Source organism: Cricetulus griseus, assembly GCF_003668045.3.
Source record: "Cricetulus griseus strain 17A/GY chromosome 1 unlocalized genomic scaffold, alternate assembly CriGri-PICRH-1.0 chr1_0, whole genome shotgun sequence".
Taxonomy (NCBI): domain Eukaryota; kingdom Metazoa; phylum Chordata; class Mammalia; order Rodentia; family Cricetidae; genus Cricetulus; species Cricetulus griseus.
In genome coordinates this window covers 217462968-217607146 of record NW_023276806.1, presented here as the reverse complement: position 1 = coordinate 217607146, position 144179 = coordinate 217462968, and the positions used below count along the sequence as shown (strand labels likewise).

The 144179-nt window shown below is 41.1% G+C and overlaps 2 protein-coding genes and 1 pseudogene across 4 annotated transcripts; 2 read left to right on the top strand and 1 right to left on the bottom strand.

The window, feature by feature from the left end:
- Positions 1–31148: 31148 nt before the first annotated feature.
- Tac1 (tachykinin precursor 1) lies at positions 31149–37909 on the top strand. 2 transcript variants are annotated; one of them, XM_035450329.1, is made up of 6 exons: positions 31149–31271; positions 32238–32334; positions 32816–32860; positions 33356–33379; positions 34732–34785; positions 37860–37909. In XM_035450329.1, the coding sequence occupies exons 1-6, from the start codon at positions 31149–31151 to the stop codon at positions 37907–37909; spliced, it is 393 nt and encodes a 130-aa protein (XP_035306220.1). The 2 variants fall into 2 exon arrangements, with proteins under 2 accessions (XP_035306220.1, XP_035306221.1); XM_035450330.1 differs by lacking the exon at positions 32816–32860.
- Positions 37910–42568: 4659 nt separating this feature from the next.
- Positions 42569–87391, top strand: LOC113832615 (annotated as a pseudogene).
- Positions 87392–118375: 30984 nt separating this feature from the next.
- On the bottom strand, positions 118376–137499 carry Asns (asparagine synthetase (glutamine-hydrolyzing)). 2 transcript variants are annotated; one of them, XM_027389897.2, is made up of 12 exons: positions 137377–137499; positions 133399–133670; positions 129667–129904; positions 126423–126608; positions 126112–126213; positions 125626–125753; positions 123504–123630; positions 120962–121068; positions 120626–120726; positions 119709–119790; positions 119467–119622; positions 118376–119024 (listed from the first exon to the last, which is right to left on the bottom strand). In XM_027389897.2, exons 2-12 carry the CDS (start codon positions 133645–133647, stop codon positions 118815–118817), a joined length of 1686 nt encoding a protein of 561 aa, XP_027245698.1. In that variant the 5' UTR covers positions 133648–133670; positions 137377–137499; the 3' UTR covers positions 118376–118814. The 2 variants fall into 2 exon arrangements, with proteins under 2 accessions (XP_027245698.1, XP_027245697.1); XM_027389896.2 differs by having other exon boundaries at positions 137296–137436.
- Between the last annotated feature and the right edge of the window lie 6680 nt (positions 137500–144179).

The following is a 144179-nucleotide window of genomic DNA, read 5'->3' as shown; positions in this document are numbered from 1 at the left end:
TTATGTGGTGTTTCTATGGAATGGTGATAAGGCAGTGGTTCGAATCCTCCCAGGAGACTATATAAAAAGGCAAGAAGTATGATCACTATCTCTTGCCCAAGAACAGGAGCTCCATATGCGGTATCACCACACCCAGTCACACAGCTCATGGGCAAAACCTCCACCTCTGCTCACTCTTCTACCTCCTGCCCCTTCCTCCAAAGCTCAATGTCACATGACCCCCTTAGCCTCCTCTTCTCTCCCTGTCCTTTCAACATCTTCCTTTCCCAGCTCTCTCTCCCAGCTCTATTCTGTGACTGGAACAACTCCCCCAGAGGATTACTGTCTGCAGTTCTATGAACTTAAGCATCTGATTATTTGTAACATTGTTTCTCAAGGGTGATAATGTTCCTGTTAGTTACATCTCTGGGAAATTGCAACCCAAAGGGGAATGTCTGCAGCTCCGTGTGGTCTCCTTTGATTATTCTGGGTTATGTCTTTTTAACTATTATATTTGATGTAGCAATTCAATATAGAATTTTTCATCTTACATTATAAAACTTAGACTCATGATATAATATACAAAAGGCCAGTCTCAGCTGGTTTTATACACTGGAGACATCCATCCATGATTTCATTGAATTGTGCAACTCCTACATATACAGACTGGTGAAAATAAGTTTGAGAAGAAGCAGATTTTTTTTTTCTTTTTTAAGAGAGAACTCAACCACAGCACTTTGGATGCTCCTATTTGCTCTTTTCTCAAACTTTACTCTAGGCAGGGGGTTAGATTGACAGTTGGACTCCCTTAGCACTTCTTCCCTCCACACACAAGCTGGGTTGATAGCTGCAGATGCAAAGCTTTTGTGTTCCACCCAGAAGATGTGACATTAAGTGTCGGAAGCCAATGAGAAGAAGAAGCTGTGTAGGAGTAAAGTGTGAGGCCTTGAAGGGTTCCATGAGGGGTAAAAAAAAAAAAAAAAAAAAAAAAAAAAAAAAAAAAAACTGTCTAGGAAAAGAATCGAAATGGCAGAGTATATTCTACAGCTTTTTACTGTCAGAACACTATTGAAATGGCAGAATTTAATGTGGAAAAATAGATGCTATAAAATTATGATATTGCTCCTTACCCTATTACATTGTTTATCAAGATCATGTCCAAGAGGATACCGAGTCCTGGGAAGTGATGTGACAGTAAGTCAGTCACTTAACTCAGGAAAGAGAATGCAGTAGAGTCTGATGGCATGACCTTAATTGCAGAACGGACTGATAGAGCGGCATAGTATGCTTATTAAATGTGAGAACACTGCACCATTAAGCTGCTTTCTTTTCATTGAGATAGATGTTTTGAAGGACAATACATTAAAACCATCCAAGAGAACAGCAAGATAAGACTGTGTGTTGGTAATTATCTGGATTTTATTTTATTTTTTTAAAAAAAGAGGAAGTTGAGGAAGAGAAAAAGAAATAAAAGGAAACCAAAAAAGGGAAAGAGAAACCCTAGGATACTAAAAATGATTTTTCTCCCTTTTAAAAAAAGTTTTACTCATTTTATGTATATGGTTGTTTCTCTTGCATGAATGTAAGTATACCATATGCACAGAGGTCAGAAAAGAGTGAAGGATCCCCTGACCCCTTGAAACTGGAGTTAAGGATGATGGTGAGTCCCCATGTGGATGCTGAGAACTGAACAAAGGTCTTCTGTAAGAGTAGCAAGTGCTTATAATCGCTAGGCCATCTCTCCACCCTCCTTAAAATATTTGCAATAGCAAGAATTCTGTTTTAAACAAGACACATTTGACAATAATTTTCAGCAACTTCTTTCTAGTAAGAACTATAGACTTTTATGTAAATTCTACATCTGTGGTGGAGGCAAACCTCCTACTTTGAAACTTCTGAAGTGCTTGCCAGCTTTCCCACATGGCTCCCAGCTGCAGTCGTCAGAAAGAAGGACATGGGAAAGATGCTGTTCTCCACATTGAAGGCAAGCAGTGCAGAAACTTTGAAAATAGGAGACATAACTGGAGAAATGGTGTAAGCAAAGCTCTGAAGAGAAAGGGCAACACATACAGCTTGATATGCTAGTAAGTTGTTTGGTCAGAGAAAACTGGAGGAGAGCCTGTCAGTGGGGCGCGTTCACCCATGCTGTTCACACATCCCTAATCTATGTGTCCATCTACTCACTGGTCCAAGAAGCGTGTGTTGAAAGCTCTCAACCTACCGGGTCTTGGATGTACAATGCTGAATGGAGAAAATGTGACTCCAGAGCAACTATTTTTCACTAAACAGTAGACTTTTGCTTTTGTTCCAAGAGACATCACAGATAAGTCATACATTTGGTTTTATAGCTAAATGACAGAGGGTGGCAGACAGTTGACAAACCCTCGGGGACACTAATTGGACTTGTGTCACCGGGACTAACAAATTGACACTGTAGCAGCATATACTGTCATTAATCCTAACTGGCCTCCCTCATCCATGTTTCTGGGGCCATTCTTTAACTGAAAAGACAAAATGAAAAGCCGAAGCAATTTTAGGAAACAATAAGTCTTACAAAAGAAAATATGTAAAGAGGGCACATTTCCTATTCAGTCTCGGGCAGACCATTCATATAAATCTTGTTGATGAAGAACTGACAGCCTTTGTTTGCCAGCTCTTGGGAATTTATATTTTAAATGTTGATTTTCAAGATAAATGTAAACCTGAGGAGCGTTTTAAAATCATAAATAACCAAATAGATGAATATTTTCACAAACATTCAGGTTGCCATGACACCCGAGTCACATTGTTTTTTCAGCCACACTGCCTCTGAGAGGGATTTAAATTCATCTCTCCTTTTCATTTATTTTCATAAATTTCAATGGCAATATCCACTAAGTAAAGCTTAAAACCTAAGGCCAGAAAGTGTTCATCGGAGTTGAAATCCCGGCAGTGAAAACAAGTGTGGTATCTCTAAAAACACCCTCAGCATCTACTTTTACTAATTCCTGGTTATTTATCTAGCCATACTTCGCACATACCTTGTGTTCCTTCACAGAGATGTCCCTATTGCCTTTTCTTCTTTCCTGTGATTTGTCCTCCTAACCTCTTCACATCCAATTTCACAATCCATTATTCCTTTCAGGTCTAATTTGAATACCATCAATCCTATAGCCAAGGTCTAGTCCTCATAAGGTTACTGGAAATTCTCTTGGCGTCTCTGCATACCTGCTGCATTTTTGTACCTATTTTGACAGCATCTACATGGTTTAGATGCTTGGCCAAACATCACTGCTTCTGGTCTTTGAAGACTCTTCTGGTGAGTGAGTGAAGTCAAGCACAGAAACACTGGTGCTAACATTTTCACCTCCATTTAGGGAATGAAAATGCCCTTTTGTGCTTACACCTGTCCTATCTCCACCTTCCTTTTCTAAACTTGCCTTTAGAATCCAAAATGACCCAGGTGGTGGTGGTGCACGTCTCTGATCCTAGCACTCAGGAGGCAGAGGCAGGAGGATCTCTGGGAATTTGAGGTTAGCCTGGCCTAAGGAGCTAGTTCCAGGAGAGCTAGGGCTGTTGCACAGAGAAACCCTGTCTCAAAAACAAATCCAAAAGGAAGAACTAAAGCAAAGGGTCATTCTCCCTAGGCTCAAGTAATTCACTTTTGCTTGAAGTAGGAACATACTTAAGAATTAGATTGTTTAAACAACTTATGATAGAGGAAATGATGACCTAAGAAAGGCAGAACACAAATACACCTCAATTTTGTTTTCACCGGGACTCTAAGTCACTTTTTCTTCCCAGTGACCCCATGGTAGAGCAGACATGCTCCCGCTGGCTGTATTGAATGAACTGCCGGATAGTGCTGATGACGTCGAGCCAAGGAGCAGGGCTGATCCTCTTCTCTTTGTTGAGCCCCAATTTAATTAGTAGCTGTCTTCTGGAAATGTGAATAAATGTTCAGATCTCTATCAGAGTGACATTATGCAGAGGAGTTTTCTAGAAAAATCACTATTTTCTGTTGAAGATGCCATTCAGAAGGAATAAAAGCTAAGATTGCGCAGAGACTAGCTTGTCTCCCCTATTTTGTCCTCTTGACCTTTTAACATGGATCCTACTTTTAATTGCTACTCCCCATCCCCTTAGCTCAAATCTGTTCACATCACAGCTACAGAATGACTTTTTTAAATGTTTTATTTATTTTACATACCAACCACAGTTCTTCCCCTGCTCCTCCAGCTCCACCCACGTCATTTCTCAGAGAGGGTAGGCCTCCCATGGGGAGTCAACTAAGCCTGGTATATTGAGTAGAGGCAAGCCCAAGTCCCTCCCTGCTACGTCCAGGTTGAGCAAGGTATCTCACCACAGGGAATGGTTCCAAAGAGCCAGTTCATGCACCAGCAATAAATTCTGGTCCCACTGCCAGGGGTCTCAAAAACAGACCAAGACACACAACTATCACCCATATTCAGAGGGCCTATGCAGGCTCCAAGGCTGCCAGTCCAGAGTCCATGAGTTCCCATTAGTTTGGTTCAGCTGGCTCTGTGGGTTTTCCTGACAATCTTCACCTCTCTTACCCATCTAATCCCTCCTGCCTCTCTTCAACTGGACTCCAAGTTCCCAGGGCTTGGCTGTGGATCTCAGCATGTGCTTCCATCACTTACTGGATGAAGGTTCATGTTTGTCTTTCTGGGTCTGGGCTGCCTCACTCAGGATGGTTTTTTCTAGTTCCATTCATTTGCCTGCAAATTTCATGATGTCATTTTTTTTTCTGCTGAGTAGTACTCCGTTGTGTAAATGCACCACATTTTCTTTATCTATCCTTCAATTTGAGGGGCATCTAGGTTGCTTCCAAGATCTGGCTATTATGAAGAATGCTGCTACGAACACACGTGAGCAAGCGTGCTTGTGGTATGATTGAGCATCTTTTGGGTATACGCCCAAGAGTGGTATTGCTGGGTCTTGAAGTAGATTGACTCCCAATTTTTGAGAAACTGCCATACTGATTTCCAAAATGGCTGTACAAGTTTGCATTCCTACCAGTAATGGAGGACTGTTCCCTTTACTACAAATTCTCTCCAGCAAAAGCTATCATTGGTGTTTTTGATCTTAGCCATTCTGACAGGAGTAAGATGGTATCTCAGATGTGTTTTGATTTTCATTTCCCTGACCACCAAGGATTGAGCATTTCCTTAAATGTCTTTTGGCCATTTGAAATCCTTCTATTGAGAACTATCTGTTAAGATCTATATCCCATTTTAAAATTGGATTATCTGGTATTTTGATATCTAGTTTCTTGAGTCCTTTGTATATTTTGGAAATCAGTCCTCTGTCAGTTGGGAAGTTGGTGAAGATATTTTCCCATTCTGTAGGCTGCCATTTTGTTGACTGTGTCCTTTGCCTTTCAGAAACTTCTCAGCTTCAGGAGGTTCCACTTATTAATTGTTGGTTTCAGTGTCTGTGCTACTGGTGTTATATTTAGAAAGTAGTCTCCTCTTCTGAAGACTGAGGACTCTTTGAATGCAAAAGTGTGTGACTTTTAACTTGAGATTTTTTTTAAAATTGTTTTTGTTTTATGCTGTTTTGTTCATTATTTGGCAAGGACTTCCCTCTTGGTTCTATTTTTCTCTTCCTGGATGTCGGATGTTAGAATCCAGTTACTGGTTATTTGTTTTATATTTTTTCCTTTTATTTTCCATTAGTAGCAATTTTATGCACCTTCTACAAGATATTTTCCACACTTTTATTTTTAACAAATGTTATTATATATTAATCTTTCCTAGTAAGCTTTTTAACCAATTGTAAATTTTCCTACATGATCTTGTTGGTTTGAATTCAGTTTCTGTATGGCTGTTTTCAACAATTATTTTGTTTTGCTTTGTTTATGTTTGTTTGTTTTGATTTCTAGCCTCCAGCATGTCTTCAGTTTCTGATGGTCCTTGTTTCTTTCAGTTTCTAAAAGCTAGTGTCCAACTTGGCTCAGTCATTGGACTTAGTCATGTGTCCAACTTCTTACTAAGGTACTGTTCAGTAAAACCCATCCTCAATATAGTCTAGTTTGCAACATTTGCACCCATCAGCCTGACTTCACAATTCATGAGCATGAACCAGCAACGAAAGGAAGGAAAACACATGTAAAGCACTTTAAGTCATCACACCCCTGAAAAGAAACCAGAGTCCTCCCATTGTTTTGGAGAGCAAACTAAGAAACTTTGCAATAGTCAAGGAAAGTCAATGCCTGCATAGCTGAAAATGTACCTAATATTGTGTGTGTGGAGCTATACTGTCAATAGAGATGGAAGACACAGGAATGTAGGCAGTCTGGGTATTCAGAAGGAAGGCCAGAGAATGCTCACAGACAAGAAGACATTATTCAGCTTTAATACCGAAATGTCTGTCTCCCCACGACCAGTGGGTCTCTTTTCTTTTGTTTTCATTGGAATCAAAGAAGAACAAGTAGAACTTGGATGAACATTCATCTGGGTGGGTATCTGGGAGAGAACAAACAATGAAGGAAAGCCTACGGTAGGGTTAGGAAAGTATTACTTCCTTCCCCAAGTGACAACAGCAGCACCACTAGCCATGGGAGTTTGGTGCAACTTTTTCCAAACCCATAGTCCTTAGGAGCCAGCGATACCAAAATTACATAATATTTGAAAAAACTATGTTACAAAAGTTCATGGAAAGCTCTATAAAAGATGGTGGCTTTTGAATAGCCATCAAATCCTAGAAAATCCGAATTTAATATTACCATTACATTATTTTCTTTTTCTGCTCACCCAACCAGGAAGAAGTCAAGTGGTCTGTACAGGGTGGCGCACAAAACCTGTTAGACCAAGGATCGTGTTCCATGTTGAAAACAAGAGCAAGTGACTTTGGTTTGTGGCTGAGAAGTGTGACTTGAGTTAAAACCACAAATATCAAGTTGAAGATGAAGTCATGGACTTGATGAGTGAAAAGGAAGTATTAAACTCCCCATGCACACGGTCACAAGGGCTTTTCCACACACAGAGTCAGCCTGGTATAAAGAAGGTTATACTGCTGTGCATCTTCTTAAGTTACTGACAGTCTTTTACAGTTGTTCTTCCCAGTTTCTCAGCTGATTACTGGGTGAGTAAGAGTCAAAGGAGACTCAGCTTTGGGCACTGTGAAGACCCCACTGGCTTGCACTTTCTCTGCAGCTGTGTGCCTGCACCTCTCATGGCTGAGATTGAAAAAGTCAGTAAATGGAAACCAAAGAAGATAAAAATGCAAATTAGGAATGTGCTGCCTTCATAAGTGGCTGGACTGGAAAAGTGAACAGAGAGTTGCAATGAAGTCCGCACGCCGATACAGATATTGTACACCGCACAAACACTGTGTTCTTGTTTTAACTCTTAGCCATTTCATACTGTTAGAGGCAAAGGGCAGACTGGACTGAAATGAGCTGCACCTTTTGCTTAAAAGAACTGAGGACAGTTGACAGTGATAGCCTCCGTAGTAGCTTGATCTATCTGGACTATCTGTCTGTCCCATCCAATTATCTGGCTGATGGATGAGGAAAAGAATTCATACTCACACTTTGATGAATGAAGAAGCAACAGCGAGGTAGAGTAAAACTACATTGTTCTAAGACAGTGGTTCTCAAACTGCCTAATGCTACAACCCTTGAATGCATACATGTTCCTCATGTTGTGGTGACCCCCAAAGAGTAAATTATTTTCATTGCTACTTTATAACTGTAATTTGGTTACTGTTATGAATTGTGATGTAAATATCTGTGTTTTTGTCTGATGTTCTAAGATATCTGGAATGCTATGAAATAGTATAACAAGGTGTCATTTGTTGTTGCTAAGCAATTTTAATGGTTAAAACACATAGTGTTCTAATATAAAAATGAAAATCTTGAATATGGGGAAAGGTCAAATATCCTGGCTCACCTAAGTAGACTTACTGGACGCTTGAGCACCCCTCAGAGACAAGAAGGGCACTGATGAAAATGCACACATCCAATGATGTAGGCTCTACTGTAGAGCCAGGCCCTAGGAAGATGGTCCATTTAAAAGCAGAAATTGTTCTGAAATGGGTGATAATTTTACTATCTTTAGGAACTTGGGTTACAGGGATTTTTCAAATCTTTAGGTGCCATGTCAGTAAGTGAGAAATAACAATTGTTTTTTCATCACAGGGTCACCAAGATGATCAACAAAAGAAGGAAGCTAAGCAGAGGGCACAAGCCTGGGAAGAATGCAAATCAAAATGCCACAATTCTTACTGTTCTTAAAATTGATGTGGCCTCTTTGGGTCATTGCTCCCAATACCTTGCACTTGTCTTGGGGAAGAATTAAAACTTCAAGTGCAAAATGAAGTTCATGGAGCAGGTCACATCTATGTTAAAGTCTTCAAGGCATACAATTTCATGATGTGGGGAATTAGAACATTCAGATCCAGAGTCAAATTATCTTGGGCTATCTAGCCTTCTTCATGACCACACATGGCTTACCACTGTGGCTGCCCTAGCATCCTTTCGATAATCATGAGAAATGTCTTGGGGGGGTCTATTAATAGGTATCTCACTTCTACCACCCTCAAGGCTAAGACCTTCATCAGTTATCATCTGAAACTTAAGCAGCAATTTCCCTGCTTTGCTCCATCCTGCTCATCTGATGCTCCCACCTGGACCCGAAAACTGCCTTGATTTATAACTATTCTCTGTTCTGTACAAAACAAAAACCTTCCTGAATCAGTTTCCACTGGAGTATGTGTTAGGGAAACCCAAATCTGTTCTCAGGTATAGTCACTTTAATTAGCCCCAGAATGAGATGGGTTTTATTCCTTTTGAAGTGGGAATTAGGTTTTGCCTTTACAGGCACAAAGCAAACCCCCTACATCCTGCCTAACATGCCACTAAATAATAGGTGCAATTAGTGAAGTAAACATTTTACTAACAATATTCTAAAGCATTGAAGGAAATGATTTCTCCCTCACATTATTGGGGGAAAAAAAACTCTTCATCTTTTCCAAAGATATGCATCTCTTGCCTACAACTGGTACACCCTGCTCCTCCTCATAACAGCACAGCATCTTACAAATTACCTGAAGTCCAGGTAAACTTGCTCCTCAGTATACCTGTGGGTGGAGGAGTGGATGCATCCTGTCTGTACTGGCTAGTTTTATGTCAACTTGACACAAGCTAGAGTCAATTCAGAAGAGGGAATCTCAGTTGGGAAAAGTTCCCTCTAGATTGGTCTGAGGGCAAGACTAGTACATTTTCTTGATTGATGACTGATGTGACAGGGTCTACCTCACTATCGGTGTTTCCATCCCTGCACTCGTGGTCCTGGGTTCTATAAGAAAGCAGGCTGAGCAAGCCATGAGGATCAGGCCAGTAAGCAGCACTCCCCCGTGGCCTTGGTATCAGTTCCCACCCTGGCTTCCATGGATGATGAACTACAAGCTGTAAACTGAAATAAAGCCTTCCCTCCCCAAGTTGCTTCTGATTATGATGGGTTTTGTTTGTTTGTTTGATACTTTTTTATTCATGTATTTTTATTTCTACTTTTTATTTTAATTAATTTATTTTTACATTCCAACCACAGTTCTCCCTTCCACCTCTCCTCCTTCTTCCCCACTCCCCATCCCATCCACTCCTCCCGGTGGGTAAGAGCTCCCATGAGGGGTCAAGAATGCCTGAGACATTAAGTTTGGGCAGGATAAAGCCCTTCCCCCATGCATTAAGGCTGATCATGGCATCCCACCATAGGGAATGGGCTCCAACTAGCTAGTTCATGCTCCGGGGATAGATCCTGGTCCTCCTGTCGGGGACCCCATAGAGAGCCCAATCTTCACAACTGTCTCCTACATACAGAGGACCTAGTTTGGTCCCATGGAGACTCCACAGCTGTCAGTCTTGAGTTCTTGAGTTTCCACAAGCTTGGTTCAGTTTAGCAAATTCAGAGGGCCTATTTGGTCCTATGCAGGTTTCCCCACTCTCAGTCCAGAGTCTGTGAGCTCCCACTAGCTAGATCAGCTATTTCTGTGGGTTTCCTAAAACTGGTCTTGACACTTTTGCTCCTCCCTCTCTTCAAATGGACTCTGGGAGGTCTGCCCAGTGCTTAGCTGTGGATCTCTGCACCGGCTTCCATCAGTTACTGGATGAAGATTCTATGATGATACAGGTAGTCATCAGTCTGATTACAGGGGAAGGACAGTTCAGGCACCCTCTCCACTGATGTTTAGGGTCTTAGTTGGGGGTCATCCTTGTGGATTCCTGGGAATTTCCCTAGTGATAGGTTTCTCACTAGCCCCATAATGACTCCTTCAATCAAGATATCTCTTTCCTTGCTCTCCCTCTCTGTCTGTCCCCCATCTCGACCATCATATTCTGTGTTCTCCTCCCCTTTCTCCTTCTCCCCTCCCCTTGCTTCTGCCCTATTTTCTTCCCCCACCACACTCACAATTTTCTCAGGCGATCTTGTCTATTTCCCCTTACCAGGGGATCCATTTATATCTCAGGGCTTGCCTTGTCTTTCTGATTCTGGGTTACCTCACTCAGCATGGTTTTTTTTCTAGTTCCATCCATTTGCCTGCAAATTTCAAGATGTCATTATTTTTTTTTTAACTTCGGAGTAGTACTCCGTCGTATAAATGTACCACATTTTCCTTATCCATTCTTTGGTTGAGGTGCATCTGTGTTGTTTCCAGCTATTACAAATAGTGCTGATGTGAACATATTTGAGCAAATGTCCTTGTGGTATGAATGTGTATCCTTTGGGTATATGCCCAAGAGTGCTATTGCTGGGTCTTGAGGTAGATTGATTTCCAATTTTCTGAGAAATGATCATACTGATTTCCAAAGTGGCTGTGTGAGTTTGCACTCCCACCAGCAGTGGAGGAGTGCTCCCCTTATTCTGCATCATCTTTAGCATTCATTGTCATCAGTGTTTTTGATCTTATCCATTCTGACTGGTATAAGATGGTATTTCAGACGTGTTTTGATTTGCATTTCCCTGATAGCAAAGGATGTTGGATGTTGAGCAATCACTTAAGTGTCTTTCAGACATTTGAGATTCTTCTGTTTAGAATTCTTTGTTTAGATCCGCACCCCATTTTTTAATTGGATCATTTGGTATTTTAATGTCTAGTTTCTTGAGTTTTTTTAATATAGTTTGGACATCAGTCCCTTGTTAGATGTGGGGATGGTGAAGATCTTTTCCCATTCTGGAGGCTGTCATTTTATCTTATTTACTACATCCTTTGCCTTATGGAAGCTTCTCAGTTTCAGAAGGTCCCATTTATTCATTGTTCATCTCAGTGTCTGTGCTGGTGGTATTATGCTCAGGAAGCTGTCTCCTGTGCCAATGATTGAAGGGTACTTCCCACTTTCTCTTCAAAGAGGTTCAGTGTGGCTGGATTTATTTTGAGGTCTTTGATCCATTTGAACTTAAATTTTGTGCATGGGATAGGTATGGATCTATTTACATTCTTCTACATGTTGACATCCAGTTATGCCAGCACCATTTCTTGAAGATGCTTTCTTTTTTCCATTGTATAATTTTAACTTTTTTATCAAAAATCAGGTGTTCATAGGTGTGTGGGTTATCAGGGTCTTTGATTAGATTCCATTGCTCCACCTGTCTGTTTTTATTCCACTACCAAGCTGTTTTCATTACTATAGCTCTATAGTAGAGCTTGAAGTCAGGGATGGTGATGCCCCCAGATGATCCTTTATTGTACAGGATTGTTTTGGCTATCCTGGGTTTTTGTTTTGTTTTGTTTTTTATTTTTTCCACATAAAGTTGAGTAGTGTTCTTTCAAGGTCTGTAAAGAATTGTGCTGGGATTTTGAATAGGATTGCACTGAATCTGTAGATTGCTTTTGGTAAGATTGCCATTTTTATTATGTTGATCCTACCTAACTAAGAACATGGGAGATGTTTCCATTTTCTGATGTCATCTTCAATTTCTTTCTTCAAAGCCTTAAAGCTCTTGTCATGCAGGTCTTTCATTTCTTTAGTTAGCATTACCCCAAGATATTTTATGTTATCTGTGGCTATTGTAAAGGGTGATGTATCTCTGATTTCTTTCTCAACCCATTTGTCATCCATATATAGGAGGGCTACTGATTTTTTTTGAGTTATTCTTATATTCTGACACATTGCTGCAGGTGTTTGTCATCTGTAGGAGTTTCCTAGTACAATTTTGGGGGTCACTTATATATACTATTATCTGAAAATAGCAAAAGTTTGACTTCTTCCTTTTCAATTTGTATCCTTTGATCTCCTTTTGTGAGACATGGTTCCTCTGTGTAGCTTTTGGAGCCTGTTTTGGACCTAGCTCTGTAGACCAGGCTGGCCTCAAACTCACAGAAATCTGCCTGTCTCTGCCTCCCAAGTTCTGTCATTAAAAGTGTGCATCACCACCTGCCTGGCTGATTATGATGTTTTATTTAAGCAATAGAAACCCAAAGACATTGCCCTACCCTATTTCCACACCGTCAATGTTTCTGCCCTCCCCCCATGTCAGTGATAAGAATCAATTTTTGAAACTAACATCATTAAAAACTTGTGGTTTCAAATGCTAGAACCATTTGAACTACAAATGACTACGTAGAACCCAGAACAAGAGGAAGAGCTGGAAAAAAATAAGAATTCTAGTTCTTCTGACAGCTGGCTGCACACCCTTAGAAATATCCCTTGGCTATCAGTTTAACCACCTGGACAAACAATGGCAAAATTTCTCCTAAGATACTTTCCAATTCTAATATTTTATCACAGGCTGTTCTGCAAGAACAAGAAGCTAATATTAAAGCAAATCTTTCTTTCATCTCATTTTCAAGATGCCTTTCAAATCCATTTGCTTAAAGTAAACTGTACTGTAATTATGTGGTCCAAGCTCCAAAAGCCTGAATTCACAAAGTACAGGACAGTGCTGTGGGCCAGTAATAAGGAAAAGCAAAGATACGTTGTGTATGGTTTTACTTACAGAAACTTACAGACCTGATTCCTCTCTAGAAATAGTCTCCATACCAAAGTGTCCCCCAGTGAGATGAAAATGTTTTCCTAACACAAAAATATTACTATTCAAATGAATAATGATGATGTGAATCCTGACTGATTTACTAAAAGCTTGTCATTCTCCATGTGCTATGCTTTGTTTGGTAATAAGACTTCATATTACCTTCATAGAAATTCCCACAGTGTAGGCATCCTACATCCAAAAGCACACACTGAAAATCATATGCCCGAGGTCAATGGCTAATAAATGATAGAAGCCAGACTGGAAAGCAAGTCCTTCTTCCCGTAACATCTATTTCCCATTCCATTATCTATGGATTGCTGATTTTAGATGTGTGTGCACCTGTAGCTTATTAGCCTCAAAGTTCCAGAGGATGTACATGGCGTGGCTTAAAGTGATGAAATTCAGCTAGGATAGCTAGAGAAACTGGAATAACAATTTTCATATGCCTGGAACATACTTACATATTGTCGTAACAAACACTGAGATGATTCTGCCACTGGAACACATTTTAAATATTACATGTGACTAAACTTCTCCTCCCTCTGTGTACTCTTCTTTCTTAAGTTGCCTGAGAAATATGATGACAGAAACGAAATTGAAGTCAACAGAAAAGAGATAGTAATGATTGCCTAAAATACCCTCTCTGCATTTCTCATAATGCTATTTGCTAATTTGGGAAGAATCAATCCTAAGTCTCTTGATTCTAGTTTGCTAGTAGAGAGGAAAAGTCATTGGACCTCTATTCGAATTACTTCCTCATAATTAAAAATCTATTTACTTCTAATGCTATTGATTCTTCCTGTGGCTAACATAAATGCAGAATAATAAAGTACTATTTTATAGAAAATTGTTTATTGTGGTAATTGTCTCCAGGATAACACTATTAGTGGGACAGTCTTATGAGTGATTTTTATATACCCCTCACAGTGATTCATGGTCTATACAGGACAAATGAGTGGAAGGAAGCAGCAGGCCTTTTCCCTGCTGTGTATACAGTGATACGCCAGCAAAGCATCAGATTGCTCTGCAGTTCAGCATAGTGGGTATGAGGTAAAACAAAAGCTTAGGACTTCTAAATTGCATGTTACCAGACCACCATTTTTCATTGTCAAATGTTAGCAAAGTCCCAGGAACCAGACTTTCCTTCTTTGCCAATAAGTTAAACTCTCGTGTCCAAGACGCCATCCCACCAATGAACTTAATTGGCTTTCTCCATGTTTCCTGAATCTCCTTTGCCTGAGCTTTCATTGGTTACATCAACAGAACATTTTCAAACAGTGCCCTTTCCTTATCCCTTGTTCATCACTCCTTTCAGACAAGCGTATTAAAAATATCAGAGTGCAGCTCTAAATGACATTTCACAACCTGCCCAATTGTGTAACTTACTACCTGACTCTTCACACATCAGAATTCTCAGTTTTGTAGTTCAGAGCACACATCTGAAGAACAATAAACCTCTTCAGCTTCTACCTATAGGATGGATTGCTCTGATGGAAACTGTAATTACTGAAACAAAGTTTATGTTTATTTGATGTTATTACTATCATCCTAGATGATGCTCCTTAATACTGATGAATTATTAAGGATAGGCATTATTAAAATAGATATAGATATATTTAAGACAGGCATATTTGTACACACGTACAAGCACACACATGCACGAGTGTGTGTGTGTGTGTGTGTGTGTGTGTGTGTGTGTGTGTGTGTGTGTGTGTGTGTGTGTGTGGTGTGTGTGTGGTGTGTGTGTGTGTGTGCATGGCTTGACCCTCTGGTGTGCTTTGTCAGGGAGGATCTTCATGCTTTTTTCATCTGGCAGAGCCACTCTAGATTTGTTCTAATGGAACTCTTCAATAAGGGAGCCATTTGTAGAAGCCATTTTCTTTCTTGGGGAAATGCAGAACCGCACAGCCCAAGATGCAGTAAAGATTTAAAGACCTCATCCCAGCTGTGAACTGAGTGAAATAGAATGAGAGCCTCACAATGGTGCAATGCAGGAAAAAAAAAGCTTTCTCCAGAGTAGAGTAAATTGGTAATGGGTCACTTAAAAGATCTCAAAATATTTTTGAAATCAAATAGAAATTAGGCTTTTCTAAAGTGGAATTAGAAAAGTAGGCCATTTTCATTCACTCGTTCAGGTACATTCATTCTCTGCTCTAACATACTATGAGCAGGTATTGTTTTAATAACTGTGTATAAAGTTGTGAACAAAATGCACCTCCTCTGCCTTAACAGAGAGTCAAGCAAACTTCCACATCACAGCCATTATCCAGCATGGACAGAGAATGGTGGGGGATGTCATAGCTGTTCAAGGTGCTGAAAGAAATGATAGTCAAATACTCAGAGGTAACTCAAAATAGGATATTTATGCCATCCACTCTGAAGCACAGGGAACATTCCAGAAGAGAAAGCACAGATGGAAAATGAGAAAAGGGGGTGAAAAATGTTCTCTTTGGAGCACAACACAACCATTGCAAACAGCATCTCATAGCCGCTCCAGTTGCTTGCACAAGACTGGGCCTGTCAACAGCCAACCATGGATTGAGAGAGGATCATGAGCCCTACCATGACTGGATGAATTATTGCCTACTGATTGATGCTGGAGGAGAAACAACCATTTGTTCCAGTTGTGTGCCCAGTGCTAAGCCTGCTGTATTCCAAACTTTGGACACTTCCAAACTAATGATACACAGATAGGCCTGTTTAAAATCAGTGAATCGCAAAAGAATACAAACAGACACCAGTGTGAGAAATGGAATTACAGGGTGGAGGGGGAATTGACAGAAGGTGGAAAGAGAAAAGAGGGGGGTGGAGTGAGAGCAACCAGAATGCACTATATACATTTATGAAATTGCAAAAAAACAAACTGACTAAGTAAAAATAGGTATATATAGTCCAGTAAAAAATATAGTCACAGGTAAACAAATGGCATTTAGATAAATCTGCTGGCAAATTTAAAGGAGTCATAAACTAGATAACATGGCAGAAACTTCAGTTAGTGGTATGCTCAGATAAGGTGGTCTATCTGCCTTTGTGAAGTAAACCTACTTGAGAATTGTAGAATGAGAAAAGACAGGAAAGGGAAAGCAGGATAGATCAGCAAGCATTCTTAAAACAACAAAGGGTGGTTTCATGTTCCGTAGGCCATTTGTTCTCTGTTACCACAAATCAAGTCTGGCATTGGAGTATAAAAGCAGGCATTGACAATACCTAAATTCATGGGCATGGCTGCTTTCCAGTAAATTTTTATTGAAAATGACAGGCAGTGGGCCAGATTTGGTTTATGAGCTATTGCTTGGCAACACCTCCCTTTACCCTAACATATAACCTGGGCAAAAGATCAAAATCAAGACAGTAGTTGTTCAGCCTAAGAAACCAGTTGTTCAGCCTAAGAAACCAGCAAGGCTTGGGTCCTAAAGTGGACCAAACGGGGAAAGGGATGTCAAATGTGTTTGAAGAGCTCAGAAGGCATTGGATCATCTGTGGTCTTGTTGACCACGGAAGAACAGTAGAATTCATTAGATTTCTTAGAAGCCACTTAAGTTTTAAGGATAGCAGCACAGTGCTTCATGTTTTAAAAGGCTGTTTTTATTCCAATGTGGAGAATGGATTGGAAGACCACTGACATAATTCTGGATACATAATCATAGCCAGGATTCACAATGAAAATGGGGAGTGATAAATATATTATGGAAACATTTAAAGTGAGGGTCCTAAATTATGGACTGAATGAAAAGGGGGTGAATAAAATTGATTAAAACATTGATGGTTAAATTCTAGATGAAGCAATTTGATTGATCATGAGCAGGCAGGTTGGACTAAATTGTAACTTCAAAGGAGACTAAAGAGAGAAAAACCTGAGATGAGCAATAGGTATATTTTTACAATCCCACTTGGAAGCCTGAGTTTAAGACAGGTTTCCATGTTAGGGAATTTCAGAAGCCACAAGTCAAATAAATCTCATTTATTTTAGTATAAAATGAAAAGAAAAATTTGGGGAAATTTTGAAGAGATATAACCACAATTATACTAGAAGCTCCATCAGACTGGGTAGTTCGAGATGGAAATGGGACGAGGCATGGAATTTAAGGAAACACTAACATCACATAGAGATAGTGAAGACTTGCAGCGTGGAATTAGTACTAGGAATTTTATGAAACATAAGTTTATTAGAACTTTTAGCTGAGGCTATTTACCATAAATAAGGAATATAAAATATTCTTTAAATGTAGACACAACATGGAAAAAAGTTTTAAATGTAGGTAACTCAACTGGAAGTTAGTACAACTGAAGCCCTGCAAATGTCTCTGTGTTGGTTCTCTGAAAGACATGAAACATTAAATCAAATAATAGCATGTTAAAAGGGTAGTAGAGGTAGAAATGTTGGCTTAAATAGCACTCATATAATTGTTGAAGGCATAACACTTTCCAATGCAGGGATAATGAATTCTAAAAGAAGTGAATCTCAGTCTTCTGTAAAACGAACATTAATGACATGGCAAACTATGCCATAACATATAGATAGATAGATAGATAGATAGATAGATAGATAGATAGATAGATATAGATAGATAGATCATACACATATAAGCACATTGTTAGATCAATGACTCCCCTGCCTTATATTCCAAACACTCAATTAAAGGTGAAAATATTTTACACAGACCACCAAAAGCATTTTTATATGTAGCAAGAGCAATAAAGTTCACACGATGAGTTTTACAATGACTCTTTTGATCCCCCAGTGGGTTCAGAAAATAAAATTGGTTAATTGTTTTGCTACATGCGTGCCCACTCCAAGATCCCAGCAATAAGTAACATCAGCGCTACAGAGGATCAGACAACAGGGTGGTAAAAGCCATCCACCCTTAAACCAGATAAGCAGGGCTCAGGATCCTGATGTTGATGGAAGCACAGTGGTTTGAGTCCTCAATGAGAGCAGCTGCTGAAGGTCTGGAGTAATCAGAAAGGATTAACCATTTGCCAATTGTATTAAATATTTTAATTGTGTTGAGGGAGGGGAGGGGGGAATCCTCAGAGGCCAAAGATATCACATCTCCCTGGAGCTGGAACTACAGACAGCTGTGAGCTTCTTGACAAGGGTTCTGAAAATTAAACCCATATCCCCTGCAGGAGCTCTGACCTACTGAGCCATCTCTTCAACTTTCTATATCAGCTATTAAACTAGTACAACAAATACGGCTTAGTCATCACCATCCCTACAGTGGATGTGCTGGCTTGTTTTATGTTAAACTGACATAAGCCAGAGTTGTCTGAAAGGTGGGTACCAAGATTAATAAAAGGCCCCCAAAAATCTATTTAGCTGTAAGACACCTTCTTAAATAGTGACCAATGGGGGAAAGCACAGCCCATTGTGGATGGTGCCATTCCTGAGCTGATGGTCCTGGGTTCTATAAGAAAGCAGGCTGAACAAGCCAGGGTGTGCACCCCTCCATGGTCTCTGCATCAGCTCCTGCCTGCAGGTTCCTGCCCTGTTTGAGTTCCTTTCTTGACTTCCTTTGATGATGAACAGCAATATGGAAGTGTAGGACAAATAAACCTTTTCTTCCCCAGTTGCTTTGGTCCTGGTGTTTCATCATAACAAAGATAATCCTAAGAGAGTGGAGCTTTTCACTTGCATTGGAAAAAGGTTCTTCCTTGTTTTAGGGTAGTCAGTGAATCTAAATGTGATGATTCTATCATTAATACAACTCAAAATGGTGAACTTCCTAATTTTTAACTTCTCTCTAGGACACATTATAAATTTGCCATTTTGCAAAGACAATTGTGTCTGTTGTATGTAATTTTAATTGGATTTTTGACCTTCAAGGATCTAGTATAGCCAAACCAATATCTGATTATGAGTATTTTCAGTAGACTTATTAGTCTGATGTGTTATTTTAAGACTGCAGAGTCATGTTGAATAAAGAGATTATCTTTAGTCTCCTGGGAAGCGTATACAATGTGTCCATCTTAATTGTACACAGAAGCAATGGAAAGAGATCATATTTGCTAAATATTTTAAACAATTCTCTTCTCCACTATATAGGCATAGTTCAAAGAAACCCCCTCAAACTCTTACTCTTTGATTTAACAGCCAGTGACTGCAAGTTAATAAAGTGCTTCACTGAGGGAAAATAATGAAAAGAAACTTTGAGCTTTGCCTTTTCCTGAGAACAAACTGTTTTATCTTGGTAATATGATTTATTGATGATTACTCTAAACAAAGAATTGTTATCAGGTAAGTGTCTCTACCTTGTTTCATCCCTCTGAGTCCCTGCTACCTTGATTCTTGCTCCTCCAGTGGATGTCCAGTGGATATCTTGACCTCTTACCACCATGGAATGACCCCTTCACCCCACTCCTTGCAACTAGGGGAAATTTATTTTCTGTTGCTATGATACAGTGCCCACCCTGTCAACACCCTCTGTTGCATCTCCAGTGTCCCTGACTTTCATGAGCCCTGTTAGAGAAAATACACAATTTGTTCATCTCTGTATCCTTTTCACCCTCTATGCCCGGCAAATAGCAAGCACCAAACAAGTGGTTATTGAATAAATTCTTCTGAAGTAATGGACAGAAAGCAGGAGGGTCAGAATATTGTGTCCTTTTTGCATTTGCATAGTTATTTCTGAATTGATCATACCAAGAACTGTAAACAACATCCCATGAGGGGCTGGCTCTGTGGACGAAGCAACACAAAATATAAACTCTTGAAGAAGCAGTGTCATTAAATAATGCTACATTAGTAATACAGCCGTGCTCAGAGGCTCAACATTCTCTTTAAAATGATCACCTTATTACATAATTTTCAGTAAATTTGCTTAACACCTCGTCTACCACTAATAGCCTAAAGCCCTGCTAACTGGTTTTGCCTTTTGGATGATGTCTAATATACTATGGGCAATACAAAAATAGATAAGAACCCAGTGGCAATATGGACAGGAAGGATTTTAAAGAATCATTTGTGGATATGAACAGGAAAGATCTTGACAATATCCCAATGCAGATGGCAACCAGAAGAGAGCATAGATGAGATAGACTATATAAAATGATTAACAGCAAACGAAGATACCATTTATCAATAAAAGGTTAGTATAGGAAGATATAACAATTATAAATATAGATATCCACTATTTGGTGGGTGTTTCAAGACAGAGTTTCTCTGTGTAGCCTGGCTGTCCTAGAATTCTGTAAACTAGGCTGGCCTTGAACTCAGAGATCTGCCTGCCTCTGCCTCCCAAATGCTGGGATTAAAGCTCTGTGCCCTCACCTTCCAGCTCAGAACGTTTTTTTCTTTTCTTTTAAGTAACAGAAATTAAGGGATACCGGTATTATTTTAACATAATAGAAACTTCAATATCTAACATATAATAATGTAATATGTGGGGCAAAGGACATAAGAAAGGGAATAGGGGCCAGAATAGCACAATGTCATATAATGCATCACTTACAATCACAGTGGAATGAAGCTAGAAATCAAAGCATAAGGAAACTGAAAAACATAGATGAAATAACACACCATAAAACAGTCAATGGATCAAAGAAAAGAATCACAAAGGAAATAAGGAAGTACATAGAGAAATTGAAAAAAACAAACCACATTATACCAGGATTTATGGAACAGAAGATGCAATGCTTGGCATTAAAAAGAAATAAAGAGTTAAAATCAACAACAAAACTCATTGATGGAATTAAGAAAAGAGCAACAGGTTAAATACAAAGCAATAGAAAAGAATAATAAAAAATGAGCACAGACAAATTAAGTAGAATATAAAAAAATAACTGATAAGAGCAATGAAACTAATTTGTAGTTCTTCAAAATATTTATCAAAATTGAAAAATCTTAACTAGACTGTCTAGAAAAAGCCAAGTGAGGACTCAAATTACTAAAATCAGAAATAATAATAGAGGCATTACTTCAAAATTTGTAGTAATGGAAATGATTACAGGAAAATACTATGAATAATTGTAGGACAAATATTAGACACATTGAATGAGATGGACAAACTCCAAGGAACACAGGACACACTAAATCTAAGTCACAAAGGGATAGAAAAATCTGAACAGATCTATAACTAATAGTGAATTAAATCAATAATAATAAATTTCCCCACCAAAAGAAAAACTGACTCTATCAATTACTTTAAAGAGAATCCTTGGCAGTTGTTTACACAAAATAGATAAGTAGACTAGGGAACTCCTCCTCATTCATCCTGTGAGGCCATCATTGCCCTGAAACCAAAGCAAGTCAAAGACATTTCCAAAAAGGAAAACTAAAAATCTAACTTATTTATAAACATCAAAGCAAAGATTCTTTTAAAATGCCAATGATCTGTATTTAGAAACCCATTGAAAGGGTTTTAAACCTTGACCTAGAGGGGATTATTCTTGAAATGCAAGGATGGTTCCACATACAAAAGCTGACTAATGCAATACAGCACCTTAGCACAGTGAACAGAAACAGTAGGTGGCAAACACTTTCGGATTCCCAAACTTCCTAAAAAGCCATAATCAAAGGCCTTGCTGAAACACTCAGCACATTAGTGGCTACAGCAACTCTATCAACTGTAAAGCAACACCAAGTAAGATCTAGCAGTAAGAACTCTGGCAGCAGACAGCTTTAGTATCTTGCTGGAGATACTGATAGAATCCATAAAATAATACTCACGGATGTAGACCAATGAAACAAAATAGGAAACCCAAATACATGTTGGTTTAGTGATTTTGGTTAATGTAACATGTCAGAAGTAGTAATTTATAAACAATAGAAATTTGTTTCTCACAGTCCTGGAGGATGGCAAGTACAACTCAGGGTATCAGGATGTTTGCTACATGATAAGAGTTGTCTCCTCTCAGTTTGTAGATGGCCATCTTTCCTCTTTGATCTCACAACATGGAAGACAAAAGGTTTCTTTCTAAGATTTCTTTCCTAAAGATGCTAATTCCCATCAACCTTGGCTCTGTTCTCAGGATATATTCACACCCCAAAGGCCTCACTTTATCATCCCATCATTTTGGGAATTAGGATTTCAACATATGAACTTGGAAGAGATAAACATTCATTCCCTTTTGTGTGTGATCAAGTACCAACATCAAGATCATTTAATTGAGAAAGGTAGGGTATAAATGGAGTTCTTAATTGGTCCAAATAATAAAAACCCATAGTCAAATATAGAGGAAAATGCTGAGAGAGCAGAGAAAAGAAGGAGCAAGCCAGAGACACCTCTACATCCTTAGCATCTCTTAGACAAGAGAGCAAGTTCCTGTTTCTTCCAGCTAATCTTCTCTCTCTGTCCAGCCATCTCACTTCCTGTATGTGCCCAGCCATCTTACTTCCTGTCTGCCTGTACAGACCTCCAAACCTCTATGGTTGGCTAGTGGCAAGCTCCGTCCTCTGATCTTCAGACAGGCTTTATTTGTACAAGCAAGATATCACCACAGTAGGGTTTGCAACAAATGGCACTGGGAAAGCTGTTCATTTACATTAAAAAAAAAATGGAGCCTGCTGTCTCTGTCTGTCTCTGTCTGTCTGTCTGTCTGTCTGTCTGTCTGTCTGTCTGTCTCTCTCTCTCTCTTTCTCTCTCTCTCTCTCTCTTTCCTGATCTCTCTGAAGGTCAAATAAATTACATATCATCATGGGAAAAAATGGAGCCTGAAATTTTATCTAATGCCTCACATAATTAGTAGCTCAATGTACATCAAAATCCTACATGTAAGTCCTAAAGCTATACAATCCCAGAAAGCAAAGTACAAAAGCATAATGCCCGAGCATTTTTCAATGACTTCTCAGATGTGACACCAAAGCACAGTAAACAAAAGAAAAATATGCAAATGTAATGAACTTAGTACAAAAATATTTAAATTGTGCTTCCAATGGCATTATCAACAGAGTAGAAGACCAACAACAGAGTGGAAGCAATTGTTTGCAAATTGCATGGGAGTGCAGAATGAATAGCAAAGATATATCGAGACTACTATTCAAATTCAACAACAAAAAACAAAACAAATGGCCAGCCCCGAAAACATGTACACAAGTAATGTTATACTGACTGAACAGGTTATAATTATGAATTTAGGAATATACATTTAATACATCCATGCATTAACAACAATTATTGAAAAGAAGAGGCCATATATTTAAAAGAGAGCAATGATAGGCATATGGGAGACTTTGGAGGGAGGAAGTGGAGTGGGAAATACTGTAATTATAATCTCAAAAAATAGATGACAACAAACAAACAGCTAAGTGACACATGGAAAGATGTTCATCATCTCTAATCATTAAGGAAAAGCAAATTAATACTACTAGGATACCCATGACAATGACTATCATTAAAAAAAGCAAGTGTTGGCACTAAAGAGATGACACAGTGGTTAAGAGAATTGACTGCTCTTCCAGAAGACCTGGGTTCAATCTCCAGCACCAGTAAGTGGACTCATAACCACCTATAACTCCAGTTCCTGGGGATCCAATGCTCTCATCTAGACTCTGTGTGCAAGAAGGAAAAGGATGGTGACAATAGTCAGACAATGACAAGAAGACATTTAATACCACTGAACTGTTCCTTAACACAGCAAATTTTATGTTAGATGTATGTTATCTTACAGATGAAAAGCAAAAAACATGGCTAAGCTTATAAAGCAAGTTACAATCCATGAGGATCAAGAAAAAAAGAGAGATCTTAGAAGCAACGTTTCCTAGGAAAATAATAAGTAAAAGGTAAGTAAACATAACCAGGAAGAGGGAAGACTACTCCTTGCATCTAACATAATCTTTCTGTGTAGTATTCATTGTGTCATTATGCTTCAGGAAGTTTTCCTAGTCTGAAGTCTAAGAAAACAAGACAGCCAGTAACAGAGGCATCAACTTGGTGCAGATAAGTAACTAGTTTACAAGCACTTACTAGTTAGATAATATGGACATGATATTATCCTAGACCCCCTGATCCTTAGAAAATAAAGTAAGAGTTGTTAATTCCATGGTGTGAAGTGAAATCTAAAACTACAAGTCAAGCAAAAGTCATAACCAGTTAACATAAAAATCTTGAGAACTAATAGAGTCCGGTAGCAGTGCTGCCTGCCTTTAATCCCACCACTCAGGAGGCACAGGCAGATGCATATCTATGAGTCTGAGGCCAGCCTATTCTACAGAGAGAGTTCCAAGACAGTCAGGGCTTCATACAGAGAAGCACTGTCTTGAAAAACAAACAAACAAACAAAACAGGTATACAATGAGTGAAACCAAACATACTGGAATAAAAGAGGGGTGCCCATCTCTGGCTGCCTCTCCAGAGCTCTTCCTTCCTAAGTTGAAAAGCTGTGAGAATCGTGAGTGACAGTACATGTGGAGACTAGAAAATGCAAAGAGTACATTCACTTTCTTTCTAGGTGCAATGGATACTTGTGGCTGAGAGACAGATGACACCAAAAGAATACTGGAACTTTTTTTTTTTTTTTATGGCTGACTCCTTAAGAACAGAGGCAGCCTCCCAGGCAGCACAGACATCCAATCTGTTTCTGCAGGAAGGTACAGACTCTGCAGCCAGAGGATTAAAGTGGAATAGGAGACTGCCCAGAATCTCAGAGGACAGAACAGAGTCTGTTTGCTCAGACTGCGCTTTGCTTCATTCTACTTCTTCCTTCCCACGGTCATCCCCTCAGGGTAAAAAAGTGCATGGAACATAAGATATCTACCCTGAGAAGGGTAAAAGCCTCAGCTACTGTAGGAACTGAATTAAATAGTCACTCCCACTCTGTCTGCCCAGTGCGATCCTAAGAACACAGAGGTGGAACAAACAGAGCAGAGAGCACTTGGTTATATCACAATGCTGTGTTATTCCAGTATTAAAGGAGCTCACATTTCTTAAAAAGAAACAATTCATATAGCTGATAGAAACACAGGAAAATGCTCAGCATCACTGATCATGAAGAAAATGCAAATCAAAGGTGCAATGAGTTATCACCTCCCTCCAATAAGAATGGTTGTCATCAAACAGACAAAAAGTAGCAAGTGCTGGCAAGAATCTGGAGGGGAAAGAACCATTATATACTGGGTGCACTGTGGAAGATGCATGGAGGTTCTTCAAAACAATTACAGCAATCCCACCACTCAGTATGTAGGCAACGGAAATGAAATCAATATATCAGAGAGACATCTTCACTCCCATGCTTATTGCAGAGATATTTACGATAAACACAACAGAGCCAACCTAAGTGTTCTGTGACAGATGACAGGATAAGCTAAGTGTGCTATATGTACACAATAGAAGACAGTTCTACACAGTTAATTTCTATAGTTTGTAACAGTATTGATAGACCTGGAGAACATAATGATAAGTAAAATAGTCTAAATGCAGAAATGCAAGCACTGCGTGGTCTCACTCATATACTGAATCTAAAAATGTTGATATCATAGAACAGAAAACAGAATAATGACTGTCAGAGTCCAGAGGCAGGAAGATCCAGGAGACAGGTGGGTGTCAGTCAATAGGTACAAAGTTGCTGGCTTTAAAAAGGAATTGGAATGGGGAGAGGGATCAGTGGATAAGATAACATGAGTTTGAATCTCCGCTACCCACTTATGAGCCAGACATGACCACATGTGCCTGTAAACCCAGTGTTCAGGAGCAGAGATAGGAAGGTTCAGGAACCCTGGCTGAAATGTTGAGTTCAGTGAGAGATCCTCTCTCAAAAGAAATAAGGTGGAGAACAATATGAAAAGATAACCAATGACCTCTTTTGGCCTCCATAATGTCAATGCATCCATGGGCACAGACACCTGTACACACAGGTGTGCATACACCACAGACAGACAGACAGACAGACAGACAGACAGACAGACAGACAGACACACACACACACACACACACACACACACACACACACACACACTCACAGAAGAAATAAATACTGGTGTTCCATTACACAGAAGTATAACTACAGTACATCTCTACACACCGATTATTTCAAAACAGCTGAGAAGATTGCCAGTGTTGCACAACAAAGGACCAATGCCTTAAACAATGGTTTTGACAGCTATCCTGGTTTGAGCACCACACAGGCAGGCATATATCAGAACTTCACACTGTACATGTGTGTAATTATTGTGCTAATTAAAAGTAAAATAAATACTAAAATAGAAAAAGAAAGGAAAATGGATGCAGCAGTTGTAGGAGGCAACAAACATAAATCCTGAAAGGCAGTCTGGGAACTCCAGCAAGAATTTAATACTTGAGGTGTCTTGAGTCTGGTGGCTGCCTGGAGGCTGAATTCTTTAACTCCCATCCCAGGGGTGGGGGATTTGGTCTTTTTCTCTTAGAATCTTCAACTAACCAGACAAACCCACTCATAGCATGAAGAATAATGACTATTAAAGTCAACAGATTCCAATATTGACATCTAAGCAAATGCCTTCAAAGAAACGTGCAGACTGCTGTTGAAACAAGCAGTGGGCAAGCCAGCCTAGACAAGTTGATGCTTAAAATCAGCCATTGTGCCTTGCAAGCACACACATCAATGTAGGCTTCTTTATGCTTATACAACGTGTCTGGTACCCATGGCAGATCTTTCTGGGTAAATTGTATTTGTGTTTCTTCTGAACAAACTGAAAACTTGATGTAGAAAAGGCACCCATCGAAGATCAAATGCCAGCAAGTCCCTAAGACGGTAATAACATGGGGTTTGCCTAGAACTCGTGTCTGCTTATTTTGCCACTGAACCTAGATGAAAACATAAATCAGAAGACACAAGGAAATTCATCCTCCAGTCACTTGGGGTTAAAAGTATCTTAATATGAACATCAATTAAGTAGAACAAGGACATTTCAATAAAATAATAGAACACCTAAATGAGGTGAAAAGGGAAATTGCTGTCTATGAGGAGTTGGGGTGACGAAACATGGTTTTGGAAATAAGTAAATTAGAAGCATCTAATCCAGAGTAAAAAAAGTGAATTACTGACACACACAGGAAAAAAGGCTGAGCTAAATGAAGGGAATAAAGATGCAAAGGCTTAAATCTATCCTTCGGAAAAGATAGTCTACACATTGGTGTCCCCTGTAGTAAACGAGTATTTTTATTTTGATCAAAAGAGCTGCAATATTCTTAAAGTAGACATTCTGCTTTTAGACAGATTCAAGGTCATTGCATGATAAAATTTCTCTAAAATGAGAAAAGAAAAAAACAGACAAATAGTCAACCCACACTCAAGAAAAACAATAGCTGGAATACTTGAGGAAAATGGGAGCTATGCTGTAGTGAACAAGGGACAGATCCCATTCACACTACTGAATGCCAGAGACAAAGGGCCCTTCAGCCATTCACTCAGAAAAGCAAGCCATGCAAGGTATAGGGGGAAGCACCCTGTCAGCCCAGACAACTAATGAAAATTTGCTATGAAAGCTGACGGTGAGTACTAAAAGCCGTAATGATGCCAAATAACAGAAAAAGATATCACACACAAAATTGAATGGGGGGGGGCCTGGGAAGGAGCTTAGGAACGCTAACATCCTCATTTTAAAAATGTAATTAATTCATTTATTTTTCATCCTGACCGAAGTTTCCCGGCCCTTCTCTTCTCCCAGGCCCTCCACCCACCTCTCCAGCCGCTTGAGTTTCCACTTTTGTAGAGTGCTTTAAGAAAATGACCCGATGGATTTTTCCCTTAAATTGTTTAGTATAAAAAGCTTAAAAGTGCTGTATGTTCAGTCACATGGAAATGGACAGCAGCATCTTTTTGGTTTTCTTTTTAAAGATGTATTTAGTTTTATTTTAGGTGTTTTGTATGTGTGGATCAAGTGTGTGCAGTGCCCAAAGAGGACAGAAGAGGGCAGCAGATCCCTTGAAACTAGAAGCACAGATGATTGTAGGCTCCCCTGCTGGTGCTGGGAATGAAACCCTTACTGTTTTCAAAAGTAACAAGTTCATTTAACCACAATCTCTTCAGAATAATCTTGAAGTAAGGAACTTGACAACAATGTATGCCCAAATGCCCAGGTTATGCTCTCTAATTATCATTTATAAGTCAACAGAAATAAAGGCTCATTAGAGGGAGACTAGGAGTCTGAGATAGAAAACACAAAACTTCAATCTGAAGTATTTTCAGACCAAAACCAAGAAAATTATCACATCCTATTAAACGCATATCAAGAGCCTTGGCAGAGTCATCTGCTAGCCAAGAATGACATGATTTGAGTATCAGTTAAAAGAGTATCTGCCTTGCATTGAAATGTTCCAAGTATGTTTAAATCTGTGAGATCTTAGTCTTAAAAATAGGTTATACTTGAAAGGTGGTAAATTAGCAATTTTAGCAAGTTAGTAGAGAGAAGAAATCAAGCATTTATCTCATATTTCCTATAGTATGCCTTAGAGTAACCACACAGTTCATGAGAAGATACTTTCTGTGTATGTGGGAGCAACAGTCCAGCAAATAAATAAATGTCTGGATCTGAAGAGCTCCACCTGAAAACTCCTAAGGAATCAAGGGTATAAAAAACAATTGTCTACTCCAAAAGAAGGAATCAGATACCATGTTTTCCTAAAAGAGCTACAGCATGCATATGGAAGCCCTGTCAGAAATATGCATAAAAACTGAGTTAAGCTTCTAGATGTTACAAGAGTAATTAACAAGAAACAACTAGGACAAAGGAAAAAGTGAAGAAGAGCCAGGAAAACACAGAAGGTAGTATGCTCTACTGACCTGCTTCATCATTCAACTACCAAAAACAATGCAAGGGAGAGTTTTAAGACACCTATAGTGAGTTCCTGACACCCCAACCCTTCACAGCTGAAATGTAAGGTAAGGTCATTTAAAAATAGGCAATTAGGTGATGAGGGAGGAACCCTCATAAATATGAGTAGAGCCTTTTCAAAATGGATCCAATGAACCTTGACCTCTCCTTGCCATTCAGGACTCACCAAGGACACAGGATGGTATTTCACAGCCCCAAGGAGGACCCTCATGAGAATCAGGCCACCCTGACACCTGACTTCAGATTGCCAGTCTTCACAGCTGAGAGGGAAGCCAAAAGAGCAACAAGAACAAATGTGTTGTCTGCAAGTCACCCATTTCATGGTGTTTATCTGTATCTGCCCAGACTGGATCAGAAAGGATATGTGTATGAGATTCACCATAATTCTGATTTTAACCAATAAATATATGAGGTAGTGAGGACATTCAGAGAACACTTAAATACTCAATGATGCCAGAATTATTCTACATTATTTTAGACAGAATAGTATCGATGATGTTCTCAATCAATGATGTTTTGGAAATCCTTACCTTGGGCTGAAATACTTAGTTTCTTTCACTTGTGAGAATTTGCTTACAATTATTCTGGTTGAAGGGGAACTGGGTACTGTACATGAAATTTACAAATTGTCTCAGGTGAATGACTCTACATTTGTTATTGCAATGTCTCCTTTTAAGAGTTATGAAAATAAAAACTGAAAGAATGCTCACCTTATGAAAATCCACCTGAAGATCTATATTCAGGGTTAAAAACGAAACAATAAACACTGGAGGTAAAACATCGGTTTAGCTGGCAAACATTAATTTCCTTTGCTATACTAAAAACATAATAGAAAAATATCATTTCTGAGAGAAAACAGCTCTACCCAAAGTCAACATCAATCCAGGTGTGGCGGCACACACCTATATAATTCCAGCACTGGGTAGGCTGAGGCAGGAGACTAACCAGTTTGAAGTCACATAATGAGACCTAGTCTAAAAATCAAAAACAACTGCATCACTTAGTTCATTGAAAGACGAGGACAGAATTTATCTGTATAATCATGTTTGTTAATGACGTCTGAGTCTGCCCGACCTGCAGGGCCCTGTGGTAACAAATGATGAGCATCCAGCATCCTAGTCCTTCAGTGAGAATAAGAAGGGGAGAGGCGTGATTATCCTCTTCAGATCCTGTCTGGATGTGAAGAGAGAGAAGCTTTGGGGGAAGAAAAGCTGTCCTGGAATGGCTAATGAGTACATTCTACATGCGACACCAGCTTTAAATTTCTCTTTTCTCCAAACATAAAGCAAATGTGCTTTTATCCTCTGAAATGCCAGAGAAATGGGGGAGTATTTGGCTGATTAGGGAGAGAGGACTGTTCCAGCCTTTTATGTACCCCCTCACCAACCTTTAAGACACATGAAAGTAGAAATAGAAGGGGAAAAAACGCTTCCTGCAGCCCACTAAAGTCCTTGCTCCTGTCTCAGCGTGATCTCTGACAAGGTTTTAATGCTGAAGTGATTTGGCCGTTCTCAAAAGCGCAACTTTTCCTGAGGTCTCTTGAGAGAAAAGTTCCCCAAGTCCGAGGCATGAATCACTCTGCTCAATTTTGATGAGTAATCTCAGGTGTCACTGAACCTTGTTCGGAAGAAGAGGGGAGGGGGCGTCAGATTTGCAGACGGAAGAAAACAGGCCTCTCTGGATTGGGTGGCGAGACCTCGACTTCCCTAAAATTGCGTCATTTCGAACCCAATTGGGTCCAGATGTTACGGACACCGACGGGTTACCGACTCGGAAACTCTCCATCACGCAAGCAAAAGGCGAGGGGGCGGCTAATCAAATATTGAGCAGAAAGTCGCGTGGGGAGAGTGTCACGTGGCACTCCAGGCTCGTCACGCCTGTGATAAATACCGCGAAGCAGGAGCAGGGACTAGAGCGCACAACGTCGGACCTGCTCCACTCCTGCACCGCGACCGAGGAGAGCGAGGAGCGCCCAGCGAGTGCGCACCTGCCGAGCATCCCCAGCCAGTGCGGGGCTGACCGCAGTGAGTACCACTCCCGCCTTCCAGCTGTGGCTGCCTGTTGCGGGTCCTGCCTGGCTCGGAGGTGGCGTCCAGCCTGGCTTTGCTCCCGCTGCAGCCACAGACCCGGGGGATTGTGCAAATGCCATGTCTCTCATTGTCTCCCACCTGCAGCGTTTCCAGGCTTGAGGGCGTGGGTCGGTGGGCTGAGGGTCTGGGACGCTGAGACTCAGGAAGAGGAGGATTGAGGCTCCAAGGAGCGTTATTCTCCCTCCTAAGGGGTATGGAGGAATGGTAACTCTGATTTTTCTTATCTTGGTTTAGCGGAACCTGTTTTCCCTTTCTTGTGGCACTGAAATTCTGCTGCTCTAACTCTTGGGTGGTCACCGCCTACGTGTGTGTAATGTCTCCTCTCCGCTCTCCTACTCTCCCCAGAAATCCAACATGAAAATCCTCGTGGCCGTTGCGGTCATTTTTCTCGTTTCCACTCAACTGTTTGCAGAGGAAATCGGTGCCAACGATGATCTAAACTATTGGTCCGACTGGTCCGACAGTGACCAGATCAAGGTGAGACCCAACCGGGCGTGGGAGCTGTTCCCTTCCCCTTGTGGTTAGCACCCTGATTAGCCCAGCCGGAGAGACGCAGTAGGATGTAATGGGCGACACACACACACACACACACACACACACACACACACACACACACACACACACACACACACACACACACACTCACACACACACACACCCTCACCCCGATCCCCGCACAAGGCTGTGCGCCCAGAACTTAGTTTCCTCCCTGCGGGAGGGCTGCGTTCTGGGTTCAGTGTCTCCCCAGCGGAATGGATGCTCTCTAAAGAGCTGGGTCCTCAACTGGCTGGAAGGGTCGCAAGGTTTTAGTCCCAAGTTATGGGATCTTAGAGGCTTTGGTCCAGCGGTGCTGCCAGAGAATTTGGAGATGCTGAGCAGAGAAGTGAACCAGTCGATGGGGCAAAAGCCGGATCTTAAGGAGCTGCGGGGGTCTGGGGGGCGGAAGCGAACTCCACACTCCTGTATTTGATGTTCCAAGTCTCCCTCTACATGGTTCTCAGCTATTCGTGCAAAGGAGCGCGCCTTGGGAAACAGAGAAAGTTGTGCGGTGGTGCAGGGTCGCTTGTAAAGTATTGACACACTTCTGCATCCACCCCTACTGTGTGCACTTAGGACTCGGGGGAGGGAGGTCTCTGAAGCCGCGCTGACAACAGACAAAGGTGGTAGTGAGACCTTGAGTGAGTCTTCTGATGGGATAAAGAGCAGAAAATGCACAGGACCAGAAGGGGTTGTGAGGCTGGGCAGGGACACCCAGGGTACACTTTGGGGAGAAGGAAGTCCCAGGCGGGGTCAAGTCGGGGAGAGTGCTGCATAGATTCTTGTGTGGCCTGGACTCGTGTGATCACAGGATCACAGGGGATCTGTAGCTCCCGGAGAAGCTGGGGCGCATGATGGAACTGGCCTGGGTTCACTCACGTTGTCTGCACGCGGGTTTGTCCCCAGGAGGCGCTGCCAGAGCCCTTTGAGCATCTTCTGCAGAGAATCGCCCGGAGACCCAAGCCTCAGCAGTTCTTTGGATTAATGGGCAAACGGGATGCTGGTGAGATGAGCAATAGTCACTAGGTCTATCAGGCTACCTGATCTGCATGCTTGCTCCTTCCTGGAGCACCCAAGAGTCTCTTGCTCTAAGAGTAAAAATTTACACACCCAAAGACTTGTGATTTCCCGGAAGACTCTGATCGGCACTTCATTAGCATATGCACTAGTCCACGGGCTGATGGGGGGGGGGGTGGGAAGGAGGGGGCAAGATCCATTTCTCATCCTTCTCAGCACCAAAGTGACCCAAACTGGGAACTAACATTAGCGAAACACTTCCCTGACTAAGGGTCCAAATTTCAAGGGCCTCCAGGTAGGCTTGGTCCAGTCTTGGGGTGAAAGAAGCTATATATAGTGTTTCTGGGATTTGGGGTAGATTTGGCTACCCCTTGCTTCAGTGAGAGAAACACTCATTCCATTGCCTTGAGTTGATGACGCAGTGAGTGGAGCTTGTGAAGAGTTAATGCCAATTCATCTCTTGTCAGATTCCTCAATTGAAAAACAAGTGGCCCTGTTAAAGGCTCTTTATGGTAAACATCCCTATAAATCTCTATTTTACTATTATGAGTGGTCATGTAAGAAAGGATTTTAAGGGTACAAACAGAAGGTCTTGCAATTATTCCTAATTAAGAGGGTGTGTGTGTGTGTGTGTGTGTGTGTGTGTGTGTGTGTGTGTGTGTGTCCAGGTGTGTGTTGAGCTCCTGCTCCTGTGGAGCCAGTGGGTGACCAATCTTGAGGTCGGTACATTATATACCCTTGCTATTATTAACAGAGCTCAAGTCCCCGGTTCTGCCTTTTAACCCATGGCCCACTGAGGTTATTCAATACACATTCCTTTGGTTGTTAAAGTATTTGGCTTTCATTAATAAATTGGTTAATGTTCATCTACTTGATTCCTCAAGATGGTACATAAATAGGAAGTCTTACATATTTTGAAAATAAGTCTTTAAGTTCTCTGTAAAAGATTTGAAGTAGCTTTTCAAAAGAAATCTGCGTGTCTACCAACTGCTTTTCTTTTCTTCTAGGGCATGGCCAGATCTCTCACAAAAGTAAGTTCACTATTATTTTGACATTTATCAAATGCTACTGGTAGTGGCATTGAATTCTGCTTCGTGCCACCCTTTGAGGCATAACATGGGGCCCAATAATTTTAATTAAGATGATTGTAGGACAACAAAAGTCATATCTGGAATGCAATTTGATGAATAAACACTGTGACTAAACTATTGTGTAGGCATACTGCAGTGCAAAGCATATAATACTTTTAGAAAGGGAAAAGAATTAAGACCTGTAGATTTTTACTTATAGGATTTCAACTGTAGGGCTAAACATCCATCACGAGCTTCCGTCTCGACCTCCCACCCATGAGCACTACAGAAAAGAGCACTTACATACATCTTCCAACTCATGTTCATGAACTGCATCTTGGAATGGTAAGGAGGCTGGTTATTCAGCTGCTAATTAAATGGAGTGGGAGACCATCTGAGCAGAAAATCCACTTCAAATGTGAAAACGGATATGGATGTGGTGCTGTTTTCCCCCTTGGTCCCATAATTGAATGGGAAGCCTGACATAGGACAGCAAAGATGCAGAACTGTGGTACTAGAATGTATTTATAGATGCTCCCTAGTTAATTGGATCTGGGATGACAGGAAGTTCCACGGGCCCCTAGCAGTATGGCCTGCTTCTGTGAGTGCCATGGATTGACATACCCAGTGTCAGGCTAGACCCCAAACCCATAACACCCTGGTCTCAAATAATACAGTGTAAACACAAAAAATTCCCCCAGTAGTAGTAAGATAATTTCTCTTCATTTTTTTTTGGGGGGGGAAACAATGTTATTTGTATTTACCCTCTAAGGGTTTAAATGTTAAGGAATTTTATAAAGCTAAAAATATGTAATTAAAAATAAATGTATCCTAGTAGTGTCAAAACCAACATGTTTTCATAAAAGGAGTATTTTTAAGTCTAAACCCACTAAATGTGAACTCTTAGAATACTACAGCCACCAAGGATAGAGATCCGGCTTAAGGCTCCCTTATAGAGAAATGCAATGTATTTGCTAATGAAAAAATAAGCTTGGTATTTCTCTTACACGCAAATGTGTAATTGACTCTCAAAACTTCAAAGCTAGCTGCAATGGCAACCAGATTTAAGACCTCACATTAAATGAAATATAATGCTAATGTCTGGGTATCGAACTGAGAAAGGTCCTTGCAACGCAGTGTTTTAGTGTGATTTGTAAGAGTTATATAAAATCTTCTGAGGGCTCACCAGTAGGTGAAGGAGGAGCATATTTATTACACAGGCATATATTCAGAAGCTTGCTATACTTTGTACTAGTTATGAGTTTATTTCTTCAAAGACATACATACTAAAATACCCCAAATGTATTTTCCAGGGCATAAAACAGATTCCTTTGTTGGACTAATGGGAAAAAGAGCTTTAAATTCTGGTATGTATAAAATCATGTTTAAAAAATATACAAATCTACTTCTATTATTTTATAAAGCACAGTTTTCAAAGTACTAATAAAGGTGTAATACTAATATGAAATTTCTAAAATTTTCATAATAGTGTTTGTAGCCAAGAGTGGATTGATAGATGCTTATACCACCACAGTATTAGCATGTTTCTCTCAAAACACCAGCATCTGTATCATTTAGTCATTACACACTTTGGAGTTTTTGGGCTGGTCTAACACTCTTTTCCATAGATATTCTCAATAAAATGCACTGGACCCTTAGGGAGAGATGGGAACTTTTCACTTAAGACCGAAGTAATATGAAATTTTCATAAGTTGTTACATCCAGCAATCTCCCAATATAAAAATAAATAGATATAACAAAATGTTTCTAAAATCACCCTTTTTCTGAAGTTATGGAAGTTCAAAATCTCAGTCTCTTAATAGCTATTGAAGAGGATGAAGGTAGTGGGGTCGTTCTAACTCCTTCAGACAGGAGCACAGCCATTCCTCAGCTCTAGCTGCATAACTAAGAAAAAAAACTCCAGGACTCCAAAATATATTTTAACTCTAAAGGAGGATTTTTCTTGACATAAGGCTGCATATCTTCTCATTTCTCTAGCTTGCACCTTGTATGTAAATGCCATAGACATATTTCTAAAATCCTTCATTGTTTACCTCACTTAATCCAACTATATTCAATGTTATACAACCAATTCACAGAAATTGGCTTTGTGTTAAGCACATTCAAGCTCTTATTTAGGCACCCTGAAAAAAAAAAGGCTGAAATTCTATATATTTTACTACTAGTGAGAATAGATTAAAGTGATAGTCATCTGATTAGAAATTAATCTGCAGCTGCCTTATCTACCTATAAAATATAGAGTTTCCAGCAAATTTACAAGATATTTTGGCTTAATTATCTGAAGTCACACAAAATAGTATTTTTTTTATTCTAGGATTTTTATTATTAATTCACTTTGCAAATTTAGACCCAGCTTTTGTGTTTCCTCACCAATAATCTTGGGGCTACCAAAGTTTAATTCTTCAAGAAGTTGTAAACCTGTTGGAAACTTGTAAATGTTTCATTTATATGTGTATTTATATTGTCTCCTAGCTTTGAGAAATGGAATGTGGATGTGAGCCCCTGAAGTGCTTGCCTCCAAATGTATCAGTCCTCAGAGAGCTGGGGTTTCCTTCAGATTGGAATTAATCACCAGCTCTCCATTTCTACAATTTCCACACCTTTCAGAACATGCTTAACTTAAGAACAATATAGCTGCTGTGCAAATCAGAGTAGATTAAATATACTTAAAGTAATAATTATAGTTAATAAAATTAGAGCTGCTGCAATGAATTAGAATTGTTAGCTAACTTTTTATTCTTATATTTTAGTCAAGAAAATACAAAGGGAAAAAATAGGGGGAATAAGCGGAGGCCGTTTTACAAATTCACTGGGTCATGGTTCTGATAGCTGTATTCCCCAGACTCACCTGGTCCTTACTATCTCTTGGTCACACACACCTTTGACAATCTGGTAAACTGAGAAACTCTTACCAGCCCTGATGTACCCAAGCTGGTAGACATTTTCAGAGAGTTCAAGGACGAGGAGTCTGCTTCTCTGCAGGAGACCACTGTGTCCCACCTATGCTCCCAAGTTGACTTTGGTTGTTTTAATTACCTTTCACCTCACTTCTGTGAGCCACAGGGTCTTGGTATCCAAAAAGCCTGTCTGGGACAAATTCAGGCTACTCATCCCCTTCCTGATAAAAGAAAATGAAAAATTTTTGACTCCATGAGAAGTGTTCAGCTTGGGGTGCAGTCTGCTCTAGCTCAGGTTATACATAGAACAGAAGCTAAACATTAGTGTGCTGCTCATGTCCCTAGAGGGAGGCAACCCCTGGAAAGCAGAGCTGAGAGCCCTGGCGCTTCCGGTTTCTCCTAACCCTTTCTCACCTAGGAGACTGTTTGCAGTACCACCATGACTTCTGCATATCTGTGGTTTCCTCTCAATTCAGAATTTCATGTAGGGCACTTTCCGCAAACATATTCATTTCATTACAATGCAAATCTAAGTAATAATACTGGCTGAGATGATGAAATACTTAAACACCCATACATAGATAGTTATTCCAATCCTTAGCATTTGTGGTTGCAGATCCTTTGAAATTATATCTAGTATGGTATAGTAAAATAATACATCTTAGCATTTTTTTTTAGTCCAAATGATTCATGGTACTTAAATAACTTAGTGGCCACATGCTAAGTACTTTTGGAAGTAGCAATTGACATCTCACAGCCCCCCAGATTTTAAGAGGTAAGTCAAATTGTGCTGTGTATTTGTGAGTTCAGTGGAATTGCCTTTAGAGCGTAAGTTTAGCCTCAAGGCCAACCAAACAGTCATCAGAAGGTATTCATGAGAAAGAAGACCCTCATATTATTAGGGGAACCTAGAACAGAGGTTAGAACATCTTTGAAAAGGACAAGGTCCTAAATATTTTAGGCTCCCTAAAGCTATGTTGGTCTGTAGTGACTCCTCAAATTTGCCATTTTAAAACCAAAGCAGGTGTAGATAATACATATATGAATTGAGTATGCATGTGTATAAATAAAACTGTATTTATAAGAATAAACAGAGGGGCACCTTTGACCTATGACCTGTAGCTTATTGAACCTTGTCCTAGAATGAAAGTTCAGCATTTTATTCATTATCTTTCTAATGCATGGCTAAGGTAGGCACAGTCCTTTCTCTGATCACCATGGGTGACTCTAGTGCTTTAGCCAGTTACTGAAAATGAACGTCATACTCAATCGTAGAAATAAACTGCTGTACTTTTAGGATTCCAGATATACAGCAGATGACCAAATATACCATGAATGCTGTGGCTAGAACACTGCTAAGCAGGTTCTGGTGACAGACACTCTTGGGAGACTTCTAGGGGGAAATTCTTCTTCTAGGGTGAAAAGTCACTATGACTTGCAGTGATTTAGTGTATGCATTGAACTTTACTCATGCCCTCTGTGAGTCTCCTTAAAACACACTTTTCCTTCCTCTTTGTCTGCAGTGGCCTATGAAAGAAGCGCAATGCAGAACTATGAAAGAAGACGTAAATAAACTCCATAACACATTATTATTTAGCTTCATTTGTGTCAATGAGCGGTGAAAGGTAAAATAAAACATGCACTATGAGGAATGATTATTTATTTAATAACAAATGTTATGAGTGGAGAAACTAAAAAAAGTGTTTATTTTTTCATATTGTGCCAATAAGTGTTGTAATTCTAATGTGGTGACCTCCTCAGAAGTAGAAATTAGTAGTAACTTCAGCAAAGCACAGTGTGGATGGAATTACACAAATCTGTCAAGGATGCAGTCGCCAATGAAAGAAACGGCTGCTTTGAGCCGGTTCAGACAACTGCTGCCAGAAAGCGAAGGAACTCCTGTGTGGTCTTGTGCTTTTAGGCTGACAATGTAGAAACTTTGGTATCTGACTCCATTGGTATCCTAGCAGCATGTTTCATGTTTTGTGACTATATAGAGATGTTTTTAAAAGTTTCAATGTGATTCTCTGGTCTTCATTCATGGTATCATGTGTTGTGATAGCTACCATTTTAAATAAAACAATATATCTTCAGGAAATGGTCACATTCTTTCATTAATATTTATGTCCAAACAACAACCATTCCTCTACTAGATGAAGTATGTTCAAAGCTGTTTTGGTTAAAGTACATTCTCTTTCTTCCCCTCCCGCCTCCCAAATACACAAATGCACACACCCTCACATGCATGCCCCCTCCCAAACACACACTTCTGTTTTTGCTAAGTCATTTGCTAGGAAACAAAACAATCCCCTTTTGTTATACAAAGAGTAAAGGCCCAATATGCATATGACTACTTATTACAGATAATAGTCTGTCCTGTTTTCAGGATTAATTTCAATGTCTGTTTCAGTTCCTTGTTGAGTAAAATATCACATCAGCACACTATAGTTTTGTGCCTGTGTAAAGCCCACATATAAATACACTAGCACATGGTACAGGAATTAACATGGCAAGCGAGACACTCAGAAGACTATGTAGACAGCTGAGAGATGCCCAGTCGTAATAAGGACAAGCAGGCCTCTCTAGCATTGCTGTGGGATGCTTTTGCACACACCATCTTCCCAGAAGCCTGGGAAAACAAATCGAGAACAAATGCAGAGTGCTGAAAGGAATGGCCACGAGCACTTACTCAAGGGAAAAGATGGATGGGTTCTTAGCTAGGGTTTCCTCGTGCACAAGAGTGTGAAATACTAAGACGGGGTAAAAACTACAAGACTGGCAGCACCCAGCACTGTAAAACCATGTGAACTTAGGCGTCCTGGTGATTGCTGATCAATGAACCCATCTCCAGGAGAGGAAAGTCAAAATGTATACTAACTTTAATGTCAGTAATTAAACTGAATAGTTGGTTTACAAGTTATATTTCATTATAATCTTACTGTCATCATTTATAATATTTAAATATTTAAAGTTCTCTAAATCCCTAATATATATATATGTGTGTGTGTGTGTGTGTGTGTGTGTGTGTGTGTGTGTAATATATTAGGGATATATATAAATATAAATATATATAATATATATATAAATATAAATATATATACTATTATACATATATAATCACACAATGAGGGGGTTTATTACTGTTAGTAGAATCCAGTCATTTTACAGATGGGAATATAAAGCTTGAGGAACTCTCAAGATGGGGGCTTGTAATATGAGAGAAGGATGGATTGCAAAAGAGCTACTGAGGAAATGGTGAGACAAAGAAAGATAGCAATGAAGTTGACCAAACATGCTTATGTGTCAGAATACGATGCAGCAATTTTTTAATTTAAATTCTTTAATTACTACTCATATTTACATATCCATCCCCCCCATTCCCTTGCCCTCCCATGTTCCCCACCAACCCCCCCAACCCATCCCCCACCTCTTCCCCAGGGATAGTGAGGCCCTCTACCAGGGACCTTCAGGCTGTCATATCATTTGGAGGAGGGCCTAGGCCCTCCTTGCTGTATCTGGGCTGTAATAGTATCCCTCCATAGGGAATGGGCTCCTAAAGTCCATTTGTGCTCTAGGGATAAAGACTGGGTCCACTGTTAGAGGTCCCATAGACTGCCTTGGCCTCCTAGCTGGCACCCACATTCAGAGGGCTTGGTTCAGTCCAATGCTGTTTTCACAGCTTTATAGCTAGGGTCTCCATGCTCTCACTAGGTCAGGTCAACTGTTTCTGTGGGCTTCTGCAGCACCGTCTTGGCTCCTTTGCTCATCCCTCCTCCCTCTCCACAACTGGATTCCAGGAGTATGGTTCAGTGCTTAGCTGTGGGTACCTGTTTCTGCTTCGAACAGCTACTGGATGAAGGCTCTAGGAATGGTAACCAAGGTAGACACCAATCTCCTTATAGGGGAAGGGCATCAATGGCATTTTCTCCACCACTGCTTGGCTTCTTAGTTGGGGTCATCCCTGTGAATCCCCTAACACTTCCCCTGTGCCAGACCGCTCTCCATACCTGTACCGAGAGCTTGTGTTTCAAAGTGCTTAGGCTGAGTTCTAGGCTCGTCACTTCATGCTCTTGTAAGGCCGAGAGTGTCCCTTAACCTTTCTTTGACTTATTTTCCTCACGAGTGAAAACAGCGTAACGGCAGTAACAACTGCCCCATGTCAGTAGAACTGAGGTGAGAACTGAGTGAAATGATGGCATTAAAGCCTTGAAACATGTGAAACTCTGAGCATGATCCCTCACAGACAGTGTGTGTTTAATGGATGCTACCTGCTGCCATTCATAACTACTCTCCCAAACGCCTGTGGGAAGATTATCATTATATTTTAGCCATGGCAGATTTTCATGGGCACACTGAACCAGCAGCAATGTGGGGGTGGATGGCTTTTACATATTTTCCTCACAAATTAAATCTGGGGCTAGACCACAAATTATATAGGGCTCTGTTTTGTTTGTGGCTGCACTAGCTAGTCCCCATGGCCCCTGCTGACTGCAAGATCCTATAAATCTATGTGGGGCAGTCCCAGTGCTGGAGAGAGACAGGCAGTCAGCACGACCACACTCATGCCTGCCTTCTTCCAGGCCCAGAGCCTCAGCTGCAATGCGACTAGCACAACTGTGGGAGACTTCAGCCACACATTTGTACTCAAAACCTTCACTTGTATTGCTCCTCGATGGTACATTTCCTTTAGCTAAACTAAGTTTTCTTCACTACCATTTTTTGCTTATTTTATTCTGTGTTTTAAAACGCCAAAAGGATCAAGTCATATAATTAAGTTACCTGTATATTTTATTACTTCATTTATATTGTTTGTTTTCATTTTGGCCACTCATGTTGAGGGTAAAATTATGCAATGCTAAAGTTGGGTAGTCTGAGTAGGATTTGTGATTATTGAGAGTAAGCAGGCCATATGGTTCTCGGCCAGAGACTGTTAATCCCACTGCCACAATTTCAAGTCAAATTTGAAGCAAGCTTTAATTAAATACTGGCCAGGATGATGAACTCTCTGGCAAGGTCCACTCTGGTTTTTCAGAAAAGTGGCCCCCAGTCACAGTTTGCAGCAGCTTTTCCCATCAGGTCCAATCAGGGACAAGTGTACATCCTGACTCTTTCCTGCCTGTGAACGTCCCACCAACGTGTGATCAAGCACATGTAGATGGGTCAAACAGTCTTGTTTAGGGGAGTGAAAACACGTTGACTTATTATATCCCATAAACAACAGCCTCCAGCAGTTCAGGAACTGTCTGTTCTCAGCTGGAGACTTGCAGATCAGAGGCATTTTTGTTTCAAGGATCTCTTAGGCACAGTATTTAAAACCTAAAATGTAATGTTGGCTTTCACAAGATCAGATTGGTGGTGTTGGTGTTGGGGGTGGGGAGCTGTTTCAGGTCCCAAAGAGGAAGTGTGGAGTTGGCACCGAGAAGGAGACAGACACAATTACACAATTTGAGAGGGATTTAAGATGGCTGCCTATGCTGTTTATTGAAAAAGGAATACACCTTTTGTACTCAATAGCTTAGCCACAAGCAGGATTGAAACCAGACTCAATGATTCAGGGATGGAAAGCAGCCATTAACTTCACTATAGCAGTTTCCCTGAGACAGTACGTATCTAAATGCCAATTGTTCTCCAGGGTTCTGTAACTCTATCAGGAGAACCCTTGCATCAATGGAAGGGCCCCAAGTCCCCCCCTGAGGGAATGGAGACCCTTATCCAAATGCCTGCGGATGGAAAACGGACTTGTGGGAAACAGACTTTACTCCAGTACAATTTAAGAGCAGTTTTCAGGGCATATCACCAAGCTGTTCCCTAATTGTGTCCCTTTGTGTCTTAGTCTTACTGTATGGGCCTGTTCCCCTCATATACTCCCAAAAGGGAAGATCCTGAAGGCTTACTCTTTTTCCATTATACCCAACCACTCTGATTTCTCTGTACTTGTAACTGAACTCTTGCCCTTAAAGGCCTCAGGCTCTGGATCAGAATTGTAGGCATTCATCCTTGGGATCAGGTGTGTCTAGTAAATCTCTAACTTTCCTGTCCTTGGTGTAATAAGGAGAGAACAATGGGATTCATGGTTCCACAGCAGCTTGGGGATTTTTTTTTTCCCTGAGGAAATTTTTTTGTTTAAAGAGGCCGCCATTTTATTCCTTTTCATCCTTTGAGGCCCACACAAAATCTCCCACAGGAAAAGGCATAAGGGAACTCTCATAACAGATAGTGAGAATCATTAAAAATGAAAGTAAAAAGGTGCCGGAGAAGTGTGGTCCGTAATGTTGAAATGCTGGGATTTCGTCAAGCAGCAATGGTCGCCATGCTCTACACACCGGGCCAGTTCTCCACACTAGCCACTGCTACTCTAGACCGGAAGGCTCACCAGGGAGCACAGGGTACCCAGCAGCTACAGTCTGCTGAGGCAAGTGGAAATCCAACGGTGTGATCAGATATAGGAGGGTGGAGCACGTTAGGACCATATCACCCTGCCCTCTTCCCGCTGAGCCAATGCAACCCAAGAACAGAGTTCCACAGGTAAGCAGCAATACCGAGTATGCCGGCAAAAGTGAGCAGATGGGAAAGAGCGCCAGGAGGGGAGAATGGCAGACACCCACCGGTACTCTGTTATGTTCAATCAAAGCAGACAGACAAGCAGAAACGCACATAAGAGACGAAAGCTAAGGGGGCTGGAGAGACAGCTCAGCGGTTAAAAGCACTGGCTGCTCTTTCAGAGGACCCCGGTTCAATTCCCAGCACCCACATGGCAGCTCACAACTGTCTGTAACTCCAAGATTTGACATCCTCACACAGACATACATGCAGGCAAAATACCGATGCAAATTTAAAAAAAAAAAAGAAAGAAACAAGAGTTAAAGTGGAAGTCTTTGTCTAGCTGCCCAAAGCTACACCCTAAGAAAATATGTTCACACGATCCCAGGCAAACAACAACAATCAGATATTTCCATCATTTTTACATTTTAAATTCTCTTTTTAAAACCAAAAAAATACACAATTTTCAAAGTATGTTCTTAAAGGAAATTAGTAAGCACAAAGGGATTTGTTCAAAACAGTAGAAATAACTCTGGTAGAAGAGAATGAAACCAGTCCCTAACAATGAAAACACACGGACAGCATCATCACAGAGGGGTCTAAGTAGGAAACCCAGAACCAGGAGAGGCTCTGGCCACAGACAGGGATCTTTGAAGAAAACTGACTTGCGTGGGAATTCCCACGTATCATGTGATAAGGAGAAAGTGCTCCAAACCACTAAGTAAAGCAATATGCCCCCAACAATTATTTAAAACTGGAACAAGTTTGTGGAAGAAAAAAATAGATATGACTAGCTTAAATCTTTATTAAAGCAGTTGTAATATGGCAAAGTCCTGCCTAAGGACTTTATACACTTCGATCATGAAGGTCAGTCCACATTCCACTCTCTTCTGAGAATTGCTCCTTGTTCTGGTTCACAGAAGGTATGGGAATAGCAGCTGCTGGTGGTCACTGTGACTAGCTCTGTAAGTGCTGCAAGACAAGAACTGAGGTTTAGCAACTGTCAGTCAACTTGGGGCAGAAATAAACACTAGATACTACTTGGGTCTGTGGAATGAATTCACCCATCTAATTTCTCCTTAAGAAATTAGGGATATTTTTCAAACAGAAAGCTTACACCCACCTATTTTGAAGGAATTACTATAGGATGGATTCAACAAGAAGGAAACTAATCTAGGAAGAAGTAACTATTAACAAAGAGTTTGGTGGGCAAAGTCATCACATAAGTATTTCTAAGTTGAAGTTAGTTGTGTGTTAAAGAAATAAATATCGGGTGTGATATCTAATGGAGTTGGGGGAGAAGTATGAACCCATGCAAAGTGAATAAATGGACAGCATATTTCTTTCCCCCTTGGCAATGTATTCTAGGCTTTAAATCAGGTTCCTGGTACATACCTCTAATTCTAGGACTCAGGAGGCTGAGGCAGGAGGATCACCGTGAGTTTGAGGTCAGCCTGGGCCATATAGAGAGATTCTGGATCAATACCTGTCCCCCTAAAGACACAAAGAGATAAGAAAGCATAATTTTCTGGTATGAGTATACAAAGGCTAAAATTGAACAAATACATGAATATATATCTGACAAAGTAGATAGAGGAAATGGTAAACACAATTACAGACAGCCACAGAATGCAAGAAAGAATAAGAAGATTGCAAATAAAAGACAAGGAAAAAAATCAGGTGAAGCCAGTCCACATGTATAGGTTTTATTGGACCTTTTAAAGACAGAGATGACAAAGATGATCCTTTAAAGACACACGGCAGCATCCGTGTGTTTCTTCCTTCCCTGGAGGCATGGGACACACTCTTCTCAAGGCAGTATAAATGCAGCAATATGATTTGATTATTTCTGTCCAAAGTGGACTATCAGAGATTCTGTCACCCAGATTTTTATTGGAGGTTTTGTCCATAGTCACTCTCCTGGTAGCATCTCCCCAAATCCCAGACTTCTAGAAGTAAAGCAGTCATTTCACATAAAGCACCCTTTTTGTACAGACTATGTTGACTGAGCCATGATCCTCTTGTAAACAGAATTCCGTATCAATGAAGGTCCAAATTAGCCAGTCAGCCACCCTATTCTCAGTGCTGGGCAAGCCAGCCTTTATTGGTTTCATAGGTTCAGGCCTGCCATGTTCATTCAGTCTCTCTCTCTCTCTCTCTCTCTCTCTCTCTCTCTCTCTCTCTCTCTCTCTCTCTCTCTCCCACCAGACCTGTTTTAAAGGCCTGGATACAGACCAGCACAGTGCTCAGAGAGAATTTACAACAAAAGGATATTTCTCTTCTTTTTTTCTTCTTTTGAGACAGCATCTTACTAGAACTTATGAATTTCTTTCCCTGGGACTCAGGCATGAACGATCATGCCCAGCCATGAAGTTCTTTACAAATCAAAATAATTGATATTTAACTAATCTGCTTCCAACAGACAGCACTAGGAAGAACAAAAGAAGTTCAATGAAAGCATATAATTCAAGAATTGAGAGAAAAGCCAGATATTGATAAAAAAATGTAAGAGTAAACACAAAATTTTAGACATCATTCTTTTTTTACATGTTTTATATATATTTGAATTACAAACAAGATTGAATTACATGACAATCCCAGTTCCCTTCTCCCTCCCTTCCTCCTCTACCACCCCCCCAACTAAAATCCTACCTGTCATATGTCCTTTCTTCTAATCTACACCTGACTCAAAATTTCTGCTTCCTCATGACCTCTGCATCCTTCCTTTTCTTCCCTTCTCACTCTCGTAGCTTCCTCCCCCCTCTTCCCATGTTCTCAATTTGCTCAGGGGATGGTGACCCTTTCCCCTTTTACAGGGGACAAAGTTTGTCTCTTTTAGGGTCTTCTTTATTTACTAGTATCTCTGGCAGTGTGGATTGTGGGTTGGTAATCCCTTAATCTATGTCTAAAATCCACATATGAGTGAGTACATCTCATGTTTGTCTTTTTGTGATTGGGTTACCTCGCTCAGAATGGTTTCTTCGAGTTCCATCTATTTTCCTGCAAATTTCAAGATTCCATTGTTTTTTTCTGCTGAGCAGTACTCCATTGTGTAAATGTACCACATTTTCTCTATCCATTCTTCCATTGAGGGGCATCTAGGCTGCTTCCAGTTTCTGGCTATTACAAATAGTGCTGCTATGAACATGGTTGAACAGATGTTCTTGCTGTATGAATGTGCTTCTTTTGGGTATATGCCTAGGAGTGGAATTGCTGGATCTTGTGGTAGACTCATTCCCATTTTCTTGAGGAGTCGCCATACTGATTTCCACAGTGGCTGTACAAGTTGGCACTCCCACCAGCAGTGGAGGAGTGTTCCTCTTTCTCCACATCCTCTCCAGCATAAACTGTCATTGGTGTTTTTGATTTTAGCCATTCTGACAGGAGTAAGATGGTATCTCAGAGTTGTTTTGATTTGCATTTCCCTGATGGTTAAGGATGCTGAACACTTTCTTATGTGTCTTTCAGCCATTTTAGATTCCTCTATTGAGAATTGTCTATTTAGTTCTGTACCCCATTTTTTATTATTGACCCTCTTTTTCTTTTCTTTTTTAAAAAGATTTTATTTATTTATTTATTTATTTATTTATTTATTTATTATGTATACAGTCTTCTGCCTGCATGCAGGCAGATGGCACCAGATCTCATTCAAGGCGGTTGTGAGCCACCATATAGTTGCTGGGAATTGAACTCAGGACCTCTGGAAGAACAGTCAGTGCTCTTAACCACTGAGCCATCTCTCCAGCCCTCTGTACCCCATTTTTAATTGGATTGTTTGGTACCCCACATCTGACAGAGGGCTGATCTCCAAAATATACAAAGAACTCAAGAAGCTATTCTCCAAAACACTAGACATCATTCTTTGGAAGAAATAATTTTCAAAAGATGCACTTTGAAAAGCTTTTTATAATTTAAAAAGAGGAAAATTTTGGCATTTACTGGAAACATGGTATAGACACATAAGAATTTGAAAAAACTTAAGATAATATTACCAGATGAATATTTTGATATACAGTGAAAGCACAATTTTTGACTGATGGATTCTAAGTACATTTAAAATAAGATGGTTGAAATAGACTGATAGCTAAGACAGAATTTATATGTCATTTAGCTACACTCCTCTGCATACTGACATACAAAGGTAGTAGCCCCAACCTCTGAATGGGGAATTATAACTTCAACTTCAGGAATGAACATTCCCATTTTATAGTAAATGTTTGATACATAGGAGAACAGATCCAGTTAGTTACCCATCACAATGTACAGAGCTAGTATTACGTTGAAAAAAAAAAAGCCTGAATCATTCAGAAGATCAACCTAATAAAATACTAAAACAAAAAGAATACAAGAAAATTGTAGGTTAGAAAAACTATGACCATATAAGTAAATGATAAAGATAACAAACCCAAATATAACCAACTATAACATTTTATATTATATAAGATGTATAAGGCATATGGTTATATAATAGGTGTATATGTATGTATTTTCTATGTGTAACTGTATATGTGTATAATAAGCTTGCATGTATATGATATATTTATCTGCCACATATAATGTAAATATATTTACATGCAGGAAATTACATAAGGTACATGAAATGACTAATTCACCATTAGAAAGCTCGGCAATGAAGTTGGCCATGCTAGCATTTCAAAAGGAAAAGATGCTCTCATGGCTTTCATCCACACCTGCTCTCTCCCAGCTGTGTTTCTGAAGATACAGATAAGCTGATACTAACGTTTCTTTGAAAATTTGCATGGACCAAAGAGTCAAATAATGCTGACAAAATGCAAGTGTTAGAAGTTTCATACACTCCAATATCAACAGTTACTACAAAGCTACAGTAATCAAAGCTACTGCACTGACCAAGGCCAGATGTGCAGACACACAGAGTAGAACCAAGAATCAAGAAACAAAACCTCTGCTTGCAGCTAGTGTGTTTAAGAATTCAAAGTCGGAAATGGTCTTTTCACCTGGACAATGCCAGGATAAGCACACACACACACAGAGGGAGAGAGAGAGAGAGAGAGAAAGAGAGAGAGAGAGAGAGAGAGAGAGAGAGAGAGAGAGAGAGAGAGAGAAAGATTCCTAATAGACTACACTACAAATATAAATCTAAAAGATAAGATGATACCAAAATATCTTAGAAGGAAAAAAAAGAGAAGTAAATTTTGTGATTTTCAGTAAGGTAAAATGTTAACAAAGAAAAAAATGATAAATTTTTGATAAGCTTATCAAATTTAAGCACTCTAATTTGCATCAAAGAAAAGGATCAGGAAAGTAAAAATACAACCCACATAGTGAGAGGAAGTGTTTGAAAGCTTATCTCTGATAATAGATGCAGCGCCAGGGTATAGATTTAAGGTTGTTATTATTAATAAAGTGAGAATTTCAAAATGAGCAAAGATCTGAATATTATAGATAAATACAGAGTATGTTTATATTATATAAATATGTATATATAAAATATTATATATATACATATATATATATATATATATATATATATATATTTCTCCCAAGAATACACATGAGTGGCCAAGAATCTCATGAAAAGTTACTCAATGTCATTAGTTATGGGAGCCATCTGTTCAGCTGAAGTATATTATATATACAGGACTGTATGCAATTGATGTTAGTTCCATCTCAGGCATATTGTTTAATTTCATTTTTTTCTTTTGGTTTTCCCAGACAGAATTTTTCTGTGTAGCCTTGACTGTCCTGGAACTCACTCTGTAGATCAGGCTGGCTTCCAGTTCACAGAGACCAGCCTGCCTCTGCTTCCTGAATGCTGGGATTAAAGGTATGTGCCACCAGCACCTGGCTTATTATTTCATTTCTTACTGTATTGACTCTGATCACTCATGAAACATGATGTTATGAAGTTGTTGGTTTGGTGTGTGTGTGTGTTTGTGTGTGTGTGATAGACTATCGCTGCCTGGGGGGGGCAGCCTCCAGACAGCATAGGGCTCAAAAGGAATCAATCCATGGCATCAGAGTATACTAGACTTTTCCATCTGAGGGGGTTAGGGAAAAAAACACACACTCTCTTGATGGTTTCCTTCTTTATTCTATTATTATTATTATTATTATTATTATTATTATTATTATTATGTGTTCTTTCTTTGTACACTTTTCTTCTACAGCTTATATAGGAATTACAATGTCGTTATATTCTATTTTTCAAATGAGTGATTACAATGAATACGGAAAAAATAGTAAAAAACAGCATGTTTTCCATATCCCTTGTATGATTAAACATTTTATGTGTCCCAATAACCCATGTACATTCATACCCAAGCAACTTGTTATAGATTAACCATTCGGGCAAGCAAGGTAGTCTTCTCAGTCAGGTCTTTTACTGGCAGACTGAGTTTTGGAATTTCAAAGAAATGGCCAATTACTTTATTACTTATCTTGAAACATAGTCTTATAAGGAATCTTAAAGGAAACACAATCCTAAACTTTTATATATGAAAAAGAATCAGTCAGTTCCACTTTAAATCTTTAGGGTACATACCCACTCATCAATAGCTTTTTATATCAGGAGACTGAGGGCAGAAATTGGTACAAATAATTAATCATCACCTTTGATCATCAACCAACCCTCGCAAGGAAAGTACATCAGCTAGTCACAATGAGGCTGTTTTGTATCTTTGATCTCAACTATGTGAACTTATGAACTTTAGATTGTTTTCTGGGGTTTCCCATCTCAAAGCTATTATCAAAGCATCTGATGTACCCTGAATTTATTTTAAAGCTTTCTTTCAGCTAATGTTGCACACTGAAACCTGTGATGACATCCTTCAACAATAAGAGAATTAGAGCCAGCCTGTCCCCTGGGGACTTAATTGTTTTCCTTAATCATTAACTTGAGCTAAGGTCTCTGCAACTCCTTAGGTGAAACTCATGAGCTTTCATTGTGTAGCATTTCCTTGTATTTACTTTTAGCCATCAAAACTTTGTATAAGACAGCATTATTATTATCAACTGGACAGTAGAGCTTAGGGAAGAATCATCTTCATTATACTCCACAAGTTTAAATGCCCGCAGAACGGCATTACACTCTCCACCACACACACTACACACGACATTGCAGGTACCCATTCACACCATGTCAGATACCAGAGAAAGATAGCAGCAACAAACATGTAAAGACACAGCAGAAGCAAAAGACATTCCAGTGTTGGTGATCTCAGGCCCTTGCATAACCAAAATTGACCCATCAGAACATGTCCTCCTGGTGGGCTGACACCTTGAACTTCAATGGCTACATGCAGTTCCTCTGACCCTACACTGCCAATAGACTTTGTGCCAAACATCAGCTGTTCAAAGATAAAATACATTCTTTTTTTTTTTTTTGGTTGAAGAACCAACTGATATTTTCAAAAATGGTGAGAGTAAAATGAGGATTTAATCATTCATCCTATTTCACTATAAAAGCTGTTAAGAAGTTTCTCCCTGTTTAGGTTTTCCAGCTAACGAATGAAATGTTAAAATTAAACCATCACTGTTCCACCACCCCCAATGAAGCAACGAATCTAGGTGACAGTCATCAGTGGCTACTCAGACAACAGAGAGAAATAAGCCAAAAATAGTTGCTTCTTGATAAACTTGTATAACATTATTTAAGAAATCTTGCCAAAAAACCAAGTCGAACAAGCTTTTTTTTATTATTATTATTACTACCTGGTAATTTAGAAAAAGTATGAAAGTCACAATGGTGTGATAAATGGCTGCAGAATAACAGAATTCTGAATGTCTGGCTATGGGGCATGCTAGAAAAGAGTACCCAGACCCTCCTTAAAACAAAACAAAAAGGAGGAGAGAGGAGGAAATGAGGGAGCAGGAGGCTGAGTAGGGGGAAGAATAGAGAAGAGCAGGATGAGAGATACCATGACAGAGGGAGCCATTATAGGTTCCAGGAGAGATCTGGAAGAAGGAAGATTTCCAGAGATCTACAAGGATGACACCAACTGACAATCTAAGCAATAGTGGAGAGGCTACCCTAAATGCCCTTCCCCTATAATGAGACTGATGACTACCTTATATGCCATCCTAGAGCCTTCATCCAGTGGCTGATGGAAGCAGAGGCAGACACCCACAGCTAAACACTGAACTGAACTCTGGAAATCAGTTGTGGAGAGGGAGGAGTGATGAGCAAAGAGGTCAAGACCGGGCTGGTGAAACCCACAGAATCAGCTGACCTGAGCAAGGGAGAGCACATGGACCCCAGACTGATCCAGACCCCTGAATGTGGATGTCAAGAGGAGGCTTTGGCACTCTATGGGGCCTCTGGTAGTAGATCAGTATTTATCCCTGGGATAAGAAAGGACTTTGGGAGCTCATCCCACTTGGAAGGATGCTGTCTCAGCCTGGATACATGGGGAGGGCCTAGGCCCTGCCCAGGATGATAAGACAAACTTTGGGGATCCTCCATGTAGGGCCTTACCCTCTCTGGAGAGCTGAGGGTTAATGGGGTTGGGGGCTTTCAGGGGTAGGGGAGGAGGGGAGGGAGAGGGAAAATGGATTGCTATGTGAAGCAGACATATTTCTGAGTTGAACTAATAAAAAAATAATTTCTTGGGAAAAAATACAGCTTGTTAGTGCCAAACTTTGTAACATAAAAATAACCCAGATGGTAATGCTTTTAGAGACATTCAATTGTTTCTACTGAAAAAAAAAACTGATGGATGAAGAGAATATTAAGAAACATCAACCAGTGGCAATTTATGGGCATTCTTTGAATTCTACATAAATCTCATTTTAAAAATTGTTAATCAGTTAGAAAAGTTTGTATTCTGGGTATTTGATGACAAAGAGGAAGTTATGATTTGGTTATAGTTAAATAATACACGAGCCCATAGTCCTTGACCTCGTGAAGCTTTCAGTGAGTCGGAGAAATACTCAGATTTAGAGGAGAGATTAAGATGCAACTTGATAGAGATTTGTGTTAAGACATAAATATTGTGGGAATGCAGGAAGAGCATCAATAGGAAGCTGGAAGGGTAATCCCTGTTAAGAGACAGATGCTCCCTGAAGGATGAGGAGTGTGCCAGAGGAATCAGGAAGCACAGCAGCACTCCAATGTAAGCAAGCCATGAGCAGAGATGAAAGGTGAAATAACAGGGTGTGTTCTGAGGAGTGTGAACATCTAAGCGCAGCTACAAGATGGGCCAGTGGCAAGAGACAAGGTTAGAGAAGTAGGAAGATTGCTTGAGAGAAAGCACACCTCAACTGAGCAACACGGGAGAGCAGGGCTTGGTGGTTTGGTGTAGATGTAGGAGAACGGACCCTGAGGATGTAAGAGTGGGAGAACTGGCCCCCAACTTGCTCATCGCTGGAAGGGGTGAACTAGCCTGGACAACGCGGGAGGGCTCGCCCTGGTGGTGAAGACAGGGGAGATCTGGCAGGCTGACCAACCCTGCAACTGCCCACGCCCAGAACCAGGGTTGTGTGTTGGTCCGCAATAATATCCACCCCATCTGTGATTGTTGGAGCAAGGGAGGGGGTGGGGGTAGGGGTCAGTCCTGCCGACACAGGGCTACAGGATCCCCATGACACGGAGCAGCAATAGGATGTCCAGGAAGAGTCCCAGTGAGGACCCAGTGTCAATGGTGTAACAGAGACCAGGGGCCTCGAACCACACCAACGATTGTTTTTGATAAACGCCTGCATGTAAAGATGTATGGATAAAGAAGTTTCCTGCACGACTCACTGTGTCACACTGCAGTTTCCGTGGCGAGATTTTCCCCTCTCCTCCCTTTTTTCTCTTAAATTTTGTTTTGTTTTATTTTGGGGTCAGGAAGGAGACGGGTAGGATAAGGAGGCATGATGTGAAAGGCACAAAGAACAAATAAATCTTAAAAAAAGAAGAAAAGCTTGGCCAATCTATCCTTCAACCATTTACATCAGTACTGCAAACAGCAAACCACCACACATTTTCACAACTGAGGGAGCAAATAAAGTGCAAAACTGAGGGAATAATTAAGTGACTACTTCACTATGGATCCAGTACAGCATGTCTTGGTATTATATTCTCCTTGGAAGACAGGAGAGAAAAACACTAAGTTTGATAGAAAATAAATTGGAGGTCTTAAGCATCTGAGCTCTCACTAATAAGAAATTGGCCTCTTCACCTTCCCTGTGAGGGAACCTTCTGCCCTTGATTATAGTGTGGCCTGCTTCAAGTTCCTGCCTTGATTTCCCCTCAGTAATGGACTATGGTCTGCAATTGTGTGGTGGTTTGAAAGAAAATGCCCCCAAAAGGAGTGACACTATTAGGAGGCATGAGTTTGTTGGAGAAAGTATGGTTTTGTTGGAGGAAGTGTGTCACTGTGCTGGTAGGCTTTGAAGTCTCACATATGCTCAAGATACCACCCAATGTCTCAGACCACTTCCTGTTGCCTGCAGAACAAGATGTAGGACTCTAAGCTACCTCTCCAGCACCATGTCTGCCTGCATGCCTCCATGTCCCACCATGATGATAATGGACTAAACTGCCACCACAATTAAATGTTTTCCTTTATAAGAGTTGTCATGGTCATGATGTCTCTTCACAGCAATAGAAACCCTAACTAAGACAGATTGTAATCCAAATAAGGAAGCCTTTATTTTGACTCACAGTTTTGGGGTCTAGTCCACATGGGAGAAGGCATGGAGATCCGAGCATGTGGGAGCTGGGTACACTGCATCCAATCAGGAAGCAGACAGAGATGAATTCTAGTGTTCCACTCCCTTTCTCTTCTTTTCCTTTTTACGTAGTCTGTGAGCCCAGTGTATGGGATGATGTCACTCACATTTAGGTGGGGTCTCCCTCCTCATGTAAACCTCTCTGGGAAGATGTCCAGATAAGCCCAGGGTGTGTCTTGTAGGGGGTTGCAAATCTACTTAAGTTGACAACTGTGATTAACCATCACTCTCTCCTTTTCTAATATATCTGGGTTTGCATTTTTTATTCAGTTAAAAAAACTAAAAAAATGTATTAGATATATGAAATAAGAGGCAATACTATAAAGAAAACTCAAAAAATAATTAACATAATTCACAAGACAAATGGTGTTTCCTCTGTTTGGAAGAGGGAGCAGAGGCTACGTGGGATATTTTTAAACTACATAGCACATTTGATTCCCTAACATTTGCAAATTTTTAAACATTTTTCAACTTTATAATCATAATCATTTTCCAAATCATATGGACACGCCTTACAAACTTCTTCAGTGTTATACTATATGACACAATACACACACGCACGCGCGTGCAGGCACAAAGACATGTAACACATGCACATGCATGGACACACACACAAGTTTCAAAGGTTATAGGATTCAGCAAAACTATGCTCATTTCTTCATTACCTGAAAGTTGGCCTCTGTATATCTGTCTTGCAAACTGTTACCAGTGTGGTGCTAACTGGCATCCTGAAGATGTGTGTGTGCATCTGTGTCTGTGCGAATGTATATACATATACATATACATATACATATACATATACATATACATACATACAACTGTAGACCCAATTTAATGCCCTTGATTGACTCTGCTTCCAAAATCAAAGACAAACCTATAAAATTGAAATGAGGTCTCTTCCTTTTGCTCCCCCTGCCCTCAGAACTAGAAATATTTTATAGAGTTGATAGTTAAATATCTTGTGGGGATGAGGAGGTGGTTTGGGAGATGAAATGTTTGCAATGCAAGCATGAAGACCAGAAGTTGGATCCCAGAAATCCACATAAATACCAGATGTCATGGGGCCCATCTGTAATTCCAGCCTCATAAGGCAGAGATAGAATCTCCAGAGCAATAGGGCTGGCAAGACTAGCTATACTGTGGAGCTCTACACCTGATTAAGCATGCCCCCACATATGCATATATAAACATATGCACATCATACATGAAAAAAATGGGAGAAATTTGTGTGAAATACTATCTTAAGATATGTTACATTTGTTTATGCTGTGGAACATTTATTTAAAGATGTAAAGATGTGGTGCATTCTGTAATGTTGCATTTGTTGAATTCTGTGAAGCTGTGATTCTTTGCCTGTATAAAATACCTGATGGTCTAATAAAGAGCTGAATGGTCAATAGAGAGGCAGGAGAAAGGATAGGTGGGGCTGGCAGGCAGAGAGAATAAACAGAAGAACTCTGGGAAGAAAGAACAAGAGAACAAAAAGAGGAGGACACTAGGGGCCAGCCAACCAGCCACACTGCCAGCCATGGAGTAAGAGTGAAAGTAAGATATAAAGAAGAAAGAAAAGTAAAAAGCCCAGAGGCAAAAGGAAGATGGAATGATTTAAGTTAAGAAAGGTGGCTAGAAAAAAAGTCAAGCAAAGGCCATGCATTCATAAGTAATAAAAAGCTTCCATCTGTGTGTGATTTATTTGAGAGCTGGGTGATGCCTCCCCCAAAAAAGCCCAAAGAATAAAATAGTAAAACAAACAACAACAAATCTTATAAGATTTTTTCATGTAATAAAATCATTTATGACAAAATAATTTAAGTTCATGAAAATAAAAGACAAAAGGGCAATATTGGAGTGAGAAAAAGAGTAAACCCAAACAGGCTCCCCTTACAAAAAAGAATGGGCAGACATTCCCTTCCCTTCTTTAAACATGGTATATATGAATCTCTGTTTAAAATAATGTTTTGTTTTCTGAGCATCCTGTTTTTTCTTGCATAATATTTTACACAGACAAAAGAAACTTGTTTTCTAAAATAAATCAAGTGATATTTTTTAATCTTTGCTCAGTAACCTATTATTAAATAATAAGAAATATTTAGGGTAATAAAAAACCTTCCCCTGCTGCAATTTCAGAAAATGCTACTCTTTCCTAATATGTATTAATGGCCTCTTCTAAATAGACTAAGCCGATTAGGTAAATATATCATTCTCCATTTAAAACCATTTTTCTATCTTGATTCAATTCTGTTAGGCTATAACAATGTATCTTATAATTCCACAGAAATACTTTAGATGACTCTACAATTTCACTCTAATGGCTTCCTTGGTGCTCAAGTATTTTACATCATTTTAATCCACAATGATCAAGGTTGAGCTTGTTTTGTTCCAAGACTAAAATTTATTTTATATTACTCAGGCATAATAGGCCAGAAATCCTGATTCATTAATTTTCCCGTCCATCCAGTCATCACTCATCAACTGTCTTATAGATGTACAATATTATGATAAGTCTAACAGAGGAAATAACCATGGATTGCACAATAGTAGTGGTATCAAAACATTTAGTGTATAATTGGAAGGTGAAAAATTTCCCAAAAGACCAAACTGTATTAACTGATAAAACAGAAAACCAAATAAAAGTATGAGAAGGTGAAGGAAGCCCGCCTCTCCCTCTCTGGTCATTCTTTGCCACTGAGACAGTGCTGGTCCATCGCAGCTGGTCCTGCTTATTGAATGGGATGAGAATTGATGAAAAAGGAGTTGTTATATTGCCTGAGCTTGAATGGTGGAGAAATCTGGTACTTGGAATATGCATTGTACAATTTCAAGAAACAAGGTCATGGTTGTGAGTCATTTTGATTGTTCTAACTCAGTACTTTGCAGCAATAGATACCTTAGCATGGTCCACAGCTCCCCTTTCCACACTCTCACGACATAGCTCCTTGAGAAGTCATCCATGACAGTCCAGGACTTGGAGGAATTGGCTGAACTGTTATACATCAAATGTGTACTATTCTTCCCAGAGGAGTCACCTGGGGTGTTGAGCACATAGTTCTATGACACACCCAATTCAGAACATACTTCAGTCTTTGTGAGTTGCCCTCAAAATCTGTGACAACTGCTTTAAAACATGACGGTTACATGTTTCTCTTTTTAAAGTTGCTTTGATATTTCAGCTGCTTCCTTTTCTTCAATGTACAAATAGATCATGCAAACATTTCTATCTTAAAGACAGCAAAGAATTTGTAGTGGAAAGAAGGGCCATTTAGAGAGTCTGATGCTGTGGGATAATGCTCTTGTTCACCGTAAAGATTTGTCACTTGTATTGGTTTAATAAAATGCTGATTGGCCAGTAGCCAGGCAGGAAGTGATAGGACTATGAGAATTCTGAGAAGAGGAAAGGCAGAGACACAATCATCAGCCAGATACAGAGGAAACAAGATTAGAATGCCTTACTGAGAAAAGATACCAAGTCACATGACTAAACATATGTAAGAATTATGGGTAAATTTAAGTCATAAGAGCTAGTTAGTAATAAGCCTGAGCAACAGGCCAAACAGTTTATAATTAATATAAGCATCTGTGTGTTTATTTGGGACTAAACAGCTATGAGACTGGGAAGTATAGAAACTTCTGTCTACAGTCTGAACTACTATTTTATCAAAATAAATCTTCAGCTACTCTCTATTATGCAATAGATTGCTTTTAAAATCTCAGTGGAACAGAAGTCCTAATTAACTACCAGAACTTGTGAATTGCTAGAAATTCCATAAAATCCCAGCAAAAGGTGAGACTGACAAATTGTAAACACAGGCTTATTTTCTATCTATTCGGAGGTTCTTACTGTATCACTTAGGTTGTGCTCACTCCTGGGCTCAAGCAATCCTCCTGGTTCAACTCTCAGAGTAACAGGGACTATAGGCATTCTTGACCATGCCTTACTTTACCATTTACCATTGTAAATAGTTATTTTACAGAAAACAGAGACAGGTAGATTACTAGAATTTGTTAAATTAATGAAAAGCATAAAAGTACCCTGAACTATGGAAAATAATTTCACACCTCTAACGAGTATTATAAGTCATACCTAAATTAAAGGAACTCCAACTGCAAAAACATGAGATGACCCAGAATGTGGTCTTCTCTTTGCTCCTAGATGGTTAAAATTATCCCTAACAGCTTCAACATGATATATCATTTATGGTGCCAATGTCATGCATAAAAACAGACCCACCAGGATCTGTGGAGAGGCTGTATTTCATACATAGTATCTTTTGCATTAACTCTGTTTCTTCCACTATTCAGAAATAGTAAAAATTATTCTGTTCTATTTCCAGATGAGACAGAAAATGAATCAACTTTTGAACCTCAAGTCCTTGAAAGTTTGAAACAAAAAGTAAACTTTCAGAAATTATAGTTAAAAAAAACACTAAAATGCCTTTATAGTATATTAATGGCATATTTCAATGGTTCCCAATATGACTTCACTAAGGGACCATATTGACACATGTGACTCATGACATGTGTGACAGAAGGCCAGGTTGTTTCCTAGATGAAGGGCTGTAGGAAAGATAGAAGAAATAATAATCAAAATAAGTTTTGATTACCAACTCCTGAGGGTTGTTCTCTGACCTCCAAACTTACACTGTAGCGCACATACACAGATACATAAATGTACATACATACATACATACATACATACATACAGAGAGAGAGAGAGAGAAAGAGAGAGAGAGAGAAAGACATACATACACACAGAGAGGTTAACAAAAAGAAAGCCCAAGATGATACAAGTTATAAAAGTAAAGGTAATATATTTGTTTGTCTTTTTAAACTTCAGAGTCTTAGACTTTTAATTATGCTTTTATAAAGCTGTTTGGTCCTATGTCAGGTCTGGTTCGAACACACCAATATTCTAGTTACCAACACTGCTCTGTCCCGTCATTAACTAGTTCCTTCAATAGTGCAGTGATCATTTGCCATACATTCATTGCCTGTGGGTATCAGCCTGTGACAGGAACAGACATTCTAGAGACGAGGGAGGAGTTCACTTGTCTATGATTGATAAACCATAAAATGTTGTTTATGTTAACACCATAAATTTTAGAATCACCAAATACCTTCACTGTTTTACTTAATGTGCATTTACTTAGCACTATCCAGTTCATGGAGACACTGGACAGAAAATTCTAGGTTTTAAAGGACTGAGACATGTGAGAATGGCTGTTTGCAAGCATACTTTCTACCTTCCTCCTCTGAAAGCTAAGGAAAGATAAATTTAAAGTGGGTATTTGATCTACAACTAAATATCTAACATAGCTTCTAAACTAAAAAGGAAGAGTTATGCATGAACCCACAACCCTATCTGTGAAACTGAAACAAGATGGCACCGGGCTATATCAGGTAAAAAACAAACAAAACAAGAACCAGCAACATTTTCAAGCAACTTGAGGTACAAAAGAGTCCAAAATCACGTAGCTTAAAACCATCTAAATAGTTTAAGGGAAGACACTTTTTGGGTGCTTTGAAATCATGGAAAGACACTCTAATGATGCAAAATGCCAAGAGCAGATGGCCCCAGAACAGGACTCCAGTGTGCAAGGTTAGTTTACTACTCTAAGGTTCTCAAAGCGAGGTTCCCGGGCCACGAGCAACAGCATCACCTTTACTTCTTAAAGAGGCAAATTCCTAAGCCCCTTGTACATCACCTAGGTCAGTAACTCCAGAATTAGAACCGGCAACCAGAGTTTGGAGAGAACCGTGGCAGTTCTGAAGGTAGAGCATGCATCCGGGTACTTTAGAAGGCTCTTTAATACCTTCACACGCTGGAATCCTGTTCTGCAGCCGGCTTTGCTTGCCTTCTGTCAGTTTCTTAGAGCATCCTTCCATGATATAAAAATCATACTAAAAAATGGTTTTCCTCATTGTGTTGTCGGATTCATTAGGAAAAACAAGAAATGGCAAAACCTTGGGTAGAGGGGGAGGGTAGGAAACCAGAAGCTGAGACCTCGACTGACCATTGCTGGATTTGGAGGAAGAGAGGAAACTGACTAAGGAATGGAAGCTGCCTCTGAGAGTTGAGGATCTCACCTGAGCCACCAGCGGGCAATCATTTCAGCTGTGGCATTTTAGGGAAGTTGTAAAGTCTGATCTACAATTGTGCAATAACAAATGGATGTTGTTTTAGCTGCGATATTTATAGTAATGCAGCATCATAGGAAGAGAAAAATTGTATGTTTGTGCGCATTTAAATGTATGAAATTTGTAATGTCATACGAAAAAAAACCTGAAAGAAAGCAATTTCCCACAGAAGAAAACTTACAAGAAAGAAAAATGGACTTAGTATGTAAGTGCATTGAAGATTTGGGAGATAAAGGGAGGCAAAGGCCATTGTGGCCCTATGACTGCTGGCGAGTGAGTGTAAAGATGTGAGCCATTAGATATGAACGCGACTTACAAAGAGCTGCAGTGTGTGTTACAGGCTATGACGCATTTGAGCTTAATATTCCAGCAGCAGTCCTGATATTTGTTTCTGTAGGAATTACAGTAATTTTGTAAGAACGAGTGGCTACATTGAATTTCCACTGGTATGATATCTATCTATCATCAAGAAATATATAATTAGTCTCATATGGAAAGTAGTAAGTACTTTGAAGACTAATCAACATTGTATATCTGATGTCATATAAATATAGAAACATTGATTTAAAAGCATTAACACTATGTTGTAAAATGAAACATGTATACACTGTACTAAACTGGAATCCCATTTCAATGATATATGGATGATATATGGCCTGCAGGAAATTATATATAAATGAGTGAGGAGTCATATACAAGAATGTGTATAAAATATTGCTCATAATGAGACTAATAAAGCCACAAAGAAAGAGCTCTTCATGAAAAAGATTCATATAAAACCACAAAGATAAGAAATAAAATTTAAAAAAGCCTCAAAGCTTTCTGATTAAGAAAGACACCATAAGCAAAGCAAAAATAACTGGGAAGAAGAGTCAACTGCAAACTCATTACCCGCAGCAATGATCACTAAGTATTAGCAAGAAAAGACTTCCACCCACAACGTGCTGTTCCCATAAGGTCATCCATTTGGAAAAGTAAAGAAAGATAGTCTCACTAAGTAAGGAATCAAGGGTTTAATGCTCATAAGTTAAGTCAGGTATAAGAAAGTCCACAATTTTGATAAAGAATTAATAGGTATTTATTTGGGGAGCACTCCCATAATTATGGTCAATAACCACCATGGTCTTCTTGTTCCTGGAGATGCAGCCTCTGCCCTTAGGATGTTCCTACCACACCCCAAGGGAATGCAAGCCAGCCCCTCCTCTTCTTTATAAGGGGTCATATCTGCACACCCGAAAGCCACACCCTAAGGTGTGGCCACCACCCCAAGTCCACTGGTGGAACAAGATGCCACTATACATAAATTTCAGGAAAAAAATCTATGTTCAACCATTTCCCACCCAATTGAAAAATAAGACAAAAAGGTTGGCCATGTAGACTTAGTAGTTGGAGAAGGCACACTATGAAGAGATTCTTGACCACTCAAGACCAAATAGTATATTCACACAGTGTAATTTTGTAGTCTTTAAAGAAACAGCAGTAATATAAAATAAGAATAATTTAAGCATAATAGACTAGGTTGAACTTTGCAGAAAGTGTCAAGCATTGTGTGTGGAAGGCAGGAGTGGAAACACATAAATCACTGATCATTACTTCCTTGGGGAATAGGCAAGAAACATGGCTTGACTCCCAGTATTGATGGATTGGAGGAGTAAATAGTAAATTACTTGAAATAATTGTAAGAAAGAAATAATTGTAAATTATTCGAAAGATACAGGGGAGATTGGTAAGGGAATTTAAAAACCAATAATTACTTTTTAAAACCAAAAAGGAGAAGAGAAAACAAAGGGAATAAAGCAGAGACCATGTGCCAAAACAAACTAAAGGATTTCAATATAAATGAAAAGGAAACATTAGCAAAAATTTCAGAAAGAAAGCCAAATATACACAAAAATCAATATAAGTAAGATAAATTCATCCATGAAAATTAAAATTAAGCTTATAGGTTATATACAACGAGTTAGCTTGAAAATAAAGTCAAAACAAGAATAAAATAATGTATAAAATTTGATCCATAAAAGTGAAGATAAAAATGGAGAGACCTAGTGTTATAAGATGAATGCCAATATTCTACAAATACAGCAAACATTTGAATAGGGTCAAGAGTGGACAATCTACAATAGAAATAACTTTCGTGGATATTTATTTCAAAGCATCACTACATGACATTGAAATTCACATAGAAAACAAAGAGAAAAGCAATAGGAAAACAATAATAGTTTAAAAGTTTAACAAACCTTTCTCTTGGTAAATTTGTAGGGAAGGGGGAATGTGACAGAGCCTGGGTTATAGGAAGGAAAGTAACATGCTTTTACACTCGACTTTGTGGAAAAAGAAAAAAAGACTTCTGGCAAAGGCATTTTCATTACACACTGTTTAATCATAGGCAAGGATACTAGAACCCTTGAGATAAGCTTGGTGGCACATATATGTGATCCCAGAACTCCAGAGGTGGAGGCATGAGGAGCAAGAGTTCAAGATCAGTTTTAACTACACGGGGGAATTTAAGGTTAGCTTGGGATACTTAAGCCAGGCCCTGATTAAAAAAGAAACACAGCCATGCTGCATATCCATAACCACAGTATGTAATTTTCAAACTAATTCAAAATTTAAGTAGTACTGTGAGGGAGAAGTTAGAGGGATCATTTTCCTGTAACCCTGAGGAATTACAGGGAGCCCGTTGAAGGCTTACTAGAGATAAGTACAGAAAGCAATACTGACAGAAAAGTGAAAGTGCCACATGGGTAAGGATTAACATATTTCTCGTGATAAACTGTTTAGAGAAAGGTAGAATGCCAGGTGTGCTGGCTCACACTAGAAATCCCAACACGTGGGAGGCTGAGACAGGAGGAGCTGGAAATCAAGAGACAACCAGGGCTACGGAGTGATGCAGCAACACCCTGTCATCAAAATACAAGGAAGAGGACAAAAAGGGATTGAGGGAGGAGGAAAAAGAATTTAAAAGGGACAGTTCAAGATACCATTTGTAGAAACATAAACTGATATGTTTTTCAAAGTCATTTTGATTATTTATAATTCTAAAAGAACCTTACAATATCATTTCATTTCACTTTGTTCTCATTGGGGTTGTAATATGATAGACACTGTCTCTTGCTAACTTGAGCAGAAACTGACTGGGTTAAAATGATGCTGGATGGAGAAACAGAGTTAAAACGGAAGGGGGAAAAAACAAACCAAACAGCAAATCTAAACTTGAAGCAGTCATACCATTAGACCATCTTCGCTAGAAGAAACAGATAAGAAGAAAAAAAAAAACCATATGTTAGGTCCTTGCACACACATACCAACACAAGAACTACAATCCCAAGAAATAATGAGGCAATTGGCCTCACTCATAGGGCTGGGGAGAATGATACCTTGTGTGAGAGTCCCTGTAAGATTGGACTCAGAATCCACAGGTCACATGCTATCAGCAAGAAGGCAGGTGTCCTGCAGCCCACTACTATGGATAGAGGACCTTGGGGGTGGCTGTTCATGCAGCCTGCTGGCAAGTCTCTGTTATTCTTTAATCATTGATTCAGGTAAAATCTTATCCTTCTCAAGAACTCTGATGCTTTTGATGACTGGCAATTTTGCCAGCTTAAAGCAAAACAGATTTCAGGAACAGGTATTTTAGGGTTTCTCTGCTTCTCATGCTACTGTTCATAGTCAATTCTACAATACCACTGTACGATCATAACTACTAGGTCAAGATTAAGATGCTTTTCATTGTCCTAAAAAAAGTGTCGATTTTAAAATGTTAATGCTTTCAGCCAAGTTGCTTGTAACATGAATATGCTGCTAATGTGTTTAATACTTATGTTTCCACAAACTCTAAGGATTCTTGTAAGTTCCAGGGAGCTGAATTGGATCCAAACAAACGGTCTAAGAGGCGTCAAGGAGTTCCGTACACCCTGGACTGCAATGAAACAACCAGCTACCCCAGGTCGTGGCAGTACCCCAACCTTCTCTGGTCTCCCAAAGATAGTCAACACCCCCCACGTCAGCAGGAAGCAGTCTTGAGAATTCAACACCCTTATTCCTTAACCTGCCATGTCTAACACCCCACCTTTTTAAATAATAAGTAGAGGTGGGAATGAAAGGTTCAGGCTTTGACGCTAATCGGCTCATCCTCTTTAAGAGACAGACCCTGCTCCCTGACAACGGTCAGGGCACGCACAAGAAGACATGCTATATCATCACCCCATCACCCGCCATGCACGAGGACTCTGGGCATGCGTGGAACCTCAATGTGCATGCGTAGTCTTCCCTTTAAAAGGTCCTACTTTCCTGCTTCACTCTCTCTCTGCTTCCTCTCTTTACGCCGCTTCTCTACTCTCTCTCTGTTTCTTCTTGGCTCTCTCTCACCTATGCGCTCTCTCTGCCTCTCAATGGTGACCGGCCATGGCGGTCAGCCATTACCCCTGTTCCTCTTCTCTCTTAGTCTCCCTACTCTGCCGGGCCATATAATAAACTAGTTAACATGTCTCATCTTGCAGCTTTCTCCTTTCCTCTTTTTAAATAAAAACATAACACATAGAAAAACAAAAAAGATTGTACACAAAAGCAGATGGCAGAACCCACAAAGGAGAAGTACAGTTTTGTTTCTAAACTAGGTTGAATAGATGCTGAACAACCAAAACGAACAAACATTACAGTGATGTGCACAGCATCGAGCCACATCCAACACCTTACTCCAAAAAGACGTGGACAAAGGTCCAAATTTTGTAAAAAAAAAAAAAAAAAAAAAAAAAAGGATGTTTGTATACAGTGAAAAACTAAAAGCTGTTTGATATCGCAGAATTAATTAAACAAATGATGCCATAGCATCCCAAGATAACGTACAACCACTTAAAACCTTAAAACAGTGATGCAGACTACAGGCATGAATAGGGAACTCAGTGTGGAGTGAATCAGAAGGCACACTGAAGGCCTGCGGGGTACAGCGTAGTGTTAGAGTGCTTGGCCACCTACATAATGCCCTGGTTCCCATTCCTAGCAGTTACAATAGAAAGTCACTCATTAATATATTTTAAGGGAAAGTGGGGACTAGCTGAATAAAACCACTTTGGGAAAATTCTGCCTTTGTTTACTGAACTGTGGGAGAAAGGCTGAGACTAGTCAGACAAAGGCAGGTGGACGGGTTGACAAGCATAAATATATGTATCTCAAATGTGTGGATGGAGACACATCAATAATTTAACAATAATTTCCACCTATTTGGAGCTATGAAATAATAATTATCTGCATTTTGTTTATTAATGAACTCGAATTAATTCTGTAATTAATAGAGGAGAAACAGTTCTTCACCTTCTCAGTAACAAGAAGGGTAAGAAAAAAAAAGGTCTGGGATTAATCTTATAATTGCTATGCTACAGCACCTTAAATTACAGTGAAATAGGGTTAGATGCATTCCAGCTTGGAGCTGCATTCAAGTTTGGTTGGAAAACTGCTACCATTAATGGCCATTAATCATTAATATCCATTGAGTTTCAGCAACACCAGCTTGCTGACAAGCAGGAAGCCAGACGTTCAAAGTAGAACAAGAAACATGGCATCATTACTCTCCCTTGGCATGGTCACTGTTTTTTTTTAATAAATTAGAAATAATCTTATTTTACATATCAATCCCAGTTCCCTCTCCCTCCCATCCTCCCATGCCTCCCACCGATCCCCACATCCAGTCTCCCATCCACTCCCCAGGGAGGGTGAGGCCTTCCATGCGGGATTATCAAAATCTGTCAAGCCAGTTGGGGCAGAGCCTAGGCCCTCCCCCACGTGTCTAGGCAAACAGAGTATCTCTCCATGGGAAATGGGCACCTGAAGTGTGTTCCTGCACTAGGGATACTTCCTGGTTCCACTGCCAGAGGCCCCACAGACTGCCCAGTGCTCCTAGCTGACACCCACGTTCAGGGGGCCTGGGTTAGTCCCATGTCTGTTCCCCAGATGTCAGACTGGGGTTCATGAGCTCCCACTTGCTCAGGTCAATTGTTTCTGTGAGTTTTCCCAGCCTGGTCTTGATCCTTTTGTTCATCACTTCTCCCTCTCTGAAACTGGATTCCAGGAGTTCAGCTCAGTGCCTAGCTGTGGACCTCTGCTTCTGCTTCCTTCAGCTACTGGATGAAAGCTCTATGACAGCATATAAGGTAGTCATAATTCTTATTATAGGGGAAGGGTATTTAAGGCAGCCTCTCCACTATTGCTTAGATTCCTAGTTGGGGTCATCCTTGTGGATCTCTGTACAATTTCCTAGTGACAGATTTCTCTTTAAACCCAAACTGGTTCTCTATTGATGTGCCTCTTTTTATGCTCTTCTCTATTCATCTCCCAATCAATCTTCCTGATCCCTCATGTTCTCCTCCCCCCTCCTCTTCTCCCCTCCTCTTTCTCCTACCTCCCTCTCCCCTCTCCTCTCCTCCTATGTTCCCAATTTGTTTAGGGGCTCTTGTCCCTTTCCTCTTCACCACGGGACCATGTATGTCTCTCTTACAGTCCTCTTTGTTTCCTAGCTTCTCTGGATGTGTGGATTGTAGACTGGTAATCCTTTGCTCTGGGTCTAATAGCCATACATGAATGAGTACATTCCATGTTTGTCTTTCTGTGACTGGGTTACCTCACTTAGGATGGTTTCTTCCAGTTCCATCCATTTAAGCATGGTCACTGGTAACATCATCCCACACATTTTAATACTTACAGTGATAGGAAGAGAATTGCCCTGAATATGAACTGTGTATCTGCATGAAGCAGGGACACATTATCCAGTTCTGGTCAATTGACATGTTTCTATTTCTTTGTTTTGTGTAGCTCTAAATAAGACACTGTTAAGTTCTCTGCCTGAGAAGACATGACACTTGTGTTAAATTTGTATTCATAAATCTCCCAAGAGGCATCATCCCAACTACATGGATTTCAATGTCTGATCAGAATGCTGAGCCCATGGCTTTCCATGTGTGTCTGAGGAATGTCACAGAGGTGAGAGGGTCTGGAGTTACATAGAGATAGAAAAAAGCATCATTGCATCTCCAGTCTGCACTGGGGCATCTTCTCCACTGATGGCCAGTCTTCCACCCTCTCCTTGTGGAAGAGAGGGTGGAATCACTCTGAGCAAGCAGAGTAAAATCACTCCTGTTGCAGCGGCTTTCACTTCACCAGTTACAGACATGCATCACCACAGAAAGCCATAGAATGTAGGGGCAGGAGAAACCAGAGAGCATCTTATCTGAATACTTCACTCCAAGCTGAGGCAGCTGACACCTAAAGAAGTCACACTGTCCCTCAGTGACACAGGAATAGACAAGACAGAGCCTGATCCTTCTTAGTCCTTAATATAATTACTTGTCTCTAGCCAGGGAAACATCAATTACTAGCTTTTCTTAAACCAGACAAATTTCAAGTGTAGAATCTGAATCAGTGTTTATTGTCACATAACCAATTAGTACTAGGTTTGAGTGTAAAACAACACTCAGTTATTAAGTCATAGTTTTCTAGGCCATTATCCCTAGCCATAACAAGTAGGGACTCAACTCAAGTTCTCCCTAGACTTAAATCAAGAACTACACCAAGTCAGGAAATTCTCCTCTGGATCTGAGACCTTTCCCAAGCTCAGGTCATTATGGCGAGATTCCTCTTGTAGGCAGAGGTCTGTGATCTCCATTTCTTGCTGGCTGTCAACTGGGAGAGATATGTACTCAACATCTAGGTTGCCCTTCCTCCTCACCATGTGGTCCTCTAATTTTCAAAGTTGAGAAGGAAGAATTTGGGCTCAGAGTACCTGCTTAGCCCACGCTCAAATTCCCAGGACAGAAGGAGGAAGGAGAAAGAGGGGAAAAAGACGAAGAATTTTCTGCAGTCCCAATCTTCTCATCCTTCATATCTCCCAGATTGTTCCCTTCCAAGAAAAAAAGCACTCGCTAGTAAAGCTCAGAATAACCACCCTTTTTTAAGCCAGCTGTGCTATCTAACATAACCTAATAAGCATTATATTCAGGGTCTTCTCTACATTCAAGGCCTATATCACCTTAGAATTTTGACTTCCATATAACCTAAGCTATCCAGCAGCTGCCATGCGACTGGCCCAGCTGTGCACTCGACTGAGCTGAAATAGAAGGGCACATCGCCACTCAGCATATTTCTGAAGACACTGCATATGAAGACTACGGGTATGCAGACTAATGCCCACAAAAGCACTTCCTCACTCACCAAACTCTGAACAAAAAAACAAAAAAACTGTAGAGGCTCACAAAGGGAGAGCGACTAAGATCGAATGACATGGGGTTATTGAGGGAAACAGAAATACGTCATAATTTCCGGATATATATATATATATATATATATATAATATATATATATATATATATCAAGTACTCAGAGTTCTTTCTTCTTATGAAAGAGTTATATTCTGATTCTCCTGTCATCATGAAGATGAAAGGAACTGCAAATGATGGCCTTGCCAAGTGTAAGGACAATGCTCCATCTACAATGATCTTCCTTTTTTGAACTAATGCACCCTGCATTCACTGCATAGACCAAAATATGTCGAGAGATGCTGCCAGTTGCCCTATCTGCTCATTTCTATGGTTACAGCTCAATTTCATATACCCTGTATCTATCTTCCTGCTTGTCCCCATATTAGCTATTGACCCATGTCTGAGCCTCTATTTTCCCTCTTCAACTCACCTAATATGCACAGCAAGTTCAATGTCTATTTCTTTGTTGCTAGGAACAACACAAGTTTATAAACCCACACCACCGTCACCACCTCCTTTCTTCTTTCAGTTGCCTCTGTGAAGTGGTTCATTTCTCTCTGTCCACACTAGCTAATAGCGCCTTCATGCTCTCACTTTCACTGCGGTATATGGTTTTATTTGTTTGCTTTGTTCTGTGTACACAGTATCTAGTAAATCTATTGAAGGCAGGGACGTTGTCTTCCTTGGGAGGATGTATTTCATTCACTGTGCTTTAGGGACAGCAGCTTCTCTCAGATTTGTTAAGCACAAGACGGGCTTTTTGGTCTTATCTTTTGATATATAAGCAAATAGAATATTGACTTATCCTGTATTTGGATTAAAAGAATATCAGCTCTGGAACTCGATCATGGCAAAGGCTTTATGATAAACTGGCCTGCTGGGCAGACATCTATCTATATAGCTGACTGCTTACTCATCTCTTTGTAGTAAATTAACACAGGAGATGAGGCTCAGCAGTAAGTAAAATATATATAGAATAGTGAAGACACACTGTATAACATAGCATACTGGACACTCATTGAAGCAGGAACATTGCATTTTTAAAGGTTTATTTTAAATTGTGCATTTGTATGTCTGTGTACACCAGTGAAGGTGCAAGGAGAGGATTTTGAATCACATAGGGCTGTAGTTACAGGTGGTTGTGAGCTGCTGGGCATAGGTGCTGGGAATCCAACTCACATCCTTTGGAAGAACAATATGTGTGCGAGACTACTGAGACACCTCTCCAGCACCAGACTTCAGTGGCATAAATAGTAAGAGACAATAGATTAAAGGTGTGTGCCACCATGCCTGATGCACCACGTATTTTCAGTATGAATTTTTCTGCTTTCATTACAAGGCTAATTTTTTTCATAGTGTAATTTTTATCTTTAGTTTCTGCTGTTCGTCTGGGTTTGCAAATTTCTTTGCATCTCATTCTGTTCTCTCAGGATGTTATTTTCAAACTCTACTTATTGGACTCAATATTTTACTAAATATTTCCATGGTGTTAAGTAAACATTCATGGAAGAGGCAAGCTAACTCTCTCACTCTTCCCTGTTCTGTCTCGTTCTTACAATGGCTGCATCTCTCTGTTGTCACAGCCTCAGCCAGGTCTAAACTCTTGGGGAGCTGCAGAGTTCACTTGACTCCATCAATATAGCCTCCCTCACTGCCCCCCACCCCACCCACTGCTACCCTTCCTTTTAGTGAATAGCTTGACACTAATCATGGTGCTTTGAATTTGCCATCATTCTTGCTAGGGCCTAGGCGAAGCACTTAGATAGAATTGCATCTAAATGCACAAGCTGTGCCTCTCTCTCCCTGCACCCTGGGGTGTGTGTCGAGGGGCGGGGGGGGGGGGGTTTGCACGTACGAATGTGCGCATGGTGGCCAGACGGCAATATTGGGTTTCTTCCTCAACTGATCTCTTTTGAGACAGGATTGCTCATTGAATCCAGTGCTCACTGACTGGCTAGACTTCCTGACCAGCAAGCGCCACAGATCCACCTGTCTTTGATTCCCACCCCCCCCTTGGTGATACCCACAACCATACCTTGCTTTTTAACATGTGTACTGGGGAAGCAAACACATGCCTCATATTTACACAGCAGGCAGACTGAGCCTTCTCACCGCCCCAAGGTGCCAGCTGTTGTTGCTAGTAATGGCTGTGGTTGGTTGGTTGCGTTGAATTCTGCTCCTTTTTTGTTTGGTTACTGAGATAGTTTCCTTGATGTTTGATTCTTACTTTTTCTCATTTTGCAAAGTATGTAACTCTGTTTCATTCTATTGTTGTGTCCTTGTGACCATACATTTCTCCTCAAATGCTCAGAATCTACACTGACCTCTCCTTTTATTCCTTTTCTAAGATGGTAATGTGTTGCCCATTTTAATAAGAATATTATCTTGGCCACCTCTATGACTGTGCCTCCTCTTCACCAAAGTGAAAGGAAAAGTCAGTTCTCCTGAGTAATTTGGGGTTCCTGCTGTTGCCCTAGTTTCAACTATGTCCCAGGGTCACCAAAGCTGAAGAGGGGCTCTAAGGACACTATCCAACACTGAAGTTTGTTTTGAGCCATGTGTAAATGTGAGTAGTCAGGATGGTTGTAGTTCATGCTCTTCTCCAAATCCATACACCCAGGGGTGTCATTACCAACCTTAAATGGTATCCGATCTTAATTCTTCTCTGCAGAAAAATCCAATACCATTTCCTCGCCCTCTCTAGCAAATGCTAAGTGTGTCTCAGAGTTTAAAGAACCAAGAAAACTGTGCTCATGACACGCAGATAAACAGCACTAGACCTAACCAGTGGACTATAGTCATTTTTTTTTCAGAAACATGTATCCTAAGACTGTCCTTCCAGAAGCTGGACATGGTTTACATTGTATTTCTTTGTACTGTAGAAAGTACAATTTTTTCAACATTCCAATATTTCAGGGCATCCTTAAACCCACAGTGTCTATTATACATGTGACACCAAACTGCCTCTTTTCACATGCTATACAGAGGTATGCACTATGCTGTTGGAACACTAATTCCTGTGTTTACAGCGGTACCGCTCAGGTACTTTCCAAAGAAAAGCAGGATGTATCCTGATTTACACTTGTCACTGTCACAACCCACAGGAGGAACGGGTGTTCTTCCTTGATGCTAATTCACACACCTCAGTGTGTGCAAGAGTCACAGCATGGAATGTGGTGTGTAAGACACCAGTAATGGGCATTCCCCCCTCAGTGTTGTCACTCATGACATCAAAATATCGGAACACTAGTAACTGCCCAATGAACGTGAGTAAGATATCATAACAGATAAATTGTTTCCACTTTGGACATTCTGTACTCATTCGCTGCGTCCTGCACCCTCTGCTGTGTATACCTACCCTCGCTCCTAGCTGCAGTAACAGAGGACTCTGTTGAGTTTAAATAACCATCATATTCTCCTCAGGGAACGTCTCATAAATTCAAAAGTAGAATGAATGGCTTGTTGTCTGTTGCAGACAATCGGGAAGGAGGATGGTCCTGGGAGACCTCCGATGTGCCTAGATACACTTGGAGCCACTGAAGAGTGGCTTCATAAACTTGGCCTTTTGAAGTAAAAAAAAAAAAAAAAGTCCCAACTCATAGAGAAATAACAGATGCCTTTCTCTAACATTTCCAATATCTTGTTTTCAAATGCGATGTTTTAATTTTAATTCTATTTTCATTGTAGAATACATTTCTTTCCCAAATCTTGATCTTCTATCAAAACTCAGACACGCTATGCTGTCTCACATGCTTCCTCTGCAGTGGAGTTCTTTGGCCGCTTTCTGTTTGCGTGCTTGTCTGTGTAGAAGCACACTCCTGAAGAGGAAGAGGTTGGTGCTGCTTGGCAGTGTACGCAGATTTCTAACTGCTTCTAGCAATAACATACAGGGTGTTAAAAATGACAACCTATATTTGAAATATGCAATACAGCACTTACCTTAAATTATACCATGTAGGTGGGATGCTATAAAAAGAAGTATACTGCCATGCTATTCAGAATTCATAGAGGCTTAGGGAAGAATAACCTAAATACTGAATATTTGCAGTTTCCTCACACATGTTGTTACGTTTATCACTATAAAGTTTACAAGTTACACTCTCAGTAGCTCAGGCTTTTACTTGCAAGAAATAAATGCTATCCATTTTAGCTAAGCCAGCAGTGAACTGGTTCACTTTGAGCCTTTGTTTTTAAGTGTTACTCGGCCTCTGATTCAATCCTAGAGCTGAAACATGTCAGAGAAATCAATCCCATAAATACTCTTTCGGACATAAAGCATACAAGTTTATATTTTAATTTCCACAGGACACATAAATGCAACTTCAAGCTAATTCTGGAGTAGAATGGAGTCGATAGACAAATAAAGATAAACGGGTTCATCTTTAATGCTGAATAAATGGGAAACACAGACATCATCACAGAAGTTCAGTGGAGCATGATTTCAAAGGATGAGTTAATTGAACAAACTCTGACTTCTTCTCCTGTTGTTTTGCCCATTTTATTTACTTATTTACTAAGTATACAGTGTGTCTGCCTGCATGTATGCCTGCAGACCAGAATGCAGATCTCATTACAAATGGTTGTGAGCCAGCATTTGGTTGGTGGGAATCGAACTCAGGACCTCTGGAAGAGCACCCAACGCTCTTAACCGCTGAGTCATCTCTCCAGCCCCTCCGCTAGTATCATTAAAAATGTCTATTTTATTTTGACACAAATCTTTCTACTCTTGCTGTTTGGATTTCATGCTTAGATTTTGGCCACATCTTCCTCTGTGGCCCACAGAAAAATCTTCTTGAAACTGCCCTTGCCAGTGGCATCCGCTATGGTTGGTCAGAATTGGGAGACAAGATGAAATGGGATATGTGGGCTCCTGTTTGAGGACAAGGCCTGGATTGCAATGCTTAGTAGACAGTGTGATACACAAAGTCTCTGCCAGAAATGAATTTATGCAGTTAGTTACTTACAAAGCCACTAATTCTGTTCTGACTGGGTAGGAATTGTCTCTCGAGGGTGTATTGTATTTTCCTGCTATCTGGGACAAAGTGGACTCTGAGAGTATGGTGTATGAGCAGTGGTCACATATGACTTATGAGTAGATTACAAAGGAGTCAGGAGACAATGATTATTGAAGACTGGCAAAGAGACAGGAGCCTGCAGATAGGGAAGGAGAAGCTTGAACGAAAGAGCAAAATTAATAGCATGAAGAACAAGTTAAGCCACCTTAGCTCTGAGGGAGCCGACTTCTCCACCTACAGAGGCTTTGTTGAAATTGTAAAATGCAACTTGAGAGTCCATAAAGGGCCATAATAAAATAAGCACTGTGTACTTTCCATTCAGGCCAAGAAATAGAGCATCACTATTCCTAGATGCCACTCTGGTCAGTGACAGAAATCCCCCTCTTACTCCCCTTTGAAGTGTTTGTAACCCTCCACCCATTTCTAATCTCATCTGGCTTTGTTTTTGCTTTGTCTTTATGACCCATGAGTCTCTCTGCTTGAGCATTTACAACGGGATTTCTCCATCTTCTTTTGTAACGAGCTTCTTTTGTTCAATCTTATGCCTTGGAGACCATCGTATACTGATGGGTGCTCTGAAGTTGATTCCTTTTCCCTGTGGTGAAGTGTTTTACTACGAAATGTTCCACACTTATCTGTGCTTCTTACTGTCAAATGTTCGGAGTTGTTGGCAATCAAACTGTTTACCAGGAGGTTTTTAAGGAATTTTCTAACCTCACAAACTTATATGGGGAAGCAATGGGCAAATATTGAGCAAGCTAATTATTTTGAAAAGGAAATTGACTGGTAGAAGCAAATGTTTATATAAAGGTTCTTGCTTTCTTTACTTAAGTGTACTATCCTCCAGCTTAGCTTATTTAATCTCAGATAAAATACACCCCAATGTCAAGATTTGCTACAAAGCTATAGTAAACACAGTTTATAGTATTGACATTGGCATAGACAAGTATACAGTGCATAGTCTAGACAGTGGCATCAAACCCACTACCACATAGAAACAGGCCACTTCACAGATCTTGTTGGGACAGGTGGTCAACCAAACCCCCCCAAAAAAATGTTTGCTTGAGATTTGGCTTTCTACTCAACAACAAACTCTAAATGTATTGAGTGCTTAATGTATGATTGGAAAACCAAGACTCCAAACTTAAGAAGAGAAGTTGGAAAAATATCTTTGAAGTTTAAAAACCTAGAAGGATGTGGCAATAAATTCAGCACCATTGAACACTGTCAGTTAATAGAATGAAATCATGAAAATAAAAGAGAAATGACTAATTGTCATGCATATAACTGATGAGGGTTAATGCCTAAATAAATAAGTCCTGTAAGTTAATAACTCCTTTCACATAATTAGCTTGGAAAAGTTCTAGACACACAAATTCAATGATGCAGGGTGGCTTCTCTTCAACCTTTACCATAGAAAAATCCATGTGCTGCCACCTGTAGGAAGATGAGGAAAGAACTATGGCCTATTTTGCCAAAGAAATGCTTCACAATAGTTAAAAATGATTAAACCACAAGAACATGCATGCAATTGAAGGGGAAAAGAGCCTTGCAGAAAGCACACACTCTTAATGAAATTTTTGAAAAATGTGAAACAATATTCGATGCTGTGCATATAAGCACTCACATATACCACAGAAACTTGACAATATAAGAAACAATAGTAAACATTCCCAGTGTGATGCCTACCTCTGGAGACACATGTATGTTATTTCTTAAGCTTGTTTGTGTGAATATGGATCTTTACCAAGCTCTTAAATCTTATTTGCATTGGCATGCCTGTAATGTTTCTTATTTATTGTTAAAATATAGTGTCTATAATAGAGTGCAGTGACCACTATGTTATTGAAGTTATTGAAGATGTTATTGAAGGCCTAGGCAAGGCTCTACCACCCTCCTCCACACCTAGGACAGACCCTTCAGATGTGCCAAGCCTCTGCTTCCCACTGCAGTCTTCCATCCTTGACCTAGAGCCATGTTTCTCCTTCATCAACTTTGTCTTCAGGTAGCACCAGTCCCTGTGTGTCATGTTCTCTAAACCTTCCTCAGACATACCCACCCCACAGTGGATGCTTGTTCAGCCGGATACCAGCCAAAGGAGACTGCAGAAGGCCTGCACTGGCTATTTACACTTTGCAAGTGTATACCCTGGCTTCATGAAATGTTTTGGGAGCCCTTTTTCAGGCATTTCTGAAACAACCAGTGGCACAGTATTAATAAAACATCTCTCCCAGTACGAGCACTTACTGACTGTTCTCATTAGCTGAGCCTCGCATGGTGTCTGCTGAGTGACTTTCCTTGAATAGCCCTTATTCCTGAGTAACTCTAGCTTTCCTATTTGATATTTTGCCTAAATATCTACAACTCTGTTTAATAGTGAAGCACAAGATGCTCCGAGTTTTTATGGCCACCCTTGGAGCTATTTCCTTCTGTTTTCTGTGCACAATACCCAGAGCTGAACGACCACTTGGTGAAACGATGCTATAATGCGTCATCTTCGGGAAGTTTCTGCTGCCTAACACTCCTCTATTACTGCTAAAAGATGTTTTCATTTTTGAGAAAGTTGAATTCTCTGAAAAGTGACAAAGATGTTTTATAGGGAAATTTTTAGTTCTAGTCACTCGGAGTAATGTTGCCATACTCAATATGCAGACCAAAAGAGAAATCACTCTAAAAGAACAAAGATGACCTAAAATAAAATTCTTCAACATATATATTTTAGTGGAGAAAGTTAATTTTAAAAAATGTACATCTAGAGGCTGGAGAGACAGCAAAGAGCACTTAGTGACCTTGCAGCAGGCCCACGTTTGGGTTCCAATACCTGCATGGTGGCTCACAACTGTCCATAACTCCAGTTTTAATTGGTCTGGCTCCCTCTTCTGGCCTCTGCCAGCCACATGGCTTCCTTAGATATGTGCAGGCAAAATCCTCATACACATAAAATAATAATAAATAAATATTTAAAAATGTAGATTGAAAACAGAAAAGAACCTAATCAAAGATTTAATTGCTGGGGTAATTAACTAGTCACGTTCTGATGTGCTTAGCACTTTCACTCTGACCACAGGCTCACCTCCCTTTTCTGTTCCTGTTCTCATTCCCAGCACCTCCACCTCCTGGGTCTCCGATCCCATTCTGACTCCAGCTAGCATGAATTGCCATGAATGGTCCTACATGACCATGAGCTCACTGAGCATGAACCTGTTCTTTCCTTCTAGGCTGCCCTGAAAACAGTTTGTTCAGGGTCCCTGCTGTAAGGATCTATGCCATTTCACCATGGAAGTGCATTCTCTCCCAAAGTGGCTGATGGAAGGTGAGCTTTCCCCATCACACTCATGGACATTTGTATCAACTCGAATCAAAATAAATGAACTTTAATTTTTGTTGTATGTCTTTTAGGTGTTTTGCCTGCATATAAACACACACACACACACACACACACACACACACACACACACACACACTACTTCAGGTCTTCTTGGGTGACAGCCACAAAATACAGACAGAAAGGCAGAGATCTGGCCACAATTGCCTGTGTGTTTGTGTGTGTGTGTGTGTGTGTGTGTGTGTGTGTGTGTGTGTGTGTGTGTGTGTGTGAGCGCGTGCACGCGTGTGCGCATCTGTTGAGTGCCTAGTGCTCACAGAGGCCAGAATAGAAAGCTGGGACTGGGGTTACAAATGTTTGTAAGCCATGGCACAAGGCTGAGGGTGGAACCAGGGTCCTCTAGAAGGGCACTTGGTGCTCTTAACTACTGAGCCACCACTCCAGGTTATAAATGAACTTTTGATTTTGAGATTTTAAATGATATAAAAGGGAGCCAAGAAAAGCATTGGGGTGCTGGTGCCGGTGTTTGAGGTTTTGATTTCCTCAATTCACATTCCTGAATGAAGAGTCTACCTTTCCCTTTAGCTGCACGGTGGCTAAAGCCTCGCAAGTGTGGGCAGATCTCTGCCTTTCTGTCCGTATTTTGTGGCTGTCACCCAAGAAGACCTGAAGTGTGGTATGTTCCCATGGGGCAAACTGGAACAAGCAGATAGAGCTAGCCCAGTCCTCTGCCTTTCTCTCAATCAGAACGGAGTTTCCTATGCTTCTAAGAAAGGTAGGTAGCTTTTGTTAGCACTCCAGTGCCCTGGAGACTGAGTCCTTACATTGGGCCACGCTGAACCTCATTTCTTACCCTTCTCTGCAGCTAACTTGCTTGCCCCAGAGGGCCACATTACACGACTAATAAGTGTTTTGTGTTCCCTGCATGTGACCTGCATCATTAATCTTGGCACCCAAATTAAATGCTGGGTGGAGGCCCAGCTCCTGAGTGGTAGCAACATGTAATATATTGGAGCAGAAGAGGTACATTCTCCCTAGGCTCAGTGGAATAGGTTCCTTTGGCAGAGAAGGCAATAGAGGTCTCAGTGGGTGGTGGATACCCAAGCTATGATAGTAAGGCTTAAGAAAGCGTGGCCTGTCCAGTTTTTTCATCTTCTCTGCCATGTATGCTTAACTTTTTGTTGTTCCAAATCTGATGGCCATCACTAGAGTCTGAAGCAGGGAGAATGTGTGTGTGTCTCATTGCCCACCCCCACACAAAGCAGGGAAAATTCAGACAGCAAAGCATGAAGAACTGAGTATGCTACACACGGGCATCATTTTATCATGGCAGAAAATTCATGATGTCTTCAGTCTGAGATATTATTTCCAAAACTATTGAAAAGCTATTCATAAATAATGGAATGGCATAAATTATAGAAGACCTTGCTTGCCTGCAGGGTTTCTACTATTGGCAACTTTGATCATCTGTACACAGCACCTTCTGAAATCTCATTTATCAGATTAAAATCCAATTTTCTAACTGAGAAAGAAGTGTTCACAAATTTGGTCAATATGCAGAATGTAAAAGTCAGATTTTTTCAGCATATGTGATACTATATGTGATATGTAAAAACCAAGTGACATCACTATCCCTTTCTGTGCTCATTTTTAAAAAGAAGGCATGACATACAGAAACAGATTGGGAAAGGGATCTGGGAGGGTTGGAGGTAGGGAGTGGGCCTGAACACGATCTGAGTACATTGTACTCATGTATAAAATTCCAGAAGATAAATTAAAAAAAATTTAAAATACTCCTGTCCAACATAAGTGGAGGAAAACATTTTATTTTTGTTTTGTGTTTGGATTTTGTGTTTTAAGACAGCATCAGCGAAGCCTGGCTGATCTCCAACTCACTGTGTGGTCTAGAGTGGTCTTCCTTCCTTCACCTCACAGGTATCAAGGTTAGTAGTTGTGTGTTACCATACTGGTTTGGGGTTGGAGGGGAGGAACTTTAGAAAATGCATTTTATTTTCCCTCTGAAATGTTTTAGGAGCAATGTATTAGAGCACACAGAGAACCATAAATGCCTCTTCTACTGCCATCATGTTTTCTTATTCTTCCTTCCTCTGACTCTTAGAAGCAGAGAGAGTGAACCTTGGGGAATTATTCTTGGCTGTGCTAGGCAATTTCACGAGCCATTCCATATCTGTGTATTCATTTCCTTCTAGTGACTAAGTGGATGTCGTTAATGTTTCTTCCCAGATGAAAGCCCAGGAGATGAGCAGGTTAGAAGTGCATCATGGGTCGCTCTCAGCCACTGATTACAGAGCATCCACTGCCGGACCACACGGAGATGACAGGGAACAGGGTAAGTTAATCCAGATGACGGGATGCTCCCTGAGAGGCTCTGACTTGCCTTCCAGGTAGAGATGTTCATAGGAGCACAGTGCTCTTAAAAAAAAAAGTTTAAAAATAAAATTTAAAAATCGTAACGTGTAGCTACTGTATTTCCTTTACCTCAGCATATTACACAGCCTGCAACAGATGTCAGAGGAGAAGGGAGGGGAGAGACAGAGGGGGTGGGGAGAGGAAGAAGGAGGGGGATGGAGAGAGAGAATAATTGAATTTCTCAGAGTATTTTTTACACTCAAAATTTATTTTAAAATGTACAGATGAAACTAATCAGGAAAACTACAATTTAACTCAGATTTCAGGTGTTACCCAGCAGCCCTGCCTCACCCCTTAACCTAGCACACAGTCTCATGAGAACACTTGCCAGGAATGTACAAGGTCCTGGGGTTTAATCGCAGCACAAAATTTAAAAAAACAAACAAAAGTCCCACAAAAATCAACACATGCTGGTGATACAGAGACAGAGGTAGCTAAATCACTCTAACTCAGTATGCCTTGCACGATCCAAGTTAGTTAGAGGACTGGAGGTCCTTCACACACTTCTACAGACTCCGGGGAGATTGTCTCAATTTGTTCTCTAAAATAATTGTATCAATCTAAACTTCCCCAAGCCATGGAGAATGTGTTTTCATAAACCCACATCTTCTCAGCATGGTTTCTTTCTCTTCTTTCTACGGTGTAATAGGTGTAGCTACTGTAAGTTTAATCTGCATTTTGCTCTGTGAGACATCTGTTACTGTTATACTGGCCACTCAGGTTTACTCTACTGTTGCACAGTAAATCATCCCATAACTATTTCTGATTGTTATTGTCTTTATATTCTTCCTATTGATTTCTAGAGGCTTCTTATGATTCCTGAATACCAGCCCTCTGGTTGTCATATGCACTGAAAATACATTTCACCCAATTGCCTTTTCTGCTTCCTTAAAAATTTTTAAATGCAGTTTATATTTTAATATAATTAAATGCACATATCTTTGTTTTCACGATCACAGCAGCATTGTTCATAATAATAAAAAAGGAAGCATCCTAGATGCATATCATTAGAAAAATGAGAACGAGAAACAATAGAAGGCTCTGCCACAGCAAACATGATAACACTACAGGTAAATCAGATCAACAGAAGTCTGAGTGGATGACACAAGTAGAAGATATCAAGCAATATAAATAAATATACATCCCTTAGAAACACTTAAAATACATTATTGTAAAATATTTAAAGGTATGGGGGAAAGAGACTAAATTTCAAAGTCAGGCTTGCCATGAAGTTCTTTATTTTTTTATTTCATTGTGCATATTCAATTTATACAGTACTATGTTACAAATGGGCATTTTACATTCACACACACACACACACACACACACACACACACACACACACAGAGTGCATTGAGACGATTCTCCCACTGTCACAGAAGACAGTGATACTGAGAGAAGCCCAATAGTGATGACCCTGCACGTAATAGCCAAAGGAAAACAGGCACTATAGACGGAATTGGGCCTCAGGCCAGTCGCATCATAAATATCATGGCTAAAAATCTGGCTCTACTCTTCCTGTGTCCTGGAGAACCCAAATAAAACTGAACTTAAAAATAATAAACTAGGGGGTTAGAGAGATGGCTCAGTGGTTAAAAGCACTGGCTGCTTTTCCAGAAGTCCTGAGTTCAATTCCCAGCAACTACATGGTGGCTCACAACCATCTATAATGAGATCTGTTGCCCTTTTCTGGTCTGCAGGCACATATGAAGGCAGAACACTGTATACATAATAAATAATTTTTAATCTTTAAAATAAATTAAAAAAATAATAGACTAGTGTGTTTGCCGGATGAAGTTTCAAGATAGGAGAGCATTAAGATTGGTGCTGGAAAGCTGCCTCAATTATTTGAAAAGATCAGCATCACTGAAGAGAAACCTTTTGTGCTACACTGAAACAACAGAAAAGCTCTTCCCATTGCAAAAGCCCTTCCTTCCATCCAGAGGCTCTACCTAGAGATGGCCCAAACTCATTGAGGAAGAAAGCCTGAACTGAAGGGATTCCAAGCTCCTCCAGTGCAGCCGCATAAGAATGTGTTTTGTCAGAGTCAGCATACAGAAGCTCAAACACCTGCAGGCCAGCAGAGGCAGGCTGCATCTTGAGCTAGCAGAGCTTGGCAGCATGATCCCTGTGGTTTTGCAAGCATGGAAGATGAAGGGTTGATGGGGTCAAGGAGTCTTGGGTCCATGATATCAGAGAATAGCTAAAGCTGGAAATGCTTTAGCATCCTTGCAAGGAATTGTGTGAAGCTGTGAAGATAGAGAGAAGTTATTATGGCAATCCCAGGACCATCAGGTATGCATAGAGGAAAGCTGAAGTCGTGGACGAGAGCCAGCCTAGGAAAGACTGTGTGCTGTGGGCAGCAGAGCTGGAGGACTGGGACATGGCGCTGGAGGACTGAGTATGAATGGTACTTGTTATGCCTGACATCTTCCGTTTTGGAGTATGATGTTTTACTCTGTATTTTTAAAGTATGTAATTTAGTTTTCACTTTTATAGGAGCTCATGGTTAACAGACTTTGAATTTTTAAAGCGTTGGAATTTTTAAAGACTATGGGGATGTTTGAAGCTGGACTGAATACGCTTTATAAAGTGATCATGAGCCCTTGGAAGCAAAAGGTGGAAGTCTTTAGCTTAAAGTGGTAGTTTGAGTCTCAGCCTGACAAGGGGTGGAGTTGTGATGGGCAGTGGGAATTGTCAACCAGAGATGGTTCTGGAGGATGGTCGTAGGGGATTATCTTGATTATGCCAACTGAGGTGAGTGAGAAAACTGACCCACCTCTGGTTGCACCATTACCTGGTCAGGAGACTTCGAACTATATAAAATAAACAAACTGAGAAGCATTCATTCATCATTCTCTACTCCTTTTTTTTTTCTAGGCAAGGTTTCTCTGTATTGCTTTGGAGGCTGTCCTGGCACTCACTCTGTAGACCAGGCTGGCCTCAAACTCACAGAGATCTACCTGCCTCCCTAGTGCTGGAATTAAAGGCGTGCGCCACCAACGCCCTGCTCATTCTCTACTCTTTGGCCACATTTGTAAGCGGTTGCTTCACTTGATTAACTGTTTCCTTTACTGTACCAAAGTTGTTTAATTTTATGAGGTCTCATTTGTAAATTGTTGGCTTTGTTCCCCGAGTGACTGACACACTATTCAGAAGGCCCTTCTCTCTATCTTGTTTTCCTACTTTTCATAAAGTAACATATAATAACTTCACATACAAAATTCTAGTGGCAATTTCAGCTGAAATTAACTCATTAAGAAAGTTTAAATATCATATTATAATTGCATATTATCCAAAATTCCAGAAAGCATTTAAACAGGCAATTACGTGTCATTACTCATTCAGGATAGACAGAACAATTATTAATGAAACTGAGCCTCCCAAAAGTGTGTACTTGGGGTGGTGGTAGCACATGCCTTTAATCCCAGCATTTGGGAGGCAGAGGCAGGCAGATCTCTGTGAGTTTGAGACCAGTCTGGTCTACAAGAACAGCCTCCAAAGCCACAGAGAAACCCTGTCTCAAAAAAAAAAAAAAAGTGTGCACTTCTTGCTCCCGAATTTTGGGAAAGACAGGCATCAGTGTTAAAATCAAGTTTGTGGTTTCCCTTCATGAGGAAGCCGATGCTGCACTTCTTTTGTTCCTTGAGAGCTGTCGCTCAAGGCACTCGCGTCATACCTATTCATTCCAGAAGGCACCAGAGATGAGAGTTTAAGCCTCTGCACAAAGCCAACCACCTGGCATTTATAAAAGCTACCCAACATTGGTCTGCAATTGATCTTAGGCAACAAGAAAACATCATATCCTTGGAACATAAAAATTTGATCCCACAGGAAATACAGGATAAGAAATTATGGTTGAAAGTCAACATCCTGCCTACAGAATGGTTATTTCCCAGGTGTGTGTCACCGATTCTAACTTTGGTGTTATTATCAAAGGCTCATCTTTTCAGCCTCTCTATCGGCCAGTCATCAGAATGCATCCAAGGCACTGCTGATTCAACTTCAGAAGAATTCCAAAACAGGAGAAGGAGGAAGAGCTAGACTGAGAGCATGAAGAGCCTCATTATAGCAAACTTAAAGGATAGCAGCGGTAGGCAACAGGAAATCCACTTCCATATTCTGTGTGTTAATAAAAACGCTTGCTGAATACAACAGTAGCCCTGGCTTCTATATCTGTCTTTAGTGAGCCATTAGTCTGTTCTGAGTCATGTAGAAGAAACATGGCATTGTCATTGATAGAAGGAATTCCTAGGAGGTTATCTCCCATCAGAAGATTTGAACTCTTCAATGCCATCATTGATGGTATGTTACATTTACAGTTACAAATGATCACCGATATGGCAAGTAGCCAGTTAGAGTTCATATCAAAGTGTGATTTTTTGTCAAATATAGGACTAGAAAAAGTTTCGATTACTTGCTTCTCTAATAAGCCAATCAGGCCAAAGCCCTGGATGTTTCATAAGAAAGAAATGAAAACATTCTGTCTACAGCTTGGTGGGAAGAGATGCATAAAATTACAGAGGCTAATTTTGGAGTGCAACAATATCATCAAGGTACTGGAGCTTTCATAATTCCTTTTGTTGTTGTTGTTGTTGTTGTTGTTGTTGTTGTTGTTGTTGTAGAGACAGGGTCTCTGTGTAGTCCTGGCTGTCCTGGAATTCAATTTGTAGATCAGGCTGGCCTTGAACTCACAGAGACCTGCCTGCCTCTGCCTCCCAAATGCTGGGATTACAGACATGTGTCACCACTGCCCAGCTGCTTTCAAATTCTTACTCTCAGGGCAACAACAAAGCATCCCTGGTCTCTGTACTAACAAGAAGCCCAGGGCCACTGGGGTTGCTTGGGCTTTGGACAGAATGGCCATTGTCAGAAACAGCGTGTTGATCTTGATTCCTGGAGTCAGGCAGCACTTTTATGGTATTCATCCTGAGTCTTGAAGATGAAATCCTCAGTGTTCAATGCTGCATCCTTACATGGCCCAGAGATAGATCTAACTGAATGGGGAGGGAGTAAAGAAAAGACAGACACATACAGACACACAGACACAGAAAAGCTGGGATCATACAGGCTGGTTCTCTGGTGGAGAAGCCCAGAGCATTTGGAACAGACAACTGAATAGCAGTGTGGAGTCAAGGCACTGTCACAGCCGAACAAGGAGGCAAGGTTACTACATACAGATAAACAAGGAGGTGGGGGTTATGGTACACAGAAAGATCACGGAGGCAGGCTTAGCTAATGTCAGCAAGCATACCATCCGTATGGGAGCAGTCTTCAGGTTACAAATATCCAGGGGTGGGGGAGGGAGCTAGGTAGATATTTTCTGTGCATACTCTTAACATCCACACATGGACCAGAGGAAGGCCTGGCCATCCTTCTGATGTTTTCCATGGGTCTGAGGCTAGGTCCTTGATGTGGCAATGCTCATCACCTTCACTCAGGACTTTGAATATTCGGTGCTTCTTCCACTCCTCATAGTCCAGTCTTCAATCAGGGGCATCTGCTCCAGTGGAGGAACTTGCCTGAACCAGTACAGAAGCAACTCAGTCAGCAGCTGGCTTGTGGTGGTTGGAATAAGAATGGCCCCCACAGACTCATATATTTGAAAACTTGGCCCCAGTTGGTGGTTGTTTGAAAATGATTAGAAGCTGTGGTCTTGTTGAAGGAGGTGTGTCACTGTGGTGGACTTAAGGTTTCAAAAATCTCTTGCCATCCCCAGGGTAGTATTCAATCTGCTTCCTGTTTTCAGATACGGGTGTGAGCGCTCAACTTTACTGAACCATGCTTGCCGGCTGTCCTGTTCCTGGCTTTGATGGGCTCCTGTCTCTTCTGGCACTGTAGACCTCAACTGTGTGTGTGTGTGTGTGTGTGTGTGTGTGTGTGTGTGTGTGTTGTAAACCTCAAGTGTGTGTCTGTGTGTGTGTGTGTGTGTGTGTGTGTGTGTGTGTCTGTGCTGTAAACCTCGTGTGTGTGTGTGTGTGTGTGTGTGTGTGTTGTAAACTTCAAGAGTGTGTATGTGTACTGTAAACCTCAAGTGTGTGTCTGTGTGCGTGTGTGTCTGTGCTGTAAACCTTGTGTGTGTGTGTGTGTGTTGGCATGAATTTATATGCACCAGAAAAAGATGGATCTTCTGGGACTGGCATTGCAGTGAGCTGCCTGGTGTGGGTATTGGGGACAAAACCTGGGTTGTATGCAAGAAAAGCAAACACTGTTAAACACTGATCTCCCCAGCTCCATGTGTTAGTTCTTAAGATTCACCCAAACTGTTCCCCTTCATTAGGAAGACCAAAATGGAAGTTGAAGAGCATCAAGACAAGATCAATGCTGAAAGCAAGTAGATGACTCTTGTCTGATTCAATGAACTGGCCAGCTAGCTAGATAAGAACAGACTTCCTGGGACAGAGGGGGGAGGGAGGGTGGGAGGAAGGGAAAGAGAGAGAGAGAGAGAGAGAGAGAGAGAGAGAGAGAGAGAGACTACCCTACAGGCGTCCTGAGGATGGAGGCCCACAGGTATATGATATTTAAAGATCCAGTTTGTTCAAAACACCCTTAGTTATTAAAGTCTCTCATCCTGAGATAAATATTAATAGCTCTCCTTTCATTTTAATATTCCAGGTTTAAAGCCCAAATTACATGGTCACCCAGCTCATCTTGATCTTCTATTATAAGAAGTCATTTTAGTGAAAGCAGAGCAGATAATATATTCTGCTTAACAGCAAACTTTGTAGGACTGAAATTTTCAGAGAAAAAAAATCTAGTTGGAGTTTTTTTCTTTAGTCTGAACTTTAGCTCAAATGTATGAGTGGGTATTGTGAATGGCTGGAGGTGGGAACACAAACAGGGACTATGCTGAGCTTGATGGTTCTGAAAACATGTAGAAAGTGAAATTTATGTCCTGAAAAGAATAATACTCTTTTTAAAATAGATGACAAATACAGTAGAACTACTTCATAACAAACTTTTTAAGGGACAGGAAACAACTAAATGAAATACAGCACAATGCTAGTGGCAGTTGTCCTTGCAGAGAAAAGTTAGAAGAGCTAGAGGGTTTCTTTGAGTGCTGTGAAGTTATCATTTGCATTCCCTAAAGAAGCTCACACTTCTTTTATTATTTTAAAAGGTGTTTGAAAAAGCTCTGGTTGATGCACAAGGAAGCAAAACCTACTGTTAAACACAAGACATACTCAAGGTGATTCATAAAAGCTGAAGGTACAAAGAGAAGCAGTCACACTGAAAAAAGCAAACACAACTGAAGACCTGGGTCTCGTCAGCTCAGGTGCAGTCAGGTGCACAAAGACAGGACAAAGATGGTTAGTGCTAATGCTAAAAGTTATAAAAAGCCATAAGATGTCCTAGTTTCTCAAATAACAGAACAGCCTTCAAAACTCAGCAGCTATAAGAGAAGCAAGAATGATAAACACTTATATAACATCATGCTGTTTCCCAAGTGCACACAGCATGTTAATAAAAATTGAACATACCCATCTCACAAAGAAAACCTAAGTCTCAACAAAGTAGAGATAAACAAATCTATCCCAAATCACAGAAGAGTAAGCCCTGTGCCCACACTAAGAAATGCAAAGACCCTCCATCTGGACATATGACCTTGCCATGTTCTTAGATCAAAGTAGAAATACACACTTAAAATTTCAGAGTTTCTAAGCAATATTGGTAAATAGTCTATGTGTCAGAATCTATTGGGTACAATCAAGGCACTGATCACAGTAAACTTGATTATATTAAACTTAAATAAAATTAATTAATAAAAATCATCTAACTTAAAATATCCTTCTTTAAAAAAAAACTAGAAAACAAAAAAGTAACCACCTTAAAGAGCATCAGGAACAAGTTACTAAGAATCATTTGCTAGTTCCTGTGAGTTTCTTCCTGCTGAGAACATCAGGCTCTGGCCTCTGGTTTCTGGCCATTCCTTCAGGCTATGCCCTAAAACAGCAGTCTGTGCTCTTGCCTCAATCTGAGAAATCCAGACAGCTCCTGTCCCAAAGCTAGAGGACATGCTGGTCTCTCCTGGCCCGCTGAAAGGAGAAAAAGAACAGCAAGAAGCAACTGCACATTTGATGAAGTACACCCTAAAACAGACTTAATGAACAAGCTGGTAAGGGCATTTTGAAAGTAGAACAAAAATATAACAAACTCTGCCAGCGATTTTTTCAAAGGAGGTCAAAACTGATCACCAAAATCCCCAATTTGGGGTAACAATGGAACAGATTTTTATTTTGATGAAAACCCTTGCTTTGAAAACACAGTTCTCTCCAAGAATTTCATCTGAATCAGAGTGGTGACACATCTTCCAAATCCACTAAGATCAAATGGGGATCTGGGACGGATCAGACAAAATGCTTGAGTCAGATGCAGAATAAGGCCAGCAGGAAGAGGCAGTATCAAGAGCCAGCGAGCTGCTTTACCAGTTTACTGACTGTTCCCATGCAGGTGCAGATGAGTTAGGAGAGGGCATCCGAGATGGGATTTGGCCCCACCCCTTGCAGTACTATTGGGTTCCTCCTATGGATGATGAAGAAGGAGAGGCGGAAGATGATGATGAAGAAGAGGGGGGCCTGGAAGATATTGATGAAGGGGATGAGGATGAGGATGAGGAAGATGAAGATGAAGGGGAGGAAGGAGAGGAGGATGAAGACAAGGATGACTAGCACAGAAGACTGATGCATCCCAGCCTTCTTTTTATTTTGTTTTAATTTTCAATTTTCTTCAGTCCCTGAGAGCAAGTTGCAATCATTCCCACCCCTTCCCTCTTGTGCTCACTCCTCCACTTTTTGAGCTCCATCTCTTCTCAACACCATGGTTCTCAACTTACTTTGGGGAAATACCTTGAGCAAAACACAACGGGAAAAGAATCTCCACTTTTCTGAACTAAATTCACTTTTATCCTTTTTTTGTCTCAAAAACTGTGGGTTCAACACCATCACTATGCTCTGTGGGAAAAAAAGAAAAGCCCTCCAGCTCCCTGAGCTCTGATAGGAGGTGGGGGTGCTAGGCCCCTGTGTCATAGTTCATAGAGTTCTAATTCTTTTCCTTTCTCTGTTTATTGGGCTAGGAGATTACACTGTATCTCTATATGGATACAGTTGGCATTTACAAACATGTATCTCTCTACTTTCTCTTGTTTTAATAAAAAGAAAAACGGGGGATATAGAAGGTCAGCAAGTGTGGGGTTGAGGTGTCTGGAGGGGGTAAGTTGGCATTGTGACAACATAGCTTCTCCTTTGGCAGGTTTGATTGTGATGTGCAACCAGCATCCTAGCATTTAAGATGACAGTTTTAAAATAAAGGTCCCTGCTAATGATGACTTGAGCCTTGCCATTCAATGGGAGAATCAGCAGAACCTGTAGTATTTTACTTGGAGCTGACGATCTTTTTTTTTTATTTATTTAAATTAGAAACACAGTTGTTTTACATGTCAATCCCAGTTCCCTTTCCCTCCCCTGCCCACCAACAACCCGTATCCCATCCCCTCCCTTTCTGCTCCCCAGAGAGGACGAGGCCTTTCATGGGGGATCTTCAAAGTCTGTCATATCATTTGGAGCAGGGTCTAGACACCCCCCCCCATGTGTCTAGGCTGAGAGAGTATCCCTCTGTGTGGAGTGGGCTCCCTAAGTCCATTCGTGTACTATAGATAAATACTGATCCACTACCAGAGGCCCCATAGATTGCCCAGACCTCCAAACTGACACCAGAGTTCAGGGGGTCTGGAACAGTCCTATGCTGGTTTCCCAGCTATCAGTCTGGGGTCCATGAGCTCCCCCTTGTTCAGGTCAGCTGTTCTACAGCCTGGCCTTGACACCTTTGCTCATCACTTTTCTCTTTCTGCAACTGGATTCCAGGGGTTCAGCTCAGTGTTTAGCTGTGGGTGTCTGCTTCTGCTTCCATCAGCTACTGGATGAAGGTTCTCGGATGGCACATAAGGTAGTCATCAGTCTCACTATTGGGGAAGGGCATTTAAGGTAGCCTCTCCACTATTCCTTAGACTGTTAGTTGGTGTCATCCTTGTAGATCTCTGGATATTTCCCTAGTGCCAGATTTCTCTTTAAACCTATAATGGCTCCCTCTATTATGGGATCTCTTTTCTTGCTCTCCTCTATTCTTCCCCTGATTCAATCTTCCTGCTCCCTCATGTCCTCCTCTCCACCCCCCTTCTCCCCTTCTCTTTCTTCTGACTCCCTCTTCCCTCCCCCATACTCCCAATTAGCTCAGGAGATCTTGTCCCTTTCCCCTTCTCCAAGGGACCATGTATGTCTCTCTTAGGGTCCTCCTTGTTTCCTAGCTTTTCTAGAGTTGTGGATTGTAGGCTGGTAAGCCTTTTCTCTATGTCTAAACTCCATATATTAGTGAGTACATACCATGTTTGTCTTTTTGTGACTTGGTTACCTAACTCGGGATGGTTTCTTCTAGTTCCAACCATTTGCCTGTGAATTTCAAGATTCCATTGTTTGTTTGTTTTTTTTTCTCTGAGTAGTACTCCATTGTGTAAATGTACCACATTTTCTTTATCCATTCTTCAGTTGAGAGACATCTATGTTGCTTCCTAGTGTAACTTTATTTTTAATTTTTTTGGCTTTTGCTGGAAGTAAAAGATGCTCATTTTAAATACTAAAGTGTAGAAGTTACTTTGTTACAATAAAACCAATGTGTACCCATAAGGACTGCATGCTTTTATGCTCAATATGACCTTCCAAATTTGACCTGCCTAATGACATCGTGTCAAACTTTGTCTCCCTAACTTCATACTTTGTGATACATACTTTGCTGGGTAACCTCTGGACTTTGCAATTGATTTAAAGGGATGTGGATCATATCTCCACTGGACATTTTTTTAAAATGGCCCTTTAGTTACCTGGATACGTTGACAGCACCTATTCCCACTGTGTCACAGACCTGTTGCTCTAATGACATCTGTATGAAGAATAGTTGCTAGCATGCCTTCATCGGAAGTGTGAACTGGCTATGAAGGTGGGCTGTCAGAGTATGCAGTTCATGGGGAGGTTGGGAGTGCTCTGTCCCAGGTAGGTAGCAGAGGCCCGCAGATGTGACTCTAGTTCTGGGTGGATGAAGACCTCTATCTGCTCAACAACATTGTGCAGAGAGTACTGTTTAGTGAAGGCACCTGATACATAAGCTTTTTAATGCTGAAAAATAGACATAACTTAAATGCCACTTTTTTAGAGATGACTAATGGGCAGTCTGGTCAAAGTTGAAGCTTTTTGATGTGTAGAACTTTATAAATGGAATTACTCCATCAATGGACAAAGTGACTAAAATCTGTCTAGATGGATAGTGTGTAATTTCTGTACAGAACACTACTTAGTAAATACATCACTATATCATCAAGAATCTTGCTCCAATAAAGGAATATAAAGACTTTAAAAAGAATAGCTTACTAATGGTAAAAATTTTAAGTGTGAAAATCCAGTTACTTAAACCAATCAAAAAAAAAGAGAGAGAAACCATCTAATATAATAGTTACTGAGCAAAACTGTGTTACAAAGTTTCCATTATTACTTTATAAATTTTATCCAATATCTAATATTTTATCATGAAAAATATCTAGACATAAAAGATGAAAATAATACAATTGTACGTGTACAACTCATATGGGAATTTTTACATATAGTTTTTATGAGTAATTTGGGACTAAGTTTTAGTTATGACATTTTGGACTCTAACCTTTCAATGTTATGCACTATCTTCCCCATATTCAAATTGCCCCATCATGTGTAGAATTTATAGCTCATTTTTCTTCAAAACAGGATACATAAATACAGAAAAATGAACCATTATACATGTATATAGACGTCACAGATTCATCTCAAGGAAGTAGTTTTATTTATAGTTTAAACTTTTAATAGGAAAAAACTAATCAATTTTTTGTCATTTGCAAAGAGCAGGTGATTCTTCTGTGCTAATCCCATTTTTATCTTTTCTTTTCATATTTTTTCTTTTTATTGGAGATAAATTCTTTTCTCACATAATCTGTCCTGATTATCATTTCCCTTTCCTCTACTCCTCCAAGTATCTCCCCACCTCCTCTCCCTTCCAGGTCCACTCTCTTGTTGTCTCTTATTACAAAACAAATAGGCTTCTAAGAAATAATAATTAAATATGATGAAATAAAATATAATAACATGAAATAAAAACTATCACATCAGAGGTGGACAAAACAAATCAACAGAAGGAAAAGAGCCCAAGGAAGACACAAGAATCAGAAACCCACTTGTTTGCACACTCATGAATGCAATAAAATAAACTAAACTTGAAGCTATAATATATACACGGAGGACCTGGTACAGACCTGCAGAGGTCTTGTGCGTTCTGCTTCAGTCTGTATGAGTGCATATGATCTTGATTTAGAGGGCCTTATTTCCTAGGTATCCTCCAACCTCTCTGGCTCTTACATTCTTTCTATCTCCTCTTCTGCAGGATTCCCTGAGCTCCGAGGGGAGGGATTTCATGGAGACAACCATTTAGAGTTGAGTGTTCCAGGGTCTCTCACTCCCTGTGTAATGTCAGACTTGTGGGGGCATCTCATATTTGTTCCCACCTGTGGCAGGATAAAGGTGATCTGATGATAGCCAAACAAGGCACATATCTATGAGCAGAGCAGAACACCATTAGGAGACATTTTATCACTGGGGCTTTTGTTGTTGTTGTTTTGCTGTTACCCTAAGTTTCTGGGATATCTTGTCTCTGGTTCTTGGTCACCCAAGAAATGGATTCCATGTCATGGAGTAGGACTTAAGTCAAGTAAGTTATTGATTGGTTTCTCCCTAGCATATCTTGTAGGTGGTACAACATTTTAGGTCAAAGGGTGTGTGGCTGCTTGGTATTTACATTTCCTTTTTGGTAGTATGCAGGGAACCTTCTGCTACCAAAGATGCTAGAATGTAGGATGAAGGCTCTAGGTATGCATCAGCTCTACTTCTCCATGTTCAATGAGTTGTGTGGTGAAGACTTGGTGTCTGTTTGTAGATAGCAATCTATTGTCCTGACAACAGTTGGGTTGGGAAGCCATTTAGCCAACAACTCAATTGGATGTAACTCAGTCCCAATACTGGAAGCTTCATTTGGTGACAAGAGATAGTCAGTTGGGATTTTGTCTCCCTCCATTATTTGGCAATATTATTTAGATCACCTTCACGTATGTACATATTTTAGGAAGTTTCTACTGTATTGTGTTTCTGTACTATGAATCAAGCGGCCATTAATTTTAGCGGTCTCTCTCTATATTCCCTCCTTCATCTCCCTCCCCCACTCCACTTGATCCTCCCATCCAAGCACCGCCCCCACAATCCTGTATCCATCTGAACTATCTATTTCATTTCCCTTTCCTAGGATGGATCAGGTGGTGGAATCAGTAACTAGTTGACAAGAATTAGCCATAGAGAATATGGAGGCCCAATAGAGAAATGTACAGGAAGGAGAAGAGGCCTTTTCAGGTTGGGATGATGTAGAGAGCTGCTCTCTTGCTGGGTCTCTGGCCAAAAAGGAAGATCAGCTGGTTGCTTCTTGACTTCTCTAATCTAGCAGGTTTTCACCCCAATATCTGCCTCCTGCATCGCTATTGGTAAATAGAACATCTTAGATAAAAAAATCAATAAATGGATGAGTGTTCCCCTTGCTCCACATCCTCACCAGCAGGAGCTACCTCTTGTTTTATTGATCTTAGCCAATCTGACAGGTGTAAGATGAAATCTCAAAGTATCAACATCCTTAGCCATTGTAAATCAAACTACTTTATGATTTCATTTTTATCTTATTTTCAACTTAAAACTTTATTTATGTGTTACTGTGTTTGTGCATGGTGTGTGTGTGTGTTTATGTGGTATATACACACAAAATATGATTATATATATATAAAGTTTTGATAACAGTGTAGTGCTCATCTCAAACTTTTGGTTGTTTTATTTATGCATTTAAGTTTATTTGGATCATCCATTTGTCATAATCTGAATGAGAAATATCATATAGGTTCATATTTTTAAATGCATGGTCCCCATGGGAAGGTTGTGAAAACCTTTCATCTCAAAATTCCAAGTTTATGGTGGATTCCATAATCAAACAGGAGCAATCAAAATCATGATGACTCAATATTGGCAAAAAAATTAACCAAGTTTAGTAAACTTTGATAAAACCAGTAATTTTCCATGAAAATTAATATCAGAAAGTTTTTTAAAAATACATTTACCATGTTGCTTTTGGCAAGAAAAATAGAAATAATAATCATAGATGACAACGTGTAGGCACCAGATCTACAAAACATAACCATAGAATTCATATTCATTTCGTTTCTAGTTGCTATGGCAAAATGCCTAATAAAAGCAACGTAAGAGGGAAAAGGCTTACTGTGGCTCCAGGTTAAGCCTCCAGGGACTAATTACATCCGATGAGGCTCCACCTCCTAAAGTTCCACAGCCATTTCATCTTTTCTGCCTACATTTTTTCATAGTAATATATTTAGTAGTCTTCTCTATCTCTCCCTCTCACCCTCCAAATCTTACTCTCTCTATCTCAATAAATTAAACAAAATGTAACAAAATTTTAAAAACTAAAAAAATGTGCACACTTCGACATGAATATGCTTGTTTACTTTTCATTAAAAATTAAAACTTGGTTGTGTTAGGTCAAAAACCAGGGACAAACAGCTGAGGTGCTTATTAACATAACAAAGTGGATGCTGGCCCTTCAGATTCTAGAATCATCCCTCAGTCCCCACCTGTTTCAGGGTCCTCCTGGCTGGCATTCTCAGCCTCACACCATAAACCCTCCAGCCCAGGGGCTGGATGGCCCTTCCCCAGCTACTGTTTCCTATATAATCTCAGCCATGTTCACTACCAGACCTTTTCTGATCTCTTGGCCTCTTGGCTCCATTCCCTTTCTCTCTCTCCCCCTCTCCCTTCCCCATCTCCTCACATGGCTCTCTTCAGTCTGCAGTCATGTTCATTGTGGACTCTCCCATATGTCTCTGCCTCTACCTGTGCTCTTCTTTGTATCTCTAATAAAAACTTCAATGCCTTAGAAGTAGTCATGTCCTCCTTTTATTTCCCTTTTTCATCCATCTGTTGTGGAAACCTGAGAGTGGCATAAACAAGTTATCTTCCCGATGGACTCGGCTGCGCCAAACCAAGTTACTGATTTGACCTTCCTAAGATATGCATGGATCTTTTGTTTCTGCTGGTTTCTTCCACCCACCAAATTTTACTCCAAATTCTAGAGTCCAGCTCTTCATCTGCTCTCCCCCAAACCCCCAAACCCCACACCCCACACACCTGCTCTAACCATCCAACTCTCTTCCACTAATAGGTGTCTTTCTGGCTCCTGCAACCTACCAAGCCCATCTGGGCATCTCTCCATACTAAGACACTTTTCTCTCCCTCTATTAAAAGCTTCCCCTTTTCCAAAAGCCTCTCTCAGTTTACCTCTCCAGCTATTTTCTCCTCTACCTAGTATAGCCACTCATTTCTCCTTATCTACAGGGCAAGTGGCATCCCAGAGCTGCCTGCTTCGTCTACTATTACTAAAAAAGCCACACTGATGTGCCAGGAAGCTCCTTTTTGCCCCCCACTGGACCCCAGTCACAAAGACAAGGGACACCTTCCCTCTGTGATTTGGAACATTTCTCTTTGACAAGTTTCCCATTCCACTTGGGGGCACCCCGGATGGAAATTCTTGTTATCACGACACTATCCACTTCAGCCCAGCTTTCTCTCACCTCCCCTTGGGAGCTGAAGTCCCACCTGCAGGCCCTGCTGCAACTGTCTGCAACCATGGTTTCTGTCTCTCAGTGCCCTCCTAGACGTCCCTCAGCTTCTCTAAGCCTGTCTGGGCCACTATTCTCTCTCTCTCTCTCTCTCTCTCTCTCTCTCTCTCTCTCTCTCTCTCTGTCTCTCTCTCTGTCTCTCTCTCTGTCTCTCTCTGTGTCTCTGTCTCTGTCTCTCTCTCTCTGTGTGTGTCTCTCTGTCTCTGTGTCTCTGTCTCTCTCTGTGTCTCTGTCTCTGTCTCTCTCTCTCTCTCTCTCTCTCTCTCTCTTCCCTCTTGTTGCTTAGGGAAATTCCCTCCAGTGGAGTTTCATTTTTCTACTCTCTCTCCTCTCCTCCTCCTCTGACTACAAACTGCTTGGCCTCGTACTGATCAATGGACTGCCATCATGACTAGTCATCAAAGGCAGTGCTGACAGGAAAACCACAGTTCCCATCTTAAAGGGAATAAGAGAAGGGCTATAGTGAAGACATTTTGAGTGACTGTGTCTCGGGAACCCAGATTTAGGTTACTCCAAATTCCACTTCTCACCATGGAAGCAGTTTCATGAGGTTTTACAGTTTTACAGGAAAAAAAGAATTTTATTTTCACAAATCAGTGCAATTTGAAATATATTGGTGGGTATACCATAGAGGCAGTTACAACAAGATGGGGGGAGCTTTTCTATAGGCCCAAGATGCTGTTTGATAACATTCTTGTTTTTGGCATTGGTGGAAACTAGTGGTCTGTTAAGTTAATGGATTCCAAAAGGTTTCTATCAGTCACAGATGTTAGCTTAGACACAGGTGGGCAAGGAATGGCTGTTCCTAATAGCCAGAACTATCCTAAGACAAGGCTATAGCCTCTGGACCTCCAGCATTACAAACTCTCCACAGTACTGTAATTCCAATCTATCAATAGCTTTTGCAGAAACTGCTTTTTTTCAGTTTTCATTCACAGTAGAGACCCCCAAAGAGGTAGACAAATATATTATAAGGGGCCAAAAGGCCAGAATTCCTTCTTGCACTACCATGTGAAATAGCTAAAGTTATCTATAAACAATAGGTCCTCACCAAACGGAGAGGCAGTGGCAACATGGGATTGACCTCCCAGCCTCTGGAATAGAACCTTCTGTTGATCAGAAGCTACCTCACCTTTGATGTTGTGTTAGAGCAGTAACAGACTAAGCCACTGGGTCAAAAAGGCAGAAACAGGTAGTTATAAAGAGAGAAGCTTGGTTACCTGACACAAGCCCACCCCTTCTGCAGGGATGAAGGCTGGCCACTGTCCTGAAGCAGAAGGGTTGAAGAGAGCTAAGTCTACACATGAGGATCCCTAGTGCCATCCACTAACTCAGGAGAGATGGGCTGATAATGAAGGAACTTTGAACAAATTCCAAAAACAACATCTTTTGTACTTATGAACTCCTCCAGGATGCTAATTTGTCATTTATCTTCTCTGACTGTCCACTCTCACAAGGACTGGAAGAGGGTCAGCAGTTGCTATCATCCCTTTACAACCAGACAAGTACCAAAGTGATTTCCCCAAGGCACACAACAATTGCTTCTAGGGGAATAAATGAATTGCATTTGTGTAAATCAACTAAATTACATCCTCAGGGAGATGTGTCGCATTGAAAGCAATTTTCAAAATACCTAATAAGTCCCTACCAGATCCACTTCCCCTTTTCCTTCATTTCCTTGAACACTTTCCAGTAGGAACTTGACACTGATGGCCCAAACAGGTGTTAGGCTATAAGAAGTGCACGGGACAGTCGGAGAATATTCCTAACAACTAGGCTAAAGATTTTATAACTCATGGCTTTGGTGAAAATAAAAGTCAAGAAGATAAAATCCAGCTGGGCATTGGTGGCGCACGCCTTTAATCCCAGCACACGGGAGGCAGAGGCAGGTGGATCTCTGTGAGTTCGAGACCAGCCTGGACTACAGAGTGAGTTCCAGGACAGCCTCCAAAGCCACAGAGAAACCCTGTCTCTAAAAACAAAAAGAAAAGAAAAGAAAAGAAGAAAAGAAAAGAAAAGAGAAAAATATAAAATCCACAGAAAATAGGTTTAATTTAAAAAAGGCAGGGAGCGTTAAAAGTGAGACACAGCTAAGAAGCTCAATAATAGGCAACTGGCTGACCCTCCAAAAAAACAGTTGAAATGTAGAGGATGTTAAGTATCTAGAAGATGTTCCAAAGTGAGAAAGATCTTCGTTCAGTAGCCCTTGAGTGCAGAGATGGTGAAGAATAAAGAGTGAAAGATAACAAGGTTTTCTGACGTAGCAGACTGAAAGGAATTAGTACTTTTGAGGAAAGAGATGAGCGGGACCCCAGTAAACAGAAGGTGGCCATCAACCTTTCCTTAATTAGTAGGCAGAGGTCTATTCAGAAAGACACCTTGAATGAAATTGTGTGTGTGTGTGTGTGTGTGTGTGTGTGTGTGTGTGTGTGTGTGTGTGTGTTTCTCCAGCCTTTACTAACATAGATGGAATTAGGGGATTCGGATGGTTTCCACCATTCAGAAGCTGTTATTCAGAAAGCTAACTAAGTTAATAATGTATTAATGCACTGGGTGGCATGAGCCTGTAGGAGCTCTACAAAGCCATTTAATCATTCTTGCTTTTTCTTCATGTGACTGGTTCTAAAAAGCTTTTCCAGCTGTCTAATAATCTTAATCATGAGAAACATAATAAAGCTTAATAAAATTTCTTCTATTTTAAATGATATTTATGATGAAATGTTTTAATTACCCTGAGAAAGAATTCTACTGGTAATGGGAATTATTCTTAGCTTTGAAATGTACAAATTTGACAGCCAAGATATTGCTATGGTTGATGCTATTACTTGCAGGGGGGAAAGGCAATATAATTCCATCTGGAAGCCAATACATCATACTCCAGTGTCAAATCTTCAAACAGTGACAGTCCAAAGAAATTGTAGGCTCTTTCCCAAGAGAAGTGGCTCTAAAGGTACTCTTAGTAGTTCCCTTTTGAAAACACATATATCTTGCTGCAATTTGGCCATCATCTAAAAAGTTAACTCTTTGAAGTTGAAGATGGATCTCTCTTTAAGCTGGTAGCTTTCAGTCCTGGCTGCACACTGGAGTCATGTAAAGCACTTTCAAAAGCAAACTGAAGTCCAGCTGCCTCTCTGCACCATTCTGATATAATTGGCCTGGGGTGTGGTCTGAGAGGCAAGAGGGTTAGAAGCCTCTGGGGATTCTGATGTGCGGACAAGGTGGAGCCTCTGCTGTACTCTCCTAAGGGTTCATTAATAGCTCAGCTTCCCATCTGCTTTTTAAACAATTTCCCAAGTTTGTGGGGGTGCTATTAGAATGCAGGGCTGGCAGAGGCAGTGGGGGAAATGGCAAAGGGAATCAGGCAAAAAAACAAACAAAGACAAAACAATGATGGCTATTCTGGGAAATGGGCATGCATTTTAGAGAGAAGATTGCTATTTGGGGGGAAATTATTAAGGCTTTTTAGATGAACAAAGCAAAGGTAAAAAATAATAGGAAAAAACTATGAGAAACATTGACCCTTAAGGGGTTAAGATTCACTCAGGTTAAAAAAAAAATGGTTTCTTCAGCAGCCAAATAATTTTCGGTTGTTTTGTTTTGGTTTTCATTTGTCTGTTTTGCTTGAGGAGAGGCTTCTGCAGAAAGGAAGAAACTGAAGATAGGGATGAGCTTAGACAGACTTCTAGGTTCTTGTCAATATGCCATCCCCTAAAACCTGGAAGGACAGTTGCAGGATTCTATGTCAGGGCTTCATTGCTGATACTTTGAAAGAGTGTGGCTTTGGAGGCTGTCCTGGAACTCACTCTGTCTTTTTTGTCTTTACTCTCTAAATTGGAATTCCTACTTGATTGACCATCTAGTTTGCAATGAAGTTTGCCAGTTATACTACTACTAACTGTTGTGCTTCAGTGTTGCCCAAGAGGATGGAGAAATGGTTTTGTGTTTGTGCTTATAGTGACCTGAGCAAGCTGGAGCAGCAGAGAGGAAATATCAAAAGCCCATCTGATAAGTAGGTGACAGATGACAAGTAGCAATCCTACAGAATTACCCTACAGATTCTGTGCATTATTCTGCCATCTCACAGGAAGAAAGCTTGAGGTTTGGTTTAAAGATGAAAGAAACCAGTAACTTCAGAAAGTTTAAGAAATGTATGCCTTTATCAACGGTTCCAGATTATTTTTATTTATCAAGGTTCCAGAAGCTTCTCAGTCAGTGGCAATGGTTCCAGATCATCCCTCGGTCTTTGTCTCCACTTCCTTTGAACACCCGTAAACATTTTCTGTCCTTGTTATTAGGTTAGACCATGTAATTGGGCCCAAAAAAATTTTTTTAAAGTAGATCAGATGTAAAGCACTTCCAAATTCCACATCCAGAGTGCTCTGTGTGGTCATCTATGTTCTTTCAGGCAGCTGAATACGAAGGTTACTGTAGGGGAACCTGTAGCCACGCCTGCTTAGGGGCTGGCTACAGGTCTGTCTGACCCTTGCGTACACGCCAGCTGGCTAGGTCACTCTGTAAGTAAGGCTTTTCCTTATTAAATACCCTTCTGTTTCTACTTGGCTCTGTATTGGTAATTTCCCACTATAAGTTACAGTACAGAAAGTCCAAGGGGCCCTGAAGAATGATGGAGCCTGAATGATGGAGTCTAAGTGTCTGTATTATCACAGGAAAGTTTGCCACCAAACACTCTTGGCTATAATAAAATCATTTTATATGTTAAGCTATTGGAAGTTGTGGGTATTCTTTGCAGTAGCTAAGCAATTAGTTTTACTTAACCAGACAATATGCTTAGTGATTACCCAAGTCCAAGAAGTTGCATTCTACATAATTATTATTTCTTCTTTTTAAATTTTCTTTACAAAAATCTTCATATAAGCATGCATTACACAATAATCATATTTTTAAAAGTTTCAGTAGATTTTAAAGAATCTATAGTGTGATGTATAAGAACAATGGAGCAAATTAATAAATCTACAGAAAATAATCTGGAAAATTTTGACTGAATATTGGAAAAATAAATAAAACACTTATAAGAAGCCCACAAGTCAATTAATGGAAATTAGAAAGTATTTGGAAGAAGCAAAAATGAAAACACAAAATTTCAATATGTACAGGAAGGTTCTATAGCCCATTGGAGCAGAGCACTCGACAACACCATGTACTGTGAATATTTCTTTAGCATCTATATCCACGTTCCTCTGCTCTGTTCCTCCCTTTCTCAAGAGTTTCTTTAACCCACATAGGAGAGACGCTATGGTTTGATCTTTCTTCTTTGTTATACTTGTAATTATCATAATTTACCAACCAGATAAAGGCTTTGAATGTTGGCTTCTAACACAGCTTGAGAAAGAGCTTGGTAAACATCTACTAACTAAATAAATGAAATTTCAACTTGGAGGGAGGGAAGTGAAGAGAGCTGGCAACATTGTATTTCCGGCTCATCCCCCTCATGTACTTGGCCCTCATTTTCCTCTCTTAACAGTCCTTTCAAACCTCCTAGAAGAGAAGGTAGGTGGTACCTTCGAACAAATTGGTACAGGAGACCGCTTTCTGAACATAACACCAATAGCACAAACATTGAGATGGACAATTAATAAATGGCACCTCCTGAAACTGAGAAGCTTCTGTAAGGCAAAGGACACAGTCAGCAAGACAAAATGCCAGCCCACAGAGTGGGAAAAGATATTCACCAACCCCACATCTGACAGAGGGCTGATTACCAAAATATACAATGAACTCAGGAAGCTAGCCACCAAAACACCAAACAATGCAATTAAAAAGTGGAGTGCAGAACTACATAGAGAGTTCTCAACAGAGGAATCTAAAATGGATAAAAGACACTTGAGAAGGTGCTCAACATCCTTAGCCATTAGGGAAATGCACTTCAAAACCACTCTGAGATACCATCTTACTCCTATGAGAATGGCTAAAATCAATAACACCAATGTCAGTCTATGCTGGAGAGGATGTGGAGAAAGAGGAACACTCCTCCATTGCTGGTGGGAGTGCAAACTTGATTTCCACTTTGGAAATCAGTATGGCTGTTTCTTGAGAAAATGGGAATCATTCTACCTCAAGATCCAGCAATTCCTCTTTTGGGCATATACCCAAAGAATGCACATTCATACAATAAGGACATATTTTCAAATATGTTCATAGCAGCATTATTTGTAATAGCCAGAACATGGAAACAACCTAGATCCCCCTCAACTGAAGAATGGATAGAGAAAAATGTGGTACATTTACACAATGGAGTACTACTCAGCAGAAAAAAATAACAATGGAACCTTAAAATTCATAGGCAAATGGATGGAACTAGAAGAAACCATCCTGAGTGAGGTAACTCAGTCACAAAAAGATAAACATGGTATTACTCACTCATATAAGATTTTTAGACATGGATTACCAGTCTACAATCCACAATGCCAGAGGAGCTAGGAAACAAGGAGGACCCCAAGAGAAGATTGCATAGTACCTCAAAGAAAGGGAGAGAGATGATAACCCCTGAACAAGGTGGAATCACTGGGCATGGGTGGAGAGGAAGGAGGTAGGAAGAGAAGAATGGGAGGGGGGAGGCCAGAGAGAGGGGAGGAATAGAGGAGGGCAAGAAAGGAGATGCCTTGACAGAGGGAGACAGTACAGGTATGAAGAGAGGCCTGGCACAGGGGAAATGTTAGGGGATCCACAGGGATGACCCCAACTAAGAAGCCAAGCAGTGGTGGAGAAAATGCCATTGATGCCCTTCCCCTATAACGAGATTGGTGTCTACCTTGGTTGCCATTCCTAGAGTCTTCATCCAGTAGCTGTTCGAGGCAGAAACAGGCACCCACAGCTAAGCACTGAACCATACTCCTGGAATCCAATTGTGGAGAGGGAGGAGGGATGAGCAAAGAAGCCAAGAAGGTGCTGCAGAAACCCACAGAAACAGTGGACCTGACCTAGTGAGAGCATGGAGAGCCTAGTCATAAAGCTGGGGAACAGCATTGGACCGAACTAAGCCCTCTGAATGTGGGTGCCAGCTAAGAGGCCAAGACAGTTTATGGGACCTCTAACAGTGGAGCCAATATTTAACCCTTGAGCACAAATGGACTTTGTGAGCCTATTCCCTATGGAGATATATTATTGCAGCCCAGATACAGCAAGGAAGACCTAGGCCCTCCCCCAAACGATATGACAGACTTTGAATGTCCCTGGTGGAGGGCCTCACTATCCCTGGGGAGGAGTTTGGGAATGGGTTGGGGGGGGTGGTTGGGAACATGGGAGAATGGGAGAGCGAGGGAATGAGGGGGATGGATATGTAAATATGAGTAGTAATTAAAGAATTTAAATAAAATAAAAAAATCCCCAGTAAAAAAAAAATAGAATACAAATCTACTCTGTCCATACCTAGTGCATACATTTCTTCTTGTGTTTCCATGTTTCCATTGAGGTATTATCCAGCCTCCTCTGAATACTTCTAGTAAGAGTACAGAGTCATCTGAGAGATGTCTAGACTCAGGCCAAAAAAGTGATTTAGACTGGCCTTTACATAATAATTTATGATTATGATGATAGGCATATAAGTACCACCATGGAGTATAGTAGGTAATTACCAATACGGAGTCAGGTAGAAATATAAGGGTATTTAATAGGGAAAAGCCTTACTTACAGAGCGAACCAGCCAGCCCGTGGTAGTCTGTACAGCAAGAAGCAAAAGGGAACCGAAACCAAAAACGCAGTCCCCCTACTCACTCTGACCACGCCCTCACAAGCCCTCAGGTACTCCTGTAGCCAGCCCCTAAGAAGGCGTGGCTACAGCTTCCCCTACAATGGAGTTTGACATATGTCTCCAGATCAAGTCGTCTATTTCCATAGCCAGTTCATACTTGTGTCTGGGACCAAAGTTTCTATTTTCTCTAGTTTGAAACTCATTAGACAACCTTATGTGTGGGTACATGATCTTCAGCATGTTTATGCTTTTATGTTCTATATACTCTTGATATGTAATCCTGTGAAAGCACAGAATTATATCTATGTTAACCCCTGTCTGAGATAAAGAAGTACTTAATGATGTTGTATGACAGACTTATTCTAGGCAGACACAACACCTATCAGCCCAGATACATAAGATCAAAATACACTTGGTAAACCAATGAGGTTATTGGGGTTACTTAAAAGAATACAGGTAAGGGGTTTCTTACAGGAATGGAAATGACTCTAAGACCGCCCTATCACCAAAGTCTATGCTAGCATGAGTGGCAGCTCACAAAACTGGAAAACCTGGATCACACTGTAGAACCTGCATGCAGCTCAATAGGTTGCAGAATGTTTCCTGGTGGCTCAGTTGGCCTGAGCCCCTTCCTGGCAATCTGCCTGGTTTTGGTTTCCTCTGGGCAGTTCAGTTGGTCTTTCTTTCTTTCAGGCTGTTGGGCTTGTCTGAATGTCTTCCTGAAGCATGGCTCTGCAGAGAGTGACTATTTACATAAGCTTAGGAGAGGAGGGCCTTAGTGAATCTTGTCAGTTTCAGGAACTTCCGGAAGCTATTTGGAATTGTTTCCTCTCGGTCTTAATGAGAAACCTGTAGGATGTAATGTTCCCTTCTCAGAGGAAACTACTTTGCCACAAAGAGGTGGGATGGGAGTGGTTCCAACTGCATTGCCATGCCCTTTCTTACTTTTGAAAGATGTACCTCTTGAGTGCACCTCCATGCAACTCCTTTAAGTTTCCTTCGTCCATTTCAGTGGACTCTTCCCAGAATTCTTCATGGCATCAGAATTGTATACTATATCCATGTGATCGCATAACACATGGATGGCATTGGTGTAGTAATTTGATTTTCATTACCTTCCTATAGTCTACTATTTGGATAGCATGATTAGTTGAAAGTATTATCAGTGTCCAGAACATATCTCATTAGTATCTCTCAAAGAACAATCAACATTACTATTATTTCCTGTTCTGAAACTAAAATTAAATATTATAAAGTTTATCATATTTTAATCATATCCTGAAATGATATTTTCCAACATACATTAATTGGGTTTAACCACTGGCTAACATTAATCAAATCCTGTCCTTAAAGTTTTACGTCACTTTTCAATATGTTGTCAAATGGGGGAAGTGTATTAATTTAATAAACCTTTTGTTTTCAAGTTTGGATTATTCATATATTTTAAATGACTTTATACCAAGTGTGTAAATTCAGTGGTGTGTGCGTCTTTAATTTTTTATTAGAAAACAATCGATCCTGCATTAATATAGCACATTAGAACTAGAGAAAACCAACACCTTGTATTTAAAATGACAAGTTAATAATTGCTGCCATCTGCAGGCAACAAAAAAATAACTCTCTGGCTTATATCTCTTTGTTGTTTGATCAAAGGCAATTTCAAGTGAACAAAATAATTATATTTCCAAGAACAATGTGCTCACGGTAAAAATAACCCTGGTTGTTTCCTGCCCTCCACATCTCACTGAAACAAACAGCACCTAGAGGAAACAGGACAACATGAGCCGCCTTTGGTAGATAATATGGACTGAAAAACATTAGGAGAATGGAAAGCAGATGTGTCCCCAGCAGGGTTTTGTTTTCTTTTGTTTTCTTTTGTTTTCTGGAGTGGGGGCATCATTAAGATTGTAACTACCAAGTTAACAATTTATTTTCAATTCCCTCTTCAATACTTTCTGGGCAAATGATAATTCAACTAACTCGCTAAGTCAAATTGATGACTACTTGCATTCTGAAGGTCAGTCCAGCACTAACATTTAACTCAAGCTGCTTCACTTTTGAAACACAGATGTATTTTCTCCCATGACCATATAGAACAGTGGTTCTCAACCTTCCTAATGTTGCAACCCTTTGTTTGATACAGTTGTGACCCCCCAAGCAGAAAATTATTTTCATTGCTAACTCATAACTGTAATTCTGCTACTGTTGTGAATATAATGTAAGTATCTGTGTTTTTCGATGGCCTTAGGCGACCCCTGTAAAAGAGTATTCAATTCCCCAAAGGGTCGAGACCCATAAGTTGAGAACCGCCGATATAGAAGCTGGACTATGGCTTTCAAATGAGTTAAGGAAAGGAATTTGTTGTTTTTAAAACAAGCTAGGTAAAACAGCCTGTGATCCCAGCACTTAAGGGACTGAGGCAAGGGGATCACAGGTTAAGTTCAACCTAGGTTACATAGTAAGATTCTATCTCAAACAATCACAATAACAAACAAAACAAACAAACGTGTGTTTTAAAGATGCCTTGGATGATGGTCTAACTCAGCGTTTCTTGGTGGGCACTGCTGTAAGCACTGGGGATGTGCAATCCCTTGTTCTAAATTCTCTAAATTTCTTAGTATTTCTGGAACCTTAATGGAACTACTAGTAGATTCAATCAAACAACAATAAGAGAAAAAACATACGTTTCCAAGTGGCCTCCAGGGAAAAATAGTGTTATCCTCTCTCCAACTTGATAAGATTTCCCAGTAGGAGTTGAATGATTTCCAGTTTTTTCTTTAGTGTTTGGCCAAAGATTCATTAAAGAAATTGTAGTCTAAGGGCACAAAGGAAAGCTACTTCTGTGTGCCATATAATCCTCTCTCTTGCCTCCCCTGCTTTCTAAGTGGTGTATAATGGTGAATCCAACCTTAGAAACCTTAGCAAAAACTATTTAATCCGTAAGATGTTAAACTTTACATGACAGAAACACAATAGAAACATAAGAAATATGATCGCTGAGTTAATAACTATTACATTTTAATCCCTTCATAACAGTAAGTAAAAAGCTTATACCAATAAAAAAAAACACAACCAAGAAAATCAGCAAAGCAGTGCAAAAAGCTATTAAGAACAATTAACAAGAAAACATGTTCAACCTTGCTAGTAGTCAAAGGATTATAAATGGGGCCCAGCTGCTGCACAAACCTGATGACAAAGTTCAAGTCCTAGAACTGGGTGGGGAGGAGAGAACCAACTCCTGAAAGTTGTCCTCTGACCTCCAAACATGTGCTGTGAAACACACACACACACACACACACACACACACACACACACACACACACACACACATCCCATATAAACTATACACTCAGTAATAACAAATAAGTTTTCAAATACTATTTTACCTTTAGGACTAGAAACTATATTTAAATAGTGAGGATTCGAAGTGTGATAACAAACAAATCCATACAGGTCTTGTGCAGAAAGTGTAAGAAGAAATGTCAAAGTCTTAGCAGGCTGTGAATCATTTAGCCCACAAACTCCACCTTCAGAAACTTAGCTTTTCCATTGTAGATGTGAGCAAAGGTGTGGCTGAAATATTATGAGTTAAATGATTATTTTATAATCTATATTCTATAGTTTAAGAATAGAAAAAAATAGATGAATTTCTATATATCCAGAAAATAAAATACAAATTTTAAAATATGCTTTTGGAGAAGTGAAAATGTCAAAAATATTCTTACTATATCATTCAGGAAAACACAAAATACAAATAAAGATACAAAACAGTGTGTGGAAAATATGATAGCATTTTTTAAAATATATGGGGCTGACCTGGAGAAATAGCTCAATAGTTAAGAGTGCTTGCTGCTCTTGCAGAGAACCCAAGTTTGGTTTCTAGCACCCAGGTGGTGGTTAACAGTCATCCATTTCCAAGGCATCCAACATTCTCTTTTGACCTCTATACTTATAGTGTGTGTGTGTGTGTGTGTGTGTGTGTGTGTGTGTGTGTGTGTGTGTGTAACAGTGTATAACCAACAAACAATGTTGTTCAAATAGGAGACATCAGAGGTTGTGAACTGAAAAATCTAACATGATACCTGCAATACTTCGAGTATATAAAAAGTACTAGGATAGTCATGTGTTCATATTTTTGTTTCTGCTGCTGTGATAAAATAGCCTGTCAAGAAACAACTTAGGTCCCCAGACTGATGGAACTGATCCAGACCCCATAAATGTGGGTGTCAGTGAGGAGGCCTCAGAAATCTATGTGGCCTCTTGTAGTGGATCAGTATTTATCTCTAGCATAGGAATGGACTTTGGTATTCCATTTCACATAGAGGGATACTCCCTCAGCTTAGACACACGGGGGAGGGCCTAGGCACTATCCCAAAGGATACTACAGACTCTGAAGACCTCCTCCATGGAAGGCCTCACTCTCCCTGGGGAGCAGAAATGGTATTGGATAGGTAGGGTGTTAGTGGGGAGCAGGGGAGGAGGGGAGGGAGAGGGAACGGGGATTGACATGTAAAACAATCTTGTTTCTAATTTAAATTTTTAAAAAATATTTAAAAAAAAGAAACAACTTAGGGAGAAAGGCTTTGATTTGCAGTTCTAGGTCCCAGGCCACCATTGTGGGACAGTCAAGGTAGGCAGCTGATGAAGTCACATTCACAGTCACGAGCAGAGAGAAACAAATACATTACATGGCCACTTGTTTGCTTATTTGCACTTAGTTCTATTTCTCCATTCTCATCTCGTTCAAGATCCCTGCCTAAGGGATGAAGCTGCCTACAGCAGGCTAGGTCTTGCCACATCGATGAACTGACTTTTAAGCCCACCCCTCAGGGACGTGCCCACAGGCCAACCTTGTGTAGTCCATTGTTGGCATTCTCTTCCCAAGTGACTCTAGGTTGTGTCAAGTTAAAGCTAACAATTAAAGCAAACCATCACAACATGAAATAAATGACTAACAAGGGTCTATAAAACTTATTGGGATCAAGACTAATTGTGTTTTCTTTTCTTCTGTATTGTTTCTGGGTTTTATATAATAAGTATGTAGGACTTTTGTGATATAAGAAATATAGGACGTCATAGGCAAAGCTTTAACTCAGTTAAAAAGAGATTTATGGCTCTGAAAGGGAAAGATTTTAGTCATGCTGTCGCTATTTTTCCTGTTTGTCATGCTCAGTTGTTAGTCATAGTCACAATCTGAACTCATTCAAGAGTCAATTTACTGCTGGAGTAGCGCGGGGGGTGGGGGGAATCCTTCAAAAGAAAGCCAGGCAGTGGAGGTGCACACCTTTAATCTCAGTACTGGGAGTCCGGAGAGCCAAATCTCTGAGTTAGGATAACCTGGTCTACAGAGCGAATTCCAGGACAGCCAGGCTACACAGAGATATCCTGTCTTGAAAAACAAGCAAACAAACAAAGAAAAACAAGCAACAAACAAAAAAAGTAAGACAAGAGCTTAGGAATCACACACTGTATCGGGATGCATGAGCCACTAAGTGGGGATAGCACCCCCCACACCCCGCCAACACACAATGATGAGTGCCAACTGTTCTGAAACTCAAATCACAAAAGCATCACAGCAAAGGGTGTTAGACAATTATTCTTTTCTTTTTTCTTAGCCAAGGTATTGTTTGAACTGACTGTTAACTGATGTCAATACTGTAGTTAGTATTTGAGGGAGGGTTCAGTTGCCTTCTAATTGGAGCGTTTCTGGCTTCATTGGCCTGAGTCGCCTTGTCTAGAAAAGACAGCAAGCACGAGCACCACCTAGTGGCCATATCCTAATATGCACAAGGCTACTGGGCACCGAGTATCACTTAGGGAATAGGTATAGGAATTGGCTCTCCACCCTAACGGGCCTCAGCAGCTGCACTGCCCTGGTTTCCAAAGCTTCCCTCGGACCTAGGATTTAAAATTTCAGAAATGTGACACCTCTTGTCATCTTGGAAAATATGTCACTGTGAGTTGCCATTATCTCTAGCATAAATTATCAAACGCAAACTGTTTGATAGTTTGCTGATCTGCAGACTGGCAAATGGTCTCTCCAAGTGTTATTTACAGTACCACTCGCTATAAACCATTCATTTCGAGGACATTTGCTCTTTCCATGAACTTGGACACTGAGAACATAAAAATGCTATGAATAGGATTTGTTCTCTAGTTGATGAGAGCTGGTGAACTACGCTAAACAAAATTTATAGGAGGCCGTTTGGACCAAGGTTCTGCAGTAGACGCCAAAAGACTAACCCACTGAAGTCTCTGATGCTTAAGCTGCCCATGGCTAAATTGTTTAGCTGAACTTCTGGGAAGTTAGGAGAGGGTCCGATGACACTCCCAGTACCGAAAGCACTAGTACACTAGTAGACAATAAGCACTATGGTGGTTTAAATGAGAAACATCCCCGGTGGGTTCTTGTATTTGAACACTTGGAACCCAGCTGGAGGAACTGTCTGGGAGACTGAGGAACCCTGAGTAGGTTCAGCGTTGCTGGAGGAAGTACATCACTAGGAATGGGCTTTGAGAGTTCCTAGCCTCTCCCACTTCGTTTGCTCTTTCTGCTTCCTGTTTGCAGGTAAAGATGCATGCGATCTCCCAGTTTACTGCCCACCCATCCCCCCACCATTACCATGGCTCCCTCACAATTATGGATTCTCCCTCTGGAATCATATGCTAAAATAAAATAATTTTTTTTTCTATAACTTCCTTCTGGTCATGGTACCCTCCACCTAACTCTCAAGGGGAAAGTAACTGGAAATAACCAGATGTTGACAGACCTGTGTTCTGTGTTGCACTGTGTGGTGATGTATTATTTATGATTTATTAGAGCTTGTCTGAGGATTCAGAAATCTAAGTCAACTTCAAGCTATAGAGCTCAGGCAGTGGTGGTTGTAAGCCTTTTTGGCGGCTTGGATGGGACAGGTATTCTGGAACTCGGGAGTCACTGAATACTGCCTGTTACGCAGCTCAGTTGGGAAGGTATCCTGGCGCTGGGAGCCAAGGAATACCTCAGGTGACAGTAAACGCAGCAGCTTACAGCCCTGTTTCAAGGGGGCTTTCCCAGTGTATCAGCTCCGCCCTGGCAGAAAACAGCTTCTCCTGAAGCTGTTTAGGCTCCAGTCCCCTGGAGTGCAACTCTGCTCAGTCAAGGGAAAGTTTCCCCTGACAGAAGTGTTACAACATTGCTTGCTTTGTTCTGCCACTTCACTCTGTTGTTGCCAGTCTGCAGCTCCTCTGGCTCCTCTCTGCCCCTCCACCACAAAAGAAGGTCTTCACCCAAAGCTCATTCAGGGATTTTTATTCTTAGAAGAATTCCGTGCATACACAGGGTTTACATAGATTTTTCAGGGGGCGGGGAGTGGTCAAATTTGAATCCCTGAACCCTGATTGGCTAGCTCTCTGTTCAGAGATTGGTTAGTGTTCTGTATAGGTTTAGGGTCATATTGTGCTCTAGTTTCAGGGCCAAAGTGTGTTTCCTTTACTGGTCTTTTGGCTTTTTTGCTCTAGTTTTAGGGCCAGGGTGTATTTCTTTCACTGGCTCTGATCCTAGGACAAAGTGTGTTTCTTTGGCATTGGTTTCAGGGTCAGGGTACATTTCTTTGGCTCTGGTTGCTGGGTCAAAGTGTGTTTCTTTGGCTAGAGTGGTACATAACTTTAATCCTAGGACTTAGGAGACAAAGGCAGATGGAGCTCTCTGAATTCAATGCCACCCAGGGCTACATGAGATTGAATCAGTCTAAAAGAGTGACAAAGCTCATGCCTTTAATCCCAGCAAACGAGAGGTATAAAAGATAGGAGCAGGGTCTTCAGTTGTCAGTCTCGGGATTCTCCAGCTATGTTGAAGAGAGCATCACAGTCTGGGATTGCAGTCTGAGGTTTGGTGGAGCCAGGATCAACTTTCAGTGTGAGGTAGATGTAGGAGCTAGTAGCTGGATGCTTTGCTTTAATAAATCATAAATCACAGCACTGCCTGCCTCCTTGTTCCACTCACACTATTGTTACCCTCTGTTGGGTAACAGAGGGGCAGACGTTGGTGGCTCACCCCTTTAATCCCAGCACTCGGCAGGCAGAGGCAGGCGGATCTCTGTGAGTTCGAGGCCAGCCTTGTCTCCAGAGCGAGTGCCAGGATAGGCTCCAAAGCTACACAGAGAAACCTTGTCTCAAAAAAACAAAACAAAAACAACAAACCAACAGAGAGTCTCTACTTTTTTTTTTTTTTTTTAGATAAAAGGTGGTTCTGAAATGGTCAATAAAATTAGGTCAGTTTACTGACTTTTTGTTTCTTTTGACACAGCATGAGATACTATGTCAGATTGTTGTAATGGGGCCAAGCCATCACCTCTCCTAGGTGCCCTATCCGTGATCCCCTTCCTAAAGTGTGGAGCTGCCGATGGAGGACAATGTAGAAAGGGCAGGAGAGAGGAAGAAGCTGTTCCTCTAGGAAGTGTCTTTAGGAGAGCCATGCTGTTGTTTCAGATTGAGGTCTTTGTATCCTGGGTAACTGGATATCCCCTGGGTATCCTGAACTTCATTGTCCCTTCAGTACTTCCAACAGTCAACAAGCCACTAATGACTTTACAGCAAGCCCACCATCCCAGAGAGTGTGGAATGCCTTCTGCTGTCCTAAAGACACCCAGCATGGCCATTCTCAGCATTGTTGTAGGATAATGACAGTGAGGGTATACTAAGGAAGTATCATAGCTCACATTTTGAAAGACTGAGGGAGGATTCACATGAAGGAATATTTAAATATAAAAATGAATGAATGAATGAATGAATGAATGAATGAATGGCCTGAGTGCCAAGAATGACTTAGAGATTAAACAAAATATTTGGGACACTAAAGAAATAGTTTAGTACTAGTTAGTGACTAGTTAGTGGCTACACCAGTGTCAAAGGGGAAACATGCACACAACGCTAAGTTTATTAGAGTACTGGAGAAAGCCTGTTTCACAATTATTTATATCAAGGTCATTATACATTTGTAGACATTAATGCTAAAAAATTCGGGGATGTTGTTGATGCTTTGTCCACTCTATCTTTTTACTAGATTAGTAATCAGATTTGCCAGTAGCACAGATGCCCAAGAGTGAATAGGGCCAACATCACTCATAGCGGTACCCTCCTCCAACGGTCTTCCCCCATCAGTTCCCAGAAGGTTTTGCCTTCTTTAACAGGCCTCCAGCATCAAACAGAATAAATTAAGTAAATTATTGTTAACACACAAGATGTTTTGTTCGGACTGAGCATTCTTTAACATGTTAATCAGTACTTTGGAATTTTTTTAAAAAAACTTTTACATAAATCTGCATTTCTGTATTTTCTTGCAATGCATGACACAGGTATTGTCACATGGCCTGGAAGAACTGTATCTGAGGACAGGCTATGTGGCCTCCACCGTTGGCTACAGCTCCCTACTCTAGGCAGGTATAGGCCTGTGTGTATGCCTGGTCCATCTTGGCCCCTGAACATGTAACTTTTGGCCAGGCGGTGATGACAGATGGCATGCCTCATATCATCAGAAATCTTGTTGCTCAGAACAGCACTCATGGCTCCCCACCTCACTTTTTCTTTAATCCCTGAGTTGTTCATTTGCTCACACCATTAAATTGAGGCCAATCACAAAATTGGAAAGGAGCCCAGGGCATAGCAAGGTCCTGTGTCACGCTGATTGAAAACAAAAGGTCGGAAACATACCCAAGTCTGTAGCAGATCATATCACAAGACAGTGTGACACAGGTGTTTACATGTCATTACCTGGGGTTGTGACTTTTCATCTATAACCAAGAAAAGTGCTCAACTACAGATGCACACATACACACCCAGTTCACATATTTAAGACTGACAGAAAATTTTCACCCCAAGAGATGGTGAAACATACTCGGTTGAGTATCACCTATACCACTAGGGTTATTTGAGAGCCATACAGCCTAGATAATCTGAGTGCTAACGACAACATCATGTGAAGGACCAAATGCTAATACAATAGAATCAAGATAATGTTGCATTCAGCCTGTGTTTCCAAGCTACAGCTTGATCTGGTCAATGAATGTATAACCCTGCATGCTCTGCCATTTGACTCACTAGCCAGCTGTTCTTTGCAACTGGGTTTTCTTCTCACTTCTGATGTAGACCATCATCATGTCTATGTCCTCAGGGTTCTCCCACACTCTGCACTTCTAAGCTCCTGCTCCATAACATCTACATTTCCATTAAGACTGAAGCCTACAAGCTCAAACCCATTAATAGGTTACTGTTGAGCTCTTTCTTTCTTTCTTTCTTCTCTTTCTTCTCTTTCTTTTTTGTAAAGGACTGAAGATGGCAGAAGACGACGGTCACTTCGATAAGAGCTCACCAAGTTCCCATGGACCATCTAACCACGTGTGAAAATTGCCTTGCTAATAGAGAAATAAGTTTCTGTGTGTCCATTATCCCAGGCAGAAGACTCCATTGGTCACAGTTGACCATCTTCTGTTTCTGCGTTTCAGTTACTTCTCCAACCTTCTCTCAGCATGTTACACAGACCAATGTCTTTGACCAACATTAGATACTCAGTTTATGTTAGTTGCCACTATGTGCAAAGGGCATGATGCAGGTTTTCGGCTGCATTTGCATAAACTGAGTTAAGAGTGTGAGACTATGGAAATGGAATTCATGTAGATCTTGTAGTTCATTTCAAAGGCAAATAAGGCTAGAAATGTTGGCACATTCAGGCGGCTGAGGCAGGAGGATCACAAATTTAAGGCCAACGTCAGTTGCACAGCAAGATGATCTCCTCAAACAAAAGAAAGCCAAATAAAAATCAGAGTGGGCTGTCTACATCCTTTGCTCTCCAGAGAATAGAGGAGCCACCCGTTCAAAAACTTTATAGATAGAATTATCCCTCATTATCATCTCTCTCTGCCTCCTACACCCACCAAACACCCTCTTCCCTACCAGGCTCCTTCTGACCTCACGTCCTGGGTGTGTGTGTCCACGCGCATGCACTTGTGAGCAAGGAGGTATATTTAGTGTGGTTTGCATGAGCATGAACAGGATGGTTATTTACTTGAGCAAAGGTAACTCAACAGTGATCACACCACTAAAGAGTTTGGTTCCCCTTTCCCAGCGAGGGATTTGACTTTTATGTGGACTAATTTCTTATAGGTTATGTTAGGATGGTGGATTAAGAGTGGTCATAAGACACATGGGGAAGGGCCTAGGCCTGGCCCAGGATGATGTGGTAGACTTTGGGGAGCCCCTTTTGAGGGCCTTACCCTGCCTAGGGAGTGGAGGGGGGATGGCTAGGGGCAGTTGGGATGTTGGGGGGGGAGGGAGGAAGAGGGAGAAGGGATTGACATCTGAAACGAGCTTGTTCCTAATTTGAACTAATAAAATAAAAAAATATAAAAAAAGAGTGGTCATAAGAAATTCATACGTAAGTTCACACCAGCCTGTACAACAGTCACATGCTGTTAGCAAGTTAGAGCTGCTCCATAATTGCTTACAGCACACCATAGGCCTTCCCTGTTGTGATTTATTCTATGAAATGAACATACTATCTCTTCAAGGCAACATATAAGTTTCTTTATGCTGGCCGGTGTCGCTGTGCCTTTAAGAAATTCAAAACATTTGCCTGCAAAGAGAAACGCTATCAGAGCTGCCACCTCGTGGCTCTGTGTGTTATGTCATTCATCCTTAAAAACTTTTTAAATATTCTGACAATGTGTAGATATGGCTTTTCTTCCCACAGCTTTTCTTTGAATTATTTCAAATTCCCTAGTGCATTTGCGATTCCCTAGTGCTTTTACCAGCTAGGCACAGCTTGCAATCAAAGCCAGAACTCAAAGTACCTACCTTATACAATATTTACAAAATAAATGTATGTGTGTTCATTATACATTGGAAAATTAAAATAACCTTAGGTTTAAATATGTACACTTGATAAATAACTTACTATTCATAAAATAAAAATACATATTCCCATTACAGCATAAATTGGATTAGTATTTTTCTGTGTTTACATTTCTAATCTGATGTCACATGGTATAGGAAGTTTCTAAACTCCTGCAACCTGCAATCAACCATTCCCCCTCATTTTTGCTACCAGCTCTGTGACATTGGCCATGCTGCATAATTCCCGTTGTACATCAGGTTCCTTATTCATGAGATGCCAATGAACTTGACAGAACACAGGTACATTGATAAGACTACAGCTTCCAGGACAGTCCTCAACACACAGGCAGATCTGTAACTCCTAAATCTTATTCTGGGGAACTCACATTATAATGCATGAGCCCAATAGGCTTTTCTGTCAGAAACTGTCATGGTCCCATTTATCACTGCCCCAGTTTCCATGCTGCTTCCTTCTACCAGCATGCCTAGATGTTGGCAGCCACGGAAGGGCCATTCTTGCTAGAGATGGGGTTCTTCAAGCAGGAGAGCAGCAGGAAGGGCGTCAATGTTGCCGCACAGTTCACCGTGTCCTTACTGGCCGCTCACTCATTGTGGGGTAATCAGACTTTACTTTGGGCCAGGAGTTCACAAACAATGAGACAGAGACTTATTATGAAGCTCTGCCTTAGTGTAGGCTTGTCCGACAATCTCTTATAATTTAACCCATATTTTTATTAATCTGTGTTCTACCATGTGCCTTTTACCTCTCCCATTTTGTGTGCCCGACTCGTTCTGGATCTCCATGGTGTCTCAATTATCTCCTCCTACCCTCCTCTTTGCCCAGAAGTCCTGCCTATATCTCCTGCCTAGCTATTGGCCGTTCAGCTCTTTATGAAACCAGTCACAGCAGTGTATCTCCATGCAGTGTACAAATATCCCACAGCATTGTTTGCTGCTGCTGCTGCAATTGTACTATTGTTTCTTTATTATAAAGCAGACAAGTGAGGAAGAGGGTATTAGTCCACTGCTTCTCAGCCTGGCCTCACCCAGAAACCCCAAGGTCTTGGTTTCAAGCCACAGCAGTATGGAATCCTTAGTATGTCATTCTTGAAGGTGAGTGTAGGTTATACAAAGGAGAGAACTATTTGGTGACCAGAGGGTGGGTTAGTGGATGGGGGCGGGCCCAAAATACTTCATTTTCTTTTTAATACCAACACATGTGGACTTAAGTGCTGCCACATGACTGGTTTGGAAATTGAACGAAGTGATTGATGTGTGTAAGCATTACATTTCAGTCCATATTTACCCTGATTGATGGAAGAATGTTTCCCTGGATGCGAGTGGTTATAAAACCCTCATCAATGAACAAAGCCCTCCACTAGGCAAAATGGGCACACAATTTTAATGAAAACTAACTCCAGTGTGATACACTGCAGTAGGATGTGTTTTCTCAGCTGTCATAGGAACCTGAGGGCATACCCTGTTTTCCCCACTCTTGTCCCTACAGTAGCCCAGAGGAATCTTTTCCTTTTGCTTCCCAGTGACAACAATACAATAGAGAGGGAGGACTGCCACCAAGACACTAGGAGCAAACAGCCTGGCTAACCCAAGATAAACCCCGTACTAGTTAGGTTATTGTTCTATAGGGCAGATTCCATAACCTGTGTAAACAACGTTTACATAACGTTTCCAGTTACTGTGATAGTCAGAGCCACTGGTTCCCCACCTTAACACTGCTGATAACCCATTGTGCTCTAGGGTTTATGAATGAGGAACATGGCCAGAAGAACATGGCCAGAGTCCAAGACTGGCTAATCTCTGGCACCACACCAAGGTCACAGATGGAACTATCCGAGTAGGAGCTGGAATCTTCCAGAGGCTGGCTCAACTCACTCACTCGCTCACTCATTCACTCACTCACAGGCATGGTCAGAGTCGTTCAATGTTGAATGAGTGGTCACTGGAGAGGTCAACTCTCACAAATGACTCGCCTCTGCCTGGGGCTTCCTTCCACATTAAAAACAAGTGACACCAAATCACAAAAGTCTCCCAATATCACTTCACTTCCACTCCATCCTGCTAGCCAGCGTGAGCATAAACTCCTACCTGGCTCAAGAGTGAGGAAGCAGACATTTTACAGAGTAGCAAGATTTGGGGGAGGTAGACCAGGAACACAGCTATAGCCACTTTTGGAATGTAAAACCTGCCAAGCTTGCAGTTGGGTAAGTTAAGGCAACAAGTTAAGTTACTTAGGGCAGGTGCAGAGTGTCACTGGGTAACAACGCTTTCTAACTGTGTGTGAGCAAACTGTGTGTGTGGCTTTGATGTTACCTCCCAGACAGGTTCTGAACCATATAGGTATTAACAAAAAAGGTATTAAGTAGCAAGCTGACACCGTGGCCACAGCCAGAATGTCACACAAACTTCTTTAAAAAGTGGGTTGGGGCTAGCCTATCAGGCTCAGGGTTAGCTTTCTATATTACCCCTGTACTAGGAGCTTTGGAACTCTACCTACCAAAGGTACAATGGTACCTTTTCAGTGAAAGATGTGCAAGAACACACTGACCATTGTTTAAAGGCTAAGAGAGAATTTGGGGCTTTACTTTCATTTTAAAAAAATAAAACACAAAAATGGTGCTATGGTATATATGGTACCTTATATGGTATATATGGTACCTTTTCTTAGAGCAGATTCTAAGTCAAAGGGAAGCAAAGCTCTGCTGGAGAGGTGAGGCTGAAGAGGCAAGGTGTCAGCTGGGAATCCTTAGTTATAAAGGTTATAAAGGTTATAAAGGTGCCTAAAAGGACTGACTGCCTATTAGCAGACCTGTGTGAATGGGATCCATTGGGATGGCCTAGAAACCTTAGTGGGCTTAGTATGTGTTGGTGGACCACATACAGGCTAGAAAACCTAGTAGTACTTTCTGCAACTTCCTTTGAAGTTGCAAAAGAAAAGGTTAACCACATGAAAGGTATCTGTAGCCATTATGGGCAACCTTGTTTGTTATGGTTTGGGTATGACGTCTGCCCCACAGGCTCATGGGTCAAAGGCTCAGTCTCCAATTAGTGCACACAATCACTGTCTAGTGATTAGATCAGAAAGGTTGACTAATTAACGAATACATCCATTCATGGATTCATTAATTGAATGATAATTACTTCGATGGCAGGGACTTTTGGAAGTGAGGCCTGGTGGTCACTGGAGATGTCCTGGGGGGCTGTCTTTAAACCCCTTCCTCCTGCTTTTCCACAGCCATGAGGTGAACAGCTGTGTTCCAGTGGGTTCTTCTGACCTGATTTTCTGTCTCACGACTGACAGCGAAGTGATGTAGCCAACAACCATAACGAGCCAATCAAGAGCCGTAAATAAGCTCTGAAACTACAAACCGAAGTATACCTTTCTTGGGCATTTGGCAGAGGGACAAAAGGCTCTCTCTCACACGCAAGTTTGGCGCTGTGAGGTTGTCTTAACTATCTCCATGTGTGTCAGAGTTCTGACTGGCATCTGAATACGACATACCTTAGTCACTAAAGTTAAAATCTGAAGCCTATACCACACCCTCAAAACTGGCAATGTGCTTTATGCCACACTTGGATCTTGCCATGTGCACTGTGTCATGTGTCAATCAAGGTCACAGATCCGAATCCAAAGTATTTGCAATGCCATGTTGCTGGGATGGGCAAACTTTAGCAGAAAATAGGTATAGTGCCAAATCAAGCTAAGTTTAAATACATAAATGTCTATAAATACAAGATAACCTAATGCTTATCAGGCTACCCTACAGTAAGGCTTCATCTTCAGTTTCATAGACACATTTATACATGGTAAGTCAGGGCCTACAGCTGCCCTCAATAGCTTTTCCCATCAAGTAGTCCTTTGTTTGAGACATCCTCACCATGTAGCACAGGCTGGCCTTGAACTCCTAATCCTGCTGCAGTCTCCCCAGTGATCAGAGAATCATGTACCAAAATATCTGATACCATCAGGAATTCTTTTACAAACATCCCTTTCCAAAGGTTTTGAACAGCTAAATTCATTCCATGTATGTATCTCACCATGTTGGCCTGAAGCACTCAAGAAGAGTTCAAATGAGTGGCTTCTGTTTCTAAGTGGTATTTCCTACATGGACAATTCCTCTGGAATCAGCATCAATAAACAAGGGCCCAGGGCCCATACCTGGCCCACCACCACAGCTTTAATAGGAAAGAGCTGTGGGAAGTAGTTACATAACACCTAGTGTTGTGCATCCACATTAACAGTTCCATAGAGACCCACAAAAGCCTAACTTAGCATCTGACTCTATTTGAAAAGTTTATTCCCAACTCCCCAAGTCTTCAGAGGGGCTTATTAACACAACATAAGAAAGCAAAAACTGAATCCTGTCCTATAAAGCAGAACTGTCATAAATTCCCACAAAGGACTCACATCCCTGTCTGCTTAGCCAGCTGTTAAGATTGTAGGCAGAACTGAGATTCAAAGATTATATGCTCTCCCTTTTAGCTTAGCTCATTCATGGTGGTAATACAGCAAATGCTACTCTGTCTCCAGTTGCCTCTAATGAGGCTGCATCCACCACCAGAAGTCATTTTAGATGTAATGTTTTTATTTCTTTCCATGCCTATGTAAGCCTGAGCAGTTGATGGTTGATTTGCATTACTGTGTTTGTCTCACGGTCTCTGCCTTCAGAGTGAGAAGAACACTTTTACACTAGAGTTTAGAGAATATCTAAGCTTTGGCAGCTGACTTATAGTGGGTGAGAGTTCGGGCAGAAGGATCGGTGGCATTGATCCACTTGGGCATCCAATAATGGGTCAGCCAATCAGCCCGGCCTGGGTAATGGCGTTCAAAGATCTGGCGGTAGTAATAGCCTTCTTTAGTTTTGGGAGTATTGAAGGGAAACTTCTGGGCTGCTGTTGCCATCATTTCATCATCAACCTATAAGATAAATTAAGAACATCACATTTTTATTTGGATTTGCTCTAATAGCTAATACAGACCAAACTAAAGTAAAGGCATACTATAAATTACCAAGACCCATTATTTAGAAAAATTCTGAAACAAGCTATCTGAAACAGATGCAGTAGTATCTTAAAAATCCCCGTGCTTATTTCATATTTGGGTGCTCAGTGTATGATTTATTTGTTCCTAGGGTACCCAGACATATGGAAAAGGATCAGTGATGATTCCTAAGTGTCCCCTCCATGCCTGTTCTTTTCATCATCAATACTACATATTCTTTCATTCTTATGTAATACTTACAAAAGTGGTACTCTTTGTAGGAACTGTAATTCTCCTATAGACACAAACTAAATACAAAACAGAGATCCCAGGTCTCTGCTAAACTATATTGTTGCAGAAAATCTCTTTAAAGACAAACCTGATGTTCAACATAATCCTGTAGAATCTTAAACCAGGAGTTCTTAACTGAGGTGATCCCATCACTGAAGGCTTCTTTTGGTCTCCAGAGAATCTCTTTGGGTAGCAGGTTGGAGTCCTCAAACGTCTCTCGAAGGAGATGTTTTTCTATCCCATTCTGACATGAACATGAAAGGAGGGTCAGTGAAGTCATCAGCAGAGCCAGTGGCATTTTGGGTTTTTATCCAGAGTCGATTTACCTACTTTTGGAATTCTCATTTCTGGTGGCAGTGACAAGTAATAGGAGGAAAACCGATGATCCAGAAACGGGACTCTCAGTTCAAGACTTGGAGAAAACAGAAGACAATCTCAGCCAGAAGGCTGGTCAGCAGCTGCCATGTGTCCCAGAAGCTGCACCAGACTGGGCCATGCAGATTATAGACTTATGTTTCAGCCTCCTAATGGCCGCTCTGCGTGACTAGATACATGCTAAAGCCTGTACTCAAAAATCAAACCAGCATCTAGGGAGGGAAGCTTCCTTTTTGAAACTATCTCTTTCCTACTGTGTCTATGAAAAATTAACTGCTTCTCTAAGAGCAGAAGAGTCAGGAATCATGAGGGCAAATACCCCATCCTGTGTACAGAGTCCTAGTGACTCTGGTCAGGATGTGCAGACAGGTAAAACCTACGATTACAGCCCATTCAACTAAATACAATTCAGTAGAAGAAACTAAGCTATTGAATGGCAGGTGTTTATCTTGCACAATAAGGGTCTTCTATTCTTCAACAAGCCCGGTTAAACGTGAAAGCTCTAGCCAAGAAGAAATGGCACAAAGAAACATTTTTAGTATGTAATCTTATCCAACCTCGTGCATCTTCATTCCCAGTCCCCTCAGGACATTCTAAAATGCTTAGCAAGAGCAGCTGCTGCTTTCCCTCTAGGCCACATATGGCACATTATTGTTATGATTTAATGACACAAACCCTGCCTGCCACAGCTCAGAAGATGCTCTCTCCTCACCCAATGATAGCATCCAGGCCGGTAGCCCAGCTCTTTGGGGATAAGTTTAGTTAAAAGTCACTCTTTACAGTCAACTGCAAAGAAACGAAAAAGTAAGCAACTGATCCCATCGAGTTTTTCCCCTCTCCCTTCTTTCTTTTACAGCTGAGTATAAGGTTACCCGTGGGCAGCAGTAGTTCGGTCGGCTCGGAGAACATCAAACAGGTAGAGTTCCTTCAGCAGTCTCTCACTCTCCTCCTCTGCTTTCTCTGGAGAAGGAGCCTATTTAGTAGACCAAAAGGTGAGTGGCTTTGCTTTGGCACACAGGCAGCCTTTATCTTTCCCTTTTACATTGAAAATGAGTGATGAGGAAGACAGACAGACAGACAGACAGACAGACACACACACACACACACACACACAATGCTACACATCACAGAGACAGTATAGAAAACAGTCAAGTGATTCCAACTTTTCTTAACTCAGCCTGGAAATCTTTTCACTCCAGAGTGCTCACCTTGTGGAAATATATGTAGCCCTGTGTAAGTTCATCTGACCCTTCTCCAGAGAAGATCACCACGCTGTCTGTGTTCTTCCGAATATACTTGGAAATTAGATACATACCTTAATGAAAGAGAAATTAACATTGATGCCAATGTGTCTTATAGAAAGCCTTTAACTTAGCTTTCACAAACAACTGCAGGCTGAAATGTCTTCTTGGACTTTGAGTTAATATAAGCAACTTCCAAAATGATCACAGATATACTTAGGCAACCTTACTTAGGCAAGAAAATAGCCTAATCTTATAAATATGTTCCAAACTTATGTTCCTAGAGCAAGACTTTCTACCTCAAAATTTTGCTAACTTGAACCACTCTACTACCTAAATACCATGGCTTCAAACTAACATTACTACAGAAGAGTAACGCCTTGGGTAGTGCAAGGCTTTGGATGCAATTTGTTCTCCCAAGGACTCATGTTGGAAGTGTGGTCCATGGTGAAGGGAGAAGTGATGGGTAAAAGTCTGCTTGGGGTTACTTGGGTGCTCAAGAAACTTGCCTTGGAAGGTATTAAGGCAATTCCCAGGGGAAACCAAATTAGTTCTCCCAAGTCGATTGTTTAAAACAGAGCCCCTTTCTATTCTTGGCCTCTGGTTTCACTACAAAATCTCTCCCTCACTCGTAGCTCGTTGATGTCACCCACCAAGCACCATGCTGTTGGACTTTCAGCCCACAAAATTCTGAGTTAAAACAAAAAAAACACTCATTGTTAAAAAGTTGTTTACCTGGGGTTATGAACTAACAGAAACAACTTAGTTTTAATTGTTTTACTCTTTTTCATTATCACTCCTCACTTCCAAACTCCACATCTGATTAAGGTTCTGCATGGTATTAAAACGTGCTTGCTTGGCACCCGTTCTACATCTCTCTACACTCCCATCTCCTCCAATCTCATTCCTATTCTTCTTAGCGCTTCTGCACCATGAAAATTCAATCACAGCCAATGTTATAAATGTGGTTATTTAACTATGTTTCAGAAGGCCAAACCATTGTTAATACCCAAGGGTTTTTATTGTACTCCAAAGTGAGTTTTAAAAAGAGGCCTACTCAGCTAGTAGCATTTTAAGGGCTCAACAACTTTGGGTCTATCTGACTTGTGGTCCACTTCTTGTTTCAGAATGTGTCCACCAGCTACAACTAGTAGTGCTTGCATGACTTGCTCTAAGTAATAACGTAAATAATAACTAGGAATGGGTAAGCTGTGTCACGGAGTATTATAATACATCTACATAAGAACTCCTCAAGGAAAATGTATTATAGTACAGATCTATTTCCCCATTTTATAAAGAACACTGTTCCCAGATGGACAGTGGTGGTACACACTTTTAATCCCAGCACTCGGGAGGCAGAGACAGGTGGGTCATGGTGAGTTTGTGGCTCACTTGGCCTACAGAGTGAATTCTAGGACAGCCAAGGCTACACAGAGACACTGTCTTGAAAAAAGTAAAAACAAACAAACAAACAAAAGAACAGTTCTCCCTCAGTATTCATTTGGGATGGGTTCTGAGACCTCCCTTCAGCTACCCATATCTTCCGATGCCTCAGATTCTTAGAAAATGATAGTATTTGCACATAACCTATACACATATACAGGCATATACTATTTTACTGTGTTTGGCTTTTGTGGTAGTTTGAATGTAATTGGTTCCCATTAGGAGGTGTGGCCTATTGAAATAGGTGTGGGCTTATTAGAGGAACTATGTCCCTGTGGAGGTGGGCTTTGTTCAAGCTTTTTTGCTCGGTGTGACTCCGACTATGTCTGCCTGCAATCCACCATGTCCCACCATGATGATAATGGACTGAACCCCTGAAAATGTAAGCCACCTCAAATGCCTCAGATGAAGTTCCATTTCTTACAAATTAAAAAACTGGCAAGCCTGCAATGAACAAATATACTGCATCGTTTTCCCACAGCTTAGATCATCAACAGCAATGAGATATTCCTAAGTCAAGGTACTTGGTATTATGGCCCAACTATAATCATCCAAGATACTTTACACAAAGAAAATGGAAGAAAAGGGAGCCAAAACATGTGTCCATTCTAGTGACGCCATAAATGCCAGATGCACAGCAGTCCTCCTGCTCGGGTCCTTGGGTGCTGAACCACCCACCAGGTGTGAGTCAGCACACTGGTTACAACAGAAGAGTTCATATAAAGTGTAGGAAACAGAACCTAGTATATACTATGTGCTTAGTAAACGTGAACTGTTACTTATTTTTATGAAGCATTCTTTAAGACTGTAGGCAGAGCTGACCTTGTAAATTCAAGTTCACAAGATATGGTGATGATAGTCATTAAAAGCACTTCCTCCGGTTGAAAAGAAATTCAGGACACTCTTAAATGGTCTTAAAACTGTAATATAAAAAGCTATATAGAAATTTTGCTTGTATTCATATTTAGACGATTTTTCTTAAACTGAAATCATCTTACATAAACTGAAATCATCTTAAACCTTCTCCGTGTTCAGTATTAAAACTTTTCACAACAAAATCCCTTACCTACAGATGCTCGAACTGTTGTAATGTCGTAAGTTTCCAAGGAAAATATGACCTCATCCAGGGCCTGAATGCCTTCTTCAGAATTAAATAAGACTTCGTGATGCTCGCTTCCAATATAATTTGCCACCTGATTGTTAAGAAAAATCCATATGTTTGTTAAAGAGCTACTTTTGAAAGTGAAACAGACCAGTTCCTCTCAAAGCGTCCTGAATTAACATGGTGAAAAGAAACAAAGCGAAAGACTCAACTGTCTCTCCAAAACACTATGGCAAGAAGCAGTACAGACCACCGCATGCTGGTGGAAGCTTGCTGGGTGCCTCTGCCTGGCCCTCATCCCCACTCAACCACGGGAAGTACATCTACTAGATCTTTCCAAATCACAGCTAGAGCCGGACAGTCCAAGTTCCAATCAGTGCACCGCTCTCTCCTACTTTACCTAACCTACCCCATTTCTCTCTAGTCCAACCCGGTCCTCTTTTAAGCACCATTTTTTGCTGAGACGAAATGCCTAATTTTATATCCAGCATGTTGGTCCTACACAAACAGCCTTCTACTTCCAGCATATACCTATATGTTGAGATTCTTCTCTGGGCCTTTCTCAGCCACATTAGGTCTTTCCAGAGCTAGAACCACATCTGCAGAGAGTTGTGTGGACAAGGCCTGCTCTGCCTACAGTTCTGAAAACCACAATGCTTCATAAGAAATAAAATTACAGCTCACATTCACTAAAGTACTTACAACACACCATCTATACCACACACTCCATATGAATACATATTTTAACTTTAAAACTATCCCACTGCAAGCTGTGTGTGTGGTGGCTCATGCCTGTGACCCCACAAGATGGGGAAATCCCACTTGGGAGTTTGAAATCCAATGATTGCTATGAGCTTACAGCCAGCCTAGATCATACAGTAAGTTCCAGCCCAGACTAAACTAAATATAAGACCCTGCCTCAAACACACACACACACATACACACACACACACACACACACTATCTCATCATACTACTGAAAATACTGTTGTGTAACAGTGAAGACTTCCACAGTAGAATCAGGACTTGAAACCATTAAGTAGACTTCAAAGCCTGAAGTGTTAACACTGACCACACCTTCACTCTCAGAAGACAACTATAATCACTGAGTCTTTGTCAAGACTGTTGGGACACTGTGGATTAGAGTACCCAGTGAGCTGGGCGGTAGTGGCTCACATCTTTAATCCTAGCATTCAGGAGGCAGAGGTAGGTGGATCTCTGACTTTGAAGCTAGCTTGGTCTACAGAATGAGTTCCAGAATAGCCAGAGAAACCCTGTCTCAAAAAACCAAGTACCCAGTAGGTAAAAGTCTAGCACTTCCGTTCTATTTTAAATATTTCCCGGGATCAGTGGCAGAAACAGAAGCAACACTATTATCAACACTGTTGTTTTGTTTAAATGCTGTGGGTCTTCTCACAACTGATTCTTCAGCCTCAGCTTCACCAGAACCACAGATCCTCATTACAAAGCAGCATAAAAACTCCCTCTGAAACTTCGAATGCCAGGCCCCATCACGTGCACGGCTCTCAGCATTTTCTCCCAAGTTTCCACATTAGCTCACCAAACTCTGAACACTCCAGCCCAAAGCTCCAAAGTCCTTCCACAATTCTTCCAGACAACATGCTCAGATCTGTCAGTCACAGCAACAGCCCATAATCCCAGTACCAATTTCTACCCCAGATTGTTCTCTATGGCTGTGATAAAGACCGTGATCAAAATCAACTTGGGGAGGGAAGAGTTTATTTGGATTACATATTCTGAGTCACAGTCCATTACCAAGGCAAGGACTCAAGGTTTGGGAACTAAAGCTAAGAATCTGGAGCCAGGAGGAGCAAGCAGTGCTCTTCCATGGTCTCTGTTTCAGTTCCTGCCTACAGGTTTCTGCCTCACGTTCCTCACCTTGGATTCCCTCAATGGACTGTGACAAGGAGTATGTAAACCAAATAAGTCCTTTCCTCCCCAAGCTGCTTTTGGTCATGGCCTTTATCGCACAGTAATGGCAGGCAAACTAGGACGGCTTCAACTTGATTTTGAGTCTAATAACATGACTAAGTTCTAAATACACAATGGACAGGTTATAATGTACCTTTCTAGCGGCTAGTAGATCAGGGCTGTCTTCCATGCCAATTGCAAATGTCTGGAGTGGATACTGTACTTGAGCCTCCTTGAGTTGCTTCAGCAGGGAGGCGGCAACCAAGCTCGAGTCCAGGCCCCCTGCAGCACGAGAACAAGCCCGATAGTTACATGCCTTCATTAGACAGGGCAAAGGCGATGACACACCTGCTAAACATCTGGATTGGAATTTGACTCTTAAGATCTCCAAGTTTTATAAATTGAAATCAAGTTTAGTAAGTAAAGAATATAACACATAAATTTTACTGGCCCCTACAATGGTAACTATATCTAAAGTGGTTTAGAAGAAAATCAGTTCACAGGATTATAAGGAATGTGTACCAACCACCTCTTACACTAGCAAATATAGCCTATAAGCACATCTATAATAAAGCTCAGGGCCAGCTGGTATTTCATTTAAATACCAGCAAAATGGTATGTTTCTTTAAATTGACTTCACCTGATAAAAGGCAGCCGATCCTCCTGTCCGTCATCAAGCGCTTCCTGACAGCACTGTCAAACAGGATACGAAGATTGCTCTTCACCGTTTCTAACTCAAAGCCTATCAACACAGAAAGTAAATGAAACAGCCCCAGAGAAACTGAGCTAGCTGAGGTAAGGCATGCAGTCCCCTATACCACCGTGATGGCCGTGCCACGAGGAGATTCCCACCACCTCCAAATCAAAGAGCAAACATATCTTGGAATCAAAATGATTCGGCAGTGTGAGTGGCTCCTGTGCTTTCAGGGGTAGGCGTTGGGCACCAGTCACCTTGGAAGAGTTTCTCCACGCTGTCGTAGAGGGCGTGCAGTGGTTCATCTCTGCAGTGATGGTATTTCACCATCTCCACAGATGCAACTTTGCCATTTGGTTTTAAATCCAAAACTTCGTAGTGTCCAGGAAGGAAGGGCTCCACTTTTAAGAAGGGAGTTGTGGAGTGCTTTAAGGAAACGAGCCCTGCAGATGCACAACAGCAACACATGCAATTGAGTGCTTCTCTACAGGCTTTACAGTCGGCTAACATCCTCTAATTCCTGTTCCCCTTTAAATACAAGTATATGTCCGCTATGCAAACCAACAGTGGGAGAAGAAATAATTACCCAAAAACCTACATCTGTTTACTAAAGAGGTCAGAGTGGCATGGAGATAGAAGACAAACTTCATGGACTTGTAGTTATTTGATGCAATGGGAAAATGACTCTTGATTCCATTTCAAGATCATTTCTGAATATAGTGTGACATAAAGATTCCAGACTTCACCTTTTAACCCGTGTTTGTCCGGGTGTTACATTTTCTCAGAATGCCCTCACTGAATGACCCTGCTCCCTCTATTTAAATCTTGGACATCTACCTCCTTTCCCTATCAGAAATTTCAAGTCAAGGAAACCTATTTTTTAGATGCCTATAACATTTCCAAAGAATAAAACTTTTTTAAAGGGAAAGTTGATTTTCTTCCAGAAAACAAACAAGAAGACATTTAAGTCCGAGAAAATAGAGAAATCAAAATGTTAACATATAGGCAGGGTTGTGGCCCTTTTGGGTGTAGCTTCGGAAAGAGAGGAGTTTGAGGCATGTGTGTCCCCCCCACATCTGGCCAATTTGCAGATCCCATAGGGAGAGCAGGGAAATGCTCCAGCGGTTCTTTGTATTTTCTGCTAAATGTTCCCCAATAAACACCCATTTATAATTTCTCTTGGGTCTAGTGACATAATTACACCCTTGCCTTCATTAACATCATGATATTTTGTCAAGCATTTCTGTCATCATTGAGGCATTTTTAAAAAAAGACCATGGTTCCCACAGCTTTACCAAGCAAAATGACCCACTATCAGGCACTCAGAAGCCGGCACCTCTCCCTAAGCAGCTGCCATATAATGTGTGTGAGAAAGCCATAACTTAAGCTTCTTCAAGCAGTTCTTATATATAGGCATTAGCTTCCTTGAAACAAAAGCCAATGTTTCACTGTCAGTAGTTAACACCCTATCCACACAGATACTTGTTATAATTGACGATGAGTTTCTTAACCCAGTCAGGATGCACAGAATTTAGAGGCCGAAGGCGGCCAGTGTTCTCGTGAGTTGGCAGAGCTCGAATGCTGCACACCCCAGTAGAGGATGCCAGCCACTGGCAGGTTAAGCAGAGAACTGTGCTGAGGTGTTTTGAAAGACCGATAAAGGAACACAGCCCTACAAGTGACATCATTCAGTCTGTGTGGTGGTTCCAAAGAGCACGGCCCCTATAGGCTCATGTTTGAATACTTGGTCCCCAGTGGATAGGACTGTTTGGAAAGGATTAGGGGGTGTGCCTTGTTAGAGGTATATCACTAGAGGTGGCCTTTGAGGTTTCAAAAGCCCACATCATCCCCAGTCAGCTCTCTCTGCCTCATGCTTATGGATAAAGATTCGAGCCCTCATCCGCAACCTGCCCTGCCTGCCACCATGATGACGTCATAGACTCTAACCCTCTGAATCTGTGAGCCCCAAATGAACTCTTGTGTTAGTCATGGCATCTTATCACAGTAGCAGAAAGGTAATTAAGACAGTCAGGAAAAGGACAGAGTTAAGGATGCAGAAAACAACCAAACTTCAGAGAATAAACTATTCGTGAGATCACAGTTCCCTATCAAGGAGCCATTAGGTCTAAGGGTCCAAAGGACAGCCATGAGAAGCAGGATGGACTCCTGCTTTTATGCCCTTTGCCAGGTTTCCCTAACAGGACTTTAGGTAAGTGATGCATAATGCCCTGTGCTGCTTGTTGATAGACCAAGCATCCGTTAATACCCAAACTATAGTTAGTGTGCTAAGAATTCTTTAAGAGATCAAGATCCTTGTTTCAAGCCACATTAAATCTGAAAACCAAATGGCAAAGGATTCAAGATAGCAAAGATATATTATAGAAAACTTGATACTAGTCGCTTACCAAATTTGCTGCCAGAAAATGCTATGTGTATTAGCAAGGTATCTATTGCTGTGATAAAATACCCAAGATAGGGCTAGAGAAATGGCTCAGTGCTCAAAAAGCACTGACTGCTCTTCCAGAGGTCCTGAGTTCAATTCCCAGCAACCACATGGTGGCTCACAACCATCCACAATGAGGTCTGGTGCCCTCTTCTGGCCTGGAGGCATATATATATATATATATATATATATATATATATATATATATATATATATTCCCAAGATAAAATATTTAAAAGGGAATATTTATTTTAGCTTACACATTTGTGTCACAATGACCAAGCCCATGGTCACTTGGCCCTATCTGTAAACCATGGCAGAACTACTCTGCATGCAGAAGAAACCTGTTCATTTCCTAGTGGCCAGAAGAGTCAGGGACTACAGAATACCTGGTCAATAAAGTGCCTGCCCAGCAAACATGGGGACCTGAGTTCAGATCCGCAGTACCCACAAAAAACCTGGTAGCAGTGTTCTGCATCTCTAACTCCAACACAGGGAGGGCAGGACAGGGCAGACAGGTAGAGGCCTGGAGCCCAGTGACTACCCAGTTTTGCTTAATCAGTGACATCAGTGAGCCAAGTACAGCCAAAGACTGCCACAAAAACTAAGACGGAACCAGATATAGTGGTGCACACTATATCCCAGTACTCAGGAGACAAAGGCAGGTGGATCTCTGTGAGTTCTAGACCATCCTGATCTACATAGTGAGTTCCAGGACAGTCAGGGTTAAACAGTGACTCAAAACAAAAAAAAAGGTAAGAGTGATAGAAGAAGACATCCAATGACAGTGTCTGGCCTCTATATGTGCACATGCACGCATGAGCATGCACAGATACACATACACTCACAGAGAGAGAGAGAGAGAGAGAGAGAGAGAGAGAGAGAGAGAGAGACCACACACACAAGAAAAAGTAGGAGAGGGGTGATCAGGATGTCAAATCCTCTTCACACTGAGTATCAATCTACTAGTCATTTGTAAACTTTTTGATTGACACCTATAGGATTTGCAGTATCATCCAGGAAGAAACAAGCTCAGAATAGTAAAATACCATTATTACCTTTAGCTTCTGAACACACAGCCAGAAATCCATCTTCTGTCATGGCTTTAAACAAGGGCCTGACTCCATAGGTATCTCTGCCCAGAAAAACTTTCTTGTTGGCAGTGTCCAGCAAGATGAATGCAAACACCCCATCCAACATACAAATGGTTTGCTCGATACCTCCTTTGTCATAGAGATGCAGGATAATCTCACCATCCACATTGGTCTGATACTCGAATTCAAAGCGTTGTTGTAGCTTAAGGAAACAGAGCAAACAAAATGTTAGTATCCTATGCATCCACTAGGAATCCTGATTCAGTATTTTTTTAGGGTCTATAATCAGTCCATGTGCTTTGATGATTTTTTAAAAAATGTGGCATTATCAAAATCTACCTTGTCTTAACTCATACTTCTGTAAATTCTCCCCCAAAAGGCTGAACTCATGACAGTACAGATTGCATTCTGGTAAACAGGACACAGAGGGAAGGCATCAGAGCAGTGACACATGAAAGGATCCAAGTGCATCATTACACACCATGGTTCACACTATGTGGTACATTTGCATAGACAGCCATCCTTTGCTTCAGGACCCCAGCCCCCAAATAATTAACTACAGGTGGTTTAGTGCCATTTCCAAAATGGCACTATTTACATATAATCTACACACAGCCTCCTGTATACTTACACCATTTCTAGATGTAGAACGCTTAATACAAAATGCTTTAGAATATAATTGTTATGCAATATTATGCAGGATGTAAAAACGTGGACATGTTCAGTATAGACACAATTTTCTCCCAAACATTTTCCACGAATCTGTGTTCCAATCTTTGAAGGTAGAATACAAGGATATGTATGGATAAGGACAGTCCAACAAACTAAGAGAACAGTTTGCCTGGTTACCATGTCACTAAAAATGTGTCTTCAGCAACTGTCAACTTTTGGGTTGGGACACAGAATCAGCTGAGGTTCTTCTTGCTCATTCTCAAAGACCTACCTTGAAAACATACAGGAAAAGGACAAAACTAGTCATCACTCCTTGCTGCCAAATGAATGATTCCATTACAACAACACGGTCCAAACCCAAGCTGCTAATCTCCAGGGGTGGAAAGCATCCAGACCTTCCTTGCCAGTGGTGACATTAAAGCTACTTCTCAGAGACAGACAAAATGACCATGGGCTTTATCATCAGTTCATATGCCCTATAGGAAGAGCAATGAGCCTTTCACTGTCACCTCCAACAAAGTGAAGAGGTTTGAGTTGTGCCCAGATTCTAAGACTTTCTAAGCATACCACCAACACTACAACAAAGCCTCTATATCCCCACTTCAGACTTGTACTGTGTTTTCAATTCATATGTATGCCTCAGGTCTCTCCATCCCAAACATGTGGGTCCTTGTGTAAAGCATGCACAGTATTGTCAAAACATGGGCTTTGGGTGCCTTTACAATACTACCATCTGGACACTCTTCAAATAAGGGACTACCAGGGTAATCCTAACTCAATGAGGTGGGGTTTGAAATCCTACCCACTGGCTGGAAACACTCTACAGCCTTGCAAATAGTTAGCATCCCTTCACTCTCTTTTCCAAAAGTAATTTATTCAGAAAGGAGGTGTTCATTGACTGAAAATTCCCAAGTACTAACTCTAACTCCTGGAATGATGCTCCTATATACTGCTCCTGCCACCTTCCTAGTCACATTGGCATGCGACTTGTTGTAGGCCTCTGGTCGATCTTTGTTGTCTCCTGGACCAGCAAATACTATTTTGTGTTATCAAAACTTGGGGTGGAGAAAGAACTTTGATGCTATATATCTGAAAATAGGTAAGATTAAACTTGTTCATTCTACTCTTAGACAAGTTTCTAGCTGTTTCATTGGCATAAGTTTAGATGCTTGATAGAAACAGCAGAAAGTGTTTCTTTGCAAATATAACATATACTTTTTAAGATATTAACTTTTAACATCTTAACAAAATTAATGAGTAGCAATGCTGTCAAAATAAACCAGGTATTTCCTAACCTCAGACAAACCAAGATATTTCCCGCCCCACTTCAGAGAGATGCTGGACAATACTGACAGCACAACTTGGTCACCTGACTTAATGATACCTGAGTCTCTCCCACCTCACTCCCTTCCTCCACTCCTAACTTCCCTCTTTACATTTCATCTCTTAGCTTTGTATACAGCAGACTTTTAATAAAGGTATATTTGCTAACTGGCCAAACCCTACAGTTTGCAAGCAAACTGGCAAACAAAAACTTTTGTTCAGGAATGAGATTAGCCAACAGATAGCTGGGATAAAAAGCCTACCAGTGAAGGATAGGCACAGAAATTTCAAACTTGACCAAGAAACATTATAACCAAATGACTAAATCTTCCCTAAAAAACATGTGTACCGGGCGAGCACACACACATAAACACACATCAAAAAAAAAAAGAAAGAAAGAAAGAAAGAAAGCAAAACAAAAATAAACATTTTTAGGGGAAACTTTAACATGAATTGGATATTAGATGTTATGGAGTCTTATGTTTACTATTAAAGTTAGCTAAGACAGACAAATGGTTTTATAGTGTAGAGGAAAGGTATTATTCTGGTTTGATAGATATCATACTAGAATAGTTAGTTCAGCATAACAAGAATGTGCAGACCTTAAGAGAGGTAAAATAAATACAGGCAGATATTAACAATTATCAATTTTCATGCACATTGCTCTGCAGCAATTAAAGGTTGGTTGATGAAGGCGTTAATGAGCTTGCAAACATAGCAAGGAGTTCTATTTGTGCAATCTCGTAAATTACGGATTTAATGTTTTCCTTATGAAAACATTATAGTCGAATAATCCTGGATTGGGAGGTTCTGATCATGTCTGGCTTACGGCATCAACATTTCTATCCCCTCACCCGCTCCTGTCCTAAGGCACGGCAGTAGAAAGCCGGTCCAGCTTAAACCCTGCAGAGACTTAATGTACTCCTGCCTCCAGCCACCTTTCTACCACTTGGCTCCTACTAAGTGTGGAACAGCAATAAATTTCTCAGTGGCCGTATTACATAATGCTACAGCGATCATCACCTCCCAAGTTTTCAATTCTATCCTTCCTTTAAGTCCTCAATGGCTACTGTCCTTGGAATGATACACCAGATTCTAGCCTGTTGTCTTCCCAGCCCCACGTTTTCCCTACCCACTCAGTCTATCATCCCTGAGTGCTTCCTATTCCAGGGCTGCACACGTGCTACCCTTCACCCTGAGAAACACTCTTCCCAGCTGTGCTAGTGGTCCCTGTCATTCGGTCTCAGTTTAAGTCTTAGTTCCTCGGGTGACTGTCCCGATTCGAGTCTCCTGCACACAGCTCTCGAATATGCATAACTTCGACGTTGGCTCTTTCAGAAAGTTCATTATACAGTGACTCCGTCTCCTAACAGAACAAGTTCTATTGCAGTTTAGAACTAACCATCTTTTTCCCTACTGTACCTCTGCCACCTAACACAGATCATAACACAGCCCTAATAAACATTAAAATTTGTAATAGAAAAAAGATGCATTGGCATCCCCTTTTAATCATGTTTTTAAAACCTAGGTCATTTTACCTTTCTCTGTCAGTGTTCTATATAGCTACATGACCAGAGCAAATGAGGTGAGAACACAGGAAAAGGTTAGCAAAGCCAAGAGTATGACACAGAATATGAACATCATAACCACTACATCTAGGGTTTAATTATAGACAGCTATCTCCAGCCTCACTCTGCTTACCGCCTTGTGGTTGTAAATTTCACCATTGTAACAGAGCCACAGATAAGGGTATTTCTTCACTCTTATTGGCTGCATTCCAAACAGGGGGTCAACCACGGCCAACCGGTGAAATCCAAAGCAGCAGTTGGTATATCCATTGACATTCTCAAAACGAAATGCATCTGGCCCTCTGTGTGCAATCTTCATTGCACTCAGGCACTGCACGGAAAGGCAGTCATCGCTGCCAAAGAGGGCCCAAATGCCACACATCCTGCAGGAGAACTGCAGGCACTCTGTGGAGAAAAGCACAGTGGGCTCACATTCAGTAACCAAGCCTTGATTCCAGAAACTTACACAAGTCTCTCCAAAAAGTTGGACTCAAACCATCTCTATCTGCAGCAGTTTTCCATTGGGTTGGCAGGCAAATGAGAAGACTTAATTTGCTTACAAATATTAAAAAATACAAGTGAGCTTTACATTCAACCAGACACAGAAGCTTAGCATCCAGCCAAAGCCCACATCTCTCCCACCTTAGGATTTGGTGGGAGTCAGACCCAATAACAGCCACATCACATTGTGTCTCTGTAGCCCAGGATTGCTCCCAAGGTCAATGGCTGGCTTGGCTGGCTCCAAGCTAGGAAGTGATCCCAGTATCAGCATTCTCCAGTTGAGAATCTCAAAGAAAACCAACCGTGGGAGGCTCTCTGTGTTAGTACAGGCTCTTCCTGAGCCTCTACAATTAAATACCCTTTCTTTATCTGTACTTTGTGCAGGTCAAATACAAAGGGAATAAATAGGAGCTTATAAGCACTATTATGTAGTGTGAATACATCTCACCAAGCATGTCATAACTTCTAGCTTAACATCTAAATGGTTTCTCTAAACGTGATGTAGAATAAGAAAACAATAATCTGATAGCTAATATGCTAACAAGCACTTGAGCTGACTGAGGATATAAAATATTTGCTATGGCTAGGTCTTGTGGTACATCATCCCAGCACAGGAGGTGGGGGTGGGGGTGGGGGTAGAGGCAGTGTGATCAGGAATTCAAGGCCATCCTGTGCTACATGAGATCTTGTCTCAACAACAGAAAAGTTCAGTATCAAAATGTCCTCGATGACAAAAATATTCTCAGATATGTACCTCAAAGCTGCATGGGTTAGTGAGTAAAATAGTTGAGATACGGAGAGATGAAGCAACGTTGGGGAAGGGGCCACTTAGATCCCTGTAGACCAGGAAGCAAGTAATTCCTACAAATGTCACTTGAATATCGCTAGCTCAAAATTGTTTAATAAAGAATCTCCAACTAGCAAATAGTACCGTATCTGCTTAAAATGCACATCTGCAAGAAATGGCAACATAATCTGGAAAACCACCCTAAAGACACACAGGCTCACATCAGCCACTCTGAACAATCCTTCGAATTATTCCATCTGGATCGAAGGTTTGATGCACATTGAGCAAAACCAGATCCAATCATAAAAAAAAAAAAAAAAAAAAAAAAATGCCATCAAGCAAAGAAACTTGAAGACAAAGTGCAAGTGACATGCAGTTCCTTCCACAATGCTATCCAAATAGTCTACAGTGGGACTGGTTTGTGCATTCAGCAGGAAAATGCAGAGTTTGGAGGGGTGGCTGGTTTTTAGTTGTTTTTGGTTTTTTGGTTTTTTCGAGACAGGGTTTCTCTGTGTAGCTCTGTAGACTAGGCTGGCCTCAAACTCACAGAGATCCACTTGCCTCTGCTTCCTGAGTGCTGGGATTAAGGTGTCCAACACCAACACCTGTCAGAGGGGTGGCTGTTACTAAGCAATGTTTGACTCAATGCCAATGAGAAGTGGCTTAGCCACATAGCTTTAACCACAATGTCTCCATCAAATCCCTCCCATGGGAGCTCAGGGAACCCCAAGGAAGCCGAAGCAGAAGGAATATGGGAGACTAAGGGGATGGAGAACAGGCCCTCTAAAACAACTGAGCAATGCTCATACAAACTCAAGGGACACTGACGAGGCAAGCACAGGGCCTACACAGGTCTGCACCAGGTCTTCTGCCTATGTTCTATAGCTTCCAGTTTAGTTCTGTGGAACTCTTGAATGTGTAGACGAGTGGATCTCTATTCTTACGCCTTTTTCTTGGGGCTGCCTTAATTTTCTATTGGCTTGTGTTGTCCAACTTCAATATGACAGTTTTCATTTTATCTTATTATATTTTATTTTATTGCGTTTTGTTATCTCTTAGAAGCCAGTTCTTTTCTAAGGAGAGACAGGAAGGGAGTGTCTCCAGATGGAAGAGAAGGTGGGGAGGAACTGGAAGGAGTAGAAGGAGGGGAAACTGCGTTCTGGTTATATTGCAGGAGGAAAATAATAAAAGGGGAAAAGAAAGAAAAGTGGATTTGTAACGCACTTTGAAAATCAGTTGTGATCATCAGAAAATCATTTACTTAGGTCTTACGGCTCTTTAATGAATTGTCTGTTACATGAAACATATGCCAGCCACTTATGAGTGGAAATAAGAGTTTAAAATACCTTCCTTTAGTTGGAATAAGGAAATTCAAACTCTTTCTTTGTAATTGGAATCGGTCTTCTATGCAGGGAGAGGCCCTCCTTGTACCTCATTTTCCTCAGTGTTATCTGTCCCTGTGGTTTTCCACATCTCATGGTTAACTTCTATAGCAGTGTTGTCCAGAGGGAATGTGAACCATATGTGTGATTTTAATATACTAATAAACTCCGTCAAAAAGGCAAAAGAAAGTACTGAAATGAATTGTAAATGTACCTTAACATGGCACACCCCAAGCAAAATAATCAATACAATATAATCAAAATTAATTGTATTTTACACTTAAATTATTAAAACCAGGCCAGAGGAATAGTTCAGACGTTAAAGTCTAAGGGTCACAACCAAATCCATAGAAGTTCGGTTTTCAAATCATCAAAATTACACTTTGTAAAGCATCTCAGTTTAGACTAGCCAGTGTTTCTAGAGGTCAGTGCATGCAAGTGAATGGATCCTGTGGCTCCCCGGGCGGACAGCGCCGCTAAGGTGCCGTCCAGAAATTCTATTGAACAGAAATTCTACTCTACTGATGATCTACCAAAACTTCACAGGATCTCCTTATTTTAAAATCTCAATCATTAACCCGTGGGCTTGTGCAAGTCTTATTCTAATCAATATTACATCAATATTATACATAATCAACGAAAAGAGTTAACTGTTAAGGGCTGTAGGCCCCGGGCCAAGCAAAACAAAACTTGTCCTTGTATTTTAACGTTATATTAATCCGAAACCAGGCCTGTGAACAGCTGCCCATTATTAAGAAAAAGCAAGCCTTTGCCTTTTTCTGTACTCGGCGGCCTTGCAAGTGTGGAGCTGGGCTGGGGGAGGGGCCGGGCAGCAAGGTGAGTGGGGGCTCGATAAGCGGGATCCAGACAGTTCACCCCCAGTCCACCCCCAAAGAGCCTCGCTCTAGAGCGAGGGAGAGCCTGGGTCCTGCGCGACCACCAGGCCCGAGAACTAGCCTGGGGCGCCCAACTGCGGCTGGTCTTGTGCAGGCTTCCAGCTGGTCCCAAGCAAGGCCCTCGGATCGCCGAACTTTCCCAGGCTTAGACGTCAGACAGTAAAAAATAATAACATTTACGGCGTCCTGACTAAGGCCACCGTGGTCTCCGGTCTGGAGCGGCCCAGCCTCCACGAAGCACTTCGCTCTTGTGAGAGCTTCCCGGGCCATCTCCGTCCCAGGTGCGCAACAATCGCCCCGCGTCCGCCCCGCCCTGGCACCCGCTGCACCGCAGCATCTGTCCGGCGCCGGCCGGTGTGTTTGGTACCCGCGTGCCCGGGACCTGTGTGCCGGCGCGGACCGAGCATCCTCCGGCCTCCCGGGCGTGCACAGCGCACCGCCCCGAGCATCAGGGTCCCGCTTACCTGCTCGCTGGTGGCTAGGGCCAGAGGAGGCGGGAGAGGAGGCAGCACAGGGACACGAAGGAGCAGAGGACTGCTTCTTACCTTAGAGCAGCCGGGCTACTGTAACGCGTGCGGGAAGTTTCATCATATCGCCGGGACCCAACCCGTGCGCAGGGGTGTGGCCCGCAGTGCTGACGTGCGACGCCAGGCGGGGCTGAGGCCATCGCGAAGAGGCAGCTTGGGGCCAAGAGAGTTAGGAGATAATTCGGCTTGCTTCTGTTCTTTTAGGTGCTGTGACCCTGTATGCGGGATGACCTCAGAGGTCGGGCCCAGGGCCTCACTGGCTACCCCAGGTTACCTAGCTGACCAATGAGAAGTCTCCCTACTTGGGATGTTTTAGGGAATTCATCATCAGTTGAGAACAGTGTCCCATACTCCAATCAACAGTAGATCACCCCCTCCTTAGTAGTACATAGTCTTCAGTACTCCCTAACAAAGAGTGTCTGTTACATAGATGCGGATGCATAATTACTGGATGAAATAATGAGACTGTAATGCAAATAGGAATAGCTGGAAGGACACACATACACACTCTTGGATTAACTGTATAAGGTGGATTCGTTATGCTCTACTTACAGGCAGGGTTTGGATATATAGGGCTGACAAACCACTGCTCTATGTAGTTCTCTCTGTCCTGGAGCTTGGCTATGTTGACCAGGTTGTTGTGGAATATTTAACTATGTAAAGATGTGTTATATTTGTTTATGCTGTGGAATATTGCTTTAACTGTGTAAAGGTGAATTGCACTTGTTTCTGCTATATTTGTTTAATTATGAAAAGATGTGTTGTTCTCTCATCATGCCTACCTAAGGCATCTGATTTGTCTAGTAAAAAGCTGAAATGTCAAAAGTTAGGCAAAGAAAGGATTAGATGGGGCTGGCAGCCAAAGAGAATAAGTATGAGGAGAAATCCAAGGCTTGAGAGAGGAGAGGAGGGAATGAGAGAGAAAGAGAGGGAGCCACCCTGGATCAGCCAGCCAACTGCCAAACTGCAGAAACAGAATAGGACATACAGAAAGAAGGATAGAAAGTCCCAGGGCAAAATGTAGATGAAGAGAAATAAGTTAGGTTATAAGAACTAGCAAGAAATGAGTCTAAGCTAGACCAAGCATTCATAATTTGGGAGCTGGTTGGTAGCCTAAAAGAAAAATGCTGGTACACAGGCTGGTATCACAATGTTCCTCCCGACAATGCTTCCAAATGCTAGGATTAAAGATGTGTGCTTTCACTCCCTACCAAAAAAAAAAATTAAAAAACAGACTTGAACTGGTACAAACAGTGCCTACAGATTGTGTGGTATAAACAAAGAATGTCCTAAGAAACTTGTGCAAAGGCAGATATCTTCACAAAGTCAACATCAAGTTGATACATTATATTCAAATAGATCAGTAGACCTTGAACATTTAAGTACAAAACCTCTTCTATTGGACTGTAAGTAAAAGACCCCCAGAGGCTCAGGCCCCCAGGATTTCAGCCCAGGACCTCGGAGACCCCAATCACCAGGTGGAGGCGAAAGCTTGATGCAAACAGCAAGAGGTTTATTGCAGTTATTTAATGAGCTAACCCCATGTTAGCTTGGGCCTCTCATCCATCCACCATGGCAGATGGCTGGGAAAGACTCCTAGAAGCCACGGGATAGAGATCTTATAAGGCAGTGTAAGGGGAATATCTAGGGGTACTCAGAGGCTCAGGATTGGTGTGCCTCCAGGCTTGGAGGACTTGCCCTGTGTTGATTGGTCAACTGGGGGGTTATGGCCCATAGGCCCCCCCAGGGAGATTGCTATGCTCTGCACGTCATTGATGTGCACTTGTCTGTAAAGCACACCCAGAGCCATAAAGCATAGCACTACCAGCTAACTTCTGATTGGTTCCTTGCCACGAGGCAGGCATCTGACCTCCTAGTGACCAAGGCAAGGTCAGGAAAACACGTGTTAGGCTGTTATGGCTGACAAAATGGGGAGCTGGTCCCTTTATTCCCCCATTTCCTTTTTTGGAGATTCCAATCATGGACTTGCTATCTCTCCAGTGTCCCCATCAGGGAGTGAGTGATATTGGTATCCCCTATGTAAGGGAGTTCCTTTTGACTTAGCATTTCAACCAGGGAAAATGGGTGGCATATTCTTTCCCATGCTACTTCCTGCTGACTTTGGGATGAAGTTAGGAACCCAAGAAGGCTGAAAGGCTAGTCAAAAGCAAAAAGGGAATTTAGGCAATGGGGAATTCATCAGGATCTTCTGGTTGGCAGACTCTGTTGTAGAGACAAGGGGTTATCCACATCAGTTGGACTGGTTCACATCCACAGCAAGTCCAGGGCTCGAAGTCTACTTAGGAACAGCCTGTAGTCAGCAACTGATACTCAGATGTCTCTTCCCAAGCAGAAACTCGTTTAAGACATGTTTAAACTGGGAACAGAAGTTAAAACTTATTTACTGAAGCCCACAGTGCAGAAAAAGCAGATATCTGGATATCCGTTCAAACAGCAGGGACATATTTATAACTTTGAGTCCTAGCAAAAACTACAGATTTGGGCTAGAAGCATGTATATTTTTCTTCTGTCCAGAGAGCCAGGCATGGATTGGACAGAGGTGCCTTTGGCCTGATGAAAAGCCCTTTAAGTTTGTACTTAGATGACAACCAAAATAAACTTAAAAACCTTGAGCTTGTGACTGAACAGTAGGTAGTCACTACTTTATCAGCTTCCATGCTGACTGTAGTCTACAGTGGATCTGACTGCCTGATGTTTCCAACTGACAACCATTAATACTTACAGAGATCTGAGAAGGGTAAATTTTATACAGTCTCCTAATCTATTAAAAAGTGACAGGAGCCAGTCCATATACAGTTAGCCATACCCAAGTCTCTTCATTAGTTTTGGAGGCAGAAGTATCAAAGAAGAGCAATCTTTGCCAGGTCTATAAGGTGAGAGGTTTTTTCTCTCTGTGGAAGAGGGACATGGAAAAGACTGACCTTTTTTGTCTAGGCAAAGGGGGTGCAATCAATTTTCCAGTTTCCAGAAGTTTTGTCCACAGTCTTGGTCAAGTCCTGGCAGGCGGCAGGTATCACATCTGAGCATCTTGCTCACTGGTCAGCATCGCCATCATCCAGGTGCAGGAACTGAGGTGCCTCATAATCTTCTTTGGAGACTTTGGGTCACTGTCAAGATCTGGCAGTCTGTCTGATATTATAAACTTTTAAAATAACATTTTAAATGCCATATTAGGCAGGTCTCTGAAGCATTAGAGGTCTGTCTATCTGTTTTAGTTACTTGCCTTAAGCACACATTAAGCACACAGGTGGCTAGGTAAGGTCTTATTTCTGAAATTAATTAATTTTCAGTCTGACTGTAACTGGTTTTAACTCAGTAAAATATTTGAAACTTAGCACAGTTGAGTTTAAAACTGCATATAGTTAGTTAACTTATATTCTATGAACATAGCTACATGTACACATTTTAGCTGCTTGCTTAAGCTTAACTTCTGAAAACATAAACTGTAACATCTTATAGTAGATTAGCAGCTTTTATAAAACAAGAACTTTGCATTGTCAGGCTTTGCTTAAAAATGATTCTAAATTGAAGCTCTTTAAGTACAAACATTAATAAAAAATGTTTTTAAAAAACATAATCATTCAAAAAAACTGGTTTTAAAAAGAAATTTAAAATCCCTTGATATCTTTCTGTAATATATAGAAGCATTAACATTTTAAATCTTAATTAAAAGAACTTGCTTATAAGATGGTGAAGGGACTAGCTCCCCATTTCGGCAGCCATGACAGTAACATGTGCTCTGTGACCTTGTCTTAGTCACTAGAGGTTAGGTGCCTGCCTCATGACAAGGAACCAATCAGAATTTAGCTGATGGCGTTATGCTTTATGGCTCTGGGTGTGCTTTACGAACAAGTGCACAGCAATGACGCACAGAGCATAGCAACCACCCTGGGAGGGCCTATGGGCCATAACAACCAGTTGACCAATCAACACAGGGCAAACCCTCCAAGCCTGGAGGCACACCAATCCTGAGCCTGTGCGTACCCCTAGACACTCCCCTTACACTGCCCTATAAAGATCTGTTCGAAGCAGCTTCGAACTGTCTTTGCTAGCCATCCGACATGACGGGTGGATCAAAGACCCAAGCTAACATGGGGTTAGCTCGTTAAACTACAATAAAGCCTCATGCAATTTGCATCAAGCTTTCGCCTCCATTCTGTGATTGGGGTGGCCGAGGTCCTGGACTAAGATCCTAGAAGCCTGAGCTTTTCGAGGGTCTTACAATGATACCTCCTAATTTCCATGTGGTCACCTTTAGTCAAGATGGCGGTTCAAGTATCTTTTTTCAGCTTCAGCAAAATGGCTACCAGCCAGCCCTGTGACCAGCTTGCCATGTGACTGACTGCAAAATGGCAGTAACCTGCATCATTGTTTTAGCTGTATGATTGTAACAGAACTTAGGTTATGCCAGGAAACGGAACATTTTAAAACAAGCATACATAATCTACTTGAGAAATAAACAGAACTCTTTAAACAGAATTAACTTAATATTACCAATTTTTTAAATTTACTAATTGTAGACATGAGAAACCATAGCAAATAGTTTACATTTTTCTCTGACTTTTAACAACCTTTCCTCTGACCTTCTATGACTTTCTTTGACCCTCTCTAACTTTCTATATACCTTCATTCATTCCTCTGATTTCCTTAGTCTCCTACATTTTCTCTCATTTCTCAGTCAACATAAAAACTCTTACCGAAGTCCTTCTTGTAGTTTTGAATAACTTTAAGGCTGTTTCTTTAGAACGTCTGGATCAGGCCAGATGGTTCATCATCAGGCCCCAGGTCCAGAGACCTGCAAGGTGGCGGGGAGGGGGGTGCTGCTGGTAATCCCAGACCCTCTGCCAATGCAGGGGTGGGAAAGAGACCCCTGCAGTTTTCCTGCTCCTACATTCTGCACACCACGTGTGTGGAGCAGGGAGAAGGATAGGCAAATGGTGGCCTTGCAAGCCACGTGCTCAGGGCAGGGAAACTCCTGTCACCATGCTAGGACCTGCAGTAGGATGGCCACAGCAGTGGTTGGAGTTCAGAACAGCAGCCTCACCATGTGCTCAGAGACAGGGGACCCCGCTGCAGCACACTCTAATGCATGGCAGAGGAACTCCTGTCCCACACGCCATGTGCTCAGGGCAGCAAGAAAAGACACCTGACATATGCATGCCACACACAGGGGCGGTAAGGACAGTAAGGGCAGTAAGGGCAGTAAGGACGCTAGGCTTAACAAACACACAACACAGACTAGACTAGGGTCCTATTCAGAATTTCAGATGACTAGCCACATCGGTAACAACTTGGTCCACAACCAAGTCACCCCCTACAGATTGGGTGACCCGCTTGGGTTCCCTTACAGATGGAGCAGGCAGCTTGGTCCCACCAAGTTCCCCTCCTACAGATTGCACGACCTTGGGCTGCCTGGCCCTCTTTTTACAGACTGTATAATCTGCCGCCCAAACCTCCGCCCAAGGCCTACTTACAGATTTCGCTAGCAAACCCAACATAGGACCTTTACATTTACACAATTAACAAAAACAGCAGACATGAAAACACAAAACTGACACAGAATCATACAGCTCAGGATCTGCCAAGCCAGCACTGAAAAGCAGGCAGGCAGACCATGGGTTGCAACAGATCAGACAAAAAACCTGCTTAACTGGCCAGTCACACAGCCTGTTCCAATCCTCTAGGATTCACAGAAACCATACAGAAACAAAGACAGAAAAAGGAAAGTTACCCTGTGTGGCACCATGTGACTCAATGAAAGGGGGTGTCATGGTGGATCCTGAATTGAAAACGAACGATAAAAACACACACAGAGAGACAGAAAAGAACAGACGCCAACAGAATCCCAGAATCCGTCCGCACTGCTTATAAGGCAATGGCTCGGGGTGGATGGGGCGGCAGAACCAGGCGGCTACAATCGCCACTATCTGGGAAGGTCCAAGCATCCTTGGTCCTCCGTTCCTCCTGGGCATCCCCAGGGCAGCAGTCTTCGATCCTCTAGGCACATCTACCGACCTCATGACTGCCAGGACAACTGAAAACTGAAAACCGAACGCGCTTTTACAGAAAGACAGAGCTGGCTGACAGTAGACAAGACAGACTAGGTTACCCATTTACCTCTAAGATGGACTCCACTCAGGTGAGGGATGGTAGCAAATCCAAGACGAGCCCCAAATGAAAGACCCCCGGAGGCTCAGGCCCCCAGGATTTCAGCCCAGGACCATGGTCACCCCAATCACCCAAGCGATAGAGATCTTATAGGGCTGCGTAAGGGGGGTGTCTAGGGGTACGCACAGGCTCAGGATTGGTGTGCCTCCAGGCTTGGAGGGTTTGCCCTGTGTAAACCAAAGTGGAAATATTAACCTAGACTGTGAAGATAGTCATTTTGTGGGACTCTGATTTCATGTAAGTAGGAACTGCATATTCTCACAAACTTTTTTTTTTGAGACAGGGTTTCTCTGTGGCTTTGGAGGCTGTCCTGGAACTCGCTCTTGTAGATCAGGCTGGCCTTGAACTCACAGAGATCCACCTGCCTCTGCCTCAGAGTGCTGGGATTAAAGGCGTGTGCCACCAATGCCCCAACTCTCACAAACTTTTTTTTAAAATTTAGTCCAAAATAAAAGAAGCCAAGTGCCTTAGTCTGTTGGAGAGGACTGTGTTGATTGGTCAACTGGTTGTTATGGCCCATAGGCCCTCCCAGGGTGTTTGCTATGCTCTGCAAGTCATTGCTGTGCGCTGGTCCGTAAAGCACACCCAGAGCCGTAAAGCATAGCACCACCAGCTAACTTCTGATTGGTTCC

What these genes read in the sequence shown, in the direction of transcription:
- Tac1 (XM_035450329.1), top strand. Translation starts at nt 31,149, where the DNA reads ATGAAAATCCTCGTGGCCGTTGCGGTCATTTTTCTCGTTTCCACTCAA. An exon ending in CCGACAGTGACCAGATCAAG is followed by an intron (nt 31,272 to 32,237) that starts GTGAGACCCAAC and finishes GTTTGTCCCCAG; the next exon opens with GAGGCGCTGCCAGAGCCCTT. An exon ending in CCTGTTAAAGGCTCTTTATG is followed by an intron (nt 32,861 to 33,355) that starts GTAAACATCCCT and finishes CTTTTCTTCTAG; the next exon opens with GGCATGGCCAGATCTCTCAC.
- Asns (XM_027389897.2), bottom strand. Translation starts at nt 133,647, where the DNA reads ATGTGTGGCATTTGGGCCCTCTTTGGCAGCGATGACTGCCTTTCCGTG. An exon ending in TGTGTGTTCAGAAGCTAAAG is followed by an intron (nt 126,609 to 129,666) that starts GTAATAATGGTA and finishes GTGCATCTGCAG; the next exon opens with GGCTCGTTTCCTTAAAGCAC. An exon ending in GATCGGCTGCCTTTTATCAG is followed by an intron (nt 125,754 to 126,111) that starts GTGAAGTCAATT and finishes CTCGTGCTGCAG; the next exon opens with GGGGCCTGGACTCGAGCTTG.